Below are 143435 nucleotides of genomic sequence, written 5' to 3' on the forward strand. Positions count from 1 at the left end.
TAAGTGTAGACAAGATCTTGGTAGAGTTTAGCAGCCTTTTATATTCACTTCCCAAGGGTGGGAATGACTATGGGAGGGGCATAGCAACCTTAATAGTCTAGGTAGGAATAGGGAGGGACACGGAGTTCTCATCTTTCTCTCTCTAGGGACTGAGGTAGCTCCAGTTACCTGAACACACCAGATCAAAAACCAATTGAGAGAAAGCTCACAGTAGAGCTAGTACAGGATACAGTAATACACAGTAATAATAAAGGTTAGTAACAGGATAATAGTGAGCAGTTAATGCCACGGGTGGGGGACATCTGACTGTAGAAAACAGAGCTGGAACAGACCAACTCTCTGTGTTAGACTGCTTGGGGCAGGACGTTTGTCCATTCTACGCTCTGCATGCACTGAGCCCGCTTTCCCACTCATCAGATAAAATACTTTTGCTCTAGTAACTTGTCTATCTGCACAGCCATGGGCAGAGCTTTTCTCTACAGGATATTCTCTAGTGCTTTTGAACAACAGGGCATCCATCATCTCTCAAGCAGTGGTGACAGGACCATGCCATTCCCTGGCTTCTTCTCTGAACAGTGAGCGGAGTCAAACAAAGAACAAAGCACACCTTGCAATACAATGATTTGGTTTTACTGCTTCACGTGTAACAAACCCAACCAGATGAGAGCTGCAAACAATTCCTCATGAGCACCCTCTCCCATTGCAAACCCATGGAGCTCCAGCAGAGGACGTTCCCCTTCAGCGACCGTTTGGACCAGCACATTGTTCTCCCAGGCATATTCCCAGAGAACCAAGTTGCCAAGCTTGCAGACTGTAAGTGGTACATTGTATATAGGACAGGACACTGCCTGAGGCTGCAGCAGAGCAGGCCAGGCCTCCCCGGAGCACAGCAACGAAATAAGCCAGAGAAGCCCTTGGTCGCTCCCTTCCCAAGGACGCAGCAGCACATGCAGGTGCTCTGGATTAACGACTGTGGTGTTGATGACAGACAATAACAGACTAGGAGACGGTCTGATGCTCTTGGCATCCTCAAGCACCTGTCACCTCCCCAGGGAGAAGAAAAAAACTGAGCAACATACAAGAAGCAAAATACTCACATACTAGCTGAGAGAGAGGGAGTTGCAGCCTGCAGTAATCAGAGACCCAGCAGCCATCCTAGGGCTGGAGCCAGCTCTCTCCCCCAGATTTAAAGGGCCAGCGGCCAGGAGAGCATGCTGGGAAGGGCTCTTATGAGCAGTAAACCCAAAGTGTGGGACTCAGAAAGTAGGAAGCTCTTAGTGAAAGCAGGCTGAGTTCCTGCCTGTGTGAGGGTTAGGGAGTTGGATGAAAGATAACCTGGGGTTTTCAGGAATTGCAGCCCTGTGTTTGTGTATTAAATAGCCAGATTACTTGTGGACATTAATTGATTCCCTTACATGAGATTTAATTGTCACCACACATCAAGGTTTTATCTGGTATGGGAAACTCATAATTGACAACAAGCAGTGGAACAGTGTTCCCCAAAAATCTCTACTCAGAGTCCCAGCACAGAGGCTCTGAGCAAGCTCGGGCAGCTTTAATTCTTCCCCCAGAACACTCAACCTGTGCACTGTATGACGCAGGTGTCCTGGGGGAAAATAGTATGTGATCATGTCATTAAAGACTGTAGCATGATGCATACGCACAAGGGGAGCTGAATTAAGGATTGCACAGGAAACCTGAATTCTGGCATTTCCTGAATGTTGAGTGCTTGGCTTTGCCACCTACATAAAGTTCGTTTAGCATAGGTCTTTGGTGTGTAATTGTATAAAGAAAAGAACACAGGCACAGATCTTTGGTGCAGTATCATTAAAAAGAAAGGTGGCAAGAATCCCTAGCAATTAAAAGTGTTAAGAACTAACTATAGGTGTTCCTACCCACTCCCCTATAAACCCACATCAACAATGTGTATGGGAAATACCAGTGCACCATCACATTCCAATATGGGGCTCCCAGACCCCCAGAGGATGAATGGTCACAGTTGCTGGTTTCCATTCCATTCCAGCCATAGGCCTGTAGAAATAAGTACATTATTTTGGAAATGAGATATGGAGCCTTCTGCCTATAGGTGACTGGTTCAATTACAAAAAGAAAAGGAGTACTTGTGGAGTACTCCTTAGAGACTAACTGGTTCCATTACAGTTACCAGGAGGTGACCACAAGCTATTTCCCTTGGATAGATATTAAGTGGCCTACATAAAATGAGCCAGTGGTCTCAGTCCAGTTCCCAGATGGGGCTTAACTCTACAGGGTGTTATAAACTCTGACCCAATCCAGCAAAGCACGTGCAGTCCCGTAACTTCGCTGAGACCTTGCAGGATTGAGGTCACCGTCACATTTGGCACATTTGCTGAATCTCTTCCTTGGCAAGATCAGCAGAGAGCCTAAAAACTGAAGGGACCACAGACAGAGCTACTCTGCTGTCACCTGACAATGGGTTCAACCAGACAGGTGGGAAGCCTGTTTATGAGGGAAAGCCCACCACGGGGAAAAAAGCCCACCACGGGGAAAGCCTGCCATGGGGAAAAAAGCCCACCACGGGAAAAAAACTTCCTAACTGTCAGGGTGGTTAAGCACTGGAATAAATTGCCTAGGGAGGTTGTGGAATCTCCATCATTGGGGATTTTTAAGAGCAGGTTAGACAAACACCGGCCAGGGATGGTCTAGATCAGGGGTGGGCAAACTTTTTGGCCCAAGGGCCACATCTGGGTACGGAAATTGTGTGGTGGGCCATGAATGCTCACGAAATTGGGGTTGGGGTGTGGGAGGGGGTGAGGGCTCTGGTTGGGGGTGCGGGCTCTGGGGTGGGGCCAGAAATGAGGAGTTCACGGCGTGGGAGGGGGCTCCGGGCTGGGGCAGAGGAGTGGGGTGCAGGGGGTGGGGTGAGAGCTCTGGCTGGGGGTGTGGGCTCTGGGGTGGAGATGGAGATGAGGAGATTGGGATGTAGAAGGGTGCTTCGGGCTGTGACTGATGGGTTCAGAGGGCAGGGGGTGGATCAGGGCTGGGGCACTGGAAGGGGTGCAGGCTCTGGGCGTGGGCTGGGGATGAGGGGTTTGGGGTGCAGGAGGGTGCTCTGGGCTGGGATTGAGGGGTTTGGAGAGTGGGAGGAGGATCAGGGCTGGGGGTTGGGGCGTGGGGAGAGGCTCAGGGGTGCAGGCTCTGGGTGGCACTTACCTCAAGTGGCTCCAGGGAGCAGCAGCATGTCCCCTCTCCGGCTCCTATGCGGAGGCGCAGCCAGGCGGCTCTGCACACTGCCCCATCCGCAGGCACTACTCCTGCAGCTCCCATTGGCTGCGGTTCTCATTTCTGCAAATACTTCCTGTGCTATGGCTTGTTTGTGAGCCGTTTTGTTGCTAGTGTTCAGTATTCAGAATTCCAGCTATTTTGACTGGCTAGGTAGGTCACCTTGGATTTCCTTTCCTGACTGGGTGAGTGTAACTCTTCAACTCAGGTTTCTGGTGTCAATCCTTGTGATTTTTTTAAATTCGAAATTCACTTCTTGTGAGTATTTGCTGTGTCTGTGAACGCGCTGGCCAGTGAATTGCCAGAATGTTTACAGAAAGCAGAAGGTATGAGCGCAGAAAAAAAGTGACTTCCTTTTTAAACCTTTGCTGGGCTATCCGCTCAGGCAAAGCCCCTAATGCAACCACTTGCCCTGCTAAAATCCAGTTGAAGGTGTCAACACTGAATCTACACTGCTGTCAAACTGGGTTTTCAACTGACTTAAGCTCGCTAGCTCAATTGATCTAAATTGAATTAAAAAAGCACCTTAGCTTGACTGATCTAAGTGTAATGAACAGGACATGGAGCAGTGGTCTCAAGTTGCAGCGGGGGGAGGTCTAGGTTGGATATTAGGAAACACTATTTCACTAGGAGGGTGGTGAAGCACTGGAATGGGTTACCTAGGGAGGTCGTGGAATCTCCTTCCCTTGAGGTTTTTAAGGTCCGGCTTGACAAAGCCCTGGCTGGGATGATTGAGTTGGGGTCAGTCCTGCTTTGAGCAGGGGGTGGGTCTAGATGACCTCCTAAGGTCCCATCCAACCCGGAAATTCTCTGATTCTATGAAGAAAGCAGCTTATTTCCCAGGCTAGGCAAGCCAGAGAGAAGAAAACATTTGCTTCATTTGTCTGTGTGATGTCGATGGCAACCGTGTCCTTTTCACCAGGAATTATTAGAATTCTGCTGTCTCCTTCTTGTAAAAGCACAGCAGACATTGCAAGGAGCTGCACAAGGACAGGCCACCTTCCATCAGCTGCTTTTGCGCCTGTTCCTCTTGAAGGCTTCGAGCCAGATTCTGCACTAAATTGTAGAGCAATTCCACTGACACCAGTGGAGTTGGGCCAGCTTTCTAGGGGTGTAAACGTCCTCAGAGTTTGGCTTCTAGCTTGCCAGGTGCATCGCTATTGCCTTTGTCTGTCCTAGCTACCCCATGCTGCTGCTGGGCCCAGCTCACCCCTGGGACACTGCTGCCCTCTGGGCTCCTGTCTTTGGAAGGCCAGACCCCCAGTCCCTGCCTCCCTCCTAGAGACCCACAACAGCTGCTGTTCCGCCCTGTGCCCCAGGTGCTGTAATTATTCATCCACTTCCCCCAGAGACACTTTACCCTATCCCTGCCCCCCTGTCGCATGAAGAGCAAAGTCTTGGTTCCTGGCCAGCACTCCTGTGTGTCAGGCCCTTTCTGCAGGGCTGGTCTGATCGCTGCTGTGGCTGGTGCGGGCTCAGCAAAGAGATTGCCCCGAGTTACCCTTATCCACCCGGCTCACTCCCTTTTCCTTAGAAGAGGAAAAAGCAAGGTCCTTGCCAAGCCCCCGCCCAAGCTAGAACCATGCTGAGCGATTCTCCCCAGCCTGGGTCATCACTGTCCTCTGTGCTAAGCTGGGAGTTAGATGCTGCCAGATCAGAACTCTGCACTCACTTTACACCGCTCCTAACGCTTGCTGCCCTCTTAACTAATGTGTAACGGGCTATGCAGGGTGCAAGGCAGGAGAGAACCAGGCCCCATGAACTCCTCTAGCCAACGCACAATTTTCAAGACACACTTCAGCTGCCCCCTGTGTTTACACCTGAGCTGTGGTGTAAGCAGTTTGCATTGTGCAGGTCTCGTGCTCCTCACTTGTGCGCGTCACATACAGTGAACTTGCCTGTCCTCCCCCCTGCAAAGCTCTGCACAGCCCCCCTGCTAAGAACTGCTTGTCAGCAACAACAAAATTCCTCCCTCTGCGTCCCGTTGAGGCTACCCCATCTTCCGGCCGGCCGCGAACGGCCTGACTAATGGAGAGCAGACACTGTGTGGTGCTCTCTGTGGCTGGTACAACACGGGGCACATGGTTCTTGTACATGAAGTGCCCTCCTTGAGGGGTATCTGCCCTTGTGATGCCCCACCTACGGGTCCAGCGATGGAGGTATATCAACGCTTTCCTCCCTGGAGAGCTATTCAGTATCTCCCCATGATGTAGGTATCAGGCAGGAGTCTTCAGATGTTGTGAGAGCCAAAGAGTCACGTCTCTCAAGCACCGTGGCAGGTGAGGGTCTGAGCAGCTGGGGAGAAAACATACAGCAGGCCTGGTGCAGGTAAAACACATCCCTCGGCAACCTTCATGGATGAGGTCCAGACCCAATACAAACCGCTGGCCGCTTTCTTTCATGGAGCAATGCAACCGTCTTCATTCCTCGCCTAAAATCCCCTCCCCTCCCACATGCTGCCCGCCCTCCCCTGCTGGCTCCGTCTCATGCGGATAGCCCAGCCCCTTGGTAAAGCTCAGAGTCGCACTAGCTACAGCTGCCGCTTCAGCTCAGACAGGCCCCTAGCTAGGACTGTGCTAGGGTAAGTGGGTGTCTTTTGGAAGAGGGTTGGGGTCTGGTCAGGGTGGGGGTGTCTCTCTCTCTCTCTCTCTCTCTCTCTCTCTCAGCCTGGGGGTTTGGGAGCCTGCCTAGGTAGAGGCAGCTCCCTGCGGGGAGCCTGGGGTTTTTACTGAGCTCCATCAGCTTCTGTTCTCAGGAGCCATCTGGCCACCTGCTGCCCCCACCTTCCCAGCCTCTGGCTACCAGTGCTGTGGCCATCTCCCCTCAGATCCAGCAGTGGAAACGCCAGACAAGTGTCAGACGGGCTGCCTCAAACCAGGACCTATCACGCAGCCCTGGGAGGAACTGCAGCTCTGCTTGTAGGCCAGCTAAACGCGTGAGGATCCCACCAGCGTGCAGGAATAGGTGCCAGGGCAGCCAAATGCATGGCTGTCACATGAGCGGGGGACACCTGGCAGCCCTAGGTGAGTCTCCTGCAGGATGAGAGATGGATTGAAGATCTCTCAAACTCTCTTTTTAGCTCATTTCTCCAGCAAGCTGCTGCCATCTGCATCGGGTGTCTTCTTCCGCGGTGGTTCAGAAGGCAGGTGGGTGGGGATGGACTGGTGTCAGAGGGGCTCCACACAGGCATTGAGATTTGGGCTCAGTCTAATCGCAGTCATCCGTAAATGGAGGCCTTCCCTGGTGATGCCCTGCCTCTGGCCGCCACTAGTAGAAACCTGGCTTCCGGCAGCTGCAGCATCCCTTGCTGAATGTAGCAGGTACAGTGCAAGCAACACGGTCGCCTTTTGCTGCTCTGCCCATCCTAGCCGTGCTCTTGTCTGGCCTGGGGAGAGAACCTCCTGCTCAGATGCTGACCAAGGGCTAGTGGCAAATGACCACGCTGTCTCAGTAGCTGCTTGTATTTGGTTCTCCTCCATAGAGGAGCAGAACTTGCTTTTCATTTCAGTTTATGAGCAATACAGGCCTGGCCTTGCCATTAAAGTCAGAGGTTGGCTGGATGGAAGCCACGGTCTAGAGCCCCTCAGCTCACACTCAGCACATGCCCTGCCCTGCTTTCATCTGCTCTTTTCTTGGTTTGCAGACAAGATGCCTAAAAATTCAGCCCTCATGTATCTCCACTGAGATCAGCTGAGCTACACCAGCGATTCAATTGGCCCATTCGCCCCCAACAAGAAAAGTCCAGCTGAATCCAATGGTACTGCAGATCCCCTGGGTTTTTCTTCCGGCTTCTTTTATTATTGGGCGTGGGGATGACGATGCTTGGGCTGGGTTAAATTTTTAAACTTCATCTTCTAATCTATAATTATTTCAGAGCAGTAGGAAGCTTTCAGTTCCTATCTCATCCCCTCTAAGAGACTGTCCCGAAACAGGGCAGGGAAGTGATAGCTGGGACTGAAAGCAGGGCTCTTGGTCTCTCTGTAGCTCACGAAAGCTTATCCTCAAATAAATTGGTTAGTCTCTAAGGTGCCACAAGTCCTCCTGTTCTTTTTGCGGATACAGACTAACATGGTTGCTACTCTGAAACCTGTATATTGGAGAGACCTCTAGTGGCTGGCAGAAGATATAACCCTGGCAATAGTTAGTATCCTTGTCAGCGCACAGAATAAGCACCACTTTACACTGGTGTAGTTTACAACCACTTCAGCATGAATGCAGTTATCTTGGTATAAAGCTGCTTACGCTGGTATAGCTTATAGCTGTACAGGGATAGGACTGATATTCTGGTATATGGCATCTTTTTACCAGCATGACTGCATCCGGGTAAGGGGTTGAAAGGGTATAATCTACATAGATTTGTTTTAAAAATCACAATTCTGCATCTCATAGTGATACCAGTTCATTCACTGGGTAGAAACCAGGCCTTAGTAAAAACCAAAACTAAACCCAAAATATCCAGGAAAAATTGTCAAATGGGCGATCATCCTACCCTTTGCCTTTTCAGTTAACTTCATGTCTCACTCTAGCATTTCAGTCTTCACAGCCGCTTTGGGAGGCAGGGAAGTATTACCACGCAGAGAATGGATACTGAAGTGTTATCTAGCTGATGGAGAAAATGAGACTGCTTTTCTGTGATAATCTGAACATAATGAACAACTTTAAGTTTATTCTAAATTTCACAGATTTTTCCAGGGTCTCAACAGAACAATTTGCATAGAGAATTTTTCAGTTTAAAAAACCAAACACTGAAATATTTTCATTTAGGCTCCATTCTAGTAAAAACATGAAAGTTGCATCACAAAAATTTCATTGCAAATCATTTAATCAAAAACCTGGAAAATTTCAACCGATAAGAATTTTCTTTCACAAAAATGCTGGTACAGCTTAAAAAGCCCTTTTCCAATCAAATGATCTTTTCAGCCATCCTTCGTAGTATTTGTTTCTTTTTTTAAGGCTGAGAAATTTCACACTTTGGAGGAGAAAGAGCAAACATTTCTCAGACAGGTTGATTAAAAAAAAAAAAGAAGAAGTAACTAGCAGCTCTCTGACATCATTCTAACATCCCAAGCCACTAAGCAAGTCCCACAGATGGGCTGGTGGTCAAATGGGCGTGATACATTTATTTATTACAGCGGTTGCATTTTATCACATGGATCTCCCTCCTCCTGATACATAGTATATTGAGCTGAAAGCCCATGCTGGTCCACGGATATAGTTCATAAAGTCATGTGTGTGTAAAAGCCCAAACCAAAAGCATTTGTTTCCATGCACTGCACTGCAGAGAGCAGTGATGCTGTTTGAACATGTTCCCCAAAGTTTGTACACAGAGCTGACCCCCGGCTGGAGGCACAGACATCTCTTTGTTTCCACAGAGCTGTAACTCCATCCTTCTCTGAGCAGCTGTCACATTCAGAGAAGAATGAGGGGAGATTTGATAGCTGCTTTTAACTACCTGAAAGGTGGATCCAAAGAGGATGGCTCTAGACTGTTCTCAGTGGTAGCAGATGACAGGACAAGGAGTAATGGTCTCAAGTTGCAGTGGGGGAGATTTAGGTTGGATATTAGGAAAAACTTTTTCACTAGGAGGGTGGTGAAACACTGGAATGTGTTACCTAGGGAGGTGGTGGAATCCCCTTCCTTAGAAGTTTTTAAGGTCAGGCTTGACAAAGCCCTGGCTGGGATGATTTAGTTGGGAATTGGTCCTGCTCTGGGCAGGGGGTTGGACTGGATGACCTCAAGAGGTCCCTTCCAACTCTGATATTCTATGATTCTATGATTCCCACCGCCTTTGGACTCCATCATCCCGTTTGGTTCTCATGAAGCCTGGGGATATTCTGAACCTGGGGATATTCTGATGTCTGAACCTGGGGATATTCTGAACAAAAGGAGCTCTTAACCACACCTGTAGCTGTTTCCATCGCTTCACTGCAATGCAGCAGACATCCTAGGCTTCAGAATGACACAGTGACGGTCCTGGAAGATGTGTGTTGATTTGTGCAGGTGGCAAAGGAGGTGAGCGTGCTGCAGTGGGGGACCTATGCTTGTTTGGCATTATTTCAGTTGTGGTGATTTGTGTCTAGGTGAGTTGTGCTAGGACATTTGTGTTGATTTGCGTGGGTGGCAAATTGAGAGGCTTTTGCTGCAGGGAGGAGCTTTGTGCATTTCCAACAATCTTGTGCACTGGTTATGGTCTGAGTTTTTAAAGAACTGTAGTAATTGGGCCAAGGAATCCAACATCTGTGCAGTCTCCCTCCTACAACCAATTAAATCACTGCATCCAAATTAGCTGCACAGTCAGGGTGGTGATTGGTTGAGTTACTTCTGATATCCCAAAGATCTAGGACTCTTGGCATAGCATAGATACATTCATGCAACAGCACGGCATGTCACTCATGAAGTCAAAATGGCCGAGAATTTAAAAATTAGATGGTAACAGACCATGCATCTCAGCGATGACTCAACCTGCTGATATTCTGCGCAGAAAAAGCTCTCACCCACGCTTGTAGCTGCTTCACACTGACTGCACGCGTGGAATCTTATTCTGTATGTAATACAGCTGGCGAATTCTGCACCCGTGTGTACAGTGGGACATGCCCCAGCTCTAATTTAGAAGAGGTTTTAAAGCACAGAATGTATTTGGCAAGATTGAAATTTGAACAACTGGACATTTTCTACTAGAGGCTCAGTACCAAGCCAATGGCAGACATTCGTATGAAAGGTTGCTAATACAACAAACATAGTTCCGGGTGGAGTTATTTCCTGCTGTTTATTTGCTTTCCAATGTAGCCCCTGCATCCCCCAATGGCAGCTACCATGTCTCTCCCATTTTCCTTCCACTCTATTTTTATGATGTCCCAAAAGAGCTTCCCCCTTCCTGTGCCTGATCTCAAGACAAGGCATGTGGCAGAATGCCTGATTGGAGCCGGTGGGACCAGCCAATTTGAAGATGTCTCATCCACCCATCTGGCCGACCTATACCTCCCCCACCCACTACCTTTACATCTTTAGGGCTTTATAGTACCAACAAGCACCATAATATCTGAGCACTTTCCACAATAAAGTGGTAGCAATTGCGGAGTCCCGACTGGCCTCTCTCTCTTGGTTTCCATGTTCATTACCCCCAATATTCTTCATAGTAAAATTATTATGATGTGAGTATGGCATAATTATGATGTATTTTGTGCAAGATAAGGCATGTGAGGTATCACTGGAAAGGTTCTAATTTAGTGAATATGGTTATCATATTTGTATGCATGTATCATTTTGTATCTGAAGTCAAGAATATTGTCTATGCATCTATTACAAATGTGTTTACCCCTGGGGAATTCCTGCTAGACAGAATACAATCAGTCTAGACTGCTGGCTGGAAAGGGCCATTAGGAAGAACAATAGATCTTAGAAGATGCTAATCTCTCACCGGGGAGCCTTCCTGGGGACACTGCAAACAGCCTCGGAAGTATGGCTGCAAGGTCATGTGATCAAGTCACCTGATGCTGGACTCCATGATAATATTAGTATTTTTCCACTGACCAGGGTTGGGAACCACACTGGAAGACAAAGGATTCCTGCCATATGTAAAACCTATTTAAGGCAGAGAAGGGACATAATCATGGTTTGTTCTTAACTGAATCCCCACCTCAGATGTTTCTTAGATGTTTACAGCAGTCAAAGACTGAACGAGGGGAGAAGGATTCAGCCCAGGCTGGAAGGTTGTCCAGCCGGTGAATGGAGTATCTGAAGGTGTAAGCAGCTGATAAGTGCAGCTGGCCTTCATGAATCTCTGCAATCTGCCTAAAACAACATTTAGGGTGAGAAAGTACTACTTGTAACTAGATTCTTTAGTATCTTAAGCTTAGATTGCTTAAGTAGTTTGTTTCATTTGCTGAGTAGTCTGCTTTGATCTGTTTGCTATCCCTTATAATCACTTAAAAATCTATCTTTTGTAGTTAATAAACTTGTTTTGTTTGGTCTAAAACCAGTGTGTATGGAAATTATACCTTGGGGCAGAAAACCGTGCATATCCCTCTCCACGTTGAGGGAGGGGGTGAATTTCATGAGCTTGCACTGTATAGTTCTCTGTGTAGCGCAAGATGTTACAATTTTGGGTTTATCCTCTAGAGGGGGGTGTGCACTTGAGTATTGGGCAATTCATTAGCTGAGCCTTCCCATACATAGCTGATCTCAGCATGTGCATGAAGCTGCAGCTGGGTGTGTCCCTACCTGTGTGTGTGCTGGAGGTGGCTTGAGAGCCTGTCACAGCAGTGCAGTGTAAAGGGAGCACAGGCAGGTGGGTCAGGCAGTCTCAGTAGGACCCCACTTTCAAGCAGCGCCCTGGGTAGAACCCGTCACAAATCCCTTCTCTCACATACGTCTTTCTCCCAGCAGGCAACGAATGTTGCCTCTGCGGTACGCTACTTGCCCATCAGAGTCCCCAGTTTACCAATCCCCAGCGTATGTCCCCTGATCTCCTAGCACAGGGCTGTTTACAGACAAGTGCCCGGAGAAAAGAAAGAGGCATTTCATGGACCAGCACGATGCTGACAATAATTTGCAAGCACATTGAAACACACGTGCTATTTTTAACTTAATGCCATTTATTTATAGCCAGCTTCCTTCCAGGCTTTTAACTGCTCCATATTATTTTCATTTTCTCAACATGCTGGTAATTTTTCTTCTGCCGCCCCCTACGGGAATTGGCTTTAGAAGAGAACCCTGACCCGAGGGCAAGAGGTTGAAGCTGGGAAAGGGCGAAGGTGCACACGGCAGAGCAGTCCACAAGGCTCCGGAGTATTTAACTAAGACAGGGGACAGGATGGTGGGAATGGTAAATCAGCATGATGTCATTCCAGGAGAGGACATGGCTCGCGGCATGAAGCCACCTGAAATCATAGAATATCAGGGTTGGAAGGGACCTCAGGAGGTCATCTAGTCCAACCCCCCGCTCAAAGCGGGACCAATCCCCAATTTTTGCCCCATATCCCTAAATGGCCCCCTCAAGGATTGAACTCACAACCCTTGGTTTAGCAGGCCAAAGCTCAAACCACTGAGCTATCCCTCCCCGCCCAAATCAATGGAAGTTTAGTGCACTCAGCACTGTGGAAGACCAGGCCCCTAAACTCACAAAGACCCTTTAAGGATGGAAGTTAGGCTGACTCATTATGAAAGGGCCTGATATGAAAGGTGGTCTCTTGCGGAAAAGGATTCTGCCTCTGATGACCCTGGCAGTGACCCAACATCCTCTGGCTACGCTTTTCTGCGGCAGCACCGTGAATTCACTTAGCAAACAGGCAGGAGATGAATGAACAAATGATTAAGGAAGGTCTACAGTTTGAACGCCAAACCCTGATCCTGTCTTTAGGACCCTCACATTATTTTAGCTTGTTCAGCTACAAATTAAGTTGTGACTTGGGAACAGCTTCGTGTCGGATTGCATGTTTCAGTTGCACACATTTGGAAAGTAGTCTTTGGTGCCTCTAAGGTGGTTGATCACATCGCATTCGTCAGGTTTCTTCCCCTTTTCTGCTTCCCTAATCCCATTTTAGGCTTATTTAGGCAGTTCTGCGGAAAAGGACCTAGGGGTGACAGTGGACGAGAAGCTGGATATGAGTCAGCAGTGTGCCCTTGTTGCCAAGAAGGCAAATGGCATTTTGGGATGTATAAGTAGGGGCACAGCCAGCAGATCGAGGGACGTGATCATTCCCCTCTATTCGACATTGGTGAGGCCTCATCTGGAGTACTGTGTCCAGTTTTGGGCCCCACACTACAAGAAGGATGTGGATAAATTGGAGAGAGTCCAGCGAAGGGCAACAAAAATGATTAGGGGTCTGGAACACATGACTTATGAGGAGAGGCTGAGGGAACTGGGATTGTTTAGTCTGCAGAGGGGAAGAATGAGGGGGGATTTGATAGCTGCTTTCAACTACCTGAGAGATGGTTCCAGAGAGGATGGTTCTAGACTATTCTCAGTGGTAGAAGACAGGACAAGGAGTAATGGTCTCAAGTTGCAGTGGGGGAGGTTTAGGTTGGATATTAGGAAAAACTGTTTCACTAGGAGGGTGGTGAAACACTGGAATGTGTTACCTAGGGAGGTGGTAGAATCTCCTTCCTTAGAAGTTTTTAAGGTCAGGCTTGACAAAGCCCTGGCTGGGATGATTTAATTGGGGATTGGTCCTGCTTTGAGCAGGGGGTTGGACTAGATGACCTCCTGAGGTCCCTTCCAACCCTGATATTCTATGATTAGGTAGACTCGGGAAGTTTCAGTTGGATTATTTGCAAATTATAAACCACACTTTAAAAAAAAAAAAACACCTTGCAAATGAATCCACTGCTTTATTTTTCCAGTATCACAGTCTCAATAAGTGAAACAGGCCAGATTCCTTCCATGACATTACCCACCCCTTCTCAATCCCTCTGGACACAATACAATCGAGTTAAAATATAAACCAATATTTTGCTACTTCTATTAAGTTGGAAGAACATAATCATTGGTATTATAAGCTAAGCACCAAAAGAAGCCAAGGATGGAACGAACTGGAATGTGAAATCTCACACCTTCCAGCTCTTACAGAAGCAAAAAAAGTGGACACTTGACAAGGAAAATGTACTTAGCAAGTCTTTTGACTCACATCAAGAAAAATAATTAAGTTCAATAGCCTTATGAATTGCTGGAGAAGAACACAGATGGATGCAGGTGGATAACAAAAGACTACGGTTTATTGAACAAGATGGACAAGGCGATATTCTCTTTACATTCAATGAGTTCAGGAAAAAAGAAGCAAATCATGCTATACACACAAACGTGATACTTTGGTTAAATATCATTCAGAAGTTCTATGTTAAACCTGATAAAACTAGAGGACAGTCAAAAAACAACAGGGTTGCATAGATGGATTATTGTCAGTGTCCAATTTACATTTATGGGTTAGCTGTTAGAGCACAGGGTATATTTGCAGCTCTGAGGGATTTAGCCTATTGACTAATTAATTTTACTCTATGGCTAATATCTCCTTGCCCCATGCTGAAAGTTTACCCTGAAGAGCTACATTAGTTACTTCTTTGAGGTGGTTAGCTGTATTGCAGTGCATAAACACAGTTGGAGACGCAGCAGAATCGACTTAAAGAGAACACTGATACAGTGAAACTGCTTATTGGGACAAAGACAGGACTGTAGTTAAGGGGGCAGGGTTTGTCTCCACCACTGCCCTTTGCTGGATAGAGTCTGAACTGCGTCTTATTATAGACCCTGTGCTGCTAAAAGGTAATGGAGAGACATTTCTAGCTCAAGAGGCAAGGCCCTGTGCTTTCAGCGCAGGAGGTGCTGAGTTCTAGGCCTGCTGTAGCCATTGTGTGCAGCATAGTGACAACGACTGTGAAATTATTAGAGAACCACAAGGTCTGTTACAGCATCATCTTAAAAAATAAACTGTGCAACTGCTACTTATAGTGATTAAAAATATCTTCTCCACAGAAGCAACCAGCTATCGAGTGATATATACAGCTCCAAGCTGCACTGCCGAACCTCCCATCAGAATCAGTGCTGCCCCATAGAGGTCTCTCAAACCAACAACATTGGGGAAGTCAAGAGAGCTTTAGAACCCGGGAGACAAGGGCCAAGAACTGTCCCCTGCACTGGCAGATGGGCAAAATTCAACTGCAGGTCTGGGCAATGATGGGGCAAGTGCAAAATCAAAGGTTGTTCCCCGGTGCTGCAAGATCCCTTCCATAACAACAACTCTGCTTGGATCGAGCTTCCCAGGGGGCAAGGCCTGTGGGACAACCCACTTCTATCTAGACCTAAGTATTGTGCCCATCCCTGTCGTATCTCAGCACAGCCACGCTGGCTCTCCAAGGCTCACAGCACTGAGAACCTGCTCAGGGCGGCAGATGCCCGGGAGGATATGCTGCATAAGAAGGCCACTTTTGATTATTTGACTGATTGGCCATGCTGGGATACAAGAGGACATGGTAGGCTGGGCATTCTGCAGCCTTAAAATAAAATCACTGTATCTGTACTGCCTCCAAAACATTCCCACGCACGGAAATCATCAATTTGAAATCCACAGTTAGCTTGCATACAGGCTAATCTTAATCAAAAATTAAATCCCGAAAAAAAAAAAAAATACGTACATACATCAATCCAGTGTGGCAAGTTGAATGAATACCCTACGCTGGAACAGCTGGTCTAATTTGGCACAAAATGAAAATCACAAAGTTGAGGGCTATTAAAAAAAATCCATTTTTTCCTGTATTAAAGATGAATTGTCCCAATTCCCATCTTAAAAGGCCTGCCTTGCTGCAATATAAAAATACTGTACATACAAGATCCCTTTGTGGAGCTAAGCAGCTTCAGCTGTTGTAGATTCTACCCTCCCTCCCCATGAGGGAAGCCAAATGATAAAAAATAACCTACCAATTAAAAAACGATTTTTCACTCAATAGTAACCAGAAAGTCCTTTAAAAACCATGAGGTTAACCTGCTGCCTCTGTCTCCCATTGGCATCCTCCATTCTCCTCATTGTACAGTACATGTCTTAAGATGGCAGGCTGGGTTTATTTTATAGCACACTGACTCTGATCAGAATGGCTATGGTGTCGACTACCCCGGGATTAAGGCACGACCACTCCGTTTGCCTAACCGCACGCCTCAAAGATGGCTACAACTGTTGTGCTTTGGACGGAAGACCAAGCGGTGGCAAGAGCATCAACCAAGACTGGGTATGGAAATTCGTTTGCTTCCCGCTCTCGTTGTACGAAGTGAGCTGTGTAAATCAAAGCTTTGGGAGGCATTAGTGACGTGTGCCTGCCGGCTATCGAAACTCGGGAAGCAACGTGCTTCACTACCATGGACTTTCTGTTACTTGTCATAAAGCACACAGGAAGAAATGCAACAGAGGTGGGAACGACACCGGCAGGTTTTCCCGGCCTTTTGACATATACGTTTTAATTCAGAGCAAGGCAATAGGCCAAGCTACTTAAACGGGGCAACAGAAAGGTTGGTTCCCTGGCTTTCCGTCAGGGAAAGAGCACATAGCCCTGGTTGGGTCTTATTAGAATCATCACGGACACCAACCAACCAGCCGGAGCTTTAGCTCTAAGGGCCAATGTTATGTCTGGCGTAAGCAGCGGCCACTGTACTGATATCAGCAGAGTCATTCATGGCTGCTTAGGCCTGTGGTGAATCAGGTCCTCGATCTTCCACCTATTTAGGACCTGATCCTTGCTCAACAAAAGATGCCTATTGACTTCAACAGGAGCAGGGATGGATTCTTAGGGCCTGATCCAGTTCCCATTCAAGTCAATGGGAGCTTTGTCACCTAACTAAGCATGTTATGTCCCAGTGACTTCAATGAGACTTGAGCACCCTTCTTGAATAGGGATGTTTTCCAGAATCGGGCCCGGAAACAGGAGCAGGATGGGGCTCCTAAAGACTTTCCTAATGGGGATAAGATGGAAACTGCAGCCTCCAGTCAGGGCGTGGGAGGGGAAATCATCACAAACTGCCAAACCCCGACAGCAGCTGAGCTACAGGGGTTGGATTCTCCTCCCCACCTTGTGACATCATTTATACTTGCACAAAGCCAGTGTAAAACGCAACCATATTCTGATTTGGCAACTACCGGATGACCCAAGGGGCAGGACCTGGTCTTGGACCATCTGAGAATTGTCACCCCGGCCCCTGTTCCGTTTCACAATACATACAGGTTGGGGGGATGCAGGAAAGGAAGTGACATTCTCAGCAGTAGAAACACTGACTGTTCCATGAAATATAAAAATAAACATTTATAACATAAAAACCTTGCAAATGCCAAGATTATCAAATAAAAAACACACTGTGCATTTTGGGACCGTTTCCTTTAAAACTCCATTAACGTTCCTGACGAGACGGATGTGGGGCAATTAAAAGGGCAGGAGACAAGAGCAGTCAAATCTAGCCACAGCCTGGGCTGTTTCCTGAGAAGAGGAAGAGAGCGCTTCGGAATCCCCTGGAGAGAGGCAGAGCGGAAAGCAGGCACGCTCGTCTGCAGTCTGGAGATGTCGGTGTGAGTCCATTTGACAGCGGGGGATACCAACAATGCAGAAAACCCTCACGTTATTTCTAACTCACCGAAGCCTTCTTTTCATTCAGAACAAAGGTGTGTTCTTGACTCACGCTAGCTAACAGAGGCAGTGTGGCCTGCCACATAGAGCACTGGACTGGGACTCAGAAAACTGGGTTCCAGTCCCAGCTTAGCCACGGGCCGGTTGGGTGCCCTTAGGCAAGTCACCTCCCCTCTCTATGCCTCAGTTTCCCCATCTGTAAAATGATTTGTAAACTGCTTTGAGATCTACTGATGAAAGGTGCTGCATGGCAGGTATTGTTGTTATAACACAGGGTAACTAATCAGAGGTAAAATCCTAGTGAGGACCAGGGCAATTTGTAGTTTTCACATGAGTTAGAAAGTCAGGGTAAACCCTATGCTGCTCCATAGCCTTTAACTCGTGGGACAGCTACAGACAGCCCTGTCTTAGCTGGAGTTAAGAACACATTGTTTCCCCCTAGCGAAGACGTGGCCTTGGGGCCTGATTGCGGCCCTTCTTGCAGACTGCTACAAAGGAGCAGAGGGGGCAGAAGCATTCCTTACTCCCTTGTGCCAGTGAAGTGCACCAGCGCTTCGTGCAAGCAGGCTCTGGAGAGCCGCTGCGTTCTCTACCTCTCCGTGTGCCCCGCAGCATCTTGACCCTGGGAGGTGATTCACCAAGTACAGACTCGGTGCAGTTTACTACCTCTCTGGAGTAGCAGCAAATCAAGGAATTTCCCTCCCAGGCTGCTCACCAATCCACTGCCTCTGATTCCTGCCACTGACTTGCGGACTGGCCATCTAGCCCTTATTGGCTGGACAGGCTTAAGAACTTACTGTACATCTATGGTCAGCTTTGCAATTCAAATGTATTTGCACAGAGATTGACAAAAACACTGAGGTTGAAAGCACTGGGAGGTGGTCCAGGAGGTACTCATCTCCCATGGGGCGGGGGGCACAAGGATCAGTACAGGAGAGAACCTAAGTGGGTATCTTCGATTGAGGGAGGATTCCTGCCCTCTGGGAAGTGATTACTTCATCCTCACATGGCATCTTAAACAGAGACTGAATGCTCTTCTAGAAGACCCACTCTAGTTCAGCCACAAGTGATTGGGCTCAATGGTGTAAAGAATACTAGCTCCCCCCATTTTTCCTGGGTGAGGTTCTCTGACCCATGCCGTGCATGAAGTCACCCCAGATGATCATAATGGTCCCTTTTGGCCCTATGGCCCACGAATTTATATTCCCCTCCGGCTCCACCAGACAGCTGCATCAAGAAACTGAGAACTTCTCAAAAGCAATACATACAAGACGTACTGCATGAGCTGAAGTTTTATAGCCCCTTATTCAGAGGCCTCACTCGGACACAGAAGCATGTTACATGGGTCATCCAAAAGGTGTTTCCTAAGAAGTGACAGCACAGCAGAAACTTTGCAGACAGAACAGGGGGTTCTCCAAAGGGCGTGACGTCCGAGCAGCCTGCTGGTAGATGTACGAAGACGCGTTCACCTTCATGCCAACTACCATGGAAAACAGCAGTTGCTCTGTGTTGATTTGGCTCCGGGTTCTCACTCAGGACTCGGGGAGATGTGCAATCCTGGTTACAACAGAAAGCTGTGTGTCATCTGAGTCACGTGTTAATCTCCATCCTATTCCTTGGATTTCTGCATTGCCATAATCCACCTCACACCTCAGACGTTTCCCCCCGTTGTCTGTCTCTCTCTCTCTCTCCCAAAGATCAAGTCACTAATTGTCAAAGATGCAGCTGTAGCTAAAATGGGATTTAGAGGGCTGTAAAGGTGTTGTCAGGTCAGCTAGCTGGGTACAGCTGGCCAGCTACACAGTGGCTAGATTTTACTGCACTACTAAAGTGATCACAAACAACCAGGAAACCAGAATGAACATATCCTACTTATTGGCATGATATTTAAAAAGGAAGAAGTCCTGAGGATGGAACTCGAGTTGGGTAAAGGAAATGAGAAGCTCTCCTGGGAATTCCAGTAATGTCTGCTACAGAAGAGCGCCAGTATCAATGCAAAGTCTAGCTTTTTACTGCTTGGAATGGAAACCTATAAAACAAAAGGGAAAAATCAGTTAGCTCAAACTGGGGGGTCGTGACCCCTCAGGGGGCCGCAAGGTTATAACATGAGGTTTGTGAGCGGTCAGCCTCCACCCCCAAACCCTGCTTCGCCTCCAGCATTTATAACAGTGTTAAATATGAAAAAATGCGTTTTTAATTTGCATGGGGGCGGGGGTGTCACACTCAGGGGCTTGCTACATGAAAGGGGTCATCAGTACAAACGTTTGAGAACCACTGGCATATAGCACAGTGAGGATTGCCGGATCTAAAGCTTTCTTCTAGTTCTCAGCAGCCCCAAGGTTTGTTTAACTGTCTGAGAGTTGGTGCATTCAAACATTCAGAAGTGGGGAAGGTGTACTATTAGGGTCAGTAAAAGGTTTGGGAAACACCTGGATAGGTCCACAGAGAAGGCAAACCCTTCAATCGCTCAGTCTGTGAATGGCCCCCTATGGCCCACCTGTGAGAATGGCACTAGGCACTGATTCAACATCTAGTAACCTATACCAAGTGCCCCCAACATTTCCCCTCTCTTTCACATACGCTAGCCCCCCCAACCCTTCCTCTCCATTTTCTTGTGCACCTAGCTATGGAAGCTGGAGAACTGAGGGACCCCAGTCCCCAGCAATATCAGAAAGCATCGTGCTTAGATGCTCTAGTAACAAGGGCTATGGAAAAACCACAGACAGACTGATGAACACGGCAAGTCTAGCGCGGTACAGAAAAGCCTCAGCCTTGTCATCCACCAGTCAGACAACTCTTGGAAGGTTTCCTGGTGTGTAGGATTGTTCTATGTAGCAGGATGAGTCAGCTGAAGCCCAAATTGCTTTACTGCCTTCACACCATTCAGTCTCATCCTGTGCCTTGAGTTAGTCACGCGTGAAAATGAAGTTGCCAGACCATTCTGTTCTTGTTCTTTCTTGCGTGTTCTCAAGAGGCAGAATTTAGCTCTTAGATGTAAGCTCTTTGCGGCAGGGACTTGAGAACAGATGGCTTATTGAGCAGGATCATGTGTCTGCAAGGTGTAATGTGATATTCTCTATCTATTCACACCCAGCAGCCACCAGAGAGTAATACTTTTCAGGCTGATTCTTTGAACTGTGTCACCGAAGTAAACAAAGTGCTGAAGCAGTAATGGTCCTCTCTTCTTACCTTTCGGAGAAGACTCCGGTTTAGAAAACTGACGCACGGAGCTAGGCTGGCTCGTAAAACCACGACTGTGATCAAAGTCAGCCAGTTCTGTGACTGGAGGTGGTGGCGGCCTGCCAAGAACAGAAAGGAGACAGTCAGGGAAAAAATTACAGCAACGATGAAGCACCCAAAATAATACCCTGGAGCACAATCCTGCAATTTTGCAGCAAAGGCGTCTGTGTTGTTTGCTCTCCTGGCTGAACTTTTGCCTTTTATTCACAGATTTCATTCACAGATTCCAAGGCCAGAAAAGACCATTGTGACCATCCAGTCTGACCCCCTGCATAGCCCAGGCCAGAGACCTGCCCCACAATAAGTCCCAGAGCAGAGCTTTTAGAAAAGCATCCAGTCCCGATTCTAAAATGGCCAGCGATGGAGAATCCACCACAACCCTTGGTAAGTTGTTTCCAATGGTTAATTACTACCATTGTTAATTTAGGCATTATTTCCAGCCTTTAAGGCTTTTAAATAGTCGCCTTTTTATAGATGTGGTCAGAATTTATTGAATGAAAAATTGTGCCATCTAAAAATAGGCCTTTTCTCACAAACATTCCTCAAGGTTCTCCACATATGTCGCTTTTATGTAACTGAAAATTTTCATTGGATAATGGTTTCAATGTGTTTTCAGTAAACAAAATATTTCAATTGGGAAATTCGATAAAAACATACCAGGATAAATTCTGCAGTGAAAATAGGTACATTTTGAACCTTGCAAAGGGAGAACAGTTCTGAAAGTCGAATATTTTTATTGATTCCTCCCCCCACCCCGACCAGCCTTACCTTTTATTCATTTTAAAAAAGTCTTTATTAGTCTCGTCCCAGTAACAGGGCTTAAACCCACCACGTTCAACCCCAGCGTTTGACCTTGTCTTGCGGGCACTGTATCAGTGCGTGGGAAGTGTGTAATATGGGCCTCCACCACTGAAGTGCAATGTGGTGAATCAGTAAGATTCACCCAGTTGCAATGGATTGCCTGTACTCAGGCAGCTGTCTGACTTGAGCGTGTCTATGACTCGGGGGGGCGGGGGGGGGGCAGTGCACATATCTCCATTTATTAACGCTGCACAGAGACAACCGTGGCGTCCACTTGATTTCAGGCATTCAAAAGCAGCCACTCCAACTCCTGGACATACTTAACCCACTCAGAGCCGACTGTCCACTTATCAAGTGTTGCTGCCCAAACTCAGCTGTCTTTGCCACTATAAGATGGGGACCCTACAGTGGCTAAATGCCACGGACCTATATAAGCAAACACCAAACCTCAAGGAGCACCTCACAGGACCCTGCACCTTCCATCCCTGTTCAGTGTTCAAGCCCCTGCACTTCCCTGCCTCCATGTCATCTTCCAGCATCTGCTCCCCGAGATTCAACCATTTGATGGTTTCCTTGGCAGATTTGCCCAGTTTTACAGACTGGGAGTGCAGCTCACCGCGCAGGTTTGTCACTCTTGGGTCTCTGAGGTTCAAGCCTCTCTCTTGACCTTGGACGCATGAATTCACTTGTGTCACGCTGAGGGGGAGAAGAGAAGAGGGCAGGTCACTGGGGAGCCATATACTTTCCTTACAAAACATGGGCCAGATTGTCCAAAATAGCCCCCTACGACTGCATGAAAGAAGCCGTGACCACACCCGTTCGGCAGGGAGCAAACCTGGGAACTCCAAAACTAAAAGCACCAGCTTCGTGAGCCAAGCTCCTTTTGCTGTAAATATGAGGCAGGTTATTATGCTGTTGGGGCCTGTTACTAGCAGGGGACACAACTATATCCATTAAGCCAGAGGAAATCTGCAGGGTTTCAGACACAATCTGCAGAATTTCTTCAGGGGCTTGGGGCCAAGATGAGATGCTGAGAACTCACAACGTGAGAGGGCTTAAACAGGTGCAGCAGGTCATGGTGCTCAGCACCTTTCAGGATCAAGCCCTTTAACATTTTCCATCCTAGCTACTCTCCTGTTTTAACCCTCCAAGTGCTGGCATCTACAGCCCCTCTTGCAATCTGGACTGACACCACTTCTAGATACCCCACTTCACCTGTGCATCAGCTACCCCATCTGGAAAATGGGACCACCACCACTCGCTTTGTAGGGGTGTTCTGAGGCCAGGCGTACCTTCCAGTCTTGGTCCTGCCTTTTCTTTTCAAGAGAGGACTTCTCTCGTTCCTTCGTTTTCTTGTAAGCCTTCTTCTCCTCCGCCATCAACAGGCGAGCTATCTCCTACCAGGAAAAAATACAAGACCCACGCAGAGAGAGCTCTGGCTTTATTTTGATTTCAAGCCAATTGAATTTTCAATGCTTTCCCACTGTGCTTTACAATTACCACTGTTATCAGAGGAGCTAGGGATGGTGCTTTTTGCCCACTTGCCATCCCAGGCACTTTGATCCCCCGTCCGGCTGGCTGCAGAATGAGACAGCAGCAAAGCCCCTGGGTTTGGAATTCACGGCACATCTTATTAGCTGACCTCACCGTGGCCACATTCTTCAAATGGCCAGACTGAGCGGGAAGTTGGATGAAACGGCCAAACCTGCCCTTCGATTCCATTGGCTTTATGGGCACACCATGATGTAAAACGTCAGCAAAGTTAACAACCAATGAAGGGTGAAACCCCGACCCCAATGACCTCCATGGCAAAGGTTCCATTGACTTTGAAGGGGCCAGGACTTCCCAGAGAAGAGGCCACACTGCAGGGATGGGGCAGATGAGACACTGCGTGTATCGCCCATCACTGTTTGTTTCTGACTTGGTGGCAGGCCAGTCTGGATCGGGACACCCCCTTTCTGCCCTTTGTTTCTTTCTCCCCACCCCATGAGGGTGGGGTTTCTCGGACAGTCCCCCTCTGGGCTACTAGAGTCACTCTTACGTGGCCACCATCAGGAGCTGGCAATGGAAGAAAAGGACTGCCCTGAAGTCGCAAGAGAGTGAAAAGAGGTGACAAGCAGGCGGAGCCCTGCAAGGATGGAAGGACGGGGGGAAGTGCCAGAGGCAGGCCGACATTTCTCATGAACCACGATTCTCAGCAGTTTGGTTCAAATGATTAAACTCTTAGAGGGACAGGGGCTCACCTCATCCTGGGCTACTTGTGCTGCCCGCTTATCAACCTGGTTGGCCTAGAGAACGGAAAGCAGTACATTTGAGACATCTTGAGTCAATCAAACAATAGCAAAACCATGCTGCTCGGGGCCTGCCTAGACGCACACTGCTCTCTGCTCCCCAAGCACATCAACCCTCTCCGCGTTTGTCTCACGAGCCAGGTTAAAGTGACCAGCTTTGTTTTTAAAACCCTCCAGACTACCCCACCCCCGGCCCTCCCCCAGCCACAACTCATCCTGCTCCCCTCCCCGTCCAATCCAGTCTCCTGCATAGCTTTTCCCAGCATCAGCGAGACAGACTCCTCCACTGCACCTCCCATCTTCCCATGCTGCCCTTCTTGCATCTGTCTCCTTCCTCGGCCCTGTTGCTGATCACACCTCAGCTCTCCGCCCGTCTGCGCTGCCTAAGGTGTGTCTGCCTCTGTCCTTACCAGACTCTGCCCAGCGCTTTGGGAAAGACTGAGTGTGCGTGAAAGAGACGATAAAAATCAAGCTGCATTTACTGAAAACTGCGCGAGGTCACCGTTACAATGCATGGAATAGGACCCAAAGCATTTAGGGACGGGTTTTTAAAGGTATTTGAACACCTAACTCCCATTGCGCCTAAATACCTTTAAAAATCTGGCCCCTTACATGACAGCTGCACATTAGCTCTCGGCCAGTGTCAGCTGCTGTTAAGGGGTTAATTCCCCAGTCACTCGTTAGTTAATTGTTGCCATCTCTGCTCACCAGAAGCTCTTCCTCTTGCAGTTTCCTAGCGATCTCTGCATCATGCAGCTCCAGGTCCCTACGGGCCACTCGGGGTTTGGTGTAAACAGCTTCTTTCATCCCCCTCGACTTCAATCCTGCAAAACCAGGAGAGAAATCAAATCCCTCAGCTCCCACGCAGCTTGGAATGGGACCACCCCCACACCCTCATCCACCCAACTGCAATCGGCTACTTTCCCAGAAGCCCAAACGGACTCTGCTCAGAAGGTCCAGAGACCCACTACTGGAGACAGCGATGTAGGCAAAGCCTCTCTGAAATGCTGGGCTCTGCAAAACCAGCCTGGGACAGGCTCGCGTGAGATTTCTGGTCATTACTGCCCCCGACTGGTTCACAAATTCAGCAAGGACAGCCCTTCTTTGGGAGAGAAAATAATTAAACAAATACTTTTCTGAAGCTCATACAAGGTTCAGTTCTTGTTCTGGGCAGAAAGTGGGGTCAAACCACCCCTATTTTAGACAGTTTCCACAAGGATACATTTTTAGAGCCAGTCCAGACTCCCTTTGGACCAGGAGTTGGAGAGAGAGAGTCGGAGGAAGCTCAGTGGCTCTCCTCATTCCTGTTGGACCAGATACAAGGATGCTGCACTTAATCAATCAATGAGAGCCCTATCTAGCTCGCATCTTCAGATGTTGGGCTACAATACTCTGATCTCAGGATCATCCAGCAAGTGCCTCTCTGAATATCAGATCATCTCTCTCTACCCTCAATTCAGCAATTACGATCTGCTCCAAAATTAATAATCTTTACCTACCGCCGTAGCGCAGACTCTTTCTACAAGGAGGGAAGGGGTTTTTCTTTCCATGTAGGTAAATCCACCTCTCCAAGTGGCAGTACTTAGGTCAATGGGAGGATTCTTCCATTAACCCAGCCACATCTACACCAGGGGTTAGGTCGGCGTAGTTACAGCACTCAAGGGTGTGAATTGTACATACCCCTGAGCAATGTTGCTCGGCCAGTCTAAATTTTAAGGGTAGACCAGGGCTTAGCTAGTCTTTTTTCCTCAGAATACAAAGAGAAACGTTTATTTCATAGCTTCCAAGGCCCAGAAGGGACCACTGTGATCATCTAGTCTGACCTCCTCGGTAACACAGGTCAGAGACATCATTCGTAGAGCAGAGCTTTTAGAAAAAACACCCAATCTTGATTTTAAAATGATCAGTGACGGAGAATCCACCACGACCCTTGCTAAGTAGTTCAACTGTTAATTACTCTGACTGTTAAAAATTTACACCTTATTTTCAGTCTGAATTTGTCTAGCTTTAACTTCTAGCCATTGGATGATGTTATCCTTTTCTCTGCTGGACTGAAGAGCCCATTATCAAATATTTGTTCCGCATGTAGGTACTTACAGACTGTTACCAAGTTGCCCCTTAACCTTCTCTTTGTTAAGCTAAATAAATTGTTTGTTAAGCTAAACAGACCGAATATAGAAATACAGTGGTAATTTCTATACTACTCCTGCCCACATGAAGGAGGAACCTCTGGCACAAAGCACCAGCTAGAATTAAGACCCACAGGAAGAGGAGATGAGCGGCTACTTGTATATCTTGGCTATTTCCATCATTGTACAGTCGCTATATATCCAGTGGGATGCTATGCCATGGTCTCCCAGAGGAATGACTGTGACCCTTATTGATACACACACCTTATCAATAACTTGCATTTCCAAAAAACAAACTTCTAAAAGCTTTTAAGAGCACAAGACTCAACACCCTGCAAGGTGGATACGTAGGATCATCTCCACCTTACGGAGAGGGCAGCTGCAGTGCAGATCAGTTAGGTGACTAGTGCAAGCTCCTACTAAATCTGGGGCAGAGCTGAAGCTAGACCCCAAGTCTCCAAACTCCTGGCTTTTTTTCTTTAGCAACGAGACCATTGTCGCTTCGCTGATAGCGGAGGTGTTAGAGTAGGTGTTTAAATTCTAATGGCATATTTGGATTTTTAAAGTGCACTTAATCCATGTGCTCTACAAGCATGTACAGCAACACACCACGCAATGAACCAGGAAACACTTCTCTATAAAACAAACAAAACAAAACAGAAATTCTCTCTCTCTGGCAAAAAGCTAAGATCTTGTACAGCTGCTCCAAACTCCGTGGCTCCCACTAAGGCATCTAAACACACAGCTGGACTTTCAAAAACAAGAGCTCCTAAGGGAGGTGGCCAGGAGCCACTGAGGACAGTGGCAACAGCTAAGTGCTGAGTGCTTTTGAAAAGCTGTCCCCAAAGAGAGCATACCCCTCACTTGGGGGGCCAGATTCTGCCCTCGTTTACAATCCCAGTAAACAGAATAGGGTGGCAAGAGCGTGGCTGAGAGCAGAATCTGGCTCATTCAGGCCCTGGCCTTCACTGTTTTTGTTTGGATGCCAGGAGACAGCAGAGACGGTAATTATCGTTATTAGTAAAAGGCTGTTTCCATCAGACAGCGGGAGTAGAGTTCATAGCAATTCCTTTTCACCCGCCCACTAGCATACACCAGAAAGAGTCTGAATACGAATAATTAGGGTCTTATTAAGGAAGGGGGCTGTCCTGGTACAGAGAACAAGAGCCAAGACCATTTTCGGTCTCTCTAGGTACTTGGGCAGCTCCGATCACCGTCGTGTCCAAAGAGTCGACACAGAACTATCTTTATCACACTGGAGCAGGGGAGACCCGGGAACTTTCCAATGGCACTTCTAACTCAAGCCTAGGAAACAAACTGGCGGTCTAGACAGATGGGGCCCAGACAGATATTCTAGACAGGGACCTTGAGAAGAACCAGGACAACCTGACAAATCAGCCTCATACCCTGCATCCTTCCCCCACCCACCTTTCTGTGTTACCTGGGTCTCGATGACGGTCTCTGTCCCTTTCCCAGTTCTCAGTGTGGGGGGAGGGAGACGTTCTTGGCCCGTGTCCTGCTCTTTTATAATCGCTCTCCTGACCCCTCCTATGATCTTGCCTGTGAAATTCCTCTGCATCATGGAGCCTCACTTCACAAGACCCCCTAGGGGACAGGCGGTCTTGGCGGTGGGACCTGTGGTTTTCCGGGTATGATAAACAGCTGCTGCTGTGGTCCTGAGCTGCTTCCAGATCAAGACTGGGAGGTCGTCTCGCTCTCTCCTTGCTCTGCGGCTTTCTGTCTCTCTGCTGCTGGCTTTTGCTGTGGCCCCAGGCTGCCCGGTCAGTCTCCAGGTCCAGTTTAAGAGCAGGTGGCCTCCGAGGCCTTTCCTGGCTCAATGGCCTTCTTTCTTTTTGCTCCCAGCTGGCACGTCCCACCTCTGTGCCCAGATCAAGGCTGGGAGGTCTCAGAGGCCTCTCCTGGCTAGTTGGTTTCCTTTCCCGCCGCTCCCAGCTGCTGCTGTGGTCCCAGGCATTGTATTCAACTGGTCTGTCCAGGTCAAGGCTGGGAGGTCTCCTGGATTTCTCACGGCCCAGTGGCTTCCTTTCCAAGCTGCTGCTGCAGTCCCAGGGCTCATAGTCAGCTGTCCTGTCCAGGTCAAGGCTGGGAGGTCTCCGAGGCCTCTCCCGGCTGGCTGGTTTCCGCCGCTCCCTGCTACGTTGCTGGCCGTCCCTGGTCTTGCTCAGCGGAGGAGAGCTCTGAGACGCCTCGGCGGCAGGGTGCTCGCATTCAGTGGCGTTATCAGAGAGAGCCAGGGAGGCTCTTTGGGGTTCTCTCCGCTGACGCGCGTGCCTGTCACCACTCCGGGCTCGGCGGGGCCGCGAGTACTCAGAAACCTGCTCCCTGGAGCTACCCTTCAGGTGGTCTGAGCGACGAGGGATGGGACAAACAACGAAGCAGGTTAGTGACACACAAGTTAATGCCAACGAATGGGGCGAGCTCACGCAGCATGCGATGGCACAAGCGTGACACAGGACTAGCGGAAAAGGCAGCTCCACATGGAAACAGGTAAGATGGGCAGCACGAACATGCAGGGGCAGAACGGGAGGCTGAGGTACAGGGGGGCAGCTGAGAGTTACACAACACAATGGGGACCTAATTAAGCAGCTGAACTAGGAGGAGCAAGTGGTGGACGAGGGACCGACGTGTGGCAGGTTTGGTTTGCTAAGCACCCAGCCATCTGGATCCTCATCTAAAGCCTGAGCGCCTGAAAAAACAAGGCTGGATAACTCGAGAGATGGAGGGACCTCTCGCTGCCGGCTGGGCTGACACAGAGCACGGGACCAGCCCATTGCACAGGGTTGCCTTACTTCCGATTGCTCCTGGACCCAACCAGAACCAGGTTCGCAAAGGGCAGCTCAGTGGAGAGGGGTGGAAGGGTGGGGGAGAGGAGAGATGTACTCAGGCCTCCAGAAATGTTTCGGTCTCCGTTCTGAAGAGAAAAGGAGTACTTGTGGCACCTTAGAGACTAACCAATTTATAGTCTCTAAGGTGCCACAAGTACTCCTTTTCTTTTTGCAAATACAGACTAACACGGCTGTTACTCTGAAACCTGTTCTGAAGGGGGGTGGGGGTGGGGGAGAGAAGACCACCGCCATGTGTTTTCATGGGGGGAGGAATAAAGCTCCATGCTGTGAAATTAAGGCAGCTTGGAGACAGGCCAATTCTACCTTTTTATAAGCTCTCCCATTACCATGGTATCTGAGCACCTTGCTCGAAAAGTAACCCGAGACTAACAACCTTCCCTTCTGTGAATCAGAAAGCAGGAGGGCTGAGGGCCCTAGTTCCCACATTAGAGAACTCAAGTCTAGACTCTAAGCATCACTGTGGAAATTTAAGGGCTGGATAGTACTTGACAAAACTTACACACTAAGTTCAGAAAATGGTTCCTGACCTAAGCAATGTAGTTTAAAAAAAAAAAAAAAAAATTTCCCTTGGTTGTTTCGCAGATTTGCTTCATCTGAGCTTTCCACGAAGTGGGTGGAAATCCTCTTTGGTTTTGCTTTCACAGTGACAACTAGATACAAATGTTTAACTGTGGGGGAGTTGGAAATGTGCCACCCCCCAATCTTCTGGCCCCGTGACTTTTCTTAGAAATTAAGTCGAAGTGCTACATACAGCAGTACAGTGAAGAACTCAGAGTACAGCCAGGAGAAAGAATTCACACTAAGCAGAGAGAACTGTAAGCAGGATTGCAGCACAATGAAACAGCGAGGGACTTTCCTTCTCCATTGTGGACACAGTTTCATAATAGCTAAGAGAGACAAGGTGGGTGAGGGAATCTCCTTTGTTGGGCCAACTTCTGTTGGTGAGAGACACAAGCTTTCAAGCTACGCAGAGCTCTTCTTCAGGTATGGGAAGTGTACTCAGAGGGTATATGTCTACACTGCAATCAAACACCTGTGGCTGACCCGGGTCAGCTGACTTGAGCTTCCAGGGGTTGGGCCAGGGGGCTGTAAAATGGCTGTGTGGATGTTCGAGCTTGGCTCTGGGACCCCAAGCCTGGGCTCCGGCCACATCCGCTGAATATCTACAAAGCAATTTTTAGCCCCACAGCCCAAACCATACCTGGGCCAGCCACAGCCATGCCCTGTGTCTTTTATTCCAGGGTAAACGTAACCAGTGTCTCACAGGTAAATAGAAAGCCCAGGCTTGCCAGGGCTGATTAAGCCTGCTGTGAAAAGCGACAGCTGCATGTTTGTTAACATCACTTTTCACAACAGACTTACTAACGAGCAATAAACAAACTACAATGATTTGGACGTGTCTATGTGCATATTTATTTGGTTTTCCTAAAGCTAATTAAGTATTTCAGGAAAAAGTGAGAAAGCGGACACCAGCAACAAGTTTTTTTCCTGAGAACGCCTGCTCTAAGCCGACGGGAGAGAGCTCTGCTGGGTTAATAACGCCACCTCCACGACAGGTAGTACCTATGTCGGCAGGAGAAGCTCTGCGATTGACACAGCGCTGCCCACTCCGGTGCTTAGGTCGGTATAACAGAGGTCGCTCAGGGGTGTGGATTATTCACACCTCTGAGTGTCGTAAATTGTACCAAAGTAATTTGTAGTGTAGACATAGCCTGAGTACCTTTCCCAGACCTGAAGCAGAGCTCTGTGTAAGGTCAAAAGCTTGTCTCTCTCATCGACAGCACTTGGTCCAATAAAAAAAAAAACACCACTTCACCCACCTTGTCTCTCTAATATCCTGCAGCCAACATGGCTACAACATTGCATATAATAGCAATGCTCATTTTAAGGATGTTCTGTTGCACATTGTTTGTGTTCTGTTTTAAGGAAAGCACAGTTAAACTGTTACTATCCTTTGAAACAAGGAGCCAGACTTGGGGATCAAAACAACCGGGTCCCTTTAGATCATACTGTTTAGAAAAATCTCTTCAAAGCTATAAGAAATGCAGCCTACTGCAAACCAATCTTGAAAGCAAATCTGCATGACTTTTATGCAAGATAGATATCTATTTTAAAAACAACAAACAAAAAACCAAGAGCTGAAAGGATAAGTATGACAGTGTCTGTTAAATGGTGGGTTTTCCTGGACAATTTCAAATGGCAACTGTTATCTGCAGATGATGAATAGCGCTTTAAAAAAAAAAACAAAAAAAACTATCTGGATGATTTACTGAACAGTGATTAGAAATGAAAGGAAAGTCGGAAAGCAAGGAGTCAGTTTCTGCACAACACAAACAAGTGCCTACAACCCAGCATCACCTGTGATTCGTTTAATCTTGTCTGCACAGCTCAAGAAAAAAGCAAAAACAAGCCAAGCAACCACCTCTGACAGGGAAAAGAAAGGGAAGGACGGCATGAAATGCTGAAGCTCGGTTGGGAAAGGACTGTTTCTGTGTGGGTAACTCTACCATGCCAGACAACCTGAGCAGGAGATTTGGTGTCAGTGAATCTCAGGACAGTTAGCTTCCACCCAACCTGCAGTAACCGTGGTGCCCCGCAGCAGTTGCAACATAAGCACTCTTAGGGGTTGGTGCCACTTTATCAAACAATAAGAGACAGGGTGAATAGGACAATATTTTCCAAGGGACAGATTCTTCCAGGACAGAATCTTTCTTCTTTTGTATTTATTTTTCCTTTTAAAAATAGGGTTCTGAACTAGAATCTCAGATCCACACCCACTCTGAATATGGGGGAAGCTTGGATGCAGATCACAACACTTTCCAGCTAGGACCCACATCAAGTGAGGAAAATGCAAACCAATAACGCTGGGTCCTTATCACCTTGCGCTCAGGTACTTCACAGGTGCCAGAGCAACATGCTAGATGCTCTCGGTGCTTCTAGAGAACCCACTATGGTTAGCTATCTAGTTGCTAAATGCAAGGAGAAAAAAAGGCCACTATTACTGGCTGATTAAGGACCTTCTACCCTGCCCCTCCCATGGTTGGATCATGTTTCCAGACTAGATCATAACAGGTGGAAGAAGTCTGGTGGGAGGAAATGTCACCATGCCAGTTTGCAGCCTCTCTTAGAATATCCTGCTCTCCAGGTGCATCACGCATGGTGCTGCATATCTTCTTAGCATACAGGTTCAGAGGATCATAGATCTTTTCCATCTCTAACTTCTGCTGCAAAATCTAGCCAATCCTCCCACCCCAGCAAGATCAAGATTATTCCCCTATAGCATGTCCCCCACTGACTTCCCAAGTTGCATTCTAAAAGATTCCAGCAGGGAGTCCGTCACCACTTTCACCGGGAGAACATTCTGTGTACGGTAGATCTCATCATTCTGACGTTTCCATCTAGTTGCTGCTCCACACTTTGTGGTATGAACTTTCTGGCCATCCTAAAGCTTATTTCTGACTGAACTTTAGTTAAACATTTTACTTGGGAGGGCAGATGAAATATGTAATAATCAGACACAGATCTTAAGGTCAGAAATCAGAGGTCTGCTCTTCAACTGTGCAATTCCTGAATCAAGAAATGGCAAATCCTTTCCCAACACACATTTTTCAGGAGGAAGAACGTCAGAAAGAACCGCCACCAGCAAATAGAGCAATTTTCAGGCTGTTCAATAATTAAACACCCCGATTCTCTCCTGACCTGGAGGGAGGTTGTGTTTGATCATAAAAGCAGGTCCCCAAGGAAAAACAGCCCTGCAGATTATATTCTTTCCATGATTAACAGACCAGAGTGATAATCTTGGTGAAGCTGTTCTTTGGAGACCCTCCTGTTTTCCAGTAAGTCATACCAGTTGAATATACTGGTTCTAATGCTGGATACATACCTGATAGGAATTTTGTTTGAAAGGCCACTCCATAGACCAGTTATTCATTACACACTTAGACCACTGTGGGTATTTCAGATGACCACACAAATCAAAAATGGAAACACTGTCCTTAAAATTGTAGTGCCTCAATTACCTTAAGCCTTCTTGTTAGTACACTCCATGTTAATAAATTAGACACATATACTGTCTGCCACATATCATCTTTAACCACAAGCAGGTTTTACACACATACCATCCCCACCCTATAACCCATTTTAATGGAACATTAAAATAAAAATGGGGACAAGAGTTTTATCTAATCTCCTGATTCTAGCCTAGGGCCCAATAAGTCAATGACAAAACCCCAATAGATTTCACTGGGTCCTTAAGCAGAGCAGAAGAAATGAACTTAAACCAAAATCCCAGCTCTCCAGCAGAAGGTCAAACTGTATAGCTCAGGATCACCAGTACTACAGAGCGTGTGATCCTTGCGCTAGAGGGGAAAGGTTACCTCCGTTCTCTGGGTAGTAACTGTCCTCGTGAGCGGTGTGTCCCTGGGGTTCTGGGTAGTGCTTTTTACTCTTCTTTTCTTCCTGCAGTTCCTTCTGCTGTAGGATGCGGGCAATGTCCTAGAGGTGGAGGAGAGACAGAGTCAGGACATTTCCAGAGAGCACTGGGAATTCTCTCTCTCCTTCACTTATCGCCAAGGAGACGCTAAGTTGTACCTGTAACAGCTGTGGATGCCTCTCCTGTGATATGCTGTAAGTAACAATCCTTCGCATTTCTGAAGGCCCCCTATCTAAAGATCCCAATGAGCATCACAGACCCCGTGAATTCACCCTCGCAACATCCCAGGGATATAGTTCATTACCCTCAGTTTACACAAGGGAAGACAAAGGCACAAGGAGACCAAGCGACAGCCTGACCCACATGCTGGCTAGTACACCCCCCAGTTCTCTCTTTACCAAAGGGAATGAATTAGGGGACTACATGGCTCTGTCCTCCTGTCCTTTGGGGACAAGGGATCCTGCAGGACAGCCTCCTCCCCACCAACCCCCCAGTGCACAAATCAGCATGCAAGGGGCACCAGGGAGTGAATCGGCACTGACTGTGCTATGGTATTCTACTCTCCTCTGAAGTTGTGAATATCTGAATGGGTTAATTTTAGCTACTGCAGGCAGTAAGTATTGATTTTATTTTAAGCAAGGCCAATTGTAGGTGCGCTGGCGGAGTGGTTAAGAAGTTCAGCTGCAATCCTGGAGGCCGTGGGCTCAAGTCTCGCTCGTTCTGACACGGAACGGCTACCTACAATTACAAAATGGGCACCGGGTGCTCCATGGGGTTAGGGCAATCAAAGGCAGCCGGACCATGGCCGTGACCATGACCAAAGGCTCTGGCCATATCGCTCCCTTGTGGACAGTCAGCTCTGAAACTGATGTGCCTTAACCCATCAGTCTGATGAGCCATTGGCTCAGGGGATTTGACTGTCGTAGGTCTGAGCACTGGGCTGGGAGCCAGGAGTTCTTGAGTCCTATTCCCAGCCCTGATGCAAACTCCCTCGATAGGGTCAGACAAGTCACCTGAGTCTCACTTTTCCCGTCTGTAAAAGGTAGGCCCGCCTCCCTCACATTCAAATCAGCAGGTCTCCAGCCTTAGCTACATACAGATCTTGCAGCTGCTCCTCAAATACCCAACACAGGCAGAGCTTGAAATGGCTATAGGAGGATTAGAATTGCCATACTGGACCACATACTGCCATACTGTGGTCCATCAATTCCACTATGCTGCTTGAACAGTGGCCACTGCCTGGTGCTTCAGGGTTGATGCAAGAAACTCTGAAATAGTTACTCATGGAGTAACCAGCCCAGAGGGGAAGTTTCTCCCTAACCTGTTAGTTACTGGTTGCCTTATACCTTGAAGCAAGAGGGTTTCCACATCCAATCAAAACACATTTTCTTTTAAATCCTCATATCAAATATGTCTGGAGATCTTCTCAATAACTATCTGAATGAATGATCCTTTTTTGAATCCTACACTAAGCTCTTAGTTCAGTATCTTCTTGTGGCAGTGAGTTCCACAGGTAAATTATGAGTCGTGTAATCAACTATTTCTTTTATTGGGTTTAAATTTGTTGAATTTCCATTTCACTGAACCCCCCTTATTTTGTGTTATAAGAATGGCTCATTAGGAGCACCCAATTCACTTTCTCTATCTACTTTGGGTTGTATATACTTCCACCCAACGATATAGTATCTGAGCGCCTTCCACCAAACAAAAATATCAAGAAAGCAATACCAAAATCCCTGTCTGACCCTTCTCCCTTTTCAGGATCAAAGCTCTGCTTTCGTAGCTAGCTGGATTTTTTCTTTCTTTTCTTTCTTGGGGCGGGGGAGGGGGGGGAGAGGAGGGGGAAGGGAAAGGGTTGGGAATAGTAGGATGAGAATTCCCATCCCTATAGCCTTCATCATTTTATAGCCATTTGTCATGCCCCCATCACTTTGGTTATGACCATGGCACCTCCCTCACTGGAGGTTTTTAAGAGCAGGTTAGACAAACTCCTGTCAGGGATGGTCAAGATAATATTTAGTTCTGCCTCAGTGCAGGGGACTGGACTAGATAAGCTACTGAGGTCCCTTCCAGTCCTACGTTTCTACAATTGTATGCGGAAGGTGTGAGGTGCCCGTTCTGATGTTTGAAGGTGATCACATGCATAGTCCAGCCCTGAAAGCCAGAATATCCAAAGCAAGGAAGGTGAGACTGAATTTTAAAGCTCCAGGCTTTCAGGATCCACAGCTAGGCTATTAAAAATAAAACCCTTTTGCATGCCCACCCACGCGGCACTGCAAAGCACCTTCCTCTTTACCTCACTGTTTTTCCTCCCACTAGCATAGTTCTGGGTTGCGTCACTGCCAAATGTGAGTTGTTTATTAGCGCCGGGGTTTCCAAAGTCAGGTATGAACTTGCTTCAAACTGGGTGCTAATTACAGGGACTGTGGTACGTCAAGCACAGAAATGCATCAATGTAACGGCCAAGGGCTGGAGGGAAAGAAACTCGAGAGGGCTCTTTATAAGAAAGGAACAGTGCCTGGTGGAGAGGTGTTGCAGGCAGCGCGGTCACTGCTTGTCCACTGAGGTGCATTAAGACCACAGAGTGTGCCACTTTCCTAATTGGTTTTCCTTCGTGATTATTGGGAGGGCGAGACTCTAGTGCCTGCAAAGCAGCCGGCTGCTTGGGGGCCTCTTCTTTGGGGGACCCCATGTTCTGCAACTCCCAGGGCAGCCTGATTTGCAGCAGAGGGATCAAGGCTGGAAGAAGAGGAGGAGGAGGAGGAGAAACTCAACACTAGATTCTGGCAGCAGAACTGGTGGGAGAAGACGCTGTCTTGGGGCACTGTAAAGTGAAGACCAGAACGTGGTGCACCAAGGCTGATAGAAAAGCAGAGGGAATGAACTCAGCTGTCGCCAGCTAAACCATGCCTAGAGAGAGAGAAAGCTAAAGAAAAAGAACATGAGGAATATGTCATGAGGTCCCCCTGGAATCCAGAAGGGCTGAGAGTGAACGTGGCCAGGCAGGCAGGCCTTATGGTGGGATCCAACACCCCCCCATTTTGGAACCGCAGAGAGAAGTCCCAACATCCCTGGGACGTGGGCCAAGTCTGCAGACAGCGAGCGGCCATTTTGGCCCTCTATCCCCAGGGTCTGAGGCCATGTTTCATGTGATTTGAAGACAGCTTCAGGTGAGTCTGCCTTGAACGCAGCCGCCCAATGGCACCCGGGACACACAATGGTTCAGAGCCAGCACAGACATGGAAGGATTCCTCAGGAGCGAAGTACCAAAGTCCTACTCTCTCTCCATTCCACGTCAGTGGGCAAAGACACTGATACAGCACCGTAGACCACAGTCTTCCCGGCCTCTTCTCTAAATACCCTGTCCTCGTTAGGAGACACCCCCCGCACCTGGAGTGAACCCAATGGGAGAGCTGAGGAGAGAATGCCAGCTGTCTGCACAATGTGTTAGTCTACACCAGAGGGATGGAAATTTCAGTCCACACCAGCTTGTCGTGCACCAACTGGCCTGTGGACCCTGCCGGTGTGCAATAAAAGTTCCCTCGTGCAAGTGAGCATAGGCACTACATTAGCACTATGCTAGTCTAAACTCCCTAGGTTTTTTCCATGCCCTAGACTGGAACTATGAAGCAGCTGGAGGATTTTAGAAATGCCAGTCAGGGAGAGGACACAGCAAGTCAGAGGACCTGGCTGCTACTGACTCACTGAGATACCAGGGAAAATCCCTTCTCCTCTCTGTCCCCATTTTGCAGATGAAGAAACTGAGGACAACACCTTCTTCTCAAAGGTGCTGTGAGGATTTTGAAGTGCTAGCAGGAAAGGCGCTACAAAAATGCAAAGTATTGTGGTGATAAATACTGTTACTGAAAACACGCCAGATACACTTCTATTTCTGCTGTGGCATTGAAGGACTTACTGCTGGGATTTAAATTCAGATATGGGATTTCCATTATTTCAGGGTTTAAATCAGCCGTTTACGGTAATCTGCATTGTAGGGCAGGTGGGGGCACCAAGTGGCATTTACAAAAACATCCTTTTGCCTGACTGAGTTAATGACAACCCCATCTCTACTGAGTACAGTAAGTCTATAAATAGATCAACTTAACTTAAGCATATTACCTATCGGACTGGGACAGTTCTGGACTTGTAAATCCACATCAGCTGGTTCTTAGAAAGTGGATCGTTGACCAGGTAGGCCAAGCGCTTCATTGCAAAACCCTGTGTGACAGACAGCGGCAATGCCCTTAGCACAGAGCCACTGCAATCTGCAGTCATAGGATGCCATCAGCGTGACAGGAGTTACCAGATACACTCAGTAAACAACACACTCTCGTGTACGGTACGAGCATAAATAGTCTGGCACGGCTCCAGGGACTTTATTCACAAAGTCACGGTACAGGCTACAACGGAACTCCTAACGAAGGCCCCATCCTGCAAGCTGATCTCCAGGAATAGACCCCTTTTACTTAGGGACATAGGACACAGGATTTTAAGGGATCTCCTGGGCCACTGAGTCCAGTCCCCTGCTAACACGGGCAGTGCCACCATATCATCCCGATCCAAAATGTCACTGGGGCTCTACCTACGGAGGCCAGCTTTCAGGATCGGGGCCCAAATCTGCACAGGTGAAAGAATTCCACTACGTGGTCCGTGTCTGTTCTTCCTTTGCACAAGGGGTTATGCAGTCCAATCACAGAGGGCCCAACTCTGACTCCTGCTGAGAAGCACCTTTCTCCATAAGCAGCCCCAGTGACCCCGAAGGGATTCTGGTGGAGCCAGAATCCAGAGTGTGGCATTCTGAACTCCGCCCAATCCATACTACAGGGCTGAGTACCAAAAAGACACCAACATAAATACATGCAAGCGCGCTGCGTATCCAGATCATCTAAATAGGGCTCGGGTCTCTCTCCATCCCTTTACCCAGAAAAAAGGCAAGAAACCCAGGCTCAAGGATAGGAGTGATCTACAGCCATACGTACAGGCTAATCCAGTGTTTAGTTAATTTCACCTACGTTCAGATACCTCCCATGTGCCAGGGAGAGGGGTGGAGGGAAAACGACTGACTAGAAGAAGACTACAATAATACCACTACCACGTAGCTCTTATCGAGCTCTTTTCATCCATAAGACTTCTATTTGCTGGACCAAGGAGGCCAGTGCTATTATTCCACTTACGATCATTTCATCAGATTGTTAATTGCTGCCCTGACTATGGCCCAGGATGCACCTGCTGCGTTTACCTCAGTTCTATTTGTGCAGCAGCTAGGAAGGATGTGGTCTCAGAGAGAGCAGAATACACTGCTCTGGGAAAGCCAAGGGAGAGCTGTGCAATGCCCCACCCGTTGTCCAGCTAGGCAAGTTTACTGCACACACCCTTAGGTTTGTTAATATCACTTGCTTATTTCCTGAGGGCACCTTCACACCCTCTTAGCTTTTAAGTGCTTGTCTGGTCAACTGTCGATGACCTGTTTAGTGTCATGAGGGGGGATGACGCTTTGGAGTCCAAGAAAGCTACAAAATCATATTCCCAGCAAGCTGACTGTCTAATGAAGGGAGAAATTCTGATCTTTGAAGTTCTCCTAGAAACCATACAGTGGTCAATGCCCTCTGCTGTGTAACAACTCCCCAAAGAGCAAGCGCCGCTTGCTATCATGCCCTCTCTTTAGAGTCTGAATTCCTATTTCTATTTCCCCGAGTTAGGAGAGAGACAGCACATCTGTTACTCTGCAGAGGAGAAGTTGGGCCTCAGAGAATCCTTTTCCTAAATAAGGGTGCTGCTCCCTGGTTGGTGATGCAGCTTTTCCCTCGCTCTGTGGCTTCCTCGGATATATAGCCTGGAAGTTGGGCTCAGCAAAACGATTTCAGTCCAAACCCTTTGGAGAACATGGACACTTATGGCCAGACTGTGTTTTCTCATCCATTGGCTGCCCTGGAAGCAGTGCGTTGTCACACCACCCCAGGAGGCTCTCCTTATGGCATTGTGTGTCAGGCAGGCACAGCACCGCCTAGAGTGCAAGGGGATTGACACAGCTCTCGCACACCTTCAGCACAAGGACTGATTATGCCCCATTCTTGCAAAGGGGCATAAGGGGCTGCATGAATTCCCCTTGCATGGCATCTCCCATCTTGCACATCCACACGAAGCTGGGCATAATCCAACCCCCACCGGGCAAACACAATCTTCAGGGTTGGTTTGGCCAATGGCTGGAATATGCCTGCACTGCTTTAATAAAAATAGCCCTGCTTTCCCCGCATCTTGAAGGGTTACCTCGTCTTTCTCCTCTTGTCTGCGCCGTTGCTCTGCTTCAATCACCAATTTCACCTGAATTTCCTGAGCTATCTCGCAGTCCTGCCGTTCTCTGGAAGGCAGAAGGAGGAAGAGGTTACACGCGCCAAACAACATGGACATCAGCCAGACTGCAGAGACAGAGCACAACGGACTCCAGGACCAGCATTATTTATTCTTTGTATTACTGTAGCGACTGGGGCTCCTATCGTGCAAGGTGCTGTACAAACACAGAACAAAGATACAGGAAGTCGGCTCTTTGCGGCAGGGACTAAGTGGATGACAAAAGACAAGAGATGGAGACAGACAGACAGATGGGGGAGTACCAGGAAACAAGGGACAGTATTGGTCAGCATGAGAGGCAGTGGTCCCAGCACACCAATGGTCCAACCTCTCAAGTTTTTTTGCAGACATCATGGTGAAGGAGAGTTTTGAGGGAGGAGGAGGAGGAAGTTGCTTTGTGGATGTTTGGGGGGGGCTCCTCCCAAGCAGGAGGGGCAGCACAGAAGAAAGCATGAAGGCGTTTGAAAGTTTAACAGCTGGGCAGTAGAGTTGGGCAGCACAGGGCGATCAGAGGAGAGCATCAACAGCTTGACAGCGAAAGAGAGAGGATAGGCAGGGCAGGGATAGGCTGTGGAGGGGTGACAGGGTGAAAGTTGCAGGGTAGGAAGCATTCTGAATGGATGCGAGCGGGACTAGACTCCATTTGTCCAGGCCAGAGAGAAGGACGTTGCAGTAGCAGAGGTGCGAGATGACGAGAGCCTGGACAAGAGTTTTAGCTGAACGGATGGCTAGAAAAGGTCACATCTTAGAGACGTTTTTGCCGATTCTTTCTCTGTGATTTGAATAGAGCGTGGACGCGAGGACATTGTGGTTCTGGGCTTAGTGACAAGTGGGGTGGTGGTGCTGGCCACAGTGACTGAGAAAGGAGGCAGCAGAAAGGGTTTGGCAGAGGGGCACTGAGATTGGGGCTGTGTTTTAACCACATTCAACTTGAGCTGGCAGCTAGACATCCCCCAAAAGAAGTCAGAGAGACAGGCTGAGATTTCAGTTTGGACTGAAGGAGAGAAGTCTGCAGTAGACAGGTAGATCTGCAGGTTATCAGCCCAGAGATGGTAGTTGAATTTGTGTTTACAGATGAGGTTATCCAGAGATATGGTGTAGAGGGAGAAGAGGAGACGAAGGACAGAACCTACATCACTCAGAAAGAATTTTAAACCTCCCATCGATTTTCCATTGTTACTGTGGTTTGCATCTCTTTGCATTTCACTCAGCTCAGGCAGTGAGACTAGCCTGATACAATGCACTTGTGTGTCTGGTCACCTTCACTTTCCAGTTCTCCTGCACTAGCAACATTTGAATTCACAACTGGGTGGGTGTGAAACTTTCCTTCTGGAGCCCTCAAATGCAGGTGAACTCATCCGGCTCCAAGCATGGACCATGGTTTGGTCTTGGGCAAACCTGATCTAAGCAGGGATTTACAGTCTCAAGTGAATCCCATGCAAACCTGCTGCCCAACAGGCTACAGCAGGGGAGGGGGGAGTGTCTGTCTGTCTGTCTCTCTCTCTCTAACATTCTGGGTCCTTTAGGACCAGAAACTCAGCGAAACCTCAGAGGACATGGCACGGATCCAGGAAGAGTAAACCTAAAGAGTCAGATCCTGAGAGGTACCGAGTGCCTGCAATCCCCCTTGACGTCTGCAAGCAGAGCTGAGGGGCTCCATTCACCAATGCCAGACAGTCTGCTCAATGTGAAAAACACCACTTCCAGCAGATGGCTAAGAGATACAGCTAATCATTTCCCCGAGCATGGGAGCCAAAGTCACTTCCTCTCTACTCACAGCACTTTCTAGTGTGCTTGGCTGTGTGGGAATGGAAAAAAAAAAATTACACAAAAGCAAAAGCATTTTCTTGCTCCTGATGAGTCTCTTGGAATGCAATATACTAAGCTGTTTTTTAACCACTGAATTGCACCGATGGGTTATACTTTCTCTTTCATTGTGTGGCCGGTAATAACTGGGAACTTGGTTTAATCACTTGACAGAGTGTAGTGAAGAACTTTCCATTTTTATTTAAGTGAACTTCAGCCCCTGCAAGTCAAATGGAAGCAGCAGGTGCCAGCACCGCCGGACTTCAACTGTCCTTCATCCCCGGATAGCCAGAACCCACTGGGCTTTGTTCTGAAAAATCCTTCATAGGTTTATGCTCCATTTTCACTGCATTACTTTTAGAAATCTGTTTCATGAAAATACTTCTGTTCATATGAGCTTTGGCAAATAACTGGAGTGGGGTAGAGTGGCACAAAGAGAAAGGGTAGGGGAAGAGATAAATTAAATTTAAAATGGTCCCTTTAATAGATGCTTTGTGGAATTTGGAGCAGTGCCGTGAAAAGCAAAATTACATACCAGCTCAGGTTGTGCGTGTGTGCATGTATATATACACACAATAACCTATGAGCTTTGGTGCGATTAGGACAGGCAGGATGAGCAGGCTATTCAACCACATTTAGGAAGAGCCCTTAGACCTAATGTAAAAGGATGACCTAATATCTCATTAAACACTTGAAACAAAAAAAAAAAATCTGTTTCCAAGTGTTTCTGTCCTTGCATTTATCTTCCCCAGTGCTTCCTAACTTTGGAAATCTAGGATTTAAAAAAGCCTCAGAAAGCTAGGATATAAAGATATTGATTTCTTAAGAGATTGTCTGTTCCTGCTTCCTTACTCCCCAATCCCCTTCCAATGGGAAATCCTCCTGGTTTAGCTGTGGCGGTGAAGTCATTCTCTAACGGGGCTTAATGCTGACAGGCAGGATTGGTCCTGCTTTGAGCAGGGGGTTGGACTAGATGACCTCCTGAGGTCCCTTCCAACCCTGATATTCTAGGATTCTATGATTCAGGAAAGAGGCAGCAGGAGCCAACAGAGGATTAAGAAACAGAGATCCAGTTGCACACCCCGTAACATCCCCAGCCTTGCACATCGCTTCTTGCTGAAAGGCTAGAGGACACAGGAGTGCTGCTGACACGATGCTTTTCCAACCTTTAGCAGGAAGCTTCAGCCGTTCTGCCAGCCCAGCAGCTTGCTGGGTTGGAAATTCCCATTTGCAGGGCCCCAGCAGCATCAAAACCTGCTGAGAAATGGGGCTAATCGGCAAACAGTGATGTTCGCTGTGGACTGCAATGTGAACTTTGTGTGCACACACACTCGTGCAGTTCACACGTTCAGAGCAGACAGCGGCTAGAAAAGTAAGTATGTATTTTATACACACATACATTCACTCTTCCTTCACCTCTATTCAGCCAAAGAGTTTTAGGGACATCAAAACCGATAGGGTGAACAGGGAGTTAAACGATTAGGTCAGAGAGCGATTTATGTTTGTCCAAGCACAAAGTGAAACCCTTCTTTCGTCTGAGAGATTTTGATCTAAGATTAAGGAAAACAACAAGACAAAAAAAAAAAAAATCAAGTCTCCATGGGAGAGCGCAAGTTGCCTCTGAAACACGCTGCAATACAAAACAGCGCCTGCCTCCACAAACTCCTGAAAACCTGGAGGTGTAGTACACAGGAAGCAACGTCAGAAGATACACAGCTACCTGCACGACTCTGTAGCACAAAACACTCACAATGGGAACATGCCGATATCTGCACCTCTTATAACAGGGGGATTCATCACAATACATGGCATTTTTGTAGCACTTTATATGCTCAAAGCTATGTCAAACATTCGCCAGCTGTGACGGGAGTGGCTAAGTCTTCCCCACTTCACAGAGAGGCCAAACGAGACAAAGGAGAAATGACCTGCCCAAGGCCAGGAGGCGAATGAGTTGGCAGAGCCAAGATTAGAACCCACAACCCGAGCTGGGTGAAACTGGTCAGCCAGAAAACATTTTTCAACCATAAAAAGCAGATCCGAGCTGACTAGCCACGCTGCCTGACATAAGCGGTTGATCCAGATAGAGTTTACGGACGTTGATTTGTATTCCGTACAGGGGAGAGAGAAACAGGAGCATAAGAAGAGCAAAAGGTTGACTGGCCTTGGCACAGACTCTGCTAGTGATCAGCTGAAAGCACAGCAGCCGCTCGGAGGGCAGCGACCCTGTGAAACAAGCTCTTGTGTGACTCCATCCCCCACTCACATGTCTTTGTAGCGCTTCTGGATTTGGGCTCGTGCTTTCAGATCCTCCTCTTCCTGCAGCTGCTTGGCCACTTGCAGGTCATGTTGCACCAGGCGGTTGCGCTGAACGTTTGTTGCCAAGTGATGTTCAACTGGAAAGAAATGGAAGAGGAACGTCAGAATCAACATAGGTACATAAATGGGCAGGCGGGCTTCAAAGAGGGTGAGCTCTGGTCAGGGAAATGCCAGGCAGCACCTTTAAGGTGCCTCAGGCTGGGCACCTAAAACTTGAGGCTTCTGAAATCATTAGGCACTTTTGAAAATCTGGGCCAATACTTTAAAAACAAAAACACACCACCGGTGTAAAGTTTTACCAAAACCACCTCAAAGAGATTTAGGCCCAAAGAGATCACTTCACCCACCACTCAAATGCAGCCATCGCTGGGGTGTAGCACAGCAGCTGTTTAACAGTGTGCAGCAACTCTGAAAGGTAGGAAGAATAATCTGAACAATTAAATTGGGAAGAAAAATCTGATTCCAATTCAAAGCAGAGGTTTTGTTAGCAACACTGACATCGTAAGGGGACAGAATCCAAGAGCAAAACATTTAAATCCCATATAGAAAACCCACCGTTGCTCCAGTGACAATTCTGCCTTCTTTGCTTCCCTGTCTCTGCACTTTGGACCCTGCTGGGACAGACTCAACGCAAACCGAGCGCAAGGGACAGACACCAGCCACTTACTCTCCTGCTCCTGCAGGCTGTGCGCGAGGGTGTGATCCTCCAGCACGGCGAAGTCTCGGCACACTGTGTGGGGGGAGGAGAGGGGCAGAGGGTCAACGCCAGGAACACAAAGGGTCCAGGAGCATGGGGAAGACAATCAGTTGCAAATAAATCGGACACAATCTCCCCCCTCCCCACCCGACCTCCTGCTGGGCTCTAGGGTGAGCTTTTTCCTTTCCCACTCAGTAAGTAGTTTTAGCATGCACTTCCTTCCCTTGTCCTCACCTTCAGCCCCGAGCCATTCCACAGTGCCTGCATCTCTGCTCATGTTTCTTATGACGTCCTGCCCTGCCCATGCTTTCAACACAGCCGGTTCCAAGAACCATGAGACAGATGCAAAAAAAGTGAGATTCATCATGCTCTTTGTATTGTCCTCTGGCTTTTGCACCTTTCGGGGGTCACATGCAAACTTGTTCTCTGCAACCATGTGCTAAAAGCCGAGTGTTGTGCTCACCTGACTTCAGCGTCCAAAGGCTTACGACAAACCATGAACACGCGAGACTTGCCACACAATCACGAGAGGGTTTTGCCACGAGTCTCATGATAATTAGTGTTTTCTTTAAAGCCCCAGCTCTTGGGAGTCAAGGGGATAGGTGGTGATTTCAGCCTGGTTTCTTACAGAAACAAGGGCTAGAAAAAAAAAAGCTTCAGAACGTGACCCTCGTGCACCCGAAAGGCTCAGAAAGCAGGAGGCCAATAAACACCAAATCTATTATTTTTACACCATCTTGTGATTTTTAAAGCCAATCTCATGATTTTTGTCAGCCTGATTTCTGGTTTCTGAACATTTGGGGTTAGCAATATGGACTTGATTTAGCTAGGGGTTGGTCCCGCTTTGAGCAGGGGGTTGGACTAGATGACCTCCTGAGGTCCCTTCCGAGCCTGAGATTCTAGGATTCTATTACTCAGGACCCTCCCTGCTTTGCCACCCTGGGCACCCTGAACTGGAGAGTCCGACCAAGCTGAGTAGGATGGGACTTGGTCCAGGGTAAGAATTTTTTCTCAATTCCCCCCAACACAAGTCCTTGGGCTTTTTTTTGCTTTTTTGGGATAGCGTCAAATGATTTGATCTGAAAACTAGAATGAAAACACAAGTACATTTTCGTTTTTGTTTAAGCCTCTCTCTTACGGAGGCTGCATTTCAGCTCTCCTGTGTGTGGCATGTTCGTGATTGCCTTTCAAATGAACAAGGAGTTAGGTCAGGCTAGTGTCCATCGGTGGGGACTCCTTGCAACTGACTGGGTGGGGTCCAACCATGTGGCATTAGTGGATTATTTTCACTCAGTGCCCCAGAGGAGGGCAGTAATAATAAACAGGCCTCTCCAAGTCAGCAAGAATATGCTCTTCATGCACACTCAGTGTCAGTAGACCTTTCCTATTGTAGCACCCAGCTGATCCCTCTGCCCGTGGGCAAGAATCCCCATAATCGGAGTATCTAATCCCCTTTGCACAATCATTTCCATTGCACAGACATCTCAGACCACATGTGCACCTACATGATATGGCGGATTTATACTGAAAGGGTTGGAGCCAGGCAGGGCCGGCCTTAGGGGTGGGCCACCTGGGTGTCTGCCCAGGGCACCCGTAATCTAGGGGGGTGTGGAGCGGCAGAACAGAGGTGCACACTGCCAGCGTAGAATCAGAAACTGCTCCCGGCTGGCAGGGCAGCAGCCAGATTTCTCCCAGCTCCCTCCCAGCCGAGGAACATGGGGGAGGGGGAGGCAAACAGTGACGCACACATACTGCTCACCCCCCCACCCCAAAGTTTCTCCATGCCCCCCTAGGGGTGCAGGGGTTAGGGATGAAGGGTTGGGGATGCGGGGAGCTGGGGGAGCACACAGGGCTAGAAGCGCCAAAATACAAGTTCGCCCAGGGTGCCATTTTCCCTAGGGCCGGCCCTGGAGCCAGGGGTACCGAAGAAGGTGCAGAGCTGAGAGCAGACGAAGGATGTGAAGGGAGCAGCAAGGCTGGCATCAGGAGAAAGCAAAGCTCACTGGGGGCTCAGCCCCAGGGCTAGTCGAAAGTTGTCCGTCAAAACAGTCTTTCATCGGAAAACTGGGTTTTCAATAAAACAAGATTTTTCCATGGTAACCTTTTAGTTTTCACCCAAAACTGTGAGGACGTTTGTTGGTTTGCTTACAAAAAGTCAACATTTTCTGTGGAAAAAATTGACAGAAAACATTGGGGGGAGGGGTGCGAGAGAGTGGGGGGGCTTTTTAAGATTTCAGCAGGAAAAAAATAACCCATTTTCCAACCAGCAGTACTAGGCACCCTGAAGGATCAGGCCTACTACAAATGTGGGCTCCCATGGAAAACAACAGCAAAACTTTCAGTAAATGCAGAATCAGGTCCTTAGCATAAGAATAAGGGAGCTATCAGTATAAATTCTTAAAAAAGAAATTGAGAATGGCCTGGAGACAAATTAGACAGGAAGAGGTTCACTCCAGCCTCCCTCTGGCTCCAGTCTGGGAGGAACATGTTTTGCATGTCACAGCTCTGGAAATGCCTGACACTTTCACACTTCGAATTTCAAAGGGATGCTATTTCCACACCATGGGAAAACACTAGGGTTTATTTTTAACTTGTTATGATAGCCAGCGGAGTAGTAACACACTCTCTTTCACACACACACACACACACACACACACACATTTCAGTCTCTCCATAGTATGTATGTGCCAACATCTGTATGAACTGAAAATAAACTGGTTTCAGACTAGCAGCTGTGTTAGTTTGTATCCGCAAAAAGAAAAGGAGGACTTGTGGCACCTTAGAGACTAACCAATTTATTTGAGCGTAAGCTTTCGTGAGCTACAGCTTACTTCATCGGACGCATTCAGTGAAAAATGCATCCAATGAAGTAAGCTGTAGCTCACGAAAGCTTACGCTCAAATAAATTGGTTAGTCTCTAAGGTGCCACAAGTACTCCTTTTCTTTTTGAAAATAAACTATGACTTGTGCCCCCAACCATGCAAAACATGGGCCCAATCCTGCAGGTCTTCCATGCACTGGGTATCTATCCAGTTTAGGGGGAGTTCCACACAGGACAGCTTGCAAAATCAAGGATAGAGAATTATAGTACTTTGATTTTTCTGACAGGCCAATATGATGGACAATAAGACACAAAAGAGGAATCTCTTATGTTTATAGAGTGCTACCATTCCAAGGAATCATAACTATAGCTGGGTAAAAAAATTTCAGTGAATAGTAAATTTTCCATAAGATGCATTTTTCAGGGCACTGAAACTATGCAGAATTCTATCCAAATTTATGAGAAAGTTTCAGATGAAAAAAAAGAACAAAAAATATTAAAACGGTTTGTTTCAGCCATTTAGATATGAAAAGTTTTGATTTTCATTTTGAAACTTAGGGTATTTTGCATCCTTTAAATTGAGCTAACAGAAAATGTAAAAATGGGGGGGAAGCGCGTCATTTTGGGTTGAACAAAGAATTTTGTTAGACTCAAAAGGGTGAGATAGCCCCCCCAGAAAAATCAGTTTTGGTTTTAACCGAATTATTTTTCATTTCATCCCCTGAACTGAAAAAAGTCAATTATTCACGCAACAATAATCACAGCAAACTTTCTGAACTTATATGTATGAACCACATCGCCCGACACTGAAATGCTGTCATTTCCCGGGTAGAAGTGGCCACTGCTTCACGGAGCACAGCAACAGTTCAGAATAGTTTTGAAGAGGAAGTGGTACACACCTAATACCACAAGGGGACAGGAATAGCGTGGCTGGATGTTTCATCTGTAAGACAAAACCAGCCAGGGGACCTAGAACTAGGGGTGCTTCCGCACCCCTGCCTTGAAGTAGTAATAACAAACATCAAATACAGAGTGGGCTTTGGATCAGGCCCTGAATAAGAGTGAGAGTCAGATGGAGAAGAGGACAAGGGTTACAGCAGTAAGATCCCACTGTGACTCACTTTCAGCGTATACCACTCTGGATGGTTCTCTTATGGTTTTTTCTATAGCAGTAACAAAAATTAAGGAAGATGATACAAACCACTGACTAATGTTAACTGCTCACAGGAAACAAGTCATGTATAAACAAACAAAATCTTTCTCTAGCTTCCCATTTGGCCAGCTGACTGCAAAAAACACAGTAGAATCTCGACTAGCAACAGATGCGCAGGGGAAGCCCAGGACTGGAATAGCAGGGGCTGTGTGTGAGAGGAGGAAGCGAACCCTGCACAAATCTGTCAACTCAGTCCCTCATTTTCATATGCACTAAATATACACTAAATTCACACAAATCTTTGCAAAGCAGCAATCCTGCTTTGCACTTACTGCAGCAGTGAGCCATCTATCAGAGGATTTCCAAGCACTTCACAAACACTAGAGAAATAAGCCACATAACTCTAGTCTATCCATTACACAACTGGGTAAATCGAGAGACAGAACAATTAAACAACAGGCCCAAGTCTTTAGTCCTATTCTCTATAGATCCTTATACCACACTCATCGCCGTAAGCAGTGTTGCCAACTCTCATGATAATTAGTATTTTCCTTAAAGCCCCAGCTCCTGGAGCCAAGTGGATACGTGAGGATTTCAGCCTTGTTTCTTAAAGAAAAAGTAAGTTTCTAGCCCTGGTGGCTGTGGAGAAAGCTTCAAAATGTGACCCCAGTGCACCCTAAAGGATCAAAAAGCAGAAGGCAAATAACAAGAACATCAAATCCACTATTACTACATACTGTAATCTCACGATTTGAGGTGAGCCTGACTCCTGATTTTTGAACATTTGGGGCTGGCAACAGTGCTGTAATATTGGAGTGTTTTCCCTTTGTTGCTGGGGAGATGCACTGCAGCTCTCTGCATCTCTTGGAGTACCTCCAAAGTGTTAGGAGCTGGTCACCGAGCACAGCTTTACGCAGCAAGCCAGGCATCCCAGGAGGAGAGCAACAGAGACTAGCCTTGTATTTGCTCAAGCAAGCATTTGGACTCATGCTTGCAGCGCTGAAGAATCCACTTGGCCATAGATGCAACGTGCTCATCTGCTCTTCTAAATCCGCTCTCTGACCGCTCAAGTACAGCTCTCCCTCCGGGCTGCTAAAGCTGCCTGAGGAAGCCTTTTGCCATCATCAGACACCAGCCTGGGTTGGAGGCCGCGGTAACTCAGCTGTGTGCTTTATGGCCAAGGTCCTGTTGTTCTGAGAACGACATTGAAAGTAAGACAGAAGGGCAAGTACTTCCGATGGGCCAGACACCGAACAGCTGCGACTCCCGCTGAAGCTAGGAACAATTGCAGGTGCACAGCACCTGTCAGGATTTGGCCCTGTGGTACTGGAAAGAAGTCAATATGACAGCAACGGCCAACAAGCTCAAGAAAACCCACACAGCCTTCGCTGTGGGCACGCGTCATGTTTTGGGGGCAAATACAAGTGACTAGTTCCCTGTACCGTTCTCAGTCCATGCCTGGCCCTTTGAAATTAAGCTCCCCAGCCTCAGCCTGCACAATTAAATCTGTATGCAATACCCTCTAGTTACATGGGATTTGCTGGGCACAGAGTTCTAGCTGAGAGACGGCATGGCCCAAAGGGTAACGGAGAAGCTCACGCTTCCATCTCCGCAAACAAACCTAAACCAAAGAAATTCCATGTCCTTAAGTTACATGCATTAAGAAAACAGCACATTCCATATCACAAATTAACTGGACTTCACCTCTGTAGGCCCACACTGGGGGCGATCAGACAGTCGTAGAAGCAGCAGGGACACAAACAGAGATGCTCTAACAGGCGAGTTTGCATTATGCTTTGTCGGACAACAGGTTTATTCTCCTCCAAATAAGCCGGCCTTGCAACAGCAAGGGGCTAGGCCGTGCTAAACACTTCCCACCCAGCTGGGAGGGGCAGAGCTGTCAGTCTAGGAATCCCAGACGCTCTTTCTAGCTCCCACAGCTGCAGGAAGTGCCTTCATGGGAGAGGCCTCCAGAGACGCTGCTGGAACAAGCAGCCGGATGCCACCTCCACAAAGGACAAAGCAAAGCAATGGCGTTCAGGATGAATCCGCCCTGCTGCAGGGGTCACACAACGGACTGATCGCCACCTAGGCCCCATGTACAGGTCTGCTGTAGTGGAGTGAATGAAACCCAAAATGCTGAGACCCTCGTGAAACTGCACAGCATTGCACAGCCTCTGTGGTTTATTACTGCGTCCCTGGGGTCACTGCTGAGATCTCAACCTGCCAAAGGGCAGAGACAAACCAAAGGCATGAAATACATACTAATTTAAATGACACTTCAGCTTTCTTAGCTTTCCCTATTACCTCATCATCTTAAGTCAGCGTTTCCAATGCTAGTTCACAGCAGAGAAAGTGAGATAACCACAGAGTCAGCAGTGGGCAGAAGCAAATTTAGGTCTACTGATTATTTATTTATATAAACACAACAAAGAAAGAGCAAAAGTAAAGCGCAGGGGAGAGCACAGTGTGCGTTTGTCCCCTCTGTACCAGGCTGCACCAAATGGCAGCTGCCTTAACAGATCCAATACACTGACAACAAGATCAGCTCCCTGTGTTGTTACACAGAGTTTCACATGCCACACAAATGCCATGAAGTCTCAAACCCTACACCTACGTCCATCTGATCGAGTCCAGTAGCTTACGCGGCCTTTCTGCTGTGTTCCCAGTTAATGCCCATTTCTACAGCCAAGGGATTGATCAGCCTTCCTCCCAGACATTTCTTTTTGTATGTACCAAAATCTAGCTCTCTTTTTCCTACTATTTTCCATCAGCTGTTCCATTCACAAAACAAACTCTGTTTACAAAACACGGGAGCTGCTAGCAAGTCAGAGTCACACTTGGTGGGGAACAGCTGCATTTCTAGAATCTCAAAGCCTGAGCAGGGGGTAGAGAAGGGACAAGACAAAGCAGTTTAGTCAGCTAAAAAAAACCCCCAGAACTGTCAAATTGTTGACAAGTTAGGCTGAGAGCGGCAGGTGCATTCAGCTCCAGCCCAACGGATTTGAAAAGATGCTGAGTTGTTAAAAAACTCTCCTGAAAGTCTCTTTTCCAATTTGGGTGACTTCTCTGAAGGCTGCAAATTACTTCCTTGAATCACGGAGGTAAATGTGACTCAGACGACACCGGATTGGAGATAACCGAGAAAGAGCCAGAAGGCAGTTTCCAGAGGAAACATTCACCCCCAAATAATGAGTGAAACTGCTCTGCAAGGCACTTGCACTGGTCTCACATCCTCCCTCCCTCCCCTGTTGCAAAGATAAGATCCTAGGGCTGGCACGCTAATGCATGGTACGAACAAGCACCTCTTTATCTTGCCCATAACAACCCTAGACAGCTTGAACTTGGGTTCTACAGATGACATTAAGACCTTTTTTTGTTTCACGCAGTCCATGCAGGGGCGTGATATCAGGAAACTGCTGCCGAGAGAGGAATTCGGCTTTGGCAGGAGCCAGGTAAAGTGTGGAAAACAGGGTTGGGCGGCTCAAGCGGATGACATCAATCCTTGGAGCCTTTTGCTTCTAAGCCACAGTCTCAAATGCAGCCCATGCTAATGGTAACTGAGCAGCGTGGCCATCTGAGGATGTTTGCTGGCCCCGGGGCAAACTGAGTTTAGGGTCTCAGTTAGGGTTGTCAGTTTTGTAATATCTAAAAACCAGACACCCCAGCGGGAGTGTCGGAACCTCCCTTTCTCCTGCCCCTTTCCCCTGAGGGCCAGCCCCTGCCCTGCCCTTTCCCCTGAGGACCTGCCCCTGCCCTGCCCCATCCCCCCAGGTCCTGCTCCTGCCCTGCCCCATCCCCCCGAGGTCCGCCCCCGTTCGCTCCTCTTTCCCTCTCCCTCCTTCGCTCACGGGTTTCCCCCACTCCCCCTGCCCTACGTGGGTCAGGAGGGACTTGCCTGCAGAGCCAGGGTTAGGAGCTGCAGCTGCCCGATGCAGGTACGAGGTGGTCCTGGCTGAGCAGGGGCTGGCGTGGGTGATGACTCAGCACCTCCCTGCCTGCCTCCCCCGCCTGCAGTCAGCGGACTTTGGGTGTCCGGTCAATAGATCTGACCGGATGCTGTCAGGTCCCCTTTTTGACCAGATTTCCCGGTTGAACACCAGACACCTGGCCACCCCAGTCTCAGCCCAGTGCCTAGTGGACAAACGTCCATTAGGAAAAGTACCTCTGCAGTGACTGGCCTCCTTACTGCCAGTCTCAGCAGACGTGGACTGGGCTACGGAGCATGAATTACCTTCTCTGCCCTAGAGTTAGTGTCTTCAGGTCAGGGTTAAGTGGCCAGGATCACGCTCTTCCTGGACCAGTGTCAGTCCGGCACCTTTCACCAGCACCAGACTGGACACAAAACGCGTATTTTGAAGTCAAAGCATCAGAGTAACAGTATTTCTTTTTAAACCCACCAGCCCTCCTCCCACTGTGAAATGCTCTCTCTGAGCCTGCTTGTGAACACTCACTTCTGTCAATGTGACCTGCACACCAAGTCTTACAAAACTTCCCGCAGCTCAGTGCGCGTCTGCTGCACACACCCAAAGCTCAAGGAGATGAGTTTTTCCATGGTCAAAACAGGAGACTGACAATCCCTAGGGTTCTCTGGAATAACAACACTTGGATCCTGGAAAGAGAAATCGGCCTTTTTTATCCTCTGGAGTCAGAAAAACCGGTTCCTGGAAGGAGGAGTGGGGTGGGTGGGGAGGGGAGGGGAGGATGGCTTCGGAATGAGACTTTAATACTTTTTCCTCTTTCCCTTCTGGCCCTGGGCCACAGAATTTAAAGACACGAGCTGCTCAGGTTTTTGAAAATGACTAGTGACTTGGGGTACTTCTGTTTTGGGATGCCCAATCTGAGGCCCTTAAAAGGAGCCAGATTTTCCAGGCTGGGTGCTCAGTGCTGGCTGAAAAATCAGTCCCCCTTAAGGGCAGTCAGATTGGGCTGCCAAAGTCACTAGACCATCTTGAAAATCCTGAAGAGTGCCTCTTAGCACAAGTGGGAAATGGTTCCAACCCCTAAGAGCTTCCAACATAACTTCACCCAAAATGCAATGCGGGGGGGCGGGCCGGGAAGAATGCAGGTGGTGGCGAAGGAGGATACAGGAACAAGATTATAATTACCCAGGAAACGCTGGTACCTCCTGCATGGTAGGGTGGGAGACCCCAGCCAGCCCACCCAGGAGAAAGGTTTTGAGGATTCATCGTTTTGGCTTATACCAGAAGAAACCTGCTCCCATCACTAACTGCAGCAGGCCTTTTGCAAGGTTGGATTTTTTTATATTCTCACCAGGGCCTGATCCAGCCCACACGGAACTCAATGACCAAACTCCCATTCACGTCAGTGACTCAGGATCAGGCCCCCCATGCATTATACTAAACCGATCAGTGATACAGCAGAGCACAGAGACGTTCTCCGAGGAGTCCAGGTTATCGTTGCCCAGCACCCCAGTGCAGATCAGAATTGGTAACATTTTACATCCCCTTTGCAGTCTACGCGAGGAGCAGGGAGGAGTGAATTGGGCACCGCGTGTACTGACCCTAGTCCTAGGAAATCCAAGAGCCCCCACTCAGTTCCGAAGGAAAGCAACAGGAGTTGAGGATGCTGAACGCCAAATAGCCTGCAGCTCATCACATGCACAAAACGGTCCCCCAAAAATGTCACATGGAGATGATTAAGCAGCATTTTGTGTCTTCGGTGGATTAGCTCTGTATGACTTGGTGCCCACTGCCTACCTTTAGGCTTTCATTTAACCTGTGAGTGCAGAATCAGGCCCTTCACAAAGAGAATCAGGGCACTTCTGTATGCACCCCAGTACATATTACCCAGAGCACTAGGAACAGCTGCGTGCCTGAAGGTTTGACAGCCACAGAGCTAACATCTCACTCAGTATTTGCACTCTTTGGGGCATTTACTTCCTCTGTGCATGTTGTACTCTGGTGCATTTGCTTTCCTACATTAACTCGCTTTCTCTTCAGCATTTCAAGTGATGTTGTGCCACACAAGGGACACGCTGGACTTCCCCGATGGGCTGCGCTTCTCATTTCTGCTAAATCCAAAAATAAATTCCCCACTCAAATTGCTGCTTTCTCTTCTAATCTGCAGGCCTGTCAGGCTCCAGTGCAACGCTTGGCAGCGCTCTGAAGAGACAGGGTCATGCATCTTGGATGCTTCGCCAGCATTTTTAAGCCCTTGACCATGCAGCCTGGTGAAGGGGCTCACATGGCCACTCAGGAGAGAGATGCACAGACAGATGTAAAGGGGGATGGTAAAGAGTTCAGTGGATAACATGAAGTGTCAGCTCTCCCAACATGTCACCACTGGCTCAATCCTTAGAGATAAAACTTAGAAAAAAATATAAGGAGGACAGGATCGAATGAATGAGAGAGCTCTCTATGCTCCTCTGGGAAAGATTATAGAGCTTCTTCGCTGACTTCAGTAACGTCATTACAGATTATACAGACCCCGCTCTAGCGAGTATGGACAAGAGTTTTAGCTGTGTGGATGGATACGCAAGCCCATATGTTTGAGATATTATGCAAACAGAATTGGCAAGATTTAGACATACCCTGGAGCGAGGACCTAGCATGAGGTCAGATTCGAAGATGACATCCAGGTTCCGGGACAGAGTGACAGGCAGAATGGTGCTATTGTCTACAGGGTTGGAGAAAGGACGTAGCAGGCAGGGCTTGGGGCAGAGGGAGAATTAGGAGCTCTGGTTCAGCCACGTCGAGCTTGAGCTGATGGCTAGACATTCACAAGGAAGAGATGTCAGAGATACAAGCAAAGATTTTACTTTGGACAGAAGGAGACAGGTCTGGAGTAGTTCTGGGAGTCGTCAGCACAGAGATGGTAGTTGAATGCGTGTTTGCAGATGAGATTACCCAGAGATAAGATGTAGCAAGAGAAGAGAAGGGGACCAAGGACAGAGCTCTAAGGAACCCGCACAGAAATCTGGAGAGGGGACGGGTAAGATCCCCAAAGGACATGCAGCAGGAGCAAAGGGAGAGGTAGGAGGAGAACCAGGAGAGGAAAGAGTCACAGAAGCTCAGACAAGATTACAAGAAGAAGAGCTCAGCTGGTGATGTTGAATGCAGCTGACAGGTCAAGGAGGATGAGCATGGAGTGCTGGTCCTGAGATGTGGCTGGGAAGATGTCATTCGAGGCTTTGGCAAGAGTGGCTTCAGCTGAGTGCAAGGGGCAGCAGCCAGACTACAGAAGGTCTAGGATGGAACTGGAGGAGAGAAACTCCAGACAATGACTAAACAGCATGTCCAGTCAGCTTGGAGATAAAAGGGAGATGGGGCAATAGGTGGAGAGCAAGAGGGGTCAAGGGTGTGTGGGTTTTCTACGATGGGAGAGGCTATAGCATTATTGTATTGTGAGGAGAAAGAGCCACACTCTAGTGAAAGGTTAAGGGGAAAACTGAGGAGCATAGAAGAGAGGTTTCCATTAAAAGTGGTGGGAGAGGCTGCCGCAGAACCCATGGAGCGCTTTCTAGGAGTCACACATGTCACATGTGGCCATCTCAGCCCATCTCTCTAGGAGCATTTCCGATGGGGACACGCTCTAGTGTCTCGTCCAGTCTAGCTGTAAAAGCAACATCCATCATGTCCTTTAGGAGTGGATTCTGCAGGAGACCACATCTCACTGTCAAGAAACTTCTTAATATTCAGACCAAATGCTTCCTTTCTTAATTGTCTCTCATTAACTCTTGTTCCGGCCTTTTGTAGCACACTGAGTAATTCCCATCTCCCAATGGTGCTAATATGCTTCAAATATCTGTAGACTTATGTCCCCTTCCCCCCTAGTCATCACTTAGCTGAACTCCACATAATTATGTCTCAACAGTTTCTCATAAGTCAATCCGTCCCCCGAGAGTATTAGTTTGGTTCAAAGAGGTTGCTTAGTGCGGGGGCAGAAGGAGATAAACACTGCACCCACGCACATGTGGGCTCCACACTTTACCACACACGGTTTTCGAAACAGCCTGTAAAACGGAAGTTAATGGAAAGTGACTCACTCCTACCACACTTTCAGCTTTGTCCCACATAGCGGTGACCACAGGGAAAGCTGTCAGCAGTGCACAGACTAAATCTACCACCATCACCAGCTCAAGCCAAAAAAGTTCAAGTTAGACTATTTTATTTGGACGGCAAAGAGTTATTGGGTTAATTGGTTGCACCGTGGGTTAGCGCACAAATCAAATCATCATCAGGGCCCGATGCAAAGTTCACTGAGGTCAGTGGAACACTGCTGAGAGTCTTTGGATCAGGCTCCTTCAATACTGGCCTTCAGAGATCTCAAAGCTCATTACAAAAACACTAACTAGTTAATCCCCACAATATCACGTGAGGCACGGTGCCTTTAAAAGGCAGAGTAACTGATTCACAGAGAGATCTGTGAGGTCAGACAGTGCATCGGGGGCGCAGACGCTGGGATCAGAATGTAAGTTATTAAAACCGTAATAGCCGTATCGGGGCCCCATTGTGCGAGGCACCACACAAACACACGGTGACTCTCTATTATGATCCAAACAGACACACCAGATAAAAGGGATGACAGACATGGAACTGGCACAAAGAGTCTGCACGATCTATCCAAGGGCACACAGGGAGTCTCTGAACCCAGATCTCCTAGGTCCTAGTTCAATGTTTTAAGCATAAGAGCCGCCTCCCTTCCCCCAGAGGCTTTCATGTTTTGAGCTTGAGCTAAATCTAGATGAGGAAGCAAGTAGGCTGGTGTGAAACTGGCCAGCTGTCTGGCAAATGGATTGTCAAGTTCATGCGCTGGGGACTAGCGCTGTGGGGAAGATGCCGCGTGAAGCCTACTTGCTTCATCGGAGCGTTGCTGGCCTGGGTGTGAGAGTCACGTGAGCCTTGCAGAGGATTTGACCTAGGCTAGAAACACCTGGTTCCTTACTCCCAATACTTTTCTCTGAACAAACAGGCTCAACTCAGAAGTCTCCGAGACAACAAGAGGCAAACCCTTGCAAAACAGGGCCATTTCCTCCTAAACTGAAAAGCATCACGGTCGCCCGCCTCCCTGCAGGCCCCATGGCCCTGCTTTTCCTGAAGTAGGGCTATTACCAGCAGGAGAGTGAGTTTGTGTGTGGGGGGGGGGGGGGGGGGGGGGAGCGGAGGCTGAGAAAACCTGGATTTGTGCTGGAAATGGCCCAACTTGATGATCACTTTAGATAAGCTATTACCAGCAGGAGAGTGGGGTAGGAGGAGGTATTGTTTCATGGTCTCTGTGTATATAATGTCTTCTGCAGTTTCCACAGTATGCATCCGATGACGTGAGCTGTAGCTCACGAAAGCTCATGCTCAAATAAATTGGTTAGTCTCTAAGGTGCTACAAGTACTCCTTTTCTTTTAGCCTATTACAGTCCAGGAGGAGGGGGGGCACCTGAGTCTTCCCTGCTCTTCTTTCAGGATCAGGGCAGGAGAGAGACTGCTTCCCTGAACCTGAGGCCTCACGTACCTCATGCTTATACTTCGATTTGGTTATTATTTTATTTTTCCCAGGAATTTACCGGTGTTTATTCCTGCAACAACAAATATAGATGGAAATCAGTGGGAAAAAACTATTAATAATTTGTCTAGGAAAATATCTGGGTTATTTTGGTGGAGGGAAGGATGAGGGGGAAGCAATGATTAGATTAATGCTTTGATGAATGGAATTCAATGTGGTTTGCTGCAGAACTAAAACAGAATTCAAAAACACAACGCCACCTCTGAGTTTAAGAAAACAATATATCCCTAAACCCCAAATGAAAACTTTTATTTGAATAAACAGTTTACTGTAGACTTAGAAGTATTAGGCTATAAATATTAACATTTGATAATTGGGCCACACCATTTGCAGTGCATACACTCAACTTTGTCCTTTTCTCCTGTTTTTGTTATTTTTAAATTTTTATTTTCTTCCCATTTTAGTATGTCAGATCTTTAAATTGTTATCTGCTAACAGCTCGAAATGTGTATGTGGTGGGCGGGAGATTCATCAGTAGCTTCAGAGGTACACACCCTTCAGAGCTTGTGTGCATCCCTGTTTGTTTATTGTGTGTATCCTGAGTCTAGACTAATACCTAGCCTTACTCAACAGGCAGCTTTGCCTATACACACAGACTAACGTATTATCGTAATACAGCTCTCTCATGCAACGTATTGTATTTTCATAATAAAACAAGTTATTTTTATATATTTGAATGATACAAACGTAGGGTGAAAATTAGAAAAAAAACAAACAAAACGTTTTGTAAAACCTGGGATTTTTTGGGTAGAAATCTGTTTAAACTGAAAACGATGGGGCTTACCCCTACTATACCATGCAGAAGCAAAGGAATCAACTGGCTGCTGCCTGCAGAAAGCATTGGAGCCAGGGGTGAGCGTACAGACAGCCCTCAGCCAAACGCTGTTCTTCCTTGCACAATGTCCCTGGCTAGCTACAGACAATCCGTAGCACTGTCAGATGTGAAAAGGGGGATGGGAGAAGACACTCGAGCCTGTTTGCTCAGGGAAAAGTTTTTGGAGTAAGGAACCAGTTGTTTCTAGCCCAGACCAAACCCTCTACAAGGCTCATGCAAATCTCACACCCAGGCCAGCAACGCTCAGATGAACGGCTTCACACGGCAACTTCCCCACAGCTCTAGTCACAGGTGTGATGAGCCCCAGCCAAGCCACTACGGAATCTGTGCACTTCAGAAAACCAATTACTGTTCACCAGGGTCAGATGTGAAACAGTGCCCCAGATATGGAAGGCCCTATATAACCCAGAACATATCCCCCGAGCCATCCAGTCCCCAAGCGCCGGCCTAGAGTGATTTCCAAGAAGAAGCCACGAAGCAGAAAACCACGACCCTGCACAGCGAACGCTAGAAGTCAGTCACCCGGGCCTGAGCAGCACAGTGCAGGTGCTTTAGCAATGACCTTGCAGATCTTCAACCGCCTGAACAACTGCTGTCCTGATGACACTAAAACTGACAGGCCAAAGCCTGCTTGCTCTGCCTTCAGAGAGACCAAAGTGAAACCTTAATGAGCAAGGTGAGCACTGTCTGGGTTTCCATACTGAACCTCTGAGAAATCCTAAGGAGATTCCCCGCTCCCCATACCAATAATCTAAAATTCTGAACCTATTTCCAGTCCCGAAAGACACCAAGTTGTTTTCCCTCTACCCTCATTTACCTGCAGACACACAACACAGGCCACAGGCCAGGGGTGGGCAAACTTTTTGGCATGAGGGCCACACTGGGTTTCCGAAATTGTATGGTGGGCCGGTTAGGGGAGGCTGTGCCTCCCCAAACAGCCAGGTGTGGTGTGGCCTTGCCCCCGCCCCCATCCAACCTTATCCAGCCCCCCCACGGGCCATTGTCTGAGCACCTCTGCCATAGACAGTCACTGAAAAGCCTGACATAAGCCAATAGCCTCAGTAAATCTGGGCAGATTCCAAGAGAGATTGAGAAACACAGAACTCTGCTCCGTGACCCGGCATCTGCCGCCTTCAAAGTCAGCAGCGATGCGGCTCTACTAGCGAGGGTCTCCGTGAAGGTCGGGGAAGCTGCAGCAGTCAGAGGGCAGGCGGTGGAGGGGGAGGAGAAAGGGGAAGACGGGGCTGATGCTCAGAACAAACTTGTATTCAGTCATATAAAAGAGCTTTGCACCGGGAGCCAGGCAGCCTGCCTGCACCGAGAAAACCCTGGCCAAGACAGAACATAGCCATACAAGCCCTTCCTGTTCCCCCACGGCAGCAGCTGTGCCTGCCAGGGACACGTGCGGAGAAGCCAGTCAAGCTGGCATCGGCACAAAGAGCAGCTTTTGAAACTACAGCTCAGTGTTTGTAAAAAAAGTCAAATTAGAGACTTCAACGAGAGCGGAATTCGTAATGCAGCCATTGTCACGGCCACCCGCCCTGAAGAGCTGCACTGAAAACAGTCAGACCATGTCTACACTGGGGGCTTAGCGACAGAGCACACATGTGCTACACTGCTACTAAATGGCACTTGACCCAGGACAGCTTAACCCAGTTCCAAATTAGGGGACACAGCTGGCGACAAGCCTGGGGCCCGAAAGGGTGGTTTATGTCAGAGGGCAGGTACTTGTTGGAAACAGGAGGGGGAAACAAATGACCAGAGCTGGTACAGGGGATTGGAAGTAGGCTCCAGAGCTGTTCACCGGTTCAGATCCACTTGGCAGCATAAGGCAGTGAATGAACATTTTAAATCAAGCAGGGAGGTTTTTCCAAAAGATCTGCTCTAGGCGTTATTCCGGGGGAGTTCTGTGGCCTGCGCTGTACAGGAGGTCAGACCAGAGGATCACAGTGGTGCCTTCTGGCCTTGGAATCTATGCTATGTTCTCCTTGCTGCCTGGTCAGCGGCCTGTGTCTCTGTCCCAGACAGCAGGCGTCTGCGTCACAAAGCCAGTGGCATAACTCGCAGCCTGGCAGAGGCAGCAGCAACCAAATGGACCACAGGGACTCGACTATCCTGGAAAGAAAGGTGGGATCTGTGCAGCTCTGGGGGATCCCTGTGGGTCTGTCTACACTGCAAAGTAAGCCAAGGGTTAGTGGAACTCGAGTTAGCAGACCCTGGGTTTGTTAGCCTAGGGCTTGAGCATCTACACTCATCTGTAACCCCAGGGCAGGAATTCCTGAACCCTGGGTCCCAGCATCTGCATTGCATTTGCTAAGTCCAACCACCCATACCCCAGACTTCCTAGCGCCCTCCCAAAATGTGGTCATTCTAGCCCTCTGTTCATGGTGCAACCACCTAGCCTGGCTGTCCAGAGGACAAACAAAGTCAGCCCATGGGATACTTTTGGCAGACTCCTAGAGCACAAGTCCAACAAGGCAGCATCTACACTGCTTGAACCATAGATCCCAGACTGACTCAGGGTCAGACTCTCCATTCCTGTAGGGTCCTGGGCCGTTGGACCAATCCCTGACTTAACTGGATTTGTGTGTAGGCAGAAGGAGGGTTAAGCTTGAGCCTGAGCTCAAACCCAGGGCTTACACTACAATGTAGACGTGCCCTAAGAGATAACAGTTTGGATCCCCCCAGTGACACCCTGACTCCAGCCCACCTGCGCCCCTTAGGATACACATGTGTGTACTGCATCTATGAGTTGATATGAAGTGGCTAAAGCAGATTGAAACAAGGTGGGGAGCTGTGGGGAAGGGCTGGTTACTTAAGCCAGGGAAATGTGTTTTTCCTACACACAATTCCCTTGCTTTAACCTCTGGTATTATGCTAGGGGATGGGGATCAGTCTGGCATGCAACTACTTGCATCACAAGTCAGTTTCATAAATAACTGATTAGGAATAATTGTCTATCTCCAGCGTGCTTTTGTCCCAGAGGCTGTCAAAAAGACCTCACGAAGTATGCATATGGATCTTTTCACTGCCACCGTGCAGCCACCTCTGGGACGGAAACTGACAGCGGTCAAACAGCACACAGTAACATTGCCCAGCAGCTCAGGGCTGGGAAGGAAAAAGACTGTTTCCTCTTAAAACAGCAAATATGAACCCAGGCAAGAAATAGCTCAAGACGAAACTTGGCCAGGCACCGCATCTAACATGACTACTTCGGATAAATATTATTATGGTTTCTTTAGTGACCACAATGGTCAGAAACTGCACTTTGCATCTCGTCTAAAAGATGGCAACTCCAACAACAAAGTGGCTTCTAATACCGGGCTGAAGCACTGAGGCCTAGTCTACACTGGAAGAGGCTTGCCAGGATAGCTAGGTAGAGGCAGTTTCTACCGACAAAAGAGTTCCGGTGTAGCCTATACCAGCGCCCCAAAAGAAATAAGTTATACCGCCACAAAAGTGATTTTGCTGGTATAGCTGCATTTAGGGCTTTTACGGCTTTTAATATCAACTAAAAAAAAAAAAATCAAACCCTGAACTGATATTACTACTGATTCACAGATTCTAAGACCAGAAGCGACCTCAGTCATAATCTAGTCCAGAGGTGGGCGAACTATGGCCTGTGGGACCGTCCTGCCCAGCCCTTGAGCTCCTGGCCGGGGAGGCTAGCCCCTGGCCCCTCCCCTGCTGTCCCCCCCTCCCCAACAGCCTCAGCTCGCCGTGCCGCCAGCGCTCTGGGTGGCAGGGCCGCAAGCTCCTGCCGGGCAGCACGGTGGCGTGGCTGGCTCTGGCCGGGAGGCGTGTATGCCAGTCCTAGTGCTCTGAGCGGCATGGTAAGGGGGTGGGGGCGGTTGGATAAGGGACAGGGAGTTCCAGGGGGCAGTCAGGGGACAGGGAACAGGGGGTGGTTGGATAGGGGGTGGGGTCCCGGGTGGCCTGTCAGGAGACAAGGAGCAGGGGGGGTTGGATGGGTCGGGGGCTCTGAGCGGGGCAGTCAGGAGGCGGGAAGTGGGACAGGGTGGGGGCCAGGCTGTTTGGGGAGGAACAGCCTTCCCTACCTGGCCCTCCATACAGTTTTGGAACCCCGATGTGGCCCTCGGGTCAAAAAGTTTGCCCACCCCGACCTAGTCTGACCTCCTGCAGAGCAGAGGCCAGAGCGCACCCCCAAAGTTATTCCCAGAGCAAATCTTGTAGAAAAAACATCCAATCTTGATTTTAAAATTGCCAGTGATGGAGAATCCACCATGACCCTTGAACTGTTCCAGTGGTTAGTTACCATCGCTGTTCAAACTGTACACCTTGTATCCTACCTTCCACTTCAAGCCATTGGATCTTGTTATACCTCTGTCTGCTAGATCAAAGAGACTGTTACTAAATACTTGTTCCCCCATCTATGTACTGCTAGACACGAGGAGCTCAATCTATTTAGCTTAACAAAGAGAAGGTTAAGGGTGACTTGGTCGCAGGCTGTCGCTATAAGGCATGGTTTCTCGTTTTTTAATCATTCTCACGGCTTTTCTCTGAACCCTCTCTGATTTAGAACATCCTTCTTGAATTGTGGGCACAAGAACTGGACACAGTATTCCAGCGACTCCGACTCAAGATTCCCCAGTTTACATATCCCAGTTTACATATCCCAGGTTCACATTAGACCTTTTGGCCACAACATCACACTGGGAACTCATGTTCAACTGATTACCCAGAACTCCCAAATCTTTTTCAGAAAGCATCACCCATCCTGTAAGTGTGGCCTACATTTTTTGTTCCCAAATGCACACATTTACATTTAGCTGTGTTAAAATGCATATTGTTTGTTTGCATCCAGCTTACCGAGCAATCCAGATCACTCTATCAGTGACTTGTCCACTTTGTTATTTGCCACTCATCCAATTTTTGTGTCATTTGCAAACTTTATCAGTGCTGATTTTATTTTCTTTCAGGTCACTGATGAGTGCCATGAACAGATCCTTGCGGGACCCCACTAGAAACACACCCACTCGATGATAATTCTCCATTTACAATTGTATTTTGAGAGAACTTTTCATTCATTTAGTGTGTGCCAAATTAGTTTTATCAATCAAAATGTTGTGGGGTACCAAGTCAAAATGCCTTGCAGAAGTCTAAGTATATTTCACCAATGCTATAACCCTCATCAACCAAATTTGTGGTCTCATTTAAAAAAAAAGTAGACCCTGTCAAACTAGCTTCCTATTTTCCATAAACCCATGTTGATTGGTATTAATTATATTACCCTCCTTTAATTCTGCCCTATGTAAGCCACTCCCTTATCTTGCCCAGGATCAATGTCAGACAGACAAGCCTCTAATTACCCAGATCATCCCATTTACTCTTTTTAAGTGTCGGCAAAAGTGACCTGGCTTTAGTAAGAAGTCATCTGCAGATTTGAATAACCAGCACCACTTCCTGCAGCATCTAGCTAGATTATCCATCCGAGGACAGAATCAGCTTAACATTTTTTAGTTTAAAGAAGAGATTTTATATGACCGCAGCACTAAAACAGTGACGATACCCTTATTCTTCCAAGCAGTACCATGGCATCTTATTGTCACAATGACTAGACCCTCAGCGATAGTTCTCATCTGGGGGAGAGTTAAGAAATAAAGAAACCGAAGGAAACAGAGTAGCAAAATGGTCTTCCAAACCGTTAATGAATCACCACACTGACCTTTGTCCAAAATAAACAGAGTGGACATTTCTCCAAAAGGACGGACAGTGATTTTCTGCCTCTGGAACAAATATTTCCCTGGTTATGGAAGCTGTTCTGTTTCTTCCCTTTGTCTGGTATCATAAGCAGATGCTAGAAACAGCGAGGTCAGTAATGAAGCAATCTATTCTAAACAGAGCACAACTGGGGTTCAGCGCTTTCCATCAGAATAAAACCTGATGAATTATGTTCCCAGTAAATTAAAGGTATTCGACTGAGACTTTACAGAACACAAAGGCTCCACCTACCCTGCACATTTTAGCCATGTTGTAACACTTCACTAATCAAATTGTTATTTGGCACTAAGGGTGAAATCTTGGCTCCACTGAAATCAGTGGGAGTTTTGCCATTAACTTAAGTGGGCCAAGATTTCACCCTGAATGCTACCATTCTCTACTGGCAATAAACAGGAGCTTTAACACAAAATTCTTAGGGTTTGGCCTGTTTCCCCTCCATCTACTCAAGTTTTTAAGACTAAACTGGATCTTCAAGAGTATGATTGCTATTTTGTATTAACTATGAAACAAATACTATTGGCTACAGACTTGGAATCATGTCTAAGATGTTTTGAATGGATGTAGACAGTAATTATAACATTCACCACTTTCAGTAACACTGGTGTAAATCCAGAGTAACTCCTTCGACTGGTGACGTTACTAAAGATTTACTCTGTTGTAAGCAGGAACAATATCTTCCCCGTAAACAGTACTTTTCATCTGAAGACCTCAGAGCATTTTTAATAATGCCCAACAGCACCCTTTTGAAGTAGGCAGGTATTGTTATCCCTGCTTTCCAGCTGGAGAAACTGAGTCACTGACTGTTTGAGCTGGGCACTGAACCCAGAACTCCCAGTTCCCAGGCCTTTGCTACAGTTATAGATCACACTCACTCCGAGTAGGAGTTAAACTAATTTTCAACAAAAAACGTGGTTGTTTTCCTTCTAGAACAATGCAAACCCAAGAAAGCCCTGAGAGGTGAAATCCCAGCTACACTGCAGTCTAGTTAAAAGGAAAGGAGTACCCGTGGCACCTTAGAGACTAACAAATTTATTTGAGCATAAGCTTTCGTGAGCTAACCACTGCATCTGAGCACAGATAAGATTTGTGATGCTGGAGGACTGGGTTACCACATGGCTAGTCCAGACACAGGCAAAAACACATTTGGCCTTGCAGCAGGGGCAGGACTGACCCATGTTTTCCCCAGAGGTCTTTGAACCGTGACACACGGGGCACCACTAAAACGTGGTTAAATCTCACAGCATGCATGGGACCACAGCGTGTTTTAACTAGATCCTGGGCACCATTAATTTGACAACGGGCTTTGGCCCAAAAGATGAAGAATTAACCTCTTCGCCCTCCACAGTTCTGCCTTTCCCCTCTGGTCCCAAGGCTCAGCCCTTAACTTGCTGGGGGCAAGGGCTGTGAAGAGCAGATTTGCATAACAATAGCATGAATGGGCTCCCAGCTATTGCATAGCCAGGCTTATTGTCTGCCCTGCTCAGGGGTGTGCTGAAGCCCCCCGCTGCCCTCTCTCCAGACACCCCCCTTCCACAGGGACACGAATAAATCCGGGGCCGCTCCCCGGACCGATGCAGACGCTCTGCGGAGTTTAGGAAAGCAGAAGCGCGGCTGGTTTGGTCTCCGGCCAGGCACTGGCCCCGGCAGCACCTTCAGGCCCGTGAAATTGGAAGTGACCGGCAGATCTCTAGGAAGCTGAGAGCAGCGCCTGGCTTGCCTCTGCCGAGTCCCGGCCCCGTTTTAGGACCGGTAAAAAAAACAAACAAACATCCGACCTAAGTTTAAACCAACACAGGTCAAAAGGGCTCTGAACAAAAAGCCGGATTTCCACACGGGCTCCCTCCAGCTCTGGAGCGTCTAATCTTCACCAGCTTGTGACCCCCCCCCCCCCCCCCCCGGTCCTGGTAGCCCAAAGGGGTTCCGCAAAGCCACACCGTATCCCGCTGGCAGGGGGAGCTGGGGCTGGGTGTCTGTTTGCCGGCCACAGACACCCTGAACCAAACAGGGGAGAGGCGTTCATGGCCAGCCGCCCCCCAGGGTCGGCGCCGGGAGGCTGGGCGAGGTGGTTTCCATCACAGGCGGGGTTTGCAGCTTGGCTCAGGGGCCCCCAGCGCAAAGTCCAGCCCCCCTGCAGGAGCCCAGAAACCAGGACCCCCCCCCCCCCCCGGGGTTCCTCCAGCGTCGGGGCTTTGGCTTCAATTCGCCCCCCCGGGCTCCTCGCTGGGCGCCCGCCCTGGACGCGGCGGCGGCGCTGGGGTTTTCCGCCCGGGCAGCGCCCAGGCCCGCCAGCCGAGCCCGGGGGGGCGGGGGGGGGGAGTCACATTTCACAACAACACAAGACACACACTGACCCACACACACACACACAGACACACACACACTCCCCATTCATCCCTGGCCGCTCCTCTCTTCGCCCGCAGAAACAGCCACACACACACACACAGACACACACCCGATGTGTGTGTAGTTTGTGTACACACACACACACACACACAGAAACTCCACCACTTCCCAGGGACGTCCGAGCCCCGGCACCGCGGGGGGGGGGGGGGGTCAAACCTGCTGCTGACCCCTCCCCGCCGGCTCGGCTCGGCTCGGGGGGGCGGCTCGGCTCGGGGGGGCGGCCTTACCTTCCTTGACGCCCGGCAGCTTGGACTGATCGATGCCGATCTCAGCCATGTTGGGAGCTTTCGCTCTCCCTCCTGCGGCTCCGGCGGCGGGGCCGGGCGCGGGGCGCGGCGGGCCGGGGGATCGATCCCGCGGAGCTCTGGCTGGGGCTGCCGCGCTCGGCCCCGGCGGGAGGGGCGGCGGGGGGGGGAGGGACGGCAAAGCACAGCCGCGGAGCTTCCCCCCCCCTCCAGCCCCCCCGCCCCAGCAGCGCCCAGCCGCCGCCTCCGCCGCAGGGCGAGGAACACCTCCCTCCCGGCCGCGCCACACTGTAACCGGAGCCGGGAGCCTGGCACGGTGCGCTCTGTACGGAGAGAGAAACGGGACAGAAAGCAGCGCGGGGGGGGCCGTTCCCTTTGCCCGTCCGAGTTACACCCCCCAGGGGAGCAGCACGTGGCTCGCTCCCCGGCCCGCTTGCCCAGCGACACAGACCAGGGCTGTGTGAGACCTGGATTTGTGATCCTCTGCATGGGTACAGAGGGGGCTGGACATGACCCCACGGTCATGTCTGGTTTGCAATCGGCTAGCACCAGAATGGGGGGGATTTCTGGCTTTGCAGCTTCAGATGAGCATTCTTATTTTTTTTATTTTTTTGAACACGGCTGGGAGGAAAGACGGGAGGGGCAAGCGACCAGAAAGGTCAACCAGAGACATAAGGAACACAAGCGGCAACAAAGCTCTGATGTGGATCCAAACGCTGCCACCATTTCATAGAATCACAGGAGATGAGGGCTGGAAGAGACCTCAGGAGGTCATCTAGTCCAGCCCCTGCTCAAAGCAGGGCCAGCCCCAATCTGAGAGTGTTTTTGTTCCCATCCTGTCTAAATGTAATGTAGTTAATTCACAACCACAGCACAACTAGAAAATTGAAGGTTTTTTTGCATTTGTACAGCCGCTTTAATGCAAAGAGCTTGAAGTTTATATTTAAGCTTGGATTTTTATCAGTAAACGTGGGTTTGTCATCAGTTTCACCGTACACACACACACAAACTGATGACAAAACATTTCCATTGATAAGAATCAAAATGTACAGATAGGCAAAGGAAGCAAAATGCTACTTGAGAACTTATTAGAGTCAAAATCCAGTGACTTAGACTTTTGAAATAATGTTTGTTACAAATGGACTAGTGAATGAATGGTAAAAACAGGTGTGATTTGTTGGGTTAAGGATAGTTACCTTGTATATTTTGACATTGTGATGTTGCCAGTTTGCTTTTAGCAGTTTATAAAGCTTTAACTTTTTGAATCTCAGCATCTATTGTCATTAAATAACTGTCTGACCCCCTTGCATAATTTTCCACAATTGGACACCTGCAAACATGGTGTTAGGTTGTTGCTATTGTTATGAGCTTGTTATGGGGTGAGTTAAAACCCCATTGAGACTGAAAGGTGTGAACTCACCCTTCAGTTAACATAACTGTTAGCATAAGCTCCCACCTAAAACAAAGGGTGTGTGAACCCAGAGGCCACTCAAGACAATCTGCCGTCCTAGACAATACTTCAGTGTACCGCCCTGCCCCCCCGACACACCCACCATTCAAATTTGGCCTGGCCCCTCTGCCATGTACATTGGTCAAACTGGACCGTCTCTACGTAAAAGAATAAATGGACACAAATCAGATGTCAAGAATTTTAACATTCATAAACCAGTCGGAAAACACTTCAATCTCTCTGGTCACACGATTACAGACATGAAAGTTGCAATTCTTCAACAAAAAAACTTCAAATCCAGACTCCAGCGAGAAACTGTTGAATTGGAATTCATTTGCAAATTGGATACAATTAACTTAGGCTTGAATAGAGACTGGGAGTGGCTAAGTCATTATGCAAGGTAACCTATTTCCCCTTGTTTTTTCCTAACTCCCCCCCCCCCCAGACGTTCTTGTTAAACCATGGATTTGTGCTGGAAATGGCCCACCTTGATTATCATACACATTGTAAGGAGAGTGATCACTTTAGATAAGCTATTACCAGCAGGAGAGTGGGGTGGGGGGAGGTATTTTTTAATGCTTTGTGTGTATAAAAGATCTTCTACACTTTCCACAGTATGCATCCGATGAAGTGAGCTGTAGCTCACGAAAGCTTATGCTCAGATAAATTGGTTCGTTTCTACGGTGCCACAAGTACTCCTGTTCTTTTTGCGTATAGCTAGTGCAGCCTCTCTGTGCACCCATCCGGGAGCGTTTACCTACGCGCTCCTTTGGGTGGGTGTGTGTGGGAGGAGAGATCCCGCCAGGACTCAGGGCTTGTCTACATTTAAAAGGCAGCGGTGGTGCAGCTGTAGCGTTTCAGTGAAGACACTACCTACGCTGACGGGGGAGTTTCTGTTGCCGTTGGTAATCCCCTGCCCCGAGAGGCAGCAGCCTTGTTGGCAGGAGAAGTCTTAGTCACGTCCACACTGGGAGGTCGGTCGGTATAACTGTGTCGCCCAGGGGCATGGATTTTCCACACACCCGAATGACGGCGTCATACCGACATGAGTTGCTAGCGCAGACCAAGCCTAAGATCAGACCAGACAAGACCAGAGGGAGAGGGAGAGGCAAGACAACCAAGCAGGAGCCTGTAAGCACAGTGCGACCCTCGAAGAAGCTAGAGAGAGAGCTTTAGGGTGTGATGGTAGCTAAAGAAGCTTGAGGGCTGTAAGCTAAGAAACTGCTCTTGTTGTTCTTGGTTCCTTCTGTGTTCAGAGAAGCAGAATTCAGTTCGTTCCTTATCAATAGCAAGATTGCACCAAGGAGCACACCAGACTCCATCAGTTCCTGCAGCCAGCTGGAACACCCGCAGGCCCTGAACTTTGACCAGCTGCTCATGTCAAAAAGGACAGCACTGTTTTAAGTCCACAGTTCTGCCACTTGTTCCTTGGAGACACTCTCCTGCTGTAGTCTTCACTGATTTCCTAGGGCCACATGAGGCCAAGGAACCAGTCAGTTGCTGGATTAGGGCCCAAAATACCAATATCGAACCATCAAACATAAAAGAATCAAAAGCTAACTTAACTGTTGTCAGCAGCTGCCATATTGGTTCCACTGGGCCCTGAAGTGACTTAGGCCTGTTACAAGAGTGCTCTGTGCCTGTATATATGTAAATAAGTAATCGATAAAGTGCCGGTAGATGGAGCTCAAAGATATGTAGCATAGTTCTGGGGTGGGCAGAACCCATATAATAATTTATGCACTGGGCCTAGCTTCCTTGGTGCAGCTCTTTACATCCGCTCTCAACAGCCTGGATCCCACAAGTCTTGCTGTGGCAAGGATATAATATCTGCAGAGACCCCCAGAGACCTGATGTGGTGACACAAGACACTGCAAAAGACAGCGGGAAATAATATGCTCTCAGGCTGCATCCGGCAGGCGAAACAAAGCATTTCCTTTGCAACTGCTCCATCAGTGTCCTGCTTCTTTGCGCTGGATGCTGAAATATATATTTAGATAAGACCTCTGAGAAAGGAAAAGGGAACTAATCATCCGGAATGCGCAGGAAATCTAAGAGATAATGAAGAGAACATGACCTCAGAGGGCCTCCAGGTGGGGATGAATTGAATAGTACCAAGGAAACAGGTTGATGTTCAGAGTTTGCTACAGACTGCCAGCAGCGTTGTAATAACAACTTATGGCTCTGTCGTGCTTTTCATCCTGCAGGCTCCCAAAGCGCCTTACAAGCGAAATATTGGAACCACTGGTCCCCTGTTCAGTCTTAGGGTTTGTCTTCGTGTACAGCGCTACTGCAGTGCTTTAGCCAAGACGCTCCTGTGCTGATGGGAGAGCTTCTCCCGCCAGCGTAGTTAATCCACCTCCCTGAGAGGCAGTAGCTGTGTCGATGGAAGTGGTCCTCCTGCCAACATAGCCCTGTCTACACGGGAGGTTATGTCGGTATAAAGTACATCGCTCAGGAGTGTGGAAAATCCAGACCCCTGAGCGACATAGTTCTACCCGTATGTCCGTAGTGTGACCTGGCCTTGGTTGCTTCTGGGTGGAGCGCTGCAGTTACTCCCCAGAGGGATGGAAACAAATGGTTACAATACAAAATGAAATCATAAAAAATGTGAACTATGGCCCACACTTAGCAGCAGCAACCTTTCCTATCTTATAAGGCAGATCTCCCACCCTCCCGCCGAGTTCAGTTTGTTACAGAGCTGGCTGGATTCCCAGGAATCAGGATCTGTCTTTTACAAAACATCCCCGCAGAACAAGATGTCTCCTCAGTGAATGGGTGCAGAGAGTCTTTCTCCACCCTGTGACGTACTGAACCCACCTTTTGTCTTCATCCACTGGCAGGGAGATCCCCGTCTCCTGTAATGCTCCTTTTTACTTCCAAGTGGTTTTGATTGTTTGCAACTGTTTTTGACTGTTTTTCATTGATTGTTCTGGGGTGGGGCAAGACAATTGAACCTTGCATTACATCACTGGCTGACCAGGGAGGGGTGACAACTCCCTCCCACTTGGATGGCTCATCATGAGACAGACGCATCCCTGGTGACTTACTCCAAGGCCATAAGGCATATTTTGTGACTGTATTGAAAACATTACCCGCACACATATCTCACAATGATTATGAGTATTGATAAGTTACAAGCTTTCAGTAGAGGCCTCACACACTACCCTTCGCAGATAAATACATGAACGTGGTATATTAGGGGTATTGAGTTTGCCCGGTCTCAAACAGAACTTGCTTGTAAAGAACAATGAACCCTTTGCCCATTAGCACCAATGGGCCTCTGTGTCACAGATGGATGTTAGCCGCATCATTTAATGCACCTAGAAGGCACTTAGGCCCAACAGAAGTTAGGAGCCTAAATATCCTTCAGGATCTGGACTTTAGATGTCACCGTATTGGAACCTGTAGAAAACAGAATTTTGTGATAGTAGGTGGTGGAGAGGGGTCCACAGTTTGCACCTAGACTGTTGCAAACACTGCCTGGTTCTGGACAAAATTTTAATAAACTGTAGATACATTTAAAGAAAGTTCAACGGGGCTGAAATCAGTGCACTGGACACCAGGCAATGGGGTCAATTCAATTTATGGAGGGGCTCTCACCATATTCCAGACTGAATAATTATTCAACCCTCTTAAAATCCCACTTGTATTTTCAGCTGAGAAAGTTATTTTCACTTCTCCTCCTAGACCCATCTCCCACTGCACAGTACGGCTGGCAGATATGTTCCCCCTACCCCATACCTACACCACCACCACCCAGAAGTGACTGCTTTGCAGTGGTGGCGAATGGGCTGTTTTGTCCACAGTAGTCTCTAGATCCCAGGTTTGGGTGCCCAAGTTTTTGCACATACAAAAATTCCAGTTGACACAAACTCAAAGTTTTGTGCCTGCAAAAATTTTCCCTGGATTTAAGAAGCCCTGTTTCCCCTTTCCATGTCTAATATGCGCTCTCTTTCTCTCTCTCTCTCTCGCTCTCTCACACACACACATACTGTATTCAAAGAACATTATTAAGGTTGCAAAGTCAAACATTTACAAGTGAGGAAATGCCAGAATGAAGGTTGCCCATGCAACCCGAACTCAGCTCTCTTTTGCATAAGCATTATGATAGTCTTTAATTATATGGTCACATACTATTTTTCCACAGGACCCTGCCTCATTCAGTGCACTGGATGGATGATGCTCACATAATGAGCAGCTATTCAATAAATGGTTTTATTCTCACGGTTCAATGTATGAACCGAGGCCTTATTTACTGCTCACTCTTCAAACCCTGTTCTACATATAGAACGACTAACTTGGCTTTTCTGTGGTGCTCACTGCTATAGGAGCTGAATGCTCCACAAACATTAGTTAATTATCTCACAACACCCCTGTGAGATAAATGGGTGTGATTAGCCCCACTTTCCAGGGCAGAATTGAGGCTCAAAGAGATAAAGGTCAAGCATGTCCACTAATTTTGGGTGACTAATGTGAGATTAGGGCCTGATTTTTCAGAGTACTTACCTTGATCTAGCACTCCCAAGCACAGCTCCCAGCTCCCATTGACTTCAGGTGCAGCTGTGAGCGCTCAGCACTTCTGCACATCAGAACCCAGGATGGGAAGTCAGGCACTCAGAAAATGAGGAACGCATCTTCCTACCCCTGACTCCGGGCCCTGGCCCTTCTAGTTTGTTCCTGTCCCAGTCCTCTCTCTTCCCTCAATCACAGCTCTTCCTCCCAGTCCTCCTCCACCCAGGACCAGGCTGCTTGCTCCACTAGTCCCAGTGTCTCCCTCCAGGATCCCCACGAGAGTGTCAGTATTCTCCCCACCCTGACTCCCAGTCTCCCTCCTCAGGTTCCTCACCCGGTCTCCCCTCCGGGCTGATTGCTCAGCCAGGCCCAGTCTCCTCTCCCAGGCTCCTAGACTGAATCTACTCCTTCTCCCCCAGCCGCACCAACAGGTCTAGCTCTTGTTCCCACTGCAGTCCAGCCATGCTTCCCCCTCAGAGGGAGCCTTGAGGGCACAGGAGAGACAGTCTCCCTGCTCTCAGTTCTGGTGCCTTAGCACCAGAATGACCCACAGCACAGGGGAGGAACAATTGCAGCTTCTGCTCAGCTCCTGCAGCCCTGGGCTGGACCATGTTCAGTGCACGAAATCCGTGGAGAATTCAGTTGCCCCATTCTAGGAAGTCTCGACTGAGCATGGGCGAACTGAGATGTTTCTGAGGCTTTTTCAGTGAACTTTCTCAAATGTGGTGGTTTTTCATGGGAACAGGAAAAGGCCCATCCCTGACACCCACGCCACCTGTACCAGTTTGTAAAGTGCTGTGAATTCAGCTTGAGAAGTGCTAGGTCAGTGGACCGGTGAGTTCAGAATACAGACCCAGCTCCAGCTAGGAGACCGGTTGATCCCATGAGGGAAGCCGTGGCCCTTTGTCACATTCGGCATTGGATCCAGATCCACATTTCCAAAGTTCAGGGTGCTCAGATCCGGGTTTTGGTTTGGGCCTCTCTCTGTTCACGGCTATTGTCATTAATGACCAAGTGGAACCCAGTCATACAGCCTGAGACTTTTCACTCAGGTTTGCATTTCACCTGCAGCCGTTTCTTTTCTGCTCGTTCAGCCTGGCCCTGTCTCCACCGATCAGCAAAGATATTCAAGCCGGAGAGCAGGTTGGGCTGAGAACCTGAACGCTGCGGGGCACTTTCCAGGTCCCATGGGAGGCCCAAATCCCGTCCCCAGTGTGCGGGGGATTCCAGCGTGAGGCTGACTGGGGAGAGAAACCTCCCCTCGCAAAGTGGAGGGCTGACTGGGGATGGGGGAGCTCAGGCAGCAGGGTTTGTGATGCTGTAGCTGTGGTCTTGAGGTTGAAGGCTGAGGCTGACGATCCTCTGAGCTCCAGGACGGAGTTGGAGGTAGCGCCCCCCCCAGATATAATGTGGGCCAGGCACACTTTTAAGGGACACAAATATCTATTACCATCGACAGGCTGCAGGGTCTGTGAAGGCACTGAGCTCCTGAACCCCTCTGTTGCCCTTCCTGCCCCAGGCTGGCCCCGACACCTGGGGAGTAGAAATCACATTGGGCAGTCTGGAAACCTCGTCCCTGCCGTGGGATACAGACACAGCTTCCCCACGGCGAACAGGCCAAAGGGAGGGGTGCTTGGATGCCCGACAGGTGTGGCATAAAAGCCCAAACAGAAGAGCGTTGTCAGACGACACGAAGCACCAAGGGCTGAGGGAGCTGAAGTGCAGAGGGCACAGTGGGAAAGCAGCGTGCAGCGTTTACACAGGGGAGCGAACCAGATTTGCCTCCAGAATCGGTTTATTCAGTGTCCATTCAGAGCAGATGCTGATGCTATAATGTTCAGCCAATCAGCTAAAAACTCTCAATAATCCCGAGGGTCAGAGCGATGGGTGAGGAGAGGAACAGGAGTGGGAGAGCGAGAGAGAGTGAGAGGCATGCATTTTTAGATGAAAAGGATTTAAAACTAAAGGGTGCCTTTAGGAGGACACTGTGCTCTGAAACCAGCAACATCCTGAGGGCTGGAAAGACCATGAGGATCCTAAAATGCCTTTATTTCCCTTGGCCTCCCTTTTAGCTTCCCCTACGGAAAACTCATTGGAAGATCCAGGCCTGGGTTTAGCACTGTGTGACCTACTGGCTTCATATGCATGGCAGAGCGAGTGACGCTGCCCCGTGGGAGCTGGCCCACAGAAGGGATGATGAGGCCTACAACTACCATCGCTTAGGGGAGATCGCCCATTGCTCAAGCGGCTGGTGCCTACGTTTGTGGCGGGGATGTTCCTGGGGTCTGATCTGTAGCGATGCTGTCTCTGGTGCCAGCAGCATGCACGTGTGTTACATCTGGTGTCACTCCCGTGACTTCCATGGCATCCTGCTGGTATAATCGGCTGTGTTCAGAGGTCAGATACTGCAGCTGCTCCACGGACTGGGGTTGGGCCCAGGGCGGATAGGAGTCTTGTCACAACGGAGATTGATCCAAGTGGGTACCAGCCTGACAGGAGGAAATAGTTTCACTGACTTTAGCAGAGTCAATCCAGATTTACACTGGTGTAAACGAGAGCAGAAGATGGCCCCTTTTCAGGGCCCCGTGATGGGGTTCATGGAACTGCTACCTAGACCCCACGTTGGTCATTCTGAGTCATGACTGGGGAATGCTGTGTTCAGCGCCCTGTGAAATGGGCTGGGGTGGGGGTGTTACCGCCTAGGTCATAGTGGGAGGGAGCGGCACACCTGTCTCCCCGTTGTCAGTCTCAGTAGAGATGCCCATGCCCCTTCTGCCCCCTAGAGGAGATGCCTCCAGGTCAGGACATTGATGGGGTAGCTGGCACAGCTGCTCTGCCTGTAACCAGGGTGGCCTTCTTGAAATTCCAGTGCGTTTGTATCATTGTATTGTCTCCTGCAGCTGAGGATCTAAAAGCACTTAATCAACGGTAATTACCCTCCAGGGCATAGGTGTGCATCACTATGACCATTATAAGCAGAGGCAGAGGTTAAGTAGCTTGCCCAAGAACGCACAGCAAGTCAGGGAGAAAGCCAGGATGAGAACCCAGCTCCTCTCAGTCCCACTCCTTTGTGCTAACCACTAGGCATTGCTCCTCTCCAGTATGCCTCACCCCTGTGCGGAGCCGGCAGGTCCTTCCCTCAGTGTTAGTTACCTCGGTGAACAAGACCCACAGCGTGCGGGCAGCCTGGACCCCTCCCCTCCACCTCTCTTAGCAGAGCTTGCCAGGAGACAGTTAACCCAGAGTGTCTAATTTTATCGTCATTTTGGGCTGAGCAACAAGCACGTAGTGGAGGAACAAATTGCATCAGTCAGACTAAAAGCTTCATAAATATTGACTGGCTTTAACCGGCCCCCGGGGAACAGAAAGTCTAATTTTCTAATAACTACAGCTCCTGCCCCACTGAGGGCTGCTCCCAGGAGGGAGCGTGTGTGTGCGGAGGGGCGTTCTACAGGCACGGTCCTTTCATTCCCTCACTCAGAGACTCGCCCCCTTCCACGGGGCGGGGGGCACCGTGCCTGCGGGGGGTGAATGTGTGTGAAAGGAGGAGACACTTGTGTCCAGCTGGGAGGGGGAAGGGGATTTTCCGTCGTTTCCCCTTTGACTCTGACTGGATAGCTACGGGTGAGGACGTGGGGCTGGGTGGGGTGGGGTGGGGAGGCAGCCTGGGCAGGGAGAGGGCAAAGTCCTGGCATGGTGGGAGGAGCCAGGCCAAGCAGGGAGGAGGGAACCTGACTGGAGGAAAGGGAGTTGGGGAAGGAGGACTGAGGGAGACGCCTGAATGGGGCGAGGCACGTGGGAAGAGGAGTCCAGGGGGGAAGGGGAAGGTGCACTGGAGTGAGTGGGGGGGGGGAAGGACCTGACCGGGTGAGCGGGGAGAAGGAGGAGTACCGGGGGCCAGAGGGGACAGTCTGGCCCTACGGGAGGAGAAAGCTGCATGAACGACCCTGTCCAGTGGAAAGAATGAGTGACGCTGACAGTGGCCCTGCTCCGGGGCAACGTTCCCCGTACCCCCACCCCCGCCTCTATGAACAGAGGAACTGTGGGCACGAGGCCAATGTCTCTCTGAAGCGTCCTTCTCCCCTGGCCAGTGATGCCAGCCGACCACTGTCATTAGCTATGGCCTGGGGGACGCAGCGATGACATGTCCCGGACGGGAAGACTCTTTCGGGAGGTGCACATTCAGCAGGGTGTTTTCACCAGGATCCAGCGTGCGGCGGCTCAGTGGAGAACACAGGAGCCAGGGCAAGCCCAGCCCACGCCGCTCCGGCTCACCTGGAACCCACGCGGAGCGTGAAGCGTTTCAGAGGCTCCCGAGTGCCAGTGAAGACAGGATTTCTCTCTCCAAACCCCACCTCTGCTGTGTGAAGCGGCCCCTCCACGTTCTCTCCCTCTCATCAGTCCAAGGCTGGTGGCATGTCTTAGCAGTTATCTGAGGAATGTGTTGAATTCTCTTTGACTGATGCTTGTCCCAGAGGGTGAATGCTGCTTTGGGATGAATCCGAGGTTAGGCTACTTGGAAACTCGATCCTGCAGCCGGTAGCTACTGGGTGAAATTCTGGCTCCACTGAAGATAATGGCAAAGCCCATTGATGGCACTTATCATGACTGAATGGTTTATCGCACAAGAACCAAGAGGGTCTCCACAAGGGGCGGAGAGAGACGAGCCAAACGCATAAAGACATGGAGGTGGGATTACACTGAGGAGCTTAACCTCCTCTGTCCATACACAGAGCTGGTGCATGTTGAAGCAGCTCCTCTGAGGTTAGTGGCATCCAGCCAGCTTGCCCCTGGTCTGCATATTCCCAACAATATGGACTGGTGGGTTTTGTCCATTGTTGTTCATTTCCCTTTTGACCCCAGATACATTATGCTGAGCTAGCAACAGCTTCACAAGCTTGTGCCCATGAGAAGCGGCCATGACAGATTAGGACCATGAAGATTAAAGTTGGCGAACTCTTATGTTAGGCGCCAGCTGCCTGCAAGTACAGGAGGCAGTCCTTCAACAGATGACGTGCAAGACATTATTGATGACTGGAGCTGATTTTGAAAACAAGAAAAATATCGCAAATATTTCGTCCAAATTTGTTTCCATTTAATTGAAATGTCAGTGACATTTTTTTGTCAACATTTTGCAACTTGACAAAGCTTCTCCCAGCTGGACGAATGAGCCAAACACAGAGTCCCTTTTATTCAGCCCTCATTCAGGGAAACCTCTCATTAAGGCCAATCACTGCCATCCAATAATCCCACAGCAGCAATGAACCCAATAGGACCTTTGGGAACAGGCTGGCATGTACAGATCCCTCCCACTCCTCTAGATACCTCCTCATTCTGTACCAGCCAGTCTCATATCCGTCTCATCAGATCTGGCTGCCCATTCACCTTCACCCAGGTCCTTCATTTGGCCAGACACCTGACATTGTAGGATCCGAGCCCGGCAGAATGATCACGCTCCGCACCGTGATCACACTGCAGCACCAGACCCCACATGCCCAACGTTGGAGAGGTGGCACCATAGATGCGAGGACACTTTGGGCAACTAAACGGTCGCAGCAGCCCAGTGCTACCTCCCTGGAATTCTCTGCAATGAAAGAGCAAGCCCCAGAGAGGAGCTTTTCCAGCATCCTTCTACAAGATACTACAAAACATCAGCAAAGCCTTGTTGGTACCAAGGGCTGCTGACAAATGGATTCAGCAGAGACACCTTACTCAGACCTATCACCAGGAGAGCAGCAGCCACCATTGATATCAATACAAGACTCAGTTCTACACCAGGTCTGGAGACAAACTGAGAGGGGGCCAGAAAACCAGCTGCCGCAAGTGTTTCTGTAGCTGACGCTTCCCTCTAAAAGGGTGGTTTGAGTCTGAACTATAATTGATAAGGTTGTAACATCCACAGTGAGTTCCTGCTTAAGGTGGTACTATTTCAGCCTGAGAATCACTTGTTATGTATTAAACTGATCTTAGGCAAACTGGTGACATGTGCTAACTTGTGTGTTATCAGGGGACGTGCTCCCAGGATAATGTGGGATTTCTCATGTCTGAATGGAATAATAGCTTCAGAGGCAGTGAGGGGATAGATATCACAGTCAGCTGATGCACTAACTTCTGATGATGGAGAAAGTCCTGGTTTGTTTGGTCTCTAAAAGATCAGAATTAGAGCTAGTGGGAAAATACCAATATTTTGCAGGAAGTTTTGAAAATTTTCTTGCAGGAATTTTTCAGGTTTGTGCAGGTTGTTTTTCTTTGTTTGTTTGTTATTGAAAACTCCAAATTGAAAACCTACATTTTTTTCAGCTTTTGGTAATTTTCATTTAAACAAACTCAGAAAATTTCATCAAAAATGAAGTATCTCCATTTTGACCAGAAGTCATTTTCATTTAAATTACTTTTTGACCAAAATAAAATAAAATAAATTCAACCACCTGTAATTGACATTGTCCTTGTTTGAAATCTAGGCCTCCAGGTGGCCAGTTAATAAGATGCTAAACACACTCATATCATAATTGAGTTGCAGGATAACTTTCAGCTTCTCTGGTCCTGGGAATCAGCGTAGTCACTACCTTTTGTCAGCACCCCAAAAGACAGATTGCTTTTCCCTCTAGCTTTATAGTCCTGCCAAAGCCAGAGAATCATAGGGTTGGAAGGGACCTCAGGAGGTCATCTAGTCCAACCCCCAGACCAATCCCCAATTTTTGCCCCAGATCCCTAAATGGTCCCCTCAAGGGCTGAACTCACAACCCTGGGTTTAGCAGGCCAATGCTCAAACCACTGAGCTATCCCTCCCCTCCGTGTTGCACCTCATTTGGCTAGAGGATAATGGTTTGCACATGCCCTAGAAGACTGATTGCATTGGGACAGGACACAGCTGAAAATAAAGATGCTGTCATCCCAGCTATAGTCGCGCCCTTCCCATCACAGAACTTCAGTGCAATCCAGCACGATTGCCCACGTCTGCTCAGGTGAGCCTGGGCAGTGGTATAGCAAGCAGGGGTGCAGCAAATCAAGATCAAGAGGGAAATGTGCACTACACGACCTTCGTGTGCTATTGTCCCAATTCTGCAAGGACGCATTGAACATTGTCAATGCAACTTCCATTGACTTCAGTGGGAGCTGAGGCCCACTGGCACCTTGCAAAAGAGCATCTTGTGGGGTCAGGCCTATATGTCTAGCAGAAGCCAGTGCTATTTGTCACTCATTCTCATGAGCAACCGCTGTCATTTTCTGCACTTAAATAGCACCTTGCACCCAAAGATCTCAAAGGGTTTCACCAGCATTAATTTGTTTAGTCCCCGTTGTATAGCTGGGTAAGCTGGGGCATCACAAGTGACTTGTTCAAGGTCACGCAACAAGTCGTTGGCAGAGCTGGGAAACAAAACCCAGAAATCCCAACTCCAAGTCAATATTGCCTTCCAGTGAATGCTAATTGCAGGCAGCATGAGGCGGAGTGAGATGGGCAATTCGGGACAGTGTGCGGCAGCCAAGAAGATCAGGTGAGTCAGTGGCACCGTGCGTCCACACCAGCTTGTTGCGAGTACAGGCTGTGAGTGACTCAGTTCTGCAGCTCATCTTGGCAGCGTCACTCCGGGGACGTAGCAGGGGCCGAGAACAGAGTTTTACCGGGACGGTTGTTCTTGCAGCATCTTTCTTGGTATCATAAAGTTGTAGTAGAAAATTACTAACAGGTCACTGAGAGAGCTTGGAAGGCAATACATACAAGCCAAACAAGATGGAGCCAGACCCCTAAAACAGACACTGAAAGGTTGCACAGTGCATCATACCACATTTTATCTTAATAAAATATAGGCATTTGCCCAAAAAAATGGATCATCCAAACACCCTTCCTTCTCCCGAATGGACAAAACTGAAGGGATCTGGCTCCTCTTTGTTGAATTTCATATCTGATGTCAAATGTTAGCCCCAGCCTAAACTCTACCCTGCAATCAAATGCAGCATTTTGCCAGTTGATGATAAAGCCAATGCTCAACAAAGTCATTGTGATGGAGCAATGCACCTGAGTGCCAGCAATCAGTTAAATTAAATGAACAGCCCCGTCTTCCCTTCCACCATTCTGGCACTTTCTACATCTCAGGTTAATTAGCACAGGCGCAGGAGAGTACAATAATAAATTGCAAAGCTCCCTTCGAGCCAGCTCACGGAATAAATTTCTGTAATAGAGTCACAGAACCTGTATATGGATGCGCGCGTGTGTGTGTGAGAGGGAACATTCATTGGATTGGTCAGATAAGAGACATATTGACCGGGTTCCTTATGACGTCTGTTCCTGGGTTGATCTGTCCATTATCCAAGGAGTGAATCATATTGACAGGTTGAATTATATTTCAGAAGATTTTTTTTCTCCCCCTCCTCCAAAGACCATTTGTAATCCTTGCACATTCACTGGCTTTTAAAAGTGAGCTCCTCTGGAGCCGGGTTGCACTGAAGTCCTCCATCGAGCGTGAAGGAAGAGTTCTTTTGGGTGGCGGGAACATGGAGAAAATCTGTTCTGTCCAGCTCTGCCTTGGGGTCCTAACTGTTTTCTCCATAATGCTGTCGATACCGTCTGCACATGGAAAACCTCTTGCACTACAAGGTAAGCTGAAACTCAGCCTAGATGACGCAGGTAGGTACTTATCTCTGCTGGTTGGTTGGTTGGGGGATTTTCCTTTCTGCTTGACACAACCCTACAGCATTGATTTTCACATGGGAAGGACATAAGGTTACCCATTACTACCTCACTCTACTACACATGTGAGCGACTGAGAGGCCTCATTCTATTCGTGTGACCTATAACCACCCCATGTCCGTTTCTGGCTGTATAATACATCACATTGAACAGTGACAGTGTCAAATCGGAAGGGATGCGTCTGATGAGAATGTCTCTTGCTACTCATAAAGAAAATCTCTTAGGGAAAAAAATGCCCTGGCATTACCCAGTGATGGTCCTGACACAGAACGTACGAGATCTGCCAGTTCCTAGGTGTCAGCGCTAGACATTTTAGCCAAGGTGGCTTCTTTTTCACCTGTTCTTCTTTTAGTAACTTAAGTGCGTCTTGGCTTGCACTTATTCTGCAGGGAAATGGTGTCATTAATCTTCTTTGTTACAGAGCCTGTGAGGGGGAAACGAGCAGCCAAATATCAGCTGGAAAATAACATTGCTTTTAAATTGATTTTTCCTCCTCTACTGCCTGGTTGGTTTTGTAATAATGCCTTTTATTTTGATTGTGCATCTGTATTTTTTTTCTAAAGCAAACTCCAACATGCCTCAAAATCATCATAACCCAAATCCTCTTTAAACTCACCATGATAAACACATCCCTCTTGTGACTCCGCTAAATTCCAGGGGGTTAATTCCAGCTTGCAACTGAGATGAGGATCAGGCCCAGTGACACCGGTCAAGGTACCATGCCAGGGACGAATTTGGCCAGCATTTATGATCATCAGAGTAGGCACAGCTCCTCAGCTCCCCCAGATTTATGCAGCTCTGTCTAAACAGACCTCCCACACCTCCTAAGCCTCCACTAGGCTCCATGAGATCAGCTATAATAATAATGGGTTGGCCCCTGTGTGTATGTTTTGCTTTAAGACCATCAGGGTTAGATAAGGGTGAAGCCACTTTGGTAAAATGATTGCCCCTCCTCTCCATGTGCGGAGGGAACGGGAGCCTGGAGGATCAGGAAGAGAAGAGTGCTGGTCCTCTGGCACCATTCTTGCCTGTCTATGGTCTCTACATGAGCCCCTCCATAGCTTTGGGAGCTGAAATGGGTTTGGAGCCTGGGCACTCTCCATGCATTGTCCCCACCGCTTGCCTCGCAAAAGTTAACGCTGACTGTGCGCCCGACTCCTCGCTTCAGGCTATAAACGAGACCGGCTGGGCCCCACTGGGAGGTCCTGGTCTCTTCAGTACTACAGGGTCTCGGTGCATACGGCCCTGGTCTATGGTGACTGTCCAGTGATCAGATATTGGTGGATCCGTGGGGTTTGGAGAGAATCTTTCCAGGGAGCAGCGACTCCCCACCCTCGCTAAGGGAGCAATACAGAGAACGCTCTGCCTGGGGGTTTCACAGAGGGCCTTGTCCCCTTTCTGGCAGCAGGCAGTTGATTTAACAGGCTCTGGGAGGATTCCCCTTGTGCACAGGGAATCCCCGGGTGGCCTAGAGTCAGCCCAGGAGGCTTTCCGAGGAAAATGAAGGTATGTCTTGGACATCCATACCGGCTGGCCCTGCCTGGCACCTGGAACAGTCCCTGGCCCCATGGGTGGACAGGAGTAGCTCTGAGGCCAGGCTGCCCCGTGGCTGGCCCTAGACTGGATGAACACAAAGGCTTTTTGTCACCTGTGTTGTGTGCATCTCAAGCACAGCATGGGAGTTAGTACAGAGGTGGGGCTCTTACGTCTAGGCTGGAGGGAACTCCAGTAAGTGTGTGCCAGGGATCAGCCCTGTACTGGTCTCGGGGAGACAGGCTGGATGGAGTCCCAGCTCCTCCCCAGCTCCAGTGTGATTCTGGGGGGGCAGCTAGGGGGGGACCAGGTGGGAGGGAGTCCCCAGTGTGTGGTGACGGACTAGGCAATGCAGCTGTCTGACTCCCCTCCACGTAACAGGGAGGGACCACGTTGACCAGGACCTGTTAGAAGCGGTAGCAGCCATGAAGCAGCTCTGCTGCGGCTGGGGGTGAGGATTGCAACCCCCAGCCCCCCATGGGAGACACCCCTCCCCCAGTACATCTCCCTCTCCCCGCCCCCCATCCCTCCCAACCTGCCATTATGCAGCAGTGATTTCTTTCCCTCCTGTCTTGTGCTGGGGAACCCATTTGTCCCAGCATCCCAGCCTGAGAGAGGTGTTTTATGTGCTGCAGAAAGCCCAGGGTTTCCGGAGAGAGGAGACACCAACCACCAAGATGCGCTGATGACTCTGCTGCTTAACCAAAAGCTCGGCTGGAGGCAACCAGCGGACAGCAGTAAGTGCGGGGGCGGGCGACACGCTCCTCGATCCCATCTCCCATCTCCCTGGAGGGAGCTTTGTTTATTTGAATACTAAGGGCCTGATCCTTCAGGGCTGAGCACCCGAATTACCACGGCTTGCTATGGGAGTGGAGCCCGCTCAGCACCCTGTAGGATTGGCACCTACGCGCAGTGGATCAGACCGTCTGGGACACTGGGGTTACTCGCTGCTGCTTTTCCATTGCAAGTCTGACCTGAAGCCATCTTAGCTGGCCCCCGGAGGCTCCTGCAGCACGGGGGGATTCTCAGGTGGCTCTGAATTGCCGTAGACGCTTCTACAGCCCCCCACGCCCCCGTAGCAGACACAAGTGGCATGGCTAGTGACCAGGAAGCCTGACGGAAGCGTCCCTGCACCCCAGCGATCCCTGGCTGCTGAAAGAGCTCTATCCTGTGCCAGCAGACTGGTCCCGCTCAGAGCAAGCCCCGGGTCGAGGGGAGGGAAGCCACTTTTGACACCCCCTCCCCCATGCCGCAACTAGCAGCCCTGGGATGCAGCTCAGGGTCTGGCTGGAATGTTAAAACTTAGGCAAGATCTTCACCAGGAGCTCACACAAATAGTTGATCATCATTTATAACCAGGGTAGTTGCTTTACAGAGAGCAAAGAGGTGATCGGGCTCAGCCGGAGTCCACGCTTACTAAGGTTTCTCTGGATGAGCTAAGAACCAGGGGGAATGCCCATCAGAACCTGACTTATTGTTAAAGTTGGGAAAAGTTCAGCCAATGGGATTTTTCTTGCTGATCCGTCCCTTTGCAGTTCTGGTTTGGCGGGGACCGGAGGCACTGAGCTATCACGTGGGGCGTTATCCCACCCATGAGATCTGACGTGACCAAAAACCAGAGAGCGTAATTCTAAGGGCTCCAGGCCTTCCTGTCGATTTCGGCAGGATCCCAACCCCAGAATGCGGCAGGGTATCGTGAGACTTCTCATGGCATAAAAGGAGGGAGCATCATTCAAACTTATGAGATAACATTTGCTCACTGAGGGCCCTGTCCAAAGCCCATTGAAATCAATGGATGGGTTCTCACCGGCAGCGTAGGTCTTCAGAGCAGGACTGTGCTGTGTTCTCTACACAGTGACAATTCAGATGAAAACAGGAAAGCGCAGGGACAAGCAGGGACAAAATGCCCCAAGGACTGCAATGGTCTCCACCCTTCCCTCTGCTAAACTCAGTGAGGCAGCCGTAGTTCTGAATGGCTGAATGATCCTGCAAAGCAAACCGATTAAGTCCTTCTGCTAATGAAGGAATTCAGCTTACAAATGGGACGCATTCAAGAACGAACAGGGTTATGGGTCAGTGTATTTATTACTCCTAGAGGCAGACTTCATTTTATGCCGGGCAACTGCCAACAATTAATCTCCGAGGGAAGTATAGGCAGAGGCTTTCCACCCAGGCAAAGTGTCGTCAGTAAATTAGCCTTTTTTGTTCTCCCCCGAGACCGTCTGTTTCAATGTCAGCTGCTGTTCATTTTCGGGATGCCGCAGTCCTTGGCCAGCCCGCTGGCTTGTGGGAACCGGAGCCAAAGCAAACGCCCGAAATGCCGCAACACGTGGATGGGTGTGGCAGTAACAATCGTAAGCGCTTAGGTAGCAGTTTTCATCCCTAGAGCTCGGAGTGCTTTTGCAGTCTCTGTTTCGCTGATGTGAAAAGCGGGTCACAGAGCCTGAAAGGGATTTGTCCAAGGGGTCACAGGAGGCAGAGCCAGGAATAGAAGCCAGCTCTCTTAATTCCCACTGGACCATGCTGTCTTTTAAATCAAGACTGATATAATGTATTGGCTTTATGTCTTTTCTTGCCCCTTTTGGCCCAAGCAGTTAGCCAATATTCTGAGTCTTGCAGGTTGTCTCCATTAGGGGAAGAAATTGATGGTGGAAACAGACGTTTCTTTGGTGCAATCCTGTCTATTTTCTGTACAAAGGCCTGTTTCCCTGAATGCAGTAAGAACAAACAGCAACAGATAGTTTCCGGCCCCACGGTTCCATGCATCTTTCCAACCAGCACTCTGCCCAAAAGAAGCTCTGTCTCTTGGCTTCCTCTCAAGGCCACGTTACCAGCACTTCTCTGGATGTCTCCTGGCTTTCTGGCCACTTTCCTGCTTCTCTCAGGGCTGGTCTGCGCTACAAAGTCCTGCTGACATTGACAGGTCATCTAGGAGTGGGGAAAAGCCCTCGGTGTAGCTCTACCAACAGAGGAGTGCTTCTGGCAGCATATCTAATGTCATTTGGGGAGGGGGTGTAGCTGGGCCCGCAGAACTCCTTTCACTGGCCTAAGCTGCGTCTCCAGGAGGGGGCTTTGCTGGCCTAGCTGTATCGGCAAAGGCTCTGTAGACAGGCCCCACGCACAGCTGCCGTGTTTGCACTGAACACCCAGGGAAACACCTCTGCCCACACAGCTCAGCTTCTGACTGGCCTTGCTCGTAGCCTCGCCCCTTGGGCATGTTTTCTATTGTGTTAGCTATGATGCTCCATCAAGGCGCTTAATTGCTTCTTACTGTCCCGGGGTGCACCACTCGTGGCTTGTCTGGCACCTCCTCCTGGTCACTCTGGGGATTAGCTCTCAAGGTCGACGACCCTTCCGTGGTCACATGCCACCACACCACGTCTCCAGCTCTCCTCTTGTTCCAGGCACCGCAGCGTCCTCTTTGTGACTCAGCCCTCCGGCCGGGGCACTCAGTGTCCCCCTTGTGGGGTACAGTCCTTCAATTCTCTGCCCCTCCCACAGTGACCCCATTCTTCCCATTCACTGTCTTCCCATTCACTGCCCCCTGCCTGGTCTATGCCGGTGGCTGGTAGGGGAACCCGGGCTCACCACTGCTCTGGATTCCAGTCCAGGGGCCCTACACCCAGTAGTCCTGAGCTTTCCTCTCCCAGCCCTCACTGCTCCTTTCCTGGCCTGCGTCCAACAACTCCTGGTTCCCCTCCTTGCTCAAACACTCCTCCCTCTTCCCAGGGAGTGACTGACCCTTTCCCAGCAGCAGCCCGTCTATTGCCAGCTTCCTGGCTTGATCGGCCCCGCGTGTTCCTGCCCAGCTGAACCTGCATGCAATCAACTCCCTGCTCCCTGGCTCTGTCTGGGCACCTTAACCCCTTCCGGGCCTGTGTGGGGTGGACACCCCCTCACACTTACATTGATCCTGAGTGAAGGGTGGTTAGATGTGGATCGGCCACAGCAAGGTCTGTGATTGCCAATAATCAAAGACACGGGTGCTTGGAGGCACCAACGCTCTCCAGCATAACCGTAATGGCGACTGCATTGCTCTCTCCTGCTCTGGTCACTTAATCATAGATACATAATTCCCCTGTTGCTTTAATCTGACAGAGCCTGAGTTACCGGCCTTCAGGGCCTGGGGCTAGGCCCATTTGTTCTGGCTTTTGCCCATCCAAGGTGATGGAGAGCTTCTGAGTTGTCACTGGCCAGTACATGACCGTATTTTAGCTGTTATATTTGTACCCATCAGGTATGTTTTATAAGTTACAAAAGAAACATGACAACCTGCCGCGTTTTTTATTTAGCATTAAGGGAAAGTCCTATAGAACTTGTAGGGAATGCCAACTCTTCTGTTGGGTTTTCAACTAACCTATATTTTCAGGGCTAAGTAGGAATGCAATGGTAAAGAGGCCTTGCACTTATAAAGGGTGAATGAGGAAATTCCTTCTCATGGGGGTTTCAGGAAGCATTACAGATATTTACACTACCTGTGTTCTTATTCCAGGCTTGGAGCTGGCAAAGAAATTTGAAGAACTTGAACAGGTGAGAGGCGCATGCATTGATGCGGAGCAAATGGGACAAAAGCCATTAGTGTGTCAATAATACCCAGACTGGCCTCGTGGGTACATTGCGATCCCCGGCCTGTTTTCCTCGATTTCAGTGCCGCAGCGTGAGAACGGGCCGTCTCCTCAGGAAGAGGAAAGCACAGCAGGGGTTTAAAATACTCACCTGATGGAAGAAATACATTCATAGATTGCCAGGCCAGAAGGGACCATTATGATCCGCTTGCATAGTACAGGCCCTAGGACTTCCCCAAAGTAACTCCCAGAGCAGATATTTTAGAAAAACATCCAATGGTGATTGAAAAGTGGCCAGTGATGGAGAGTCCACCATCAGCTTTGCATTGGGAGCAAGCTAGCCGAGAACATTGTTTAGGCTGCAACAGTGACCCATCTCGGCCATATTTAAAGGGCCAGCATCTGGAAAGGCACGCTGGGGAAAAAAGTTCCCAGAAGAGGGAAACCCTTCCCAGGGGAGAGGTAGAAGGGACTAGCTACAGAGGCAGGAGCTGCTGCTTTGTCATGTTTAATCCCATCACTGGGTCACACCAAGGAGCTATGGGTGGGGGGACTGGTTCAGATTAGAGACGGGACCACAGCACAAAGTCCTTCTCCTAATCTGAATTTTCCCAGGTCCTTTATGATGATTGTTTGTGTCGCAGTAGCACTTCGAGGCCTACGCCAGGAGCATGTCTCCATTTTGCTGGATGATCCACCCCACTGTGAGTGATAGTCCCTGCACCAGAGAGCGGAGGGTCTAAGCAGACAAGGCTGGTGTAAGCGGGCGCCCTCACCTCTAGGGACATGGCAGTGCAGGGAGCTTGGTCTCTTACCCCTCGGTGGCCAGTTCGGTGGCTGTGATGGCTAGTCCCAGCCGGTGTCTTCTCCCCTCTCCCTCTCTGTTTTCTGGGCCTCAGCCCGCCGGCCACATCACATGACAGTTCACTCCCCTTCCAGGGTAACAAAAGAGCCATCCAACTTAAAGTCCAAATCAAATGCCCAGACTAGCAGCTCTTCTGGCCCCGTCGGGCGCCACGGAAGTTCTCTGCATCTCCTGACCCTGCAGTCCCCAGCAGGACTGCCCCGCTGCTTCCCTTCACCAGGCATGCCAGCAGCTTACCTCTGAGGATCTCCCTGCTCCTTTCAGGCCACATCTCAGGGATCCCCCCCCACACACAGGAACCTACTCTGCTCAATGGGGAAACTCAGCCTGACTTCCTCAGGCTCTCCTGCTTGTTCCTTCCTCCTGGGTCTTCCTCCCTCTGCTGAGTTCCCAGCTTTAACTAGCAATCTCCTGGCTTCACCTCCCTAGCTAATTAAGTCAATTGCAACCAGCTGCCATCACAGATCCACCCTTATGTTTCAAGTTCATTGGTTAGGCTTAGCTGCTAAACCATGGGCATGACTGAGCTCAGCTTGCCTCAAAGGGCCAGCCAGCCTGTGACAGGAGAGAAAGCGTGTGAGGGGAAACTGAGGCACAGGGAGTGGAAGTGACTCACCTATGATCACATGGCAGGTCATGGGAGATCTGGGAATAGAACCCAGGTCTCCTGACTCTCAGTCCAATCTGCCTCTGCAATGTGTCACTATATCAGACCTAGCTGCGACTGGGATAGAGACGGGCCCCAGCACAGTGCCCTGATTCAGATGGGACCTTTCCCAGAGATCTGGGATATTAGGATCTGGCTTCCTGAGAGCTATGTTGCCAGAGCAGAAGCACAGAGTCTCCTTGCCGCGGACGGCCCTCACCTCTAGAAGAGGGAAAGAACGGCCCTTAACATGGAATCCCTGCCACAGAGAAACCAGTGCCACAGGGTCACTGCTGCCAGAAGGGAAAGTGAACGGGAGACGAGCGTGGAAAATGAAGGGAGGATATCAAAGCCACAGCGGCAAGAGGAATAAGGCGGTGGCACTCTATGCAGTGATAGGTGGGTGGGTGGCTCGCGGGAGAAGGGCTGGGGGTGGGTCAGGAGAGGTTAATCTAACCTTGTGCTTGTTCCAAACAGCTGGAGAAGTTAAAGGAGGAGCTTTTGGCTGGGGAAGGCTCTGAGGAGGCCTACGCCGAGGCGGGCCTGCTGCCATCACACCCTGACAAACGCGGTGGGTTTTGGTTTTAGAGCCGCCTCTGTGAGCCCCTGGGGTCTATCTGCTTGTAGCCCTCCTGCCTGCCTGCTCCCTTTAGGGCGTTCTCTCTGCACCCCCGGGGGCGATAGCAGATATGCTGAGAACCCCAAGGCAAACAGAGCTCAGCCATCCATTGTCACCAGCTGGGCATCTACGGGCCTTGCCGTTGCTTGCTAATTAATCAGCCTTGTTGACTAGCAGCAGGATCTCCTTCTAGCCTGAGCTGACTGTCCACATTTCCATTTGCTTCTGATAGTTTAAGGGGCTTTGTCAGCATCCTAAAATGGTCCTATTTTGGTCCCTTTTGGTGGAAAATCAGAAGCTTTTAAGAGCTTGTTGGTTCATAAAGGAACTGTGGAGCCCAGGCTGTAAGGAATAGCTCTGTTGAAGGTCCTCATGTATAAAGGAATTTTAGCAACTGGAACCACTCCAGGGATCCTTTAAGTGCTTCTAAAATTCATTTGCAAACTTCAAGCAGCCTTGCAGCAGATGTCTCTTTTCAGTCAGGAGAGGATTTGGAGTTATTTGGTACATCCCGGCTCTCAATTCTGCAGAAACCTCTTTTTTTGCAGAGTGAGTCGGCCCACATTACACAAGCTGATAGTGAAAACGTGTCCCCTTTGCCAAGGTCACTGCTCTCCTGTGTCTCCGTATGGGCAAAACAAGGAGCAATTGTTTGTGTGGCTGAGAGACAGTGAGGAAGGACATGGAAATTAACCAAGAATACAATGAATTAGAGGAGGCCAAGATCTAAGATGTCATTCAGTCCATTCCCCCTGCCAAGAATGCAGGATGGCTGCCTACCTCCAGTCGAGTTTTACATGAGCTTCCACCTGCAAGACTGTTTCCTAACATCTCTCTTTCTCTCCTGGCCTCCTTAGCCTGCTTTTGGAAATACTGCGTGTGAAGCCCCGCTGGGACTGGAAGAGAGAGAGCAGGCCGGCCCTGAATTGCCTCGCTGTGGTGTCACTGTGTTAACGTATCTTCTGTACCTTCATCGTGCTGCTCCCTTGGGTGCTTTTCCCAGCGAGGAGCTAGGCAGGGCCCCAGTCAGGATTGACAGGAATTCAGACAAGACCGGGAAGTTCCCACGTTTCACCCCTTCTTCCCTCATACTCCTCTCCCGTTCCATTTTTATAGCATCTGCCTACCCTGTCTCCTTTCAGCATATCACCGATTTGCTCTTATCCCTCCACTTTTCCTCCACTCCTCTTTTCTCCAGGTCCTCCTAGTGCCTCACCCTCCCGTAGCCCCCCTGAGCGTGAGAGGGGAATGCCCTTTGCAGCTGCTATTCACTGTGGTGTCATTGGTCCCATTCCCCTTCTAAACCTGGGCCCAGGACAACCGCACCACCCATCTCCTGTGGCGGTGGCAGGCCTGGAGCTGGGAGGGGAGGTGTTTGCCATTTAACTGACAAGGCGAATAATAGCGGGCTGAGTGCATTGTACGGATTTGGTTGGCTTGTTGCCACAGCTTTGTAGTGTTGTCTCTATTTGTGTCCTGTCGGCGTGCAGTGTGTGTATCCTCCAGTCTTTACTTTAGGGGAGAAAAGGGCCAGAATTCCGGCTCCTTTAGGATATAAGTCAAATAAAGGTAAAATGCCAATTTATATTTCACAGAGTCCCCTGATGTTTTCTTTCTCCTGCATTAGCATGGCCCAGGTGTCCAGGTCTGTTCTTCCCTCCATACTCGCGCTTGCATACTCGATGCATGTGTTCATTTTCGCATAGAAATGGCCACAGTTGAATAGACCAAGGGTTTATCTAGCCGGGTATTCAACAGTGACAAAAGTAGCAGCTGCTTCCTTTGATCAGGTTTGGGAATCAGTGCACTTCCATGTCAGAGATGAAGCCCCAGTACTAAGCCACTGGTCCACCTTCTTTGAGTGCCAACCTACCGAGGGTTGTGACTCACACGGGTGGACTTCACCCAGGCTTTACCCATTCCTGGCTTCACCCTCTGCCCCATAACTATACCCACACGCATAGAATTCACAAAACATCATACTGCTGCTGCAGGCATTCATCTGAAAGTGGCACTTGTTCAACTAACCAAGGAGGAGAATATTTTTTTAAATTATTTGCAAATGAAATACATCCAGTTCCTGGGCCATATTCCCAAGTGTAAATCCAGGATCACTCTGCTGAAGCCAATAGAGTTAACACTGGATTCCCAATAAGATAAATAAGAACAGAATTTGGCTTTGCAGTATGGATGAGTGAAATGATTTGGGCTATAATTGGACATGTGTCTCCAGGCCTGTCTAGCCATAGTATTTAACTGCAGGTTGCCTGGTACACATTCTTCATAAACACCACTTCCCCACAAAGCATCAGTTATTATCCTACACCAGCTGCCTGGGCTCTGGCAAAAGGTGCATGTTTACACCAACAGCTTGGAGGTTCTTCAAGAACAGGGGAACTACATGTCTTGGTATGATGCCAAACCTGGCACACATCAAATGTCGATGTACTTGGCATATATTAGCAGTTTGCATACATTAGTTCAGTTTGATCACACCCAAAGTACATTGTGCTGCGAAAGTTAACTCTTTGGGACTTGAACCCTGAATCTTACCCCTCTCCTTCTGATTATGGATACATATTCAGTATCTCTATGTAAACGTGCCTTCATTTGTTGTTCTCTATTATCACAAAAGCTAGGGAGACAGGAATAACCGCAGCCCATTCTTGAGAGCAATAGCTCTCTTAAAAGAGTAGTGTAGTCACAATAGTTTGGGGACCTGTTCAGGGTTCTATATTTCTGCCTCTCTCTGGCTTTCAGCTCAACTGAGTGCAGGTTCACCAGTGAGGAGCCAGGTTTTCTAACGGCCAGAATAGCAAACGCCAGCTGGGTTCTGCAGCCTGGCCGTGTCCACAGCAGCATGAGGAATAGAGAGTCTGCAAAGGGAATCAAATGTTTGTAACTATTACGTGGTTGGTGTTTACCCACATGGCAGCATCTGAGGTACCGCGTATTTCCCTGTACTTAGGTAGCTGCAGTGATCAATATGAGATACCGTGGTGTGGTAAATGTTACTAAATTTGTAGATATTTAAGGCCAGAAGGACCTGTGAGGATCATCTACTCTGATTTCCTGCGTCACACATGCCGGAGAACCCCTCCCAGTGATTCTTGCATCGAGTTCATTGCTGACCTTTTAATGGCAACCTCTCAAGTTCCCATGGGGCAGGCTTTGGGGCTTGGGCGCCAGCATTCATGGCAGCTGACTGGGGAGGCTGAGGGGCTTGACACGTGTCTTAGCCATCAGACTGAGGCTGTGGTATATAGGAGGCAGCCTGCCCCCTTCCTATCTCTCTCGAATGAGCAGCTCCATGCCCTGCTGCGTGCAGGCTGCCAGGACAGCATCTTGCCACAAGGAAGAGTGAGACCGAGTAGGAAAGTATAAACCAACCACCAAGAGCCTTGGGTTAAGTAGAAACAGCCTCCTTAGGCAAGTTAGTCCCTGAGTAAAGTTTTTTGCACTTTCCTCTGCAACATGGAGAAAAGAAAACTTTATCTCCCTCAGGCACCACTTGGACAGCCGTTTGTTCTCACCATCACCACACTTTGTCCGTGGCAATAATATGAGCTGATTTTTTGCTCTCAGAATCCTGATACTCAGGGACCCCACCTAAGAATTTCTAAACATATTTCCACAAGACGTTCTGTTCAGCTGTGTTGATTTATTAGCAGACATCCCACAAAGGCATCTGAATGGTTTTGTGAACAGAGGAAAACGGGTAAAGTTGCTACACAGTACATGTCACAGTATCATCACCTCGTGTTTGCTAACTTCCATGCTATGGACAAAGACCTTGGCCAGCGTGATTTGTCTGTGAGAACAGCAGTGGTGCCCAGTCTTACTCTTTCCTCTTCAGTTTTAACACAGATCTTTCATGGGCCTCCTAAGGCTTCCTATTTAAGTAGGACTTTTCATCCAGGGATTTAAAAAGTGCTTTGCAAACAAATTTAAGCCTCAGAGCACCCTTTCAAGTTAGGCCTTGGTGGATGAACTGAGACGAAGAGAGGCTACGTGATTTGGCCACGGTAAAACAAGCAATCCAGTGGCAGTTGGGAATAGAACCCAGGAGTCCTGACTCCCAGTTCCATGCTATTACCAACAAAGAACACTCCTTCCCCATGTTCAATGTTCTCCTCCAAAGTGGAGATATTTCTGTACATGCCTGTAGACCGCACCATTTATCTGTGGTTAGAACAGAGAAAAGGGCTAATGCTGGCCAATAGTTACACAGTACATTTTATTGTAACATAGTTTTAGCATCCCAACATAATGCATTAACTCTGGATCTCTCCAGTCTGAGCCTCCCCAGTGTGTAACCGGGAGAGAGTCCCCTTCAGACTGCACGTTTAAAGAAATAAGCAGAATTCAACACAAACTTCAGCAGACCCAAGAAAAACGGGAGTAAATGAATGAGGCGACTCGTCACGTCTCAGGCATAGCCCTGCTTTCTTTCTGTAACATTGCAGATTTCAGTCTGGGGATGTGATCGTTTGTGACTATGCTACAACGTTAGTGGTTAAAAGCTAATAGCTACATTTATATTTAAAAAAAGGCAGAGAACTAACAGCCAAACCCATCGTTTCCTATCTGACAGAGAAAATTGGTGCATGCCATCCCACGATCCATGCAAAGGCAGATACAACAGACAGCAGAGCGCTGGAGCTGTGAAGGTCAAAGTGCCTTGGAGTACAGATTTGTGACAGGCTACAGCTGTGAAATCCTATTAGGCCACAGCTTTGTAACATCGAGAAGTTTTCTAAATGAGAAATGTTGACAAAAATAAAGATTTTTGTGAAAATTCCTTGTTTTCAACCAGCTCCAGTTCCAGTCATGGGGGGCGGGGAGGGGGGGGAGGTAAGGTAGGAACTGTCATTAAACATTAGTTTCTTACATCATTGCCCCTCTTGGGGAGCTGGTCGGATTCCTCCCTACTCAGCCAACTTTCTACTGTGGCCAGTCTCCCTCCTCTGCGTAGTACATGAGATCAGAAGGTAGATGCTTAATTCACTACTCCACATAGGCCACAGCCCACCTGCCTAAAACTGGGTTTTGTGGCACATTGCTGCTTGCTGCCTTGCTTCAGTCACACCTAAGAGAAAGACCCAGGTATGGCCCAGCCTCCTGTGGTCCCCTCCTGACATAGTTCCTTTCCTGGATGACTCTATATGATTATTCCTGACGACAGATTGGTACAAATCACCCTTGGAGTTTGGACCTGATCTGAGCTATCCAGCTGACTCCCCTTTCTTTGTGCTGGACCCAAATTCCAGCACTGAACACCTCCAGCTTCGGGAAAAATCAGATCAGGATGCAAATCCAAACACTGAGACTGAGCCGTGTCTCTGCTCCGGTAATGTTTTGCAGGGTGAGAGAAGGAAGAGGGGGTGAAATCTCCTTGCCCTAAACACTTCAGGCAGCTAAAGCCAGGTGCTCTATGAAGATGGCTCAGGGGCTGTATCATCTCCTACATGGAGGGCACCTCCAGTTCATCCCATGTTATGCACAAGGAGTGAAAGGAACTAATCAGCTCAGAGGTGTAAGGGAAGTAACAGCCTCACCAAGTTTCAGAGTCTGTCAGATGAAAAGATTCATGACATAGATACAACAGAGGTAAGGGAAAGATTGCTGCAAGTATCAGGCTAAATCCTAAGGTATTTACGTGGGTTTTATTCAGGTAAACTCCTGCTGACATCAGTAAAAGTTTTGCCTGAATAAGGACTGAATAAAAGCTGGATTTGTCCCCTTAAGCAATAAAACGAATAACCAACCCTCTTGAGTGAAATTTACAAAGCAATTCTGCCTTCCATAGAGTGCTGATGGCATCTCTAAAAGTTTTATTTTTCTTCAAAAATTCTAATAGTCCTTGCGAGGATAAGAAACTTTTATGAGTTTTAAAAAAAATGGTTATGCAGTGAAATTATATACACTCATTTTCTGTTCCCTTTTATTGTCAGACCAAAACGTCGCTGTGAGAGTGTTCTGATCTGATGGATTGAATCTGTTATTGTTTGTAACATGCAATGTGAAATAGATTTTGCAGTAGGTCAATTCCTTAAATGTTGAATCATTAATCAATGACAAGACACTCTCTGAAGCATCTTCCATATTTCTGTGACATTCCCAATACAGCATCAATCATCCAGCGTAGATGCACCTGCAGAAAAAAAAAAGCAGTGAAAGTTACATTGTCCTAGTCAGAAACTCAAAGCCTCAGACAAAGATACTCTAAAAAGGTCTATGAAAGACAAGCAAAGTTAGCAAAAAGAAAAGGAGGACTTATGGCACCTTAGAGACTAACCAATTTATTTGAGCAGAAGCTTTTGTGAGCTCCAGCTCACTTCATCGGATGCATAAAGTGGAAAATACAGTGAGGAGATTTATATACACACAGACCATGAAAAAATGGGTGTTTATCATACACACTGTAAGGAGAGTGATCACTTAAGATGAGCTATTACCAGTGGGCGGGGGGAGAAAACCTTTTGTAGTGATAATCAAGGTGGGCCATTTCCAGCAGTTAACAAGAACGTCTGAGGAAGGGGGGGAGGGGGCTGGGGGAATAAACAAGGGGAAATAGTTTTACTTTGTGAAATGACTCAACCACTCCCAGTCTCTATTCAAGCCTAAGTTAATTGTATCCAATTTGCAAATTAATTCCAATTCAGCAGTCTCTCATTGGAGTCTGTTTTTGAAGTCTTTTTGTTGTAATATTGTGACTTTTAGGTCTGTAATCGAGTGACCAGAGAGATTGAAGTGTTCTCCGACTGGTTTATGAATGTTAAAATTCTTGACATCTGATTTGTGTCCATTTATTCTTTTACGTAAAGACTGTAAAGAGGCTTGTTCACTTGCACATCTACCAATGTGATAGATGCCATCATGTGCCAGCAATGCCCCTCTGCCATGTACATTGGCCAGACTGGACAGTCTTTACGTAAAAGAATAAATGGACACAAATCAGATGTCAAGAATTTTAACATTCATAAACCAGTCGGAGAACAATTCAATCTCTCTGGTCACTCGATTTCTGACCTAAATGTGGCTATTCTTCAACAAAAAAACTTCAAAAACAGACTCCAATGAGAGACTGCTGAATTGGAATTAATTTGCAAATTGGATACAATTAACTTCGGCTTGAATAGAGACTGGGAGTGGATGGGTCATTACACAAAGTAAAACTATTTCCCCTTGTTTATTCCCCCCCCCCCCCACTGTTCCTCAGACGTTCTTGTTAACTGCTGGAAATGGTCCACCTTGATTATCAGTACAAAAGTTTTTCTCCCCCACCCCCCACCCCCTGCTGGTAATAGCTCATCTTAAGTGATCACTCTCCTTACAGTGTGCATGATAAACACCCATTTTTTCATGTTCTGTGTGTATATAAATCTCCTCACTGTATTTTCCACAGTATGCATCCGATGAAGTGAGCTGTAGCTCACAAAAGCTTATGCTCAAATAAATTGGTTAGTCTCTAAGGTGCCACAAGTACTCCTTTTCTTTTTGTGAATACAGACTAACATAGCTGCTACTCTGAAACCAAGCAAAGTTAGGTGTATTGGATTTATTGTGGGGGTTGCAAATTCCTAACTTCTTAAGGCATCAAAGCTAAATACACAGAGATAAAGCAATGTTATATAGAATTATAGAAATGTCGGGCTGGAAGGGACTTCAAGAAGTGATCTAGTCCAGCCCCCCTGCACTGAGGCATGACCAAGTAAACCTAGACCACCCGTGACAGGTGTTTATTCAACCTATTCTTAAAAACTTCCAATGAGGGGATTCCACAACCTCCTTTTGAAGCCTAGTCCAGAGCTTAACTACCCTTAGCGTTAGAAAGTTTTTCCTAATATCCAACCTACATCTCCCTTGCTACCGATTACTTCTTGTCCTATCTCCAGTGGACATGGATAACAATTCATCACAGTTCCCTTTATAACAGACCTTAACATATCTGAAGACTGTTACCAGGTCCCCTGTCATGATGACATGAAGTCACCTTTCCACACATCTGACCTTCCAAATCCACTGACATCAACATGAGCTTGCAGGTCTGTAACTGAGAACCTCACTGGATCCTACGTGACGTCTGAACATTGCTTTGGTGAACCTGACTTACTTGCACCATCTGCTAACCCCTGGTGCTGGCAAGACGGTTCTTTCCGATTCGGTCCAGAGGAATTCCAAATCGTCGCTTGGGCAACTCCACCACCTTCCTGCACAAAAAACCAGGGCAAAAACTGGTATAGATACTTCACAGGAATAACCAAAAAGTGGTTGCATCTTTGCTTCCTCCATTTCACACCAGTCTTGGCAATGGGGTTTGGTCAGGGCAGCTCTGTTGTTAAAACTGGAGGTTCTGGACAGTTACTCAAAATAAGGTGTTTTGCATTTCATAAGCTGCAGCCTCTATAAGAAAAGCTACCCCTGCAGGGAGCAGACAGTTGCAGCTGTTTACAGCAAGGCTGAATTTGGTCCATTATCCCCATTTGGAAGTTGTTCATCTACTATTCAAAGAAGAGGGAAAAGATTTTTAAAACGTGAACGGGAATAGTATTTATGCAAAGTTTAATTCACCCATGGAACTCATTGCTGCAGGATATTATTAAAGCAAATATAAAATATTAAGTTACAAGGGCTGGGAAACCTTATTTTTCCGGCCATAAAGTGGTCATCCTGCCCTCCTCCAAAGTACAATGGGCACAGTCAGGTATTTTGTGGGGTTTTATACCTTCCTTTGAAGCACTCAGCATTGTCCACTGTCAGAGACAAAAACACCAAACACAATGAACCCTCAGTCTGAGTCACTGCAGCAAATCTGACCTTGCCAATGTGTCACAGCAAAACTGAACAGTTCCTCCAAATGTTGCAAACGGCAGGGAAATATTGAGAAGGATAGACTCGTCCCCTAGTTCCAAAGAAGCAACAGGTGTTGTGTTGGCAGGTTCCATCCTATACGATCAGGGGTAAGTACACTCCCATTATGCCTTCTTCTCCTCTTCCTCCTCCCACTCCTGATCTGCCCCCTCCCTCCTCTGCCCCAGTGTCTCTTGCACCAGCGGCTGCAGCAAAGGGGCTGGAGAGCTGTCTCTGCACCTGCTGTAGTAGACGCACGTGCTGGGGTTATTCTGTGGGGAAGGAGGCCCCCCATCTGGCCCCTTTGCACCAGCCTAGGGCCTCATGGCAGTGCTGAACTGATCCCCCTTTTTTTATGGTGTTCATGAAACAAGCTTGTAAAATGAAACAGATTTCGCTTCCTTGTCTCCAAGTTCCCAGTCTGCACCCAGCCCTGCCCCTGGCTTCCTCCTGTCTCCTCTGAACTCACTTTCCCTTCCTTGCTTCTTCTTGCCTCTCTCACACCTCCAGCGAACAGTTGCAACTTTGTCAGCTTGTCCAGCTGACCCCGACGGGCCTCTCCTCCCACGGGCAGGCAGCTGGCTGCACACCCGCGCCAGCGCTGCTTGCCAGGAGCAGCACTTGCTGGCATGCACCGCATGTTGCTCCAACCATCTCTGGCAGCCCCGGGGAATCCACAGGAGCGTCCCCTTGGCTCAGTGGTGAGGCTGAGAATGTGACAGGGCCGGTGTTGCTAAAACATGAGGCCTTTCGAGGAAAGAGGGCTGGATCCGCGGTTACATTTCAAACCCACAGAGTTCCAGGCCCTTTGAAACCTCCTCAGACACGTTCTTCCGTCCTCAGCTCAAACGGCAGCAGCTCAGCTCAGTAGCTTACTAAGTTTAACTCCAGGGTGGCCTTAGCTCTGAGAGCACCTCCTCACCGCCGCCAACTTAATTCGTTAGGAATGAAGGGCAGGATCTGAGCCTAAGTCCCCTGCCGTATGGGGTGGCCAAGCCCAGAAAGGTTATGGGGCGGGATGGATTATGGGTTATGAGGAAAGGTAGCTGTAGGTAGAGCCAAGTCCCTAAAGGGTCTGAAAATCAAGGCCAGAGAGGAATTATTGAGGGAGGCCATAGGGAGGAGAGGGAGGGGGTGTGACTAAGAGGAGTGGGATGGGAAATAGAGGGTGAATCCCAGGAAATCAGCCAGACTGCAAGCCACGTCTATGTGCCAGGGTGAACAAAGGGTTAACTCAAACTCAGCTCCCCACTCCTCTAGAACCAGGGCTCAAGGAAAGGGCTGTAAGGAGGCAAGGGCTGACTCCAAGCTCCGGGGGCCCAGATCCGGGCTGAGCCCCAGTGTGGGCAGGGCTCTACGTGCTGCGTATTGCAGAGTACATTGTGTTTTACTTTCTTGTGATAAACACTAAGGGGCTGATCCTGTCCCCCCGGACAACACGATGGCAGCACATGGGGCAGGACACGTGCCTCGACAGGCCACAGGTGAATTCTCCTGGTGCAGAAGAAGCATTGGGTTAATATATAGGGGGCATGCCAGGGGCAGGAGGGGAGTAGCCATAGAGCTTGGCACAATGATAATTTGGGCTGCAGTGTAATCCATAGGCAGCCCCGGGGGCTGCTCTAACTTACGCCAGAGGCCATTTCAGCAGCCCAGAAGCTGGGTGGTTCAGCAATGGTCTAAGGTCACTTCTCCCCTCGTCCAGGATGTCCTGGGGCAAAGACTTTCCTGGCTGTGACTTGGTTTTTTAAAATCATTCTGTGTAGTCACTTCACTAGCTTTCAAACATTAGCTTGTGGGACGCTCTCTGAAATGAAGTGTGTGTGGCGAGGGTGGTCCATTGTTTTGGACATTTAGAACTAGAGTCTGTAAATCACAGAATCATAGAATCATAGTATATAAGAGTTGGAAAGGACCTCTGGAGGCCATCTAGTCCAACCCCCTGCTCAAAGCAGGACCAACCCCAACTAAATCATCCCAGCCAGGGCTTTGTCAAGCCTGACCTTAAGGAAGGAGATTCCACCACCTCCCTAAGTAACCCATTCCAGTGCTTCACCACACTCCTAGTGAAAAAGTTTTTCCTAATATCCAACCTCAACCTTCCCCACTGCAACTTGAGACCATTACTCCTTGTTCCATCAGTGTGGGGAAAGGTACAGGGGAAGCATCCTGCAGAGGTAGAAGGGATGAAATAGAGGAGACCTAACAGGTGTTTTCCAGTCTCCTTTCTAAAATGGTTGTTTGCAATGCGACGTTTAGACAACTCAACAGTCACAAACATGAGCATGAGATTTCAATCATTGGTTTTAAACGAACAAAACCAAAAGGCGAGATATTCCTAGCTAAACCTTCCCTTGTGTCTTTAATCATGACTGATACGGCCAGGGGTGCAGGAAAAACGAAACAAGGGAAGAAGGAATATTTCCATCCCTGCTTCCAATGTTTCATGAAAAACTGAGCACGGTTTTTGAGAGTGGAGGAGCTTGCATTTCACCCATAAAAGCACTGCCACTTTGCAGTAAAAACCCTGGTGTTTCTGCAAATGCCTAGTGAATTCCCACCTGGGGAATAATCCTAACTTTTGTCCTTGGAGAAACTTTACAAAGAGATGGAGGACTGGAAAATGAACTCTCTTCACTCTCTTAGGCCTTGTCTTCACTAGGAAACAAGGCATGTTCTTAACTCAAGTTAGCTAACAGTGTAAAATCCTAGTGAAGATCAAGCAGTCTGGAGTTTTCACAAGAGTTAGTGGATTCAGGTAAACCATAGGATCCCCTAAGGTCTTTAACTCATCCTGCTAAAATGTGTGAAAACTGCCAATTGCCCTGGTCTTCACCAGGGTTTTACCTCATGTTACCTAACTTGTGTTAAGAACACACCTTTTTTCCTAATGATGACGCACCACTGCGGGGGAATCAGAGGCATCAGGGCAGCGTGCAGTTCTGCTCTCTGTCTGTGTTTGGTTGGATATAAGGAGGACTTAATTTTTCAGAGCTGTCAGTCTGGTGCCTTTCAGCATTGTGCTTCCATGCCTACATTCACTGTAAAACTAGAACTTAAAAAAAACCCTGTCACACGTGTCCCAGGCCTGGACTAACCAAGGTGCACTCAGACCACTTGCAGAGGGACCCATCTCAGAGGAGTCCCCAGCCACCAGAAAACCCCCCAAATCGAGTAGAGCCATGACGCTGTGTGCCAGATCACAATGGCACTCACTCAGACTTGGCCCAGCTGCCCCTCCACCATGACGGAGGAGTGGCCAGGCCAAGCCTGCCAGCTTAAGGGCGGGCGATGGGAGCACGCAGACCTGGGTGGTCGGGATAAGGAGGAGCCACTGTCACCTGGAGTGGAGTGCTGAGTTGTGGGGATGTGCCGGTGAGTGGCCAGGAAGGTCCTGGGCGCAGTGGGTGAGGGCTATGGGGCGAGTGCTGGCAGGGCAGTGGGGTTGGGGGATGTTGGCGGTGAGTGGGGGATGCTAGGGGCTGTGGCTGGTGGGGCGGCAGTGTTGGGGCCTGCAGTCAGCGGGATGTATGTCAGGGCTGCTGGGACGTATGTGGGGGATCAGTGGGGGCTGGTGGAGGGTTGTTGGGGTAGATGTGAAGTGAGGGGGCATTTAGGGGTCTGGGTGGGGCTGGGTACATAAGGGGCGGTAACAATTTAAGGAATCTGGAGAGCCCCTCCATTTCCATAGCGGTCAGGGCCCCAGAATTCTTTAATCTGGGCCTGATGTTTCCCATCGAAAGCACTGGAACAAAGCTAAGAGGTTTTACGGCTGAGCTGATCCCTCCTGTGGCCATCTGGAGCAATGACAGGGACTTTCAGCCCACTCTGCAGAGCTTCTGTCTGCTGAGCTTCTGTGCATCTTCGCCTGCCGACCAAACAGGGCTTGGCCTTGGGCAGGAAAATCAAAAGGAATTTTGTTTAGAACATTATTTATGCCTCTGTGACGCTTACTGGGGTCTCTTTTGCTTTGAATCTCATCTAAAGCTCGTCTTCTCTTGCTTTTGTCTATGCTTTCCAAAGCTTCTTAATGTTAAGAGTAGGTGAAATCCGGGATGAAGTGAACGGCCACTTTGCCATTGACTTCCGTGGGGCTAGGCTTTCCCCCAGTCTCTGCGGTAAGTTTCTTTTATGTGAGCGTATACCACAGCACTGTATTAATACAGGGTGTAAAGTCTTTTTCATCATCTGAGAGCTTTTCAAGCCATTGTATTCAGGATCTCTAAACCTCCTGGAGCTAAAGGTGTAACAGTAGCAGGCTGTCATCTCATGTGGACCCACCACTAGAGAAGGCAGAGACTCTGTCATTGGCTTACACTTGCCCTAGTATACAGGCTGAGAAACATTTCTGATTTGGTCCATATGACCGAACAGCATTCCCTTGGTCTATACGCTAGTGTGGTGATTGTATAGAGTGACCCCAGGATGCTGGTGAGAACAGTAGCAGTGTAAAATGTAGCGATCAGAGAACCTCAAATGGCTTCAACATTTGGCTCCTCCAGGAGCGAAAAGCTTGTCTGCTCCTCTGAGCAATGAGACTCTCACGGGTGAAACCGGGGCTGGAAATCTCATGAAAGGCAATATTTGGTGACACTCTGGCACTTCTGAGTTCAGCTAGACCTGGATGAAATTGTTTTTGATTTGAGAAATGTCACGAGAAATATTGGCCCATTTCCCAAACTTCCTCCTCCCCTTCCTCAGGTGTTTTGCTCTCTCTGTAATTTAGATCAAATCGATATTTTTACATCTAAAATATGAATTTCCACGGGTTTGTGGAAAGACTTTTCTTTTGAAAAAAGGGCTCATATTTGCTCCCCAAAACAGCCAAATTTTGCTTAAACACCCCACGCACTTACTGCAGTGATTGGTTTTCTCAGAAATGGGCCCATTTTGAGTTCACAGTGAGCTATAAGGGCAAAAACCCCTGCCTGAGGTTTTAATCATTTACCCCCTACTGGCCAGACCCTGGAAGTGCAGCGTGAGTATTAAAGCTGGTTAATTGCAAAAATATCTTTGAAGAAAACAATTTTGGAACACGTTGGCTGGCTCCAGTGAATATTTTTCACTTCCAAATTAAACACAGTCAGCCAAACTTCTACAGGCCTCAGTAAAAATTCTGGTTCCAGGTCTGTGGTGAGTTTTGGGTGAAGGCTTGGATCTGGTTTTATTTGATCAGAACTTTTATTTACCCATCCATACAAAGGTCCTTCTCCAGCAAATCACGTAAAGTGAGTGCCTAACTTTAAGCACATCACTCAGTGCTTTGCTGGACTGGGGCTGAAAGGTGAGGGAAGATGGTCACCAGCAGCAAATAGCAGGGGAGGGGAAAGAGAGAGATCTCAGCGAGTGCTTTCTGCTACGATGAGCAGCAGACACCCTGCAAGTCTTGCCCTGCAGCCACACGCATCTCCTTTGCCTTCTTAATTCGCAGCTCCTTGGCTCTTTCCGACATAAAGCCCCATCTCCTCTAAGGTGAACAGTCAAGGTATCAGGCCTGAATATTAACAGGTGCATTGTAGGATAGGCATATTTTGCTCAGGACCCAGTCTCAGTGAAACCAATAGACCAGGATCCTGAAGGCCTTACTCAGGATGCCCTTCGTATCATGTACTGTCCATGACTTTTACGCACACTACAGTGTCGGTCAAGATTTGCTGTGTAAGATGCCCTCTCACCAGCCATCTGTTCTTGGAAATGTTTAACCTCCCCCCCTTCACTTTTAAACCCCACACAGTATATATTCCTTGAACAGTTTTACTGCCTAACTAGACTTTTAAACTGAAGGGCCATGAACATGAATGGGAAAGGGTGCGCTGGAGGAATAAGTTTACCTGGATGTCTCTTGTAGGTTGATTCGGGCTACAAGGATAAATCAGCTGCAGAGTGCATTACTTACCATAGCTGAAGAGCTATAAATCTTGCAGCAACATTGAGAAGATGAGTAGTCTGCAGTGACTTCAATATGCTGACAAATGAATTACCCACAGCCGACCACAGAACTAGCGAGCTAATGAAAATGAGTAGCTTGCATTTGGAAAGTGTATCTATCAACGTTCTTTATAGCGCGCATCACTGTACCATCCGATCTCTCAGCTTACCTCTGCTTGCCTTTCAGATCCACCGAACTCGCAGAAAGCCTGTCGAGGGGAGACCCAAACCCTGGGAAACTTCTTTTCTTCTTGGTCTCAATCACGTCATTTTCAAGAGATACTAGCTCATCAAGAAGCAGCAGCTTAGCTGCCAGGTCCGTGGCTGATTTCTCTTCGCTGGATGTGGAATGTGCTTCCATGCCTAATACCATGGAAGAGTCAAAGGGCTGCAAAGGAAGAGGGGATGGGTTTGCTTGATGTTTCTGTTTCAGGAAAAGAATTTCAATCAGTACAGTGAGCACAGTCATTGGTACAGCCTGTAAATACATTAAAACTGACAAATACTAAACCTGCAGCAAATTTCATAGAATCATAGAATATCAGGGTTGGAAGGGACCTCAGGAGGTCATCTAGTCCAATCCCCTGCTCAAAGCAGGACCAATCCCCAATTTTTGCCCCAGATCCCTAAATGGCCCCCCCAAGGATTGAACTCACAACCCTGGGTTTAGCAGGCTAATGCTCAAACCACTGAACTATCCCTCCTTTTTTAGTGAAAACTGGTCATTTTTGCAAGATGAATTTTTTTAATGTCCGGTTGTTGACGTTGAAATTCTTCATTTTTCACAAAAACTTGCATGACTTTTTAATTTAAAATTTTCTCTGAAATGTTATTCAAAATGGTTATCAACATTTTTTATTTACTGAAACCTGGGTTTTTGGTAAACAAAAACTTTCCATAATCATTTCAATAACATTTTCAATAATGTATTCAATATTTTTTTGAATTTCAATTAAATAATTCTATGAATTTGGCAGGGGGAGATTAAATATTTATTTTCAAACTCTTTGAAATGAAAACAGCTTAAAAATGTGACATTTTCAGGATAGTGACTTTTGTTTTATGACCAGCTGTAATAAATACCTATATGGTATTTTCCATTCCAAATCACTTTACAAGTCTGGCAAACTGTTACGCCAACAATACATCAACATCATTTCACCCAGCACTGAAGTGCTACCAATTCCGAGGTAGGACAAGGCATGGCAGCCTTATGCAAGTTTAGGACAGGAAATAAAGAACAGCATATGCTCTTGAAACTTACAGGGAAGTTAGATAGGCAGGATGTTTTTTGAACTTCATTTAGGACACTTGATGATTGCCCTGTTCTGTTCATTCCCTTTGAAACACCTGGCATTGGCCACTGTCGGAAGACAAGATTCTGGGCTGGATGGACCATTTGTCTGACCCAATATGGTTGTTCTTATGTTCTTACGACGTTGAGGTTAACACCCTTACTAGACTAGATTTATGCATATTGGGTAGGTGACAAATACTGACTGGCCTCTGTCAATACTGAAGACATAAAAACAGACAATGAAACAATTTGCTCTGCTTTTAAGAGGCAAAAAATATGGCTCCATGGTTAGTCTTTTTAAAAGCAGATGTAAAGCTGATGCCCTGACCACTTTTGGTCAAAAAGAGTCCATGGCATTTTTCAGCAGATTAAGGATGTTAGCCTCAGTGGCCTTGCTCAGCGATAATGTAGGTGATTATTCTCTGCCTACTTCAAATTCCCCAATCACTTTCAGTTGGATACAGTCTTCTTCTTCAGTTTCTGATCTAGTCATTGGTTTTATTCAGTTGTGTGAATATGCTCAATTCCATGGGAGGCAGCATTTCAAAGGCAATATATGTCTCCTTCTCAGAGGACAGCACCTTGACACGGTGGGAAGGCTGACAGCTATGCTTGTGGGAACTTCAACTCCTGGTAGGGCCACCCAAGCCATACAGGTCAAAGGATAGGGACCAGAAGAAAAGCTGCCACTGGTCCCCTAGGTTGGGGATTGAGTGATAGGCCAACAACTTGTCCTCGTGAAAGAGTGCAGTCTTGTTCATGGTGCCTGGGATATCATGGTCTGATATCCCAGGAATGATTCAGATTCAGATATAAAGGTAAGATAGTAGCAGAATTTCTTCTGGAGTTACTATAAGAATATCCACACCCAGACCCTATATTTGAAAAATGCAGATTTTAACCTCCTTCCTTTTGTGCTTCTGCTGTGTGCATTCAGGGAGCCAGTCAGAAATCATTAAAGAAATGGAGTTTACAAACATCTCATTCGGTTGGATGGTCATGGATGGAACGAGGAAATGGATCCCACTGCTAAGGATAGACAGGATGCTCCTGAATCGCTGCATTATACTGCAATATTTGTAAAGTCTGTAATCTGGAACAAATGGGCTTCCCTTGATCTTAACAAGCCATCAGGGAAGTTCTACAGGTCCATCTACATGTAGAGCTCCGTGATCCATATGCACTCCACATAGATCACAGGTAGGATGTGTTTATTAGGTTGTTTGAGAGTTTAAGAGTAGTTCATTTCAGGTATTTCGGAGACTCTGTTGCACATGTGAACGCTAGTCTGATGAGACTTTAAGGAAGATTAAAAAACTTTCAAGGAAACTTGAAAGCTTTGACCATTTAAAACCCTTCATATACAACCCACGTTAACAGAAGATCTTGCCAGATATTAAGGCAAAATCCTTAGAAGCTGAGACCTGTTCAAAATTATAAACTCCTGATGGCTTTTAGGGCTGGTTGCAATTTTTCCATCAAAATTGGTTTTTTGAGTCAACAAATTTTGTTATCAAAGGGTCAGCTTTCTGCAGAGAAATTTGACTTTGTCAAAGAAAGGAAATACTCCAAAACAGAACATATTGATTCAGAAATGCTGTTTCAAAGCCTGATGGGAGTTGTTTGGGTGTCTCATGAACGTATTCTCCTCTGTGCAGGTCTTCCAGCTGGACTGCACCTCCTATGATGCATTACAGTGGCACAGCAAGAGGGCAGATCATGGTGCATCATGGGAAATGTAGTCCGGCCAGGGAGTCCAGCCCACAGAAGAGACTGAGAGCAAGAGGCACTCAAACTACAATCCCCCTGAGGCACTGTGGTGCCATGTCTGAATCAACATCTGTTGGGTTTTGGCTCTCATTTTTTCAGTTTTTGATTTTTGAACCAAAAAGTTGATGTTTTCTGTGGAAAATAAAAACATTTCCCTACCAGCCCTAGTGTATTTTAATTCCTCTACTAAAGAGTGCCCAAAGTGTGGCCTCTGGGTCATATGTGCCCCATTCATGTTTTACAGTGTGGCCCACAGAATCCCACAGCTTTAATGGGCAGGTGAAGCATGGCAAGACTATAGGTCTCCATCCGATGCTCCTTCTTGATCCCAGCTGAAGTCCACTCAAATAAATAAGCAGGATGATATGTGGCTCTTTGGTCTGCCCAGGTTGCGCCTGCTAAAGAACAGCGTGATGCAATCCTTGGGCTCCGGGAAAGGTGTCAGGGAACCCATCTTTTGAGCGAAGTATTTGCCTGTTTACTCTACTCAGTCTCTATGGAGCTTGGTAAATCATCACAACTTTTGTCTGATCAATTTCACCTGTTTGTCTCTTGACGAACAGATTACCATCTTCCTCCAATATCATACACTTTCATTAGCTGCGCATTGAGATACAACAGTAATCGAGGCCAGAGAGACAGGGCAAATGCATTCTGCTCACCTACATTTACACTGCTATTTCAGTCAGGCATTGTATGTTTTTGTCCTACTCCAAACGGTTCCATTACATTTGCATGTGCTGTTAAATATCTAATGTACCCTGTACCGCAGCTGGCTGTCATTCACTGGAGGGAAACATGATCCATATAGATTGAGCGGGTGGTCTTAGAAGGGAACTTGGGGCATACTACAGTACGAACACTTCCCCCTGGCGTTACAGTTACTCACAGGACATAGCATGACAAGCTTCAGCACAGTCAACCCCTTGGTGAGGGCCACCTCATTGTACGTATTTCCTCTGACTGATTTTTTTCTTCTCAGAGTCTCAAGTATTGTGGAAGGGGAATGCTGGGTTTCTGGCCTGGTAGGTGCTACATCCTTCACTCAGGTGTGGGTTGGGTAACGTCTCCCAAATGTTACCTTAACGGTGCGGAGGGAACATTGCGGCCTCCAGGGCCTCTGCTGTGTCTCTGGAAGCGCACGTTAGCCATGGTCTGTTGGAGGGGGGTGGGCGAGGAAAGGGAGCTGGTGGTCCAGGGACTGTTTCACACTATGTGCCTGTACTGGGCCTAGCGCAATAGGGCTCTGGGGCCTCTAGACACTACTGTAGTTCTAATAATAAGGGTCTCCCCCTGTCGATGTCAGTGGTTTTTATAGTCACCGTTTCCTGTTTTTTCACCGTGTTTTCCCTCCCCTGTTGTCGGGCGAAGGGCCCACACAGATAACACCTTTGGGGCAGGGACAGTTGTTTTGTTCCGTGTTTGTACAACACCGAGAGGTCCCAGCAAACAACACGGGTCTCCTGACTCCCAGCCGTGTTGCCTCCCTTGACATTTCAGAGCTGAGCCAACTCCCATTGGACTGGATGGGAATCTTTCCATCGATTTTCATGGGAGTGGGGTTGGAGCTAGGCTTTCATAGCCCTAACTCAGCTGCATGGGGGATTAAGGACCCACCCTTGTTCCTCAGCTCAGATTGGGAGTCAAGGAGGACAGCATCCGATCCTTCCCACGGCGAACAAGGGGTCACGGATGGGGCAGAGAGGGTGCCAGCCTTGCATCCTCCTCCCCTAATCCCTGGCCAGAATAGCTGGTGCACAGAGGGGAGGGGGGAAGTTACTCCATGGGGCGGGATGAAGTACCCAGAGCGAGTGAGTGGCGGGGGAGACATGGTGACTCCAGTTCACACGTCACCCTCTCCTCTGCTCCTGGGGCACCCCTTACACTCGGCACATGGCCCAGTCAGAGTCTAACACCTCCCGTAGAGCCCGCTGCCCATCTCACCCCCGTCCCAAGGAGAAACCTGCCTCTCCAGCTGTCCCTGGCTCCGAGCTCCCTAGGAAAGGAAGGTGCCTGCGGAGTGTCAGGAATAGCCTCTTACCTGCGGAGCTGCCTCAGCCAGGACAGCAGTGCCGGCGGGCCACTGCAGCAGAGTAAGCGCCAGGACAAAGTGCACCACCCCAAACCGAACCTGCAGCATCTGCAAAGCAGAACAACCTATTGAATCACTCCACCCCGACACACACCGAGGGGGAAGGGCACGCGACAAGGGCAGCAGGGACCGGTTACAAGTGGTGATGGAAGTCAAGGATGAGCCAGCCCCAAACAGACCAGACACACGGAGGGGAAATGACTTGCCCGGGGTCACTCAGCAAAGCCAGGAAGAGCCCCTGGCTCATACATAGCTTAGTGGCTTATCCTGCCTTCCTTGATGCTCAGGAGCCAACCCAGCTCACACCGACCTGGCTGGGAATCTTGCCCTTGATTTTCATGGGAGTTGGGTTGGGGCCTCCAGCCCCAGAAGAAATCTGCTAATCTGTTTGTTAATCTGTTTCCATGCCCAGCCCCAGAAAGCATAATTCAACCCTCACTCTGCCGCTCTCTGTTGACTCTCCTGCTGGAGCCGGCAGAAATAGAAAGGCTGTGTAAATATATTCTGATGATGTACGAGAGTTGTTTTATCCTCATTTTCGCAGATCTCTCATGAGATCGGGCAGACTATACCCAGCAGAAATGTTTGACTTTGCTCTTGTTTCCCACACTACAAGAGAGATGAAGCAAAGTGCTTGGAATCCTATTTTGAAAGTCAAACTATACCATGTGTCTTTGTTTCTCTGCTTCTCTCACGGGCTTTTCCTTAAGTGATCAGAACAACAAGCCATCTTGCCTATTACCCTTGTACTGATACTTGCTAGTACCAGACTCTGTAGAGGAAGGTATAAAAATGGTGTTATTTTAATTATTTTTACATGTGCTTCTGTTATCTGGTTTCATACCCTTTTCTTTTGTCCATAAGGTTTAGGAAATGGCTGATATAAACCGGACTAACTCCAGAGGAGTCAAAGGAGAGAGACAAAGGAATGAATAAGGTGAGACTGAAGTGTCCACCCATTTTGAGCAGTGATCCAGAAACTTACAGAGCTACACCAATTTACAGCAGTTGAGGATCTGGCCCAGGTTTTCCCCCCACCCCCGCCACCCTCCTGCCCTCCCGTTGTGGTGCTTTATAATGTGTATTTTTGTACTTGGCTGTGCACTGAAATAAAAAGTCGCCATCTATCACCTTGCAGATAACCACATCCTGATTATTTGGATACAGGGAAGTAAAAATAAATGGTGAGGTTAAATACACCCGTTTCATATGGCTTAATGTCTGCACTGGTATTCATTCATCCCAAAGACCAAAGAGCTAAAAATGGCATCTGGCATACTAATAAAAATAAACACTATGGCACCTGCATCCCAAAAGACATTTGAATAACTAGCTGGAACTCAACTCCAGCAAAATTAGAAGGAAAGGAAATTGTAGGGACTAAGGTCCTGCTTCTGCTCCCATTGAAGTTAATGGCAAAAGTACGGTGTCATTGACTTAAATGGGAGCAAAATCAGGGCCAGCTTGAGACCATATTAACCCCACCACTCCTCAGCCCTTGCTTCTGAACTCTCTGTATGAGGACAATGAACGTGCTGCCCCCCTATACGCTGCCCTCTCCTGCAGCAGAGAAGCACATTGGTTCCCCTGAATGTTGGGCCTGCTGAGGCGAGAGATGGAAGCAGGATTTGCCCTTCTGTGAGTGATTTTGCCCTAAATCATTTTTGCCACTGAACGCGAAGGCAAAGCCATTGATGACGGCGCCAGCTGACCTCCTCGAAGTCAGGGGAGTTACGTTTGTGTATGTCAGACATGAATTTGACCCACCACTTTTAACCATATATCCGGAGTTCAGCTATTTACACTAGTCACTTCTCTTTCTTCTTTTGTTCATCTATTGTATATTCTGATGTTGCCTGAACAATTCTACTCAGTTCCTTTGTCACTTGGATTTTTTAGATGTCTGTTCCCCTTCTACTTGAATCATGACTCGAGCGTAATCTCGGGTGAGTGTTGAACCCTAGTGTTCTACCTCCGCACTCCTGACGAGAAATGTAAAGTTAGATCTGAACTGCTCTGAGTAAATTTATGACAGCAACACAGCTCCTGGCAGGATTTGTCCTCCTTGTTGTGGGCTAGATTCCAATAGCTTTACTCATGCTGAGTAGCGCTTACTCGACAAGTACTCCCACTGAATGCACTGGGTCTACATGAGGCGGTAAGGTGCTACTCCATGTGAATGCGCGTCTCAGAATCTGTGTTATCTGAAATAAATAAAATGCTGTCCAGCTTTCAACAGATAAAATCGCATGTCTGAAATTTAGACATATTTATGGGTTTCACCCATATTTGAGCTCAAAACGCAGCAAAGCTTAAATTCCTGGTATAATTCAGCATCTTTGTTGGCGTTCCAATTAAAGCAGATAAAAGAAAGAACAGGATAAACAGCAGCAACCTTTGTCAGAAATCTGCACGTACCATTCGAAGCGCCTTTCCAAGAGAAGGCCAAAACAAAGTAGAACGCTTGACCATCCGCAACATGGTAACTCCCTAACATCAGACCCGCGGGATCTGCAGATCTGTTTTTCTTTTTTCTTTTTTTCTTATAACAAAAGCGAAATGACATCCCCAAGCCAAGATGGCTGAACCAGACAGTGTAATTCATCACAGAGTTCAAAACCATTGCCTATCAAAAATGTGAACAGCCATCATTGTTCTTTCCAATTCAAATGATCATATTTCACACCACTGTGAAGATTACTCTGAGTATAAATCACAAGTGCTTTATTTCTCCTGCTTGACAGTTAGCAACAGAACTGAGGCAAGACGTCATACACTGCACCGCAATCTTTCACTCTCCTGCCATTGTGCATTGATTACTCTCGCACGCAAATTTTAATAGCAACATTGTAACATCTCCGCACTCCTCCAGAAATTTAGGCCTTACTCTTGCAGTGAACAGGAGCGGGCAGGCCCCTGGAGTCAATGGGGCTTTGCAGGGATGTGCCTGGACGGTGTTCAGAGGCAGGATCAGGACTGCAGACTGTCACCGCGCTGCGCACCATAGACATGAGGTACTTCATAACAACAACATGAAAACTCAGATCTTCCCGCTCTGGAAACACAGGCCCCTACTATTAGAGGTAAAGGAGAATCTCCATTACCTGTTAGTCACGCAGGGCCTCTGACATCATTCTCAGCAATTGTAATTCCATCCAGTAGAGGGCAGTGGTGTGCACGCTCAGCAAGCCGCTCCTTGTACTATTTTGCAATTATTCAGGTGCCATCAAAAGTGGTCTGTTGCTCCCTGTGCTAGTGAAATGTATCGTTTTGTGAGTCTCTCCACCGAGGGTCTAACCCATTGTTCTTAAGATGCAGATGGCAGAGTATTTTATCTGAAACTAGGATATGAGCTACTAACAGATGCACTGGAGGCTCTGGGGAAAATCCTGCTCCCATTGAGGTCAATGGGCAAACTCACACGGATTTCCGTAGAAGCAGGACTGTGCCCTCAAGTGCATTCATTACCATAAAAGCCAAGATATTCCCATATCAGAAATTTCAGTGATTTCAGAAACTTCTGGGGAGCCTTGCTTAAATGCAAGTGGAATTATCAGTAATACCATGAAAATGTACGAGGAAGGGGAAAAATACCACTGCTGAATCCAGCACACAAATAGCTTAGCGTTGCTCTTTTGTTCTCATCCCACAGATGAGATATGACACACTCTGCAGAAAGCAGTCCATTTAAAAAAGACATTGAAGTATGGGACTTACTGGAAAATGCATTCCATAAATTATAAACAGTTAAAGCCAGATAGTCTCTGTTGTTAATAATGCATTTGCTGTTTTGGAAATCCACATCAATTTTTTTATTATATATATGATGCAGTCAGAATTAGCTTTTCTCTATGATCACTTCAAACTGCCTTTTACTATTAATCTGGTTAGTGCAATGACTGTTCAGACCCCTGAGACTGTAGGGAAATAGCTCACGGCAGGCTTCATCTACTTAAATCTGCTAGGATCTTCCAAATCTTGTATTTAAAATTGACGAACTTTTGCCAAGAATCCAAAAGTGATGAGTGACGTTGGGAGTCCATCTGAGGGGCTTGATTTTCAGAGGGTGAGTACTCAGCAATTTCTGAAAATCAGACTCCTTTAAGGTGTCTCAAGGTGAGCACCCAAAGTCATTAATCACTTCTGAAAATCTTGACTTTGACGTATACCTTCACTCTAACGACACAGTTGCCAATGCTTTATTCTTATTGCATGTGTTATCTTGCCATCTTGGCAATTATTTTCCTGCTATTTTGGTCTATGTTAAATTGTGCTTAAATGTTTTCTTGCACTTAAACTTTGGAAAGAAGGAGATGTGGCAAGAACACGTGCATGTAGATGGTTGCTTTGGCTGTCTTTACTCAGACAAAACACTCATGGACTTCAGCTGGAAGTCTATCATCATGAGGACTGCAAGACTGGGCCCCTAGGGTACATCTACACTGCAGCTGACCCGAGCCTCTCAGCCCGTGGTAGACAGATGAGCTAGCTCCACTGAAGCTAGAGCACCCAAAATAGCAACCTGGATTTTGTGCCCCCAGCTATCCACCTGAATACAAGCCCTGTTATTTTTAGTGCCCTAGTTTGAGTGGAGCTCGCACGTGTCCGTCTCCCTGGACTGGAAGGCTCACTTCCAGCTGCACTGCGGATATACCTATAATAGCAACAGGCATTCTCTTTGCTTCTCTTCGCGAGGGGACTTGCCTGTGTCAAAGGCCTGATCCTTCAGTTATATGCACGAGAGAAGCCGCTTTACTTCAGTAGGGCTACTCATGTGAGTAAGGGCTGCATCTCGGAATGTTGAATTCTCATCAGTGCTACAGGATATATACAAAAAAATACCCCGGGGTTTTAAGAGGAGACTACACCCCCGCCCCCCGCCCCCCTGTGAACATCTGAACTCGAACAAGCATAAATCGTGAGTAGCTCGGCTGCGGTCCATGGAGTTACACAGATGCAAAAGCAGTAGGGAGAGGATAATCAGGCATGGTCATTGTTTGCTCATTTGAATATTCTGTACAGCCCAAATAATCCATGCAGGATATTCTAGGAACGTTTTCCTGGGAATTAGCAGGAGTTACACAATTTGGACAGCTTGCAAAACTAAGAACAATCTGTACCTGATTATCACCCACCACAAACAAACATTTAATAACAGCAAATGAAAAAAACTTTGTCTGAAGGCAATCATGCTTGGACATCAAAATGTATCAGTCACAAATGACTCTGACAAAATCCACCTAGAAGGCTAAGGGAAAAGTGCTAGATAAGCAGATTTTTTACAACATACAAGAAAAGAGCCATTAATGAGAAGCACCTATTTCCACCTTTGCTAGGCAAGATCATTGAAAGAACTACAGCATTCTTGGTATGCACTCTGGAAAACAAAACTTTATTAGACTGTTATCCATTGCCAACAAATGCTCAGCTCCTAAATCATTTATATATTTACCAAATAAGCAGGCCAACTTTTCTAAATGTTTCTAATCACTTTTACATTTCCTTTTTAAGACTTTTTTTTGCAAAAGTTTTCTTTGCTCTTCAGGCTAAGAACTAACAGCTCTTCAGTGTCACAGGCTTGTATGTCTTCAGCATTTCAAAATAAAGAAAACAAACCTTTAAAACAATCAGAAAGAGGAAATATACACAGACCTGAAATGTACAGAGATAGATACTAGGTTTTTATTCACACGTGCAGAGCAAATTTCTCTTTTCTTAACAGTGGAGGGACATAAGTGGAAGTTCTGCATACAGATAAGTGCAGAATACGTTATTAGAGCAGAGAATAGTGCCCATGACGACCAGCTAAAATATACTTCCATAATTATACAGATAAAGCTCTTGAGATCAGCTCTGAAAAAGAGAAGAATGTCATTACAATGGTAAGGTCAATGGCCCAAATATTAATTGGGTTGGATGATAGACACATGTAACCCTTTTGAACAAAGATCAAACCTGATTATTGGTGAAGAAAAAATGTACAGCTGGGTGAAGATGTACTGTAGGTTGAAATTGTAGGTGATCTATTTCTTTGGGCTAACTCAGAAGCATATAAAGGTGAGTTACAATCATATTACAGGCAAGCTGTAGACAGTTGATGCATGCTGTAAACTGCAATGTTTTGAACCCACTCAGTAAAATAACAGTGCTAGAACTCAGAGATACACTTAGCAGTTAGACGAAGTTTGAGTTATACAAACCCTGATCCATCTGAAATCAGCAGTGAGTACTGATAAGCACCATTGCTCCAAACAGTAATATTTTGCACTTATAGAATCCCAATAATTTCTTTCACAGTGGTTTTTTTTATCCATAGACTTCAAAGTGCTCTACAAAGAAAGGCCAGCAGGATTATCTCCATCATATAGATGGGAAATTGAGGTCCAAAGAAGTTAAGTGACACCCCCCAATTTCATAATGAATCAGTGTCAGCGTCATGAATAATCCTCCTGATTCTCAACTCTTATGCTCTACCCATTAGAGAGGATGCTGCTTCTAAAGTGAGCAGCCAAGTAAGACTGTAGTGCACGCTCCTGTGTTTTAAGAACTGCAGAGATTTGAACCCCAGTGAACAAAACCCATGTTGGCTCCCCGAGAAAACTCCCTGTTACCTCAGCAGCCTCCAGAGTGCAGACCTGAAAGTCCTTTACATTTACACACTAAGTGACCCCAGTTACGGCAGCTGAGAGAGAGTGAGATTTTGAGCCCAGTATGAAGAAAGCACAATTACAACCACTGGGCCAAACTATGCTTTCAGTTACACCAGTGCAAACCTGAGTTACTCCAAATCTGGCCCATTATTGATATTAGGATGTCCCTTTATCCTTAATGCTCTTCTGTAGACACAGGAGCTTTACAAAAAGAAATGGATAAAGAACTTGCTGGCTAAGAACTTTCCTGGATCTAATTTCTTCATCTTGTGCCTTAAAACATGTTACAGGTAACAGCCATGTAAACATGTCACTAAAAATACGTTATTTATTAAAGCAAAGCAATTAATCTAGCTATTTAACTAGATTGGCTCTTTAATTCCTTTAGAGCCATAAAATGCATTTGATTTATTCTGAGTAGAACATAACACATAAAAGGGAAAAATCAAGGAAAAACAAGTAAAATACCACTGTGATTTAGCATCTAGAGAGCACTTTACATCTTCTAAGCACTGCACAAGCATAAAAGAAAACAGCTTCTTCAAGAGGGATGTGTTGTTTGACACTTGTTTAAATGCTAACTCGTTAGCTAACGGAAATATGTCTCTGTCTTCTATTATTAGTTCATTTCCAGTACCCAAATTACTAAGAGATGTGCTTCTTACTGTCAGACCCCAAATGCAAAGGGGACTTGCACTTTTCCCATCAGACATGTGCCTGTGTGTATTTTGTGCTTGCTTGTTAATTTCAAAATGTTCAATGTTCATATGCTTGACAAATAAAGCAAATATTTAAAGAGTTTCTGTAAACAAAGCAACAGACACACACAAAAATCCCAGACCCCCCCCATCCGCCCCGTTCGTCGCTTATCTTACCTTGCCTTGGATACAAGCAATCCCAACTTTGATGGATGTTGCTAGGATCTCCCACCCTAACTTATCCCTAACGCTCAGCTTTCTTTCAGAGTTTTTATAGTCTCTGCTGTAGTCTCCAAACTCCAATCCCTGCCTTTGCTTTCACTTACATCATTTCTAAAGATTTTCCACTGATCCTTGCCCTAAACCTTTCTCTCCCTCTCACTCACACACACACTCTTGCCTCACATTTGTTATATTTATTGCTCGGATCAAGATGATTAGGTTGTAATTAAAGGTCTAGGGTTTTTTTAAAAAGAATCAGAGACATTCCTGGGAGAGGAATAATCTTTGGTAGCATTACCTTTCCTCTGAGCTCTTAGTATTGCAACCAATAATAGAGAAAACATGATGTCCTGGAATGTCTTTAAACAACAGTAATTCGTGGGACTACAGGAACGACTGTAGAAGGGCAATATGTACTTTAGAGAGAAAAAATACAAATAGTGCATTTTTATTAGCTGGTTATTCCTGTTGTAAATTAAATGAGGTGTATATAGAAAGGCAGGCTGTTTTGTACATCTGTCCTAGGGACGTCGGTCTTTCAGTGGCATGTACGCTTATCTCAATTATGGACACTGCCACAGAGTGCCGGCTGTGAAAGCAGAGGGCCATTTTTTAATAGGCAAAGCCATGGTGCCCATTTAGTTGCCTGAAATACCAGGCAAATATGAGTCTGTCATCTTCTTTATTGCCTGTCCTTCTTCTTCCATTTGCAAAAGGGTTCGTACAATGCAAAGTACTCTTTGTCCCAATCTTAAAGAAGCGTAAAATTCCTGCTTGTGGAAAATCCATGATATGAACATTTGCAGACCTCTTCTTTATTTGACAAAAGAAGCTGACCAATAAAGGGTATTTTTGTCACTGCTACTGCTTTGATTTTGCAATAACCCTCCCAAAACTCAGTAGGGAACGAGAAGAAATTTTATAAGTAGCTTCCTCTTATGTGTTTGGCTTGCAAAACTATTGTGGAAACTTGGTAGCCCCCAGAACTAAATCTACTGGCCCACCATCTACTCTTATGAGGATGGTTATAAAAGAAGAAATGGACAATATTTTAACCAGCTGTGAAAAAAAGTATAACTCCCTCTCCAGGCAAGGACAGCAAAATGTGGCAGAACCGATATAAACCACAACAACAGGAAATGTCTGTCACAAAATAACTTTCTTCCCATCCACGCCTGTTTCCAAAGCTGCAGCCCTTCCTTTTGGATGTGGAGTGTACCACTCTTATCCCTGCTTTTGTGACCTTACAATTAGGCGATGCAATGTGCTGTACATGGGGCTGCTGCATCTTAAAACCATTCAGAGAGTGAAGCTGGCACAGGACACAGCCACTTGCTTATGGAGAAGAGCATCTTGTTGGGAGCAAGTGACACCTGTGCTCTGGGGTCTGCATTGGTCTCCAGGTGGAATTTAAGGTTTATAAAGCCCTAACTGCTCTGGCACCAGCCTACCTGGGGATCACCTCTCTTACCCAGGTCACACTACCATGGCCCCAGGCAGCTCAAGCTGGATCCCCATGTTATAAAAGAGGGAGCAGCTGGCAGGGTGTTTTCTCTGTTGGCTTCAGAACTTGCCTCCCACCCCCACTGATCCAACATAGAATCATAGAATATCAGGGTTGGAAGGGACCTCAGGAGGTCGTCTAGTCCAGCCCCCTGCTCAAAGCAGGACTAATCCCTAACTAAATCAACCAATCCCCAACTAAAGCCCAGATCTGGTGACTTTCTGGGCATGCTGCAAAAGACACCTATTTGACGGGCTGCTGGAGAAGGCTGAGGGCATGCTTCCCAGATGAAGAAGAGAGTAGGTGACTGGCTGACTGAGCTCCTGTGGAACTGCTGATTTTAATGCTGGTGACCTTTCATCTAATTGTATTACTGTATAATTATGTTAGTGCACCTAGAGCCTTAGACAGGCCTCTTTTATCTTAAATGCAAATAAATAAAATAAATAATTAAATTGAATGCAGCGTTTCAACTCAGGGATTGTCAAAGGCAATGGGGGAAAGGAGGTCATGAGATGTTGAAAACTTCATGGCAATCCAAGGAAAAGACAACCTGGCTCCCCCACTCCCCTCAGGCCCTGACCCTTCAGGATCAAATATTTTCTGTCAAACTTTCCAAACCCACACAAAATAAGTTAGGCAGGCTTGCCTTTGTCATGGATGCGTTTTTTTTTAACTCTTACTTTTATAGGAAATGTAAAAGGGTTGCAGAGCTTTTTGACTTTGAATAAGTGGCTGCCAACTTGAAATGGTTGAAAGACACTGGTTTGAGCCGTTCTATTTTCTTCTAAAACTTAATGGCAACCAAAAAATTAACCCCTGGAGGTGACTTCTCATCAAGGTGTGTCAGGAATTCATGTTAATGGGGGCCCAAGGGTCCAATCAAAGTTCACTGAAGTCACAGGGGGTTGGACTGGGCTCTAAATACCACAATCAACAACCGGTTGCAAAGTTACCCCATAGTATAAGCATTTATATTCAGCATTGTCCACCATGTGAGGCCATTGGAGGTTTGGCCCAGGCTTAAGCCCTCGCTTAGTGCATGTCGCTCAGCCTCCCACAAACCTGTTTTCATTTACTAAAAAAGCAGGCCCATCCCAGGTTTTTAAGCCTCCTCAGCTGAACTCAATGATTAAATCTGCTTAAAGATGACTGGCTTTCACCAGCCAGGGCCGTAGGAGAATTTTGTCCCGACGGACACTTGCTCTTATGAGCTATACGTAGGTCGTGTGACATGATCATCTTGGTAGCTGCCGCTTCATGCCTCAGGCACCGCCCCCCTTCCAACTGACCCATTGTCTTCTCCTTGTCCCCAGCGCTGTTGGCTCACTGGGCTGTCTCAGCCATCCTGCTAAGACACAAGAGTCCACCCCTTCCTGACTTAACAAATCAAACTAAAAGGAAACAATAGCTCCTATCCCTCCTTAGACTTCATGGCTCTTCCCCTGCTGGCCCAAGCTGCACCCTCACAGGGTCACACAATATATTCTCCCTCGCTGGACTACAGTTTCTCTTCTAGCCCCATCCTGGGCTCAGCAGCCCATTTGCCCTGTTGGCGCAGGGCCACAGAAGGGAGACTCGGTTCTACCCTGGCTGCAAGTCCCCACCGGGCTCCATAAATAAGTATAAGCATTATCTCCCTTCAACAGTCATCCATACAACTTCCTTCTGGTCCCTCCTTGGGGTCTTTCTCTGTCCAGTCCCTAGAGCCTTTCTCCTTCTTGCTCTGTTCCACCAGCTGTCTTCCCAAGCCTGCTACCATGGGCAGACCAACCTGAGATCACACCTCCACACCCCCACCCTCCCCGCTGAACAGCTGGCTGCTAGTTATATAATCATCCTGGCCAATCAACTAACCCCTCCCCCAGTCATATGACCACCAACAATCTCTCCTGGAGACTACATTTCCCAGTCCTCCCCACTCTTAAAGGGCCAATTCTCCAATTATGCCAGGGCTTGCAGGACCTGCTCTTAAAGGGGCTGCCTGATTGTGTTACGGGTACGTTATTATTACTTCAGTGTTCCTGTGGAAAGAATAATATTACCTGGAATTCTGCTCATTTGTCTGGAAGAAACATGAGCTTGTGAAAGTTCAAGAAGAATTCTAGTCTCTACACACAAAGCACTGGGCTGTGATTTCTAAGCAGATTTACTCACTGATTTAAACTGGCTTCAGTGGGCCTACTCCTGTGAGTAAGTGCTCACCAGTTGAGTAAGTGTTACAGAATCAGAATGAGCTGCTGCATGTTAAAAATGGAGCTCTCCACTATGATGCATTTGCAGCATTCCTGGCACTCCAGAACAGACAACTTCATTCAAGCAGCCTTTCTGCTATCACCAGGTTGTGACGTCATGACGGGGTACATCGGTGTGGTTCAGTCCATCACCTGGCAAATTCCAATTATATATTCTCCCGGGGATTCATTCATGTTGATTTATTGTTTGCATTTTAGCAGCAAGCAGAGGCTTCAGTCAGGAGTGGAGTCCCAGGTGTGGTACAATCTCAGAGGAAGACTTCACCCATCATCCCACAGATTGAACTCCACCAAAGTCCATGGGCATTTTGCATAAATCACCATGGAATGACATGGCTCCAAAGCTGTAAAAGTCTGCAGTTTAGAACTCAGTCTGAATAGTGCCTGCTTTTCATAGATTCATCGATTGCAAGATCAGAAGGGACCAGTGTGATCATCCAGTCTGACCCCATGTATAGTACAGGCCAGAGACCTTCCCCAACATAGTTCCTAGAGCAGATTGTTTAGAAAAAATATCCTGTCTAGATTTTAAAATGATCAGTGATGGAGAATCCACCACAACCCTTAGTAAATTGTTCCCAGGTTTAATTACTCTCACCGTTTAAAATTTATTCCTTATTTGCAATCTGAATGTATCTAGCTTCAACTTCCAGCCACTGAATTGGGTTAGACTTTTCTCTGCTCGACTGAAGAGACCATTATTAAATATTTGCTCCCCATGTAGATACTTACAGACTGTGATCAAGTCACCCCTTAACCTTCTCTTTTTTAAGCTCAATCGATTGATCTCCTTGAGTCTATCACTATATGGCATGTTTTCTAATTCTTTAATCATTCTTTTGGCTCTTCTCTGAACCCTCTCCGATTTATCAACATCCTTCTTGAATTGTGGACACCAGAACTGGACACAGGATTCCAGCAGAGGTCGCATCACTGCCAAAAACAGAAGTAAAATAACCTCTCTGTTCCTACTTGTGATTCCCCTGTTTATGCATCCCAGGGTTGCATTAGCCTTTTTGGCCACAGCATCACACTGGGAGCTCATGTTCAGCTCATTATCCACAACTCCCAAATCTTTTTCAGAGTCTCTACTTCCCAGCAGTCATAATCATTGTGAAATACTGAATGCATCTGATGAAGTGAACTGTAGCTCATGAAAGCTTATGCTCAAATAAATTTGTTAGTCTCTAAGGTGCCACAAGTCCTCCTTTTCTTTTTGCGAATACAGACTAACACGGCTGCTACTCTGAAACCTGCCAAAGGTATAGAACATTTTCTCAGATTGGGCCATATGCTGTCAATTCTTACTCAATGGAAATGTTACTTGAGGAAGGATGGAGTAAGAACACCAGGATTTAGTTCACTGTGGTTGTTAGAGCTGGCCACAATGTTTGCTAAAACATCTGCCATCAAAAATAGGGGTTTCCAGTGGAAAAAAAGTGGGGGAAATGTTAAAAGGTAGAGAAAGTGGGATTTTTCCCACCAAAATGATCTGATTTTTTTTTGGCGAAAACTGAAATTGTTCACAAAAAATCCCAATGAAAGCAAAATTTCTTTGTTTTTCTCTAAACTGTTCATGAAAAAAGAAAGCTCCATTTCAAGCAGGTCTGATAATTATTATACTTGATGCCAAAGAACTAAACACCTCAGGCCAGATCCTCAGCAGGCATCAGTCATTGTAGCTCTGCAGACGTTAATGGCACTGCACTGATTTACATCCGCTGAGAGCCTAGCAGGTAGCTCTTTTACCTCAGAAGTCAGTTGGCCAGATTCTGATCTCAGTTATAACAACGTAAAACCAGAGCAATGTCAAAGTGGAGTGGAATCACACCAGATTTACATAAATGTATCTAAGAACAGAATCCAGCCCAGCACTGTATGATGCTATTATTGCTGGGGAGGAATGTCCAATATTGCTTTTCTTACTCCTTTGTCTGCTGTGTCAGCCATCTTGAATTGTTTAAAGTATGGTGCCTTCTTCAGTTTAGTAAAACATAGTGTTTTACCCATTGTAATGTGTCTTTTTTAAAGCTCCAAAGCCAAGTGACCACATCATGAACTCATGACCAGAGAAGCTGCAGTATTTTAATATAGTCACTATGGTTTTCACTTACAAAAGTGCAAGTAAGTATGGCTGGGTTATATTTAACCTCGAAAAAGCAAGTTAGAAGAATGGAAACACTTTCAGATCCTGAACTGGTATGGAATGGGACTAATCACTTAATTCACCTTTTTTGTGTGTGTGTGTGTATATATTGCCAGAGAGCAGATGACTATAAGAATGTCTCTTTACACACACACACACACACACAATGAAAGCCAAAAAGATGTAATGCATACACTGTGCATTAACAATGTGCACACATGTTTTCTGAATAAAGATAAATTTTGCTTCAGAAGGAAAGAATCATCCTAGGATCTCTATTATTAAACCTGCACGCTGTCAAAAGTAGCCTTTTGTTGTGTCACTTCCACTTAAGATGACTCCTTGCAGCTACATAGATTATGAAAGGGCAAAACCCACAAAGTGAAGTTAATTTACAAAAAGTCAATAACATTTTGGAGGAATGTTAGACTTTTTATTAATAGTTTCCAATGTCTAAAATGCCATTTGGGTCTGAATTAAGTACTTGTGGGAGAAGCCAAATCACAGGCATCCTGGGGGACCATAATAATAATAATAAATAATCCAGGAAAGTTGATTGCAGGGCAGGCTTTCCTCACACCTCCCCGACTATGAGGGGAAAAGACATGTCTTGGAGTGAAAAATACTGTCTATCCTCCATGCCCAAGTCCATGGCCCCACTGCCAAGACTATCAAGAGCTTTACCAATTGTGATGGTAAATAAACTGATATGGACAGTTGTCCTCTAGGGCCTGGACAGACAGCACCATCTCATTTCAAACAGCCCACCAAAAAAACCCATCAGATTGTGGCAATTTTTAGTCTCTACCGACCTGGTGTGGAGTCAAACTGGCAACCTAGAAACGCAGAGCTGTAGAGCCTATTCCCTGTCCACAGAGCCATGTAACTGTGAATTGGTGTCTTACTAAATATAAGATGACATCTATTGAGCCAGATTAGTCTTCCAGGTTTAGGTAAGGAAAAAAACAAGGGCTTTCAATTTTTTTCCCACTGATTCTTTTGTCCAGTGTAGCCATTTGTGCTGATGTGGTTCATTACCTGAAATAAACTCTTTTCGATCCATCCAGCCAAACGTTTTTAAGGAGCCACTGACCCGCCAAAGTGTAGCAAAGTATATGCCTTTGCAATGGAACACATACTTTACTCTTAAAGCTAATTACAAATGTGGCTATAGAAGCATGACATTGAATGCAAGGTTAGAGTTTAGCATTGTGGCACCGAACTGCCAAAATGAAAGATATGTGGTTACGTGAAAAAATCATCAGTGCTCCATACTGAGCTCCCAGCTTTTGCAGTTCCAGGCAGTACCTTTCCACACAGGGCTGGGCTCTCACCCTCTTCTGCACCACTCACAGCTTTTTATTCACATCCCCGGAATTTGGAAAGTGGAATTCACCGACAGCAAGGGGGAAATCGAAGAATTATAAATGATGATGAGGCTTAGTGTGATGGCAAAGGTCTGGCGAAAAAGGGCGGGGGCACACGATAACCCCTAGTCACCCTACTCTGGGCTCTGACACTATCATTACTAATAAAGGGAGTCCAGATGGGCCTGGATGGGAGTCTCCAAACAATGCTCGGTGCTGGAGGAAATGGAACCAGAGACCATCTTTTTGTTATATATGTATGTATAGCGCCTAGCACAACAGAGCCCTGTCCCTTGATTGGTGGCCTCTAGACACTACTACCATAATAGTAATAAATAATAATACTGAGTCGGCCACATTCTTCCCTCTTAGTCAATATTGAACCAATCCTCAGTATGGTACTGGGGAGCTGGGGCTGCTGGGCCTGATTCTGATCTTATTTATGTTGGTTTTGCTCTGGTAGAAATGCCCTGACTTCAGCAGAGTTACTCCCAAATTTACTCCGTATAAGTTACTTCAAAATCACACCTGCTGTCTTATAGATGAGATGTAAAGCTGAAGCCTTTGGCCACTTGTGATTATTAAAGATCCCATGACACTTACTACGTTTGCCCTGGTATTCTGGCCAAATTCCAACATTCCTGTTACTTCAAATGGACACCAACATTTTCACCATAGATTCATAGATTTGAAGGCCAGGAGGGACCACTGTGATCATCTAGTCTGACATCCTGTATAGCACAGGCCAGAGAATGTCCCCAACATACTTCCTAGAACAGAGCTTTTAGAAAAACATCCAATCTTGATTTTAAAATTGTCAGTGATGGAGAGTCCGCCACGACCCTTGGTAAGCTGTTCCAATGGTTAATTACTCTCACTGGTAAAAATGTACACCTAATTTCTAGTCTGAGTTTGTCTAACTTCCACTTCCAGCCATTGGATCATTTTAGACCTTTCTCTGCTAGACTGAAGAGCCCATTATTAAATATTTGTTCCCCATGTAGATTCTTATAGACTGTGATCAAGTCACCCCTTAATCTTCTCTTTATTAAGTGAAATAGATTCAGCTCTTTAAGTCTGTCACTGTAAGACAAGTTTTCAAATCCTTTAATCATTCTCATGGCTCTTCTCTGAACCCTCTGCAATTTATCAACCTCCTTCTTGAACTGTGGACACCAGAACTGGACACAGGATTCCAGCAGCGGTTGCACAAGTGTCAGATACAAAGGTAAAATAACCTCTCTGCTCGTACTCAAGTTTCCCCTGTTCATGCCTCCAAGGATCGCATTAGACTTTTTGGCCATAGCGGAAGCTCATGTTCAGCTGATTATCTACTCCCTTTTTCAGTCTTTTTCAGAGTCACTGCTTCCCAGGGTAGAGTCTCCCGTTGTGTAAGTACGGTCTACATTCTTTGGTCCTAGATGTATTATACATTTACATTTAGCCATATTAAAATGTCCATTATTTTCTTGCGCCCAGTTTACCAAGTGATCCAGAGAGCCTTGCATCAATGACCTGTTCTCTTCATTATTTACCACTCCAATTTTCGTGTCATCCACAAACCTTTTCAGTAAGGATTTTATTTTTTCTTCCAGAGCACTAATAAAATTCTCCAATAGCATAGGGCCAAGAACATATTCCCACAGGACCCCTCTAGAAACACACCCATTCAGTGATGATGCCCCATCATAATTAAACCATTGTGTCGTGATGCTGTAATCTGCTAAACAGCTGCTGCATTATAACAAAGAGCAACAACAGAAATGATAAACTGCATAGTGCTCTTCATCTTCAATTATCTTTGCAAACATTAATCAGCCAATTAACTCCCCCTAGAGGTGGCTGCATCTCATCTAGCGCAGTTGGATTCTTCATTACAAATTAAATTATCTGATGAACTGAGACCTTTCATCTTCAGCATTGGAACATTATGAATTTATTTGCTTCTTACAGTTGTTGATTGTTTCTGTTATGTGATTAGACACCTCAGATACAAGCCTGGTCTACACTTAAAAGTTTTGCTGGCATCGCTATATCCGTTAGGGGTGGTGTGTTTTATTTGTTTGTTTTCATTTGGGTTTTGGTTGGTATTTTTTTCCTGACACAGCAGTGCCAGGAAAAGCCCTAGCGAAGATGCACTTATCGCTTATTTCTCTCTGTTGCACTGGCATGAGCTATACCGGCAAAAGGACCTTTTTGGTAGTACGAGCTGCCTCTGCATTAGAAAGGTTTGTTGGTATAGCTATACGGGAAGAGCAATGCTGGCAACATTTTAAGTGTAGCCCATGCTGTGTAAGAGTCTTTCTTTTCACTGGTTGCATAGCCCAGAGGTTTAAAGAGAAGTCTAAAGAATGAGGAATGACAAGTAACCAATAGCAAATAACTGATCCTGTGGTTTATGCAGGAATACCTGCTTTGCATGCATAGATTGGTATTTGTACATCAGGAAACTCATCCCTGTGCCACGATTCAGCACAAGGACTTGTAGGGCTCAAGTGGGACGGAAATTTCACATAGGCCTTAGGCTGGCTTTTTGCATAGGTGTGAATTTCACCCACAATGAACAATCATTCTCCAAACAAAAATCCTATTGTCATGGATGTTCACAAATAGTAAATAGAAAGGGGGCACAACATGACTGACCTGAACCCCAATGAGTGGTCATTGTGAACACTGTCTCTACTGTATCTGTACCTAATTTCAGCAATGGACGGTACCTTATATCCCTTAGAGGGCCAATCCTTCTCCTGCCAAGGTCAAGGCTAATCTTTACTTTTTGAGTTCTGTGGGACCAGGATCAGGCTATAGTCTGCAAAGTGCTTTGTGATGAAAGCTGCTCTGCACATAATGACCTACAAAAAAGTTGCATTAAAAGAATACTAAAGTTTCATAGTCAAACTCTCAAAAGTAGGAAAAATGCCGGAATTAAGGGCTGCCCGTCCATCTGTAATACAGCCCCTTGTGCGCATACATTATGGTACAATCGTCAGTTACATGACCACCCAGTATTTTTTCCAGAGAGCCCTGGCCTCTTTCCGTGCACAGGATGGCCTGTACTAACTACTCATAGTTAGCTATAAAATATTTATTTGCTCCTTACAATTATTCATTGTTTCTGTTATGTGATTAGACACCTAATATTTATTTTTATCCTCATCATGCAAAGCGTTGCCCCAGGCTTTATTTATTTCACACTATTCAAACTCTGCTCTGAAGAGAGAATTATTAATTTCCTCATGAGCTTGTCTCTGGTGATAATTGCTATAGTATCTGAGTGATTCCTAAACACTAATGAATTTCTTGTAGCTCACGAAAGCTTATGCTCAAATAAATTGGTTAGTCTCTAAGGTGCCACAAGTCCTCCTTTTCTTTTCGCGAATACAGACTAACACGGCTGTTACTCTGAAACCTTGTAATACCCTTGTGAGGTGAGGAGGTGGTATAATCCCCATGGTCCTAAAGGGGAGGCAGAGAGAGACTAAGGTAAAAAGTCTCTACTAACTTGGGGTGCCCAATCTGAGACACCTACGGCCTGATGTTTCAGAGTAATTAGCATTATAGCACTTCATTTGCTCAGAGCACAGCTCTCATTGACATCAGCTGCTGCTGTGAGCGCTCCGCACTTCTGCAAATCAGACCTTGGGTCTCAAGTCAGGCACCTGGAAAATGAGGAACTCACAGTTAGTGACCACCTGTGAACATTTTGGGTTAAGTGATTTGCCCAGCGACACACAAGAACTCTATGGTAGAGACAGGGATAGAATCCAATTTTCCAGGGCACCAGTCAACTAGAAACCAGCAAATTCTCTTCCAGCAATCCCCTATCTCATTGCCTACAAACCTTCCTGCATCAGCAACAATGAGACTGGGTCCTACGGACAACCGTCCTTCTCTGCATAATCCTGATTCATCCCCAGAGCAGGTCCATTCTGTGCACTGGGGGAGGCAGGGGTGATGTGAAAAAAACAGGATGTGATCATTGTAATTACAGCCTGTGTCATAAAGCAAAGTCACAAAGGGATGCAGACAACCTTAACACTGGCATTTCCTAATTTTTGAATGCTTGACTTTGCAACGTTAAAAATGTTCTTTCAATGCAGGCTTATTGGGTGCCATTTCCAAGGGTTTTTTGGGAAAAACGCTGAAAAAAAAATTTGGAATCATGTGGAACCATAGTGAGCTGCACACAGGACATCGGCAAGGTTGGCGATCCAGAGCACAGACTCTGCTACTTGAAGGGAAAATACTCTGGTGGTTATAAACTCTTCTTCCCCTGTCTGCCCCCTTCTGCCCTTCCCCTTGCAGAGAGTCAAAGATTTTTAGGCCAGACAGGACCATTAGATCATCTAGCCCAGGGGTGGCCAACCTGTGGTTCCGGAGCCCCATGCGGCTCCTCAGAGGTTAATATGCGGCTTCTTGTCTAGGCACCAACTCTGGGGCTGGAGCTACAGGTGTCAACTTTCCAATGGGCCGGGGGATGCTCACTGCTGAACCCCTGGCTCTGCCCCAGGCCCCAGCCCCACTCCACTCCTTCCCTCAAGGCCCCCGCCCCTTCCCCTGAGTCTGCCGCGCCCTTGCTCCTCCTTCCCCTTCCAGCCCCCCAAGCCTCCTGCACACCACAAAACAGCTGATTGCGGCAGGTAGGAGGTGCAGGGATGGAGGGTTAGGTGCTGATCAGCGGTGCTGCGGGCGGGTGGGAGACACTTGAGCGGGGTGGGGAGCTGATGCGGGGCTGCTGACTTATTACTGTGGCTCTTTGGCAATGCACATTGGTAAATTCTGGCTCCTTCTCCGGCTCAGGTTGGCCACCCCTGATCTAGTCAAACCTTCTGCATAACACAAGCCACAGAATTTCATTCATTACTTGTGTATTGAGCTCACTGTCTTTCTTCGACTAAAACAGCAAGGCTCCTAAACCCCAAAGTCTGTCCCCATTCTCCCTCTGTCCCTGTTCCTCCCCCACTGCAGAAGTATGACTCCTCTACTCCACTGCCCCGAGTCCTCCCTATCTCTGCCACTCTCCCACCACCTGGGCTCTTCCCCCTGCTCCTCACCCCTCTGCATTGCAGCCAGGAGGTTTGCTCTTTCTCCTCCACACTTCCTGAGCACCAGGACAGCAAAGGAGAGCCAGACACCCTGCTCTGAGTTTCTGTGCCCACCATCACTGCAGCGCACCAAAAGACTGGGAGACCGGGGTGAACAGCTTGCTCAGTCCTCACGGTCCCAGAATGGCGCATACTCGGTGCAAATGGAGTCTTTGGAGAATTTGGCTGGCCAATCCAAACAAGTCTCTGCTAAGCCTGTGTGAACTGAGATTTTCGGTAGCTCATAAATTAGCCAGATTTGGTGGATTTTCCTGGGGAAGGCAAAAGGCACACCCTTGATCCCAGGGTGGCCCCCCTGCCAAACATCAAGCCCCCTGCTCCAAAAGACCTGGCTTGCTAAAGTTTCTCAGTGAAAATCTTGCAGAATTTTTTTCACGACAGGGAGAAAACATATTTTCCCCTAACCTTGTTCGGCGAAATGGTGGAGCCAGTTTTGCTGAAACTTTCAAAACAAAAAGAAAAGGAGTACTTGTGGCACCTTAGAGACTAACCAATTTATTTGAGCATGAGCTTTCGTGAGCTACAGCTCACTTCATCAGATGCATACTGTGGAAACTGCAGAAGACATTATATACACAGAGACCATGAAACAATACCTCCTCCCACCCCACTCTCCTGCTGGTAATAGCTTATCTAAAGTGATCATCAAGTTGGGCCATTTCCAGCACAAATCCAGGTTTTCTCACTCTCCTGCTGGTAATAGCCCATCCAAAGTGACCACTCTCTTCACAATGTGTATGATAATCAAGGTGGGCCATTTCCTGCACAAATCCTGGTTCTCTCACCCCCTCACCCCCTTCCAAAAACCACACACACATACTCACTCTCCTGCTGGTAATAGCCTATCCAAAGTGACCACTCTCCTTACAACGTGCATGAAAATCAAGGTGGGCCATTTCCAGCACAAATACAGGTTCTCACCCCCCCTTTTTTTTCCAAAAAAAACACACACACAAACTCACTCTCCTGCTGGTAATAGCTTATCCAAAGTGACCACTCTCCCTACAATGTGCATGATAATCAAGGTGGGCCATTTCCAGCACAAATCCAGGTTTTCTCACCCCCCCACCCCCATACACACACAAACTCACTCTCCTGACCACTCTCCCTACAATGTGCATGATAAGCAAGGTGGGCCATTTCCAGCACAAATCCAGGTTATTTCACCCCCCCCCCCCTTCCCACACACACACAAACTCACTCTCCTGCTGGCAATAGCTCATCCAAACTGACCACTCTCCCCACAATGTGCATGACAATCAAGGTGGGCCATTTCCAGCATAAATCCAAGTTTAACCAGAACGTCTGGAGGGGGGTAAGAAAAAACAAGGGGAAATAGGCTACCTTGCATAATGACTTATCCACTCCCAGTCTCTATTTAAGCCTAAATTAATAGTATCCAATTTGCAAATGAATTCCAATTCAGCAGTTTCTCGCTGGAGTCTGGATTTGAAGTTTTTTTGTTGTAAGATAACGACCTTCATGTCTGTGATTGCGTGACCAGAGAGATTGAAGTGTTCTCCGACTGGTTTATGAATGTTATAATTCTTGACATCTGATTTGTGTCCATTTATTCTTTTACGTAGAGACTGTCCAGTTTGACCAATGTACACGGCAGAGGGGCATTGCTGGCACATGATGGCGTATATCACATTGGTGGATGTGCAGGTGAACGAGCCTCTGATAGTGTGGCTGATGTTATTAGGCCCTGTGATGGTGTCCCCTGAATAGATATGTGGGCACAGTTGGCAACGGGCTTTGTTGCAAGGATAGGTTCCTGGGTTAGTGGTTCTGTTGTGTGGTGTGTGGTTGCTGGTGAGTATTTGCTTCAGGTTGGGGGGGCTGTCTGTAGGCAAGGACTGGCCTGTCTCCCAAGATTTGTGAGAGTGTTGGGTCATCCTTCAGGATAGGTTGTAGATCCTTGATAATGCGTTGGAGGGGTTTTAGCTGGGGGCTGAAGGTGACGGCTAGTGGCGTTCTGTTATTTTCTTTGTTAGGCCTGTCCTGTAGTAGGTGACTTCTGGGGACTCTTCTGGCTCTGTCAATCTGTTTCTTCACTTCCGCAGATGGGTATTGTAGTTGTAAGAATGCTTGATAGAGATCTTGTAGGTGTTTGTCTCTGTCTGAGGGGTTGGAGCAAATGCGGTTGTATCACAGAGCTTGGCTGTAGATGATGGATCGTGTGGTGTGGTCAGGGTGAAAGCTGGAGGCATGTAGGTAGGAATAGCGGTCAGTATGTTTCCGGTATAGGGTAGTGTTTATGTGACCATTGTTTATTAGCACTGTAGTGTCCAGGAAGTGGATCTCTTGTGTGGACTGGACCAGGCTGAGGTTGATGGTGGGATGGAAATTGTTGAAATCATGGTGGAATTCCTCAAGGGCTTCTTTTCCATGGGTCCAGATGATGAAGATGTCATCAATATAGTGTGGGAAGGGTGGGGGTGAGATAACCTGGATTTGTGCTAGAAATGGCCCACCTTGATTATCATGCACATTGTAGGGAGAGTGGTCACTTTGGATGAGCTATTACCAGCAGGAGAGTGAGTTTGTGTGTGTATGGGGGTGGGGGGGTGAGAAAACCTGGATTTGTGCTGGAAATGGCCCACCTTGATTATCATGCACATTGTAGGGAGAGTGGTCACTTTGGATAAGCTATTACCAGCAGGAGAGTGAGTTTGTGTATGTGTGTTTTTTTGGGAAGGGGGGGGTGAGATAACCTGGATTTGTGCTGGAAATGGCCCACCTTGATTTTCATGCACGTTGTAAGGAGAGTGGTCACTTTGGATAGGCTATTACCAGCAGGAGAGTGAGTTTGTGTGTGTATGGGGGTGGGCGGGTGAGAAAACCTGGATTTGTGCTGGAAATGGCCCACCTTGATTATCATGCACATTGTAGGGAGAGTGGTCACTTTGGATAAGCTATTACCAGCAGGAGAGTGAGTTTGTGTGTGTGTTTTTTTGGAAAAAAGGGGGGGGGGTGAGAACCTGTATTTGTGCTGGAAATGGCCCACCTTGATTTTCATGCACGTTGTAAGGAGAGTGGTCACTTTGGATAGGCTATTACCAGCAGGAGAGTGAGTTTGTGTGTGTGGTTTTTGGAGGGGGGTGAGGGGGTGAGAGAACCTGGATTTGTGCAGGAAATGGCCCACCTTGATTATCATACACATTGTGAAGAGAGTGGTCACTTTGGATGGGCTATTACCAGCAGGAGAGTGAGTTTGTGTGTGGGGGGGGGGGCGGAGGGTGAGAAAACCTGGATTTGTGCTGGAAATGGCCCAACCTGATGATCACTTTAGATAAGCTATTACCAGCAGGAGAGTGGGGTGGGAGGAGGTATTGTTTCATGGTCTCTGTGTATATAATGTCTTCTGCAGTTTCCACAGTATGCATCTGATGAAGTGAGCTGTAGCTCACGAAAGCTCATGCTCAAATAAATTGGTTAGTCTCTAAGGTGCCACAAGTACTCCTTTTCTTTTTGCAAATACAGACTAACACGGCTGTTACTCTGAAACCTTTCAAAACAAAGAAACTCAGCCTGAGGCAGACACCTGGCATAAAAAACTTCAGCCCAGACCGTTAAAGTTTAGCAAAGTTACAACCCAGTGACAACATGGCCCTATGATGAGACGTGTTAGGCAATCTTACCTGTAGGTGTTGCTACCATCTCTGCCTACATAAAATACAGCAGCTAGAATACAACAGAGCTGAAGAAGTAATTAATAATCAGCACCGGGAATGTAATCCTCGGGGCATCAGCTACTCAGACCAAGCTGTGGTACATGAAAGACCATATAACATCATCTTTAAAATTCAACAGATACCTTCCCTCGCTTAAACCCTGTAACACTTCCATGAAGACACAGACATCTCAGGGTTCAGTATTCACACTGTCTGTGCCTTTATGTGCATCCGTCTACCTGTCCTGCTCTCATTCATCACATCAGCTCACTTCCTTACTTAGGAACGCACATTTCACACAAAGCCCTCGAAGCTTACACCTCTTCCTTCCACGCTCCTGGCCCAAGTTATCCCAGGTGTGAGTCAACTGGATTACACCAGGGAGGAATCTGGCCCTCGATCTGCATTATCCATCAGGGCAGATGTACTGGCGTTGTGCTTACTTGACAATTAGGCTTGGAACCCAGACGCAAAAATGTAATGGAGTTTCTCATGTAACCATATATTTATTTTGGTTACGTGCGGCTTCAAGACAAATCTAAAATGGTGCTGGACAGCTCTGCTGCCCTCAAAAGAAGTTTGTCAGCAGAGTAACAATAATGTTCTGCTGCTGAAAATGATGTGCTGGGCTTTATGGTCAGCTTTTAGGTTTCAAAGTGCTTTTTCCCCCCTTTGATATTTGAGCCCTCCCCGAGCAGCAAATCCTCTGGGTGTGTACATGGCTCTCCAAGCAATGGTCACAGGAAGACCTAGACAAGCGCAAAAAAATACGCTGACGGCATCTGAAAATGATTTGTAATGTTTGAGCCGCATGACCTCAGTCGCATTAACATAGTGATTTAAATACTGCGGACGGCTTGTCTGATCTTCTTTTAGAAAGTTCTTATTGGAATTATTAGGCATCCAAGATATATTTAAAACCAACCATCCACCATTGGAATGAAATAGAGAGCAGATAATGCTGACTAAGCATTGTGTACCCAATCTTGCAGCCCTTATTCAAGCAAGTTGCCGTCAAGGGAACAATTCATGTAAGTAAAGAATCCACATATCAGGAAGGACTGCAGGGCCAGGCCCTTAAACTGCATCTTGTCATGCAATACGGTAGTGTAGATGCTACCTGACATATGGCCCCTTATGGACTCAGTGCAGGAATCTTAACAGAAGTAGAACCTTGCTATATTAGAGCAAAGCTGCAGTCAGAAAAATGACTGTAAAAATAATATTGTGAGGTCCATTTCTTATTCTCTGTCAGTGACTTACAAGAAGATGATGGATTTTCCTAACCAACAGTTTTGCAAATGCAAACTGGGAAGCTGGGATGTGGAAATACAGCTATGGGTTTAGGATTCTCCCCACCCCATCTTAGATACAACTGCACCCAGATTCAATTGCGATGGATGTCACAGAAGTACCTACATGATCGATCAAGCCATACCAGTAAATACTTCAAATGTAAGCTGTGTGGGGCAGGGACCTCCTTGTTGTTCTTGTTTGTACAGCGCCTAGCACACAGGGGTCCTGCTCCACAACTGGGGCTCTTAGGTGCTTCACAATATAGATAGATAGATAGATAGATAGATAGATAGAGGGGGTGTATGGGGACAGATAGATAGATAGATAGATAGATAGATAGATAGATAGATAGATAGATAGATAGATAAAAGGGGTGTATGGGGACAGATAGATAGATAGATAGATAGATAGATGGGGTGTATGGGGACAGATAGATAGATAGATAGATAGATAGATAGATAGATAGATAGATAGAAGGGGTGTATGGGGATAGATAGATAGATAGATAGATAGATAGATAGAAGGGGTGTATGGGGACAGATAGATGGATCGATATTCTTCCAAAAGAACTTAGCTGACAACACTGCCACTGGTGCACAAGGCAGAACAGAATCCAGCTCTCGCTTCCACAGCTAAATAAGCTCTGCAGGACTGACAGGAGTGAAACCTTGCTTCGGTCTGTAAAGTGAGTGGACCCTCGAAGGCCCAGGGGAAGCAGGCATGCTGAGCAAGAAGGGGCCATTTGCACATAGGCACTTCTCTGACATGCTTCAATATTCCTAATTTATGGCCAGTTTCTGCAAAGTGCTGAGTACCCTGAGATACTGCTGGGAGCAGCAAGCACTCACCATACTGCATTCGGGGGGCATTCGGCAGCTCACAGGATCAAGCAGAGAGCTAGCGGCTGGGAAATATGTACACAGACCGGGCAGTCTCTTTCCTCCTGCTCACAATATACTCACAGGACCAAATCTGTTTGGAGTTACTTGGGTGTAAAGCTGAAGTAAATCAATGGGTTTCATACGCTTACACTGGTTTTACATTAGTGTCACTTCACTGACTACAGTGGAGTTACTCCTAATTTACACCACTCTGAATGAGATCAGAATCAGGCTCAATAGATCTTAGACTGGAGTAATAGAGAGCAGAATCTGTCCCATGTTTCCCCTGGGCAGATACACCATCACACAAAACTGCTGTAATTGGCATTAATGGTAGATTGACCATTGATTTCAGTGGGAGTAAGCACCCAGCTGGATACAATCTGGAGCCCAGGGGGGCTGGTTAGATAGGCAATCAGGTCTGAAAAAAATAAGGCCCCCAAATGTCATCCTAAACTTAACTGAACTCCTCTGCAGTTTTAAAAATGCTCTGTTATTTATCTCCCCCTCATTCTTTTTATATTCTCGCCCCTGTGATCCAAGTTGAAGCAGGGATCAAAACTGGAGCCTGGTTCTACACTCATGCTGATTTCCAGCTGAGTAACCCTGCTTACTTCAGGGGTGTCACTCCTGATTTACACCTCTCTAATCAAGGCACCCCCAGCTGCATGGAAGGATAGTCCTGGGTGAAGGCCCTGGACAAAGATTCAGGGAAGCTGGGTTCAGTTACGCACTCTGCTATGCATTCCCTGGGTGAGGTTGGGCAAGTCTCTTAATTTCTTCCTGCCTCATTTCCGCATCTCTAAATTGAGGATAATACGCCTTCCTTTCTTCCCCTTTTCCCATCTTGCCTGTTTAGACTGTAAACTCTTCAGAGCGGTGGCTGTCTCTTACTATCTGTATGTCCAGCGCCTAACCCCAGCCTCAGTGGGGTGTTCTAGGCACTACTGTAATGCAAACAATAGGGTAGAGATACTACCACCCTTAGGGGGCTGATCTCCCCGTTTCATGGGTTTAAATACAAACCTCTCTCTTACAATATAATCTGCAAAGGCTCACACAGCTTCAAGCAGGCAAGTGCTGTAGCTAATGACCCCGTGAGTTATTCTTTCGGGCTATGTGAAATATTCAGTGTCAGGGAAAGGATTTCAAGCTGCACAGACAGCTTCATAGTTAGAAAGCAAAGAAACCTCAGCAACGGGAACTGACAGTGACTTATTGCTGTAGGTGCGGGGAGCGCTCGCTGCTCCTCCTGTTACCAAAATGTCAGGGTTTGAAAGTGATGTTATTAAAGCACCGCAGGAGTGCAAAGATCTGTGTAAACTGAGAGGATAATCGCCACGCCGGCAGAGCATGAACGGCTTGACTGTGTTGAAATTATGTTATTTGGTGTCCCTCTAATTTGTCACATGACTGGATGCTTAAAAAGCCCCACGGCATGTTTTTTTAATCTGGGTCTATGACAATTGCTTTTCCTGCAGCGGACGATGATTTGTAAAGTGATTTTTCTTATTCCCAAACCACCCAAAATTTTGTAAATTGGTTTCCACGAATTACAAGTGGTTTCAAAGTAACCCCTGGCTCAGGGCGTTGTTCTGCTTTGGGGCTTTCAGTGCCATGAGATCGAGTCCAGGGAAGATGGTTATTTCTGAATTATTCTATTTTTACATTGACATTTCTTTTGCAGCAAGACTGCAGGAGACTCAGCATTGTCCCCGCTCTCTTCATTATTCTTATTCCCAAGCAGGATTTCTTCCCAGCAGCAGAAACTCTCTGCTGGTTGCAGTTCCACCACCGGTTTCTTCCTCTGCACAGGAATGTGTGCCGCAGGGCCAGATTAGAGCTGCCTGGTGCCACAGACACACCATGACATGGGCCCCCACCCCAGCACCAGCTAGAGTGGTATATTGCCGGGGCGTATGATCAATTTCCCACTGAAACTGGACTGGGATCTCCATCTGATCTTCCAGAAGACACCAACTAGCTATCCAATGGTCATGACTTTTGGTCACTGTTGGCTGAGGATAGACTTGAACCAGCGGCCTAGATGAGAAAGGCGCAAAGCCTGATTGTGAACACTCACCAATGCAAATCAGGAGTGACTCCCCTGACATCAGCGGATGCTGAAAGCTCCAAACATTTCAAAGAGGGAGTTCAGCACCTCACAGGATCAGTCCCTTATGTCACCCTAGAGCAGAGAGCTAGAGCAGCTAGAGAGACAGCAATGATATATAATCCATCCCAGTTCCAGGAACTGTGGCTGTTATACGTAGATCCTGGTATGCACCTCTTGGCCTGGGAATCATTGGCAATCAGCGCTATTGTAGCAGTGATAGAGAGCGGGAGAGATGGAACAACATTCTGCGAGGCCCTCTCTTGCAGCGGGAGCCCTAGAAGATTGGCATATTTTTATGGCCATGATACTTATGCACTAATGACCAGATAGAATTATTTTGAAAACCATTCTCCTAGCAGCAAAGGATCCAGACTTGGTGTTTGCCAGCTGCCTTGAGGATCTGATAAGTATCTTGGTCTCACAGGTGTCTGATCTTGTCTCTTCCCAGCTAGGGAAGCCAAATGGGCAAAGTTAATTTTATTTGGGTGTTTTAAATATTTCTTCAGACATGATTTAATGATCTACCTGAAAAAAGTAATGCTTATCAGGGAAAGAGGGTTCTAACAACTGACCAGGAGGAGGAGGAAGAGGGGAAGAGAAAGGATAAACAAATGAATATGGACACAAGATCTAGCTGTATTCCAAGCACAAACAGTGGAAAATACAGTCTGGTGCCAGGGACTGCTTGAATCCAAATTCTCTTTCTATGTACCAGCCTCTCCTGAGAAAAAAATAATAATGTAAAGGAGCAGAAATAATCATCAGACAAACTCTGGAAGCAAGAACTGCTTGTTCAGGTGAATTGCCATGAAAAATCCCCCTCTGGTTCCAGAGATATTAACACATTCCCTTCGCCCTCGGAACTAACAGCATCCACACACACAGGAGAAGGAGAGAGAGAGAGAGAGATCTCTTTGCAGAACAACTCACAGGCAGTCTGTGATTACAGCAGGGCAGTAAAAGGTGATGGCAAACATGGACTGTAAGAGGAGAGGTGGAGGTTCCATGTGACGTATGGAATAATGCCCAGGCAGGAGATATGTAGTGGACACTGGTAGCTTGCTGGATTGCAAGCACCTGTGAATCACTCGTATCTCCTTCACGTGCTATGGATGGTTGCACTAGTGATAACAGGGCCATCCAAAGTCAGGCTGATGGGGCAGAAACTGAGCGAGGCCACGGCTTAGGAAATGCACCCAGCAGCCAGAGGTAAGAAAAAGCACACCAGATGCTCATCTTCAATCGCTTCACTGGAGCTATGTTGATTTGCATCAGTGATCTCACAATGGTGAGAATCTATCATAACTCCAGATATTGGAGTAACACTAGTGTAAATGAGATTCTGGCTCAGACACATACACTTTCTACACCCCGCAGTGAATACCATTTTCTGATACATCACCTCCTGGCTCATTGGCATGGAAGTTACAGGCATTCTGCACATCCACCAAATGTCAGTTATGACTGACACACATTTTCTGCCCTTGCTTACACCAGGTCCTAATTTGGCCACTTCGGCATTGTCCATGTGGACCCTGTTGTCCTCAGAATTGTGAACAATGGGCCAAAACGTCATAAGCACTGATGAAAATCCAGAACAACTCCACTGAAATCAATGGCGTTATTCCAGGTCAGAGCAGAATCTTGCTCAACAGCGCTAACATGTGAGCAGGTTACAAGTGCAGATATTGTCATGAACAGCTAAATTAACCTGGTATGTATTATGAACATGTCCTTTGGTGACTATGCAAAATCATTGGCTTTGTGACCTTGACTCCTGAGTCTGATCTCACAGTCACTGGGCCAGATCTGCTGACTTCACTGTAACTATGCTGATTTACACCATTGGAAGAGCTAGGCCATTATTTTTACCCATTATAACGCTGTTGGGCCAGCCCTTAACTGGTGTAACCACCCGAGTCAATGGAGCACCAATGATTCACACCAGCTGCAGATGTGGTCTATTGACGTCAAAGGCATGATTTTGGATTTATAACGGTGTGACTAAGAACAGAATAAGACATCTAGCCAAAAAGCAGGATGTAGCAGAGGAGCAAGACCTTAATCTGGCTTTTCATGGGAAGGATGGCAAATTGGTCCACCGTCATTGCAAGGTGAAGGTATATCTCCTGCAGCTTTCCCTTTTCCATCACTTTGCTAAACGCTTTCCAAAGCAATGCAGTTCTTCTGCTTCAGCACTAATGTGTTCTGGATGTTGCACACCAGGGAAACTCCATGTACAGAAAGTAGATAGCATGGCTGAGCAAAAGGAGCCATTATAAGCTATGTCACTGAAATATTACACCTGCAGCAGATCACTCTCATGGCTGGTATGCAACACTGTGAATGGGAACAAGACTATGAATGTGCTGAGATTGGCTGGAAAGGCCTCTCCACAGCTAAGTGCTTCAATAGCCACATTAGACTAATTCAGGAGCATTTGGCATTCACTATGCACAGCTGTCAATGAAGGGACACGGTGCAAGGCAAGGAAAATCAAAAGCTATGGCTTCACAATGTACACTGTTTAATAAAACATACCTGCTTACCTGTGGCTGATGAAGTCATCTGGGGACTGTGGGAGGGGCAAACATGAGGAGCAAATAGTAAATACAGGGACTTCATTCTGATTGCACACCGGTTTGTAGCAACTTCACAGACTTCAGTGGAGTTCACTCTGGATTTACATGAGGTAGCTGAGATCAGAGACTGATTCAACAGAGCAACAACAGGATAAGACTGGTATAAGTTAGAAGAGGAGAATCAGGTTCCCTGGGCAAATTCTGAACTGGTGTAAACTACTGTAATTCCATTGAAATTAATGGTCCATTGACTTCAATGGAGCTCGGCCAATGAACACCAGCTGTGGATCTGGTCCCTTAGCTTTAACAGAGCTATGCCCTAAATTGTGTCCTATGGAACACTGTTCTGGAGATTTAACTCCTTAAGTCAGGGCTTTGATGGGAGCTCAGTTGACGTGGCCAGGTAAATTGCTTGTAGGATTGAGTTTGAATTCAAGCCAGCATCTCTAAATAGAAAGCAGAGTTTTGGCTGCAGCCCCAGAAGAAGAGAGACGTAGCGGAGGTCGAATCCCTTTAACCATTGGTTTGCTCCTGACAAGCGTGCACATATCTGACATACATACTCTCTAACATCACCTCAGGGAATAAACATCTGTGCTTAACCGAATGACTCCACTCCGATTCATCTACAAGAACATTAATCGGGAAATAAAATAAATAAATGACCGGTCTTAGGGGAAAAAAACTAAGGCATTCTGGCTAGTTCCCTTAATTTAATAGGTGCTGTGTGAATAAACATCAGAGATTGCAATACTATAGAAATTTAACAAAGTGCTGCAAACCCTCGTAAAATGTTTATGAGGTGCAAATAGATATATAAAAAGACAAACTACATCTCATTTTCCGCTGAAAAGCTAACAGAAATTGTAAAAGGTGAGAAGCTCCATAAACTAAATAATGTTTATTATTATATGAGAAGATGTTAATTAAAAACCTGCGTTTCTGAGCCACATGTAATCAAGATGGGAAGGCTGCTTGGGTTCTGGGTGATGTCCCAAGAACTTCAGGGGGTTGTTTAATATTCACTGTCAAGTTTTTGATAAGCTGGTTCACGTTCCTAACATGTCATGCACAAGTGGAGTTATTTTAGGGTACTGATTTAGGGAGGCATATCACACTTGTGCATGTTCCTGATGGGGGGGGGGCAGATTTTAAACATTTCAGTGTGAGATGTGCATCACTATACTTTCCGAACACCCTGGTGTAAAAAGATACCATGACTTGAGATGGCAGCTCCGAGCGAGTGTGGTTGAAAAGATTTTAGCACTTGATTTTGCTGCCATTTACACTGGTGTAAATCAGAAATAATTTCACTGAAGTCAAAGAACTTAGTCTGGTGTAAAACCAGGATGAGGTTAGAATCCAGCCACATAAATCGTTGTCCAAAGACAGGAGTAGGATGCTCCATAGATCGACATAGCTGAATGCTGGGAAACGTGAACATTTCTGAGAAACTAATACTCCGAAGCCAGGCGCTTGCATCACAAAGCCAGTGACACAGCGTGCAGCCTGGCAGAGGATGGACCCTAGAGACAATGATCCTCGAAAGAGAGGTGGGATCTACGCAGCTCTGGGGATACCCTAAGAACCCGTTGGCTTAGCTCAGCCAATCTCCTTCCCTGTCTGTGGAGGTTGCTTCCTTTGTCACTCACATGTCACGTACGTACGTGGAGAAGGGCTCTGCCTGGCTCGAAAGTGTGTCTCTCTCACCAACAGAAGCTGGTCCAATGAAAGCGACCCCCTCCCCCACTTTGCCTCTCCAATGACTATTATGACATTAACTTTAAAATATGGGCGGGGGGGGATGAGAAGGTGAAAAGAAAGGACATGAGCCAGTTTCACAGACAGAGGAGCTGGGGGAGGATGGGATGAAGCCATCTGTCTTCTAGAGCCATGAAGGGAAGATGGAAAAATATGATGGATTCCTCAGGAGTGTCCCCGAGCTTATTTTCACTGTCCCTTTCGCATCCCGGTCTCTCTGGCTCTTTTTAGACAGTGTAAACAACACTCGTAAAATCCATCTAATAACACTAATTAATTCCCATCAAAGCTGCCTGTGTAAGTACTTGGAGCGACGTGATGGGGGAGGGAATATCTTTTACCGGACCATCTTCTGTTGGTGAGAGAGAGAGAAGCTTCCGAGCTTACAGAGAACTCTTCTTCAGGTCATGCTCATGAAAGTTGACAGCACTGGAAATTGCTGTCCTCTGACCATTCAGTAGGTCCAGTGGCTATGCAAGGTTCTGCATGCTGCATTGCTAAGGCACCTTGGTCCTCTTCTGCGGGGATGTTCTTGTGGGGCCAAGTGGCTGGTGACCCTCAATGAGTGTGTTGTAGGACAGGGGAGGGAAGAAGGTCAAAGAAGCCTCTTCATCCACCTAGTCCTCCTGCTCAAGGGGTAGCCATAATGCAGTTACCTGCACATCTGGAGCACTACAAGGGGGTACAGTGCTCAGCATCCCAGAGAGAGAACATCTGGGTGGAATGGGGTTGGTGTGTTAAACTCCTTGCCACCTTCCCCACATGATCTTCTGGTTGGAGGGTCCCTATGCTCCAGGCGTTCTGACCACCAGCAGTCACTGCTCCCATTGTGTATTTCACTCCCCACATCCCTAAGAGCCCTAACCGAGCCCTGGAGCCAGGGCCTTTCCACTGAGATTGCCCCCTGTATTGAATCCCCCGTCCCCACCTCGTGGACACTGCGTGTGAACCCATGGTCCATGGATGCTGGTGTTGCTATTCATGGCGTCTGGCACCAGCAGCATGTTCGCACTGTGGCAGTGTTCACCGCCCCTGCAAAATGCATTATCGGCCGGTACGGTGGAGGGTGCATGCCTACAGGCCGTCCCTTTTGGGGGCACGCTGCAGGAAAACAGACCATCATTCAGCTTTCCTCTGCTTTTGTGGAGTGTTTGGAACCAGCCGGACAGCCTGAATGGGCATCCAGGGAATGAGTCAGAAGGGTGACTCATCTGGGGGACATTGGTGTGCTGCGGCCCTGTGCCACACTGTCCCGTAGAGAGGACACATTGTACTTTCTGTAGGAAAGCCAGGCACTGACATGGCTCAGTCCTACTTTCCGCCCCCCTGGAAAATAGATTAGAACGGGGC

At 47.5% G+C, this 143435-nt stretch overlaps 3 protein-coding genes across 5 annotated transcripts; 1 reads left to right on the forward strand and 2 right to left on the reverse strand.

Moving 5' to 3' along the window:
• Positions 1 to 13954: 13954 nt before the first annotated feature.
• Positions 13955 to 67309, reverse strand: CCDC50 (coiled-coil domain containing 50). Of its 3 annotated transcripts, XM_043521905.1 has the most exons (12): positions 66986 to 67309; positions 44256 to 44318; positions 43536 to 43665; positions 39386 to 39476; positions 33063 to 33180; positions 27261 to 28184; positions 24399 to 24514; positions 23643 to 23687; positions 22692 to 22796; positions 22016 to 22095; positions 20548 to 20657; positions 13955 to 19387 (listed from the first exon to the last, which is right to left on the reverse strand). In XM_043521905.1, exons 1-12 carry the CDS (start codon positions 67032 to 67034, stop codon positions 19368 to 19370), a joined length of 1851 nt encoding a protein of 616 aa, XP_043377840.1. In that variant the 5' UTR covers positions 67035 to 67309; the 3' UTR covers positions 13955 to 19367. The 3 variants fall into 3 exon arrangements, with proteins under 3 accessions (XP_043377840.1, XP_037764432.1, XP_043377841.1); XM_037908504.2 differs by lacking the exon at positions 27261 to 28184 and having other exon boundaries at positions 66986 to 67285; XM_043521906.1 differs by lacking the exons at positions 27261 to 28184; positions 66986 to 67309 and adding an exon at positions 44520 to 44577.
• A 13948-nt stretch (positions 67310 to 81257) lies between these two features.
• Positions 81258 to 91384, forward strand: UTS2B (urotensin 2B). Its single transcript, XM_037909027.2, has 5 exons — positions 81258 to 81564; positions 83826 to 83927; positions 87683 to 87720; positions 89744 to 89837; positions 90743 to 91384. The coding sequence occupies exons 1-5, from the start codon at positions 81462 to 81464 to the stop codon at positions 90766 to 90768; spliced, it is 363 nt and encodes a 120-aa protein (XP_037764955.2). The 5' UTR covers positions 81258 to 81461; the 3' UTR covers positions 90769 to 91384.
• A 2241-nt stretch (positions 91385 to 93625) lies between these two features.
• Positions 93626 to 117413, reverse strand: OSTN (osteocrin). Its single transcript, XM_007057830.3, has 5 exons — positions 117351 to 117413; positions 109775 to 109873; positions 104837 to 105054; positions 98002 to 98098; positions 93626 to 96039 (listed from the first exon to the last, which is right to left on the reverse strand). Exons 2-4 carry the CDS (start codon positions 109871 to 109873, stop codon positions 98014 to 98016), a joined length of 402 nt encoding a protein of 133 aa, XP_007057892.2. The 5' UTR covers positions 117351 to 117413; the 3' UTR covers positions 93626 to 96039; positions 98002 to 98013.
• Positions 117414 to 143435: the final 26022 nt, after the last annotated feature.

The sequence above is a fragment of the Chelonia mydas genome, chromosome 9 (assembly GCF_015237465.2).
Source record: "Chelonia mydas isolate rCheMyd1 chromosome 9, rCheMyd1.pri.v2, whole genome shotgun sequence".
Classification (NCBI taxonomy): Eukaryota; Metazoa; Chordata; order Testudines; family Cheloniidae; genus Chelonia; species Chelonia mydas.

What these genes read in the sequence shown, in the direction of transcription:
- CCDC50 (XM_043521905.1), bottom strand. Translation starts at nt 67,034, where the DNA reads ATGGCTGAGATCGGCATCGATCAGTCCAAGCTGCCGGGCGTCAAGGAA. An exon ending in CAGCCTGCAGGAGCAGGAGA is followed by an intron (nt 43,666 to 44,255) that starts GTAAGTGGCTGG and finishes ATTTCTTTCCAG; the next exon opens with TTGAACATCACTTGGCAACA. An exon ending in TGCAAGAGGAAGAGCTTCTG is followed by an intron (nt 23,688 to 24,398) that starts GTGAGCAGAGAT and finishes TCCGTTCTCTAG; the next exon opens with GCCAACCAGGTTGATAAGCG.
- UTS2B (XM_037909027.2), top strand. Translation starts at nt 81,462, where the DNA reads ATGGAGAAAATCTGTTCTGTCCAGCTCTGCCTTGGGGTCCTAACTGTT. An exon ending in GAGGCAACCAGCGGACAGCA is followed by an intron (nt 83,928 to 87,682) that starts GTAAGTGCGGGG and finishes TTCTTATTCCAG; the next exon opens with GCTTGGAGCTGGCAAAGAAA. An exon ending in ATCACACCCTGACAAACGCG is followed by an intron (nt 89,838 to 90,742) that starts GTGGGTTTTGGT and finishes TGGCCTCCTTAG; the next exon opens with CCTGCTTTTGGAAATACTGC.
- OSTN (XM_007057830.3), bottom strand. Translation starts at nt 109,873, where the DNA reads ATGCTGCAGGTTCGGTTTGGGGTGGTGCACTTTGTCCTGGCGCTTACT. An exon ending in TGGCTGAGGCAGCTCCGCAG is followed by an intron (nt 105,055 to 109,774) that starts GTAAGAGGCTAT and finishes CTTCCTTTGCAG; the next exon opens with CCCTTTGACTCTTCCATGGT. An exon ending in GATCTGAAAGGCAAGCAGAG is followed by an intron (nt 98,099 to 104,836) that starts GTAAGCTGAGAG and finishes TTTTTTGTGCAG; the next exon opens with GAAGGTGGTGGAGTTGCCCA.